Below are 132,836 nucleotides of genomic sequence, written 5' to 3' on the forward strand. Positions count from 1 at the left end.
ATATGTATGCTCTTTGCACCCATTTGCATATGGGCATCTCTGATCCTCCCTTTGTAGTGTAGCCAATGATGGTCTAGGAGTCCTATTGTTCTCTATAAGACCTGTCCCCTCGTGGCCTCCTTTCAGAAAGAACTGATTGCCTATGGACTCTTATCCAAGTGTCTAGCTTTCCATCCAATGGAGAATGATCTAGAGTTCCAAACTTGTAGGTTGTGAGACCGACTCTCTAAGATCGTCATTAGAAAACATATGCTTTGGGATGTTGGCACTTGAGCTGGCTTCTCAGACTCGCTAAAAAGGAACCAGCTAAATTAATGAGTGAACTGAGAGGGTTGTGCTGGGTATGAGACTTACTAGACGGCCCATGTCATAGGCCAATCGCCCATATAAAACCAATTAATCTTGGAAAAAGATCCTAGCTCCTCTTGCTATGTCTCTCTTAGAGAACTAAAGCAAGCCTATGGACCTACCAAACTATGGTGTGAAGAAAGCTTCTCCCAAGTAGCTTGCTCTCCTCCTCCAATGGTCTCTCTGTATCTACCTTTGCTCTTCTCCAAGGCTTTCACCATGTTAAACCTAAGATTCAATGATCAATGTGTGGTAAGGATTGATTGATGGTAGTCCAAAATTGCCTCTTGTCTCGCTTGTGAAGAAATACCCTAACATAGAAACACAAATAATATCGTACGACAAAGCGCAGACTGATAGAAGATAGTTAGAGTTAGGGTAACTTATAGACAATGAACACAGAGAATGAATAAAGTGATATGACTACTGAATATACAATTCTCAAACAGCAAACACACTATGAAGTGAATGAAGATTGAACCTCAGACTCCTGCATCTCAAGGATCAGGGTAGGGGTAATGAACAGGAGAGTGCGTCGTACTCTGAACGGATCCCAAATCACAGCAAGGCGGCCTCTGAGTGTCGAACAACAGTAAACACAGCCTGTGTGTGGCTGGACATATTATAGACGACAGTCTGGAGAGAGAGTGTGTTGTAAATGCAAGCTGAGGTGAGAGAAAATCTGCAAATGCAGCAGGGAGGAGAGAGGAAACAACAAACGCAAGCTGCAGGAGAGAGAAAACAGTAGTGACAAGTTGAGGAGATGATGGCGACATTTGGAGGAGAGAAAATATGCAGGGTGACAACTGGGCCGTGCAAATGCAGTTGTATGCTGACGTGGCAGACTGTACAATAGCTAGATGACGGACAGTTGTAGTGGCTTGGCTGGAAACAACAACAAACTGATGAGACGGAGGGCTGGAAACAGGCGCCGGACGAGTGAAGACTGCAATGGATAGCTTGAATTGTGATGTTCTCCGCGAACGGGGTGTGGACAGCAAGCCAAAAACACTTGAAACCTGTAAAAAAGGGATTAAGGTTGAATGGAGGGCAACATATCTATTTATAAAAAGTTTCAGCTCTCCCAAGTGGGTTTTCGCTTATGGGATACAAACACTCTCTAGGGACGCATTTCTTTGAAATAAACAAGGTTTCCTTCTTAATTAAGCGTTTTTTGGGGCTGTTTAAGTGAAGCTAATGCATTTTAAGCTCAACACTCCCTCTTAGGCCAACAACGATGTCACAAGAAGTAGGTGAGTAAAGCCTCTATTTTCTTTATTTTTTATCCCAAGGCATCTCACCCCAAAGCAGCCAGAGCATCGGACAAAGGGTGTGTATCGGTTGCCTAGCGGCCTACCAAGGTGGAGGTGATGGTTATCTTACCAAGGGAGCCCAAGTGATCACCCCAGAGAGGCCAAGGCATTGGACAAAGGGTGCACGTCGGCTGTCCAGTAGCCTACCAAGTCTTGCAAAGGCGGATGGAATAAGCTATAGACTTTTTGTTTTTGTTTTTTCTGACGGCTTTGTAATTTTGATAGAGTTAACATTGAGCGAGGGTTTCAAATCAGTTTTTGTCTTATCGAGTATTCGTACTCCACAGGGGAGAGTGATAAGGGATGGTCAAAACCAAGACCTTTACAAAACAAGCATACTATCCCTATCATTATTGTGTGTTGATGAAGAAGGAAAATAGCTAAGGCGTGGGTGGTACAAATATAGTAAAGATGTGAAGCAAGCAAGACAAGCAAAGCATGCAAGCAAGCTAGGGAGAACTGCTATGTACTATGCCACGAATATGGTGGATCCAGAGTCGACCACTCCGAAAGACCGAAAAGGGATAAATGCGTACAGATACATGTTTACATGAACAAAATGCCAATGTATGGGGTAATGCAAAGGGAGATGCAAGGTGTCATGCTCACGCAAAATGCAATGTAATGGTGCCACTTGGATAGTGCCCTCGTAGGGGAATTGTTCACTTACCCAAGTGGCCTTTTCCAATCATGTTATCGTGACAGTGCGGACGAAGTTACAAATATCTATAAGTAGGGAATTGTTCACTTACCCAAGTGGCCTTTTCCAATCATATTATCGTGGCAGTGCGGATGAAGTTACAAATATCTATAGGTACAATATAAAAGAATAAATTAATGAATGAATATCTAAAAACTGTAAGTATCATCACTGTTACTATCAAGAGAAGTAGCCGTTTCCTCTCAAACTGGAAGGGAAAGCAAGAAGGAAGCACCCTTTCCCCGTCAATCTGAAGAAGTAGGGGAGGATATACCCAAGCTGATCCTGGGTAGAAGGTACTGAAGAACTGACCTGTAAACCGCTTTGGCCAAAATGTTTGCAAAATTGTCAGATGAAGACAGAAACTATAGGCGGATAGTGCTTAGCTCAACTTGCTCTTTGGAAAAGTGGAAGTGGGCTTCGATATGTCGTGCCTGTGGTGTGATGATTTGATTGCCCACAAGGGCAATGGCACTTTGGTTGTTGCAATAGACAATGGTGGGAGAGTCACAAGGGAAGTAAAGCGCCGCCAGTAAGCTCCTCAAATAGATGGCCTCGGTGGTGCCATCAAGAGAGCCCTATACTTAGCCTCGGCTGCGGAAGTTGCCACCGTCTCTTGCTTATAGCTAGAGTAAGAAATGGGAGCCATGCCCAAGGTGAAGAGATAACCACTATGGGAATGTTGGGCGTTAGGATCTCTCGCCCAATCAGAATCAGTGCACCCTTGCAAACATAAACCAAAACCATAAGTGAGGCCATAAGCATAAGTACATCATAAATAACACAACACACGAAGACATACAATCCAATGTGTCTTCTTAGGTGCTGTGAAAAACTGACTGAGAATGCTGACTGAGTAAGCTAAGTTTGGCCTAGTATAAATTAACCAAAGAAGTTTTCCTATAACAAACCTATAGGTATGCGCATCGAAGGGCTGACCTAGGGTATCCTTTGACAAGTGGATAATAGGATCGAGAGGCGTGGTCACTGGTTGTGTTTGATCCGTGGTGAATTGTTCCACGAGCTGAAGTACGTACTTTTGCTGTGATATAAAAATAGAATCCCCTGATTGAACTATCTCCATCCTAAAGAAGTAGACAACAAACTGAGGTCTTTCATTTGAAATGTAGCACTAAGCTTTGCCTTGATTTCCGCTATGGCAGTAGAATTTGAGCCTATGATGAGTAAGTCATCAACATACAGTAGGATGTAGTTGACCCCCTTTGCAGTAGATTGAACATATAAGTTCAGGTCATAAGGGTTAGAATCGTATCCGTGAGTTTGTAAGAACTTGTCCATTCTATGGAACCAAGACCATAGTGCTTGCTTTAGCCCATAAAGAGCTTTCTGCAAGCGGAATACCTTATCCTTCAGGTTCCCAAAAGGAAATCCTAGTTGTTACTTTACATAGACTTCATCCTCTAGATAACCATTTAGGAAGGCGCTCTTGACATCCATCTGATGTATTAGCCAACCTTGGTTAGTGGCTAGTGCGAGTAATAACCGAAAAGATGTCAACGGTGCAGTAGATGCGAAGGTATCTTCATAATCAATACCATGCTTCTGTCAAAACTCTTGCATGATAAGCAAGCCTTGTACTTGTCTAAAGTCTCATTAGCCTGTAGCTTGGTCCTAAAAATCCACTTCGTCTCGATGGCTTTCTTGTGGCTCGGAAGGTCCACCAATGTCCAAGTCTCATTTCGGTCAATACTCTCTAGCTCCTTTTCCATGGCCTCTTGCCATTGAGGTGTCAGAGTGTAGCGATGCGGAAGCGTGGGACCAAGGCTGAGAGAGAGAGTGAACACAGAGAGGAGAGAGAGAGAGAGACAGTGGAAGATGAAGATCTGCAGTATAAGGTGTGCTGTATACAAAGATATGCAGATATATACACGGGCGCAGTGCGCAGGACTGCGTGTCTCCACCTCGACGATGCAACCTACTGTTCACCTCGAAGTACGCTGCAGTCTCCACAAATCTCCAGCCTGAAATCTGCAAACAGAAGTGTGGAAGAATGTGCAGAATGTCGGCTATAAATAGCCAGAAATAATGCGATCAAAAAAGGCAGGTCGGCTGACTGGTACAGTCCGACTGTACTACCATGTGGCTGGCCGACTGGTACAGTCCGACCAGACTGCCACGTGGCTGCCTGGACAGCTCTGAGAGGGGGTGTTAGCGATCAGTCCCTGGCCGTGCAGGCAGCCACGTGGCAGTACAGTCGGACTGTACCAGTCGGCTGCATTTAATGCAGCCGACCTGCCTTTTTTGATCGCATTCTTTTCGGCTATTTATAGCCGACATTCTGCACATTCTTCCACACTTCTGTTTGCAGATTTCAGGCTGGAGATTTGTGCAGACTGCAGCGCACTTCGAGGTGAACATCAGGTTGCATCGTCGAGGTGGAGACACGCAGTCCCGTGCACTGCGCCCGTGTATATATCTGCATATCTTTGTATACAGTACACCTTATACTGCAGATCTTCATCTTCCACTGTCTCTTTCTCTCTCTCTCTTCTCTCTGTGTTCACTCTCTCTCTCAGCCTTGGTCCCACACTTCCACAAATCCTCCGTCTTGCAATACTCCACAGCTATGGTCTCATCCAAAAGCTTCTCCCTGATGAAGTGGTACTCGATCTCTATGTGCTTCGTCCGGTCATGGAAAACAGGATTCCGTGCCAAGGCAATGCAACTCTCATTGTCACATCACAGAAAAGTAGGACGAGTCTGGGGGCATCCAAGCTCCTCCAACAATCTCCAAAGCCACACAGCCTCACATGTGGTGGAAGACGCGGCCCGATACTCCGCCTCAGTAGACGAAAGGGCTACCCTGGGCTACTTCTTGCTACTCCATGAGATAACACCTGCACCCAAGGTAAAACAGTGTTCCAAGCTCCTCCAACAATCTCCAAAGCCACACAGCCTCACATGTGGTGGAAGACGCGGTCCGATACTCCGCCTCAGTAGACGAAAGGGCTACCCTGGGCTACTTCTTGCTACTCCATGAGATAACACCTGCACCCAAGGTAAAACAATAGCCTGTAGTAGACCGCCTGTGGTTCACATCACCAGCCCAATCCGAGTTGCTGCAACCTGCAAGTACAAGATCTGAACCACCTGTGCCTGTTGGATAATGAATCCCTAAGTCAGAGGTCCCCCTCAAATACCGAAGTATCCGTTGAGCAGCCTGCCAATGCACCGTCTGAGGTTCACTCATGAACCCCGCCAAGAGATCAACAACAAAACAAAGATCAATACGAGTATTGAGGAGCCAAATCAATGATCCAATCAACAGATGGTAGCGGGAAGCATCCGCCAAGGGAGAATCTGAATGTGAAGTGGCCTTCCAGTTTGGATCCATAGGAGTAGAAATGGTCAGAGAATCCTCCATCGCAAAAGAAACCAAGAGCTCTTGTCCATATCTTTGCTGAGAGATGAAAATCCCCCTCTAAGATTGATAAATCTCATGGCCCAAGAAAAAGTGGAGTAGACCCAAGTCCGTCATCTCGAACGCCTGACGTAAAGCTGCCTTCGTCTCTTTGACCTTCTGTGCATGATCACCTGTGACAATCAAATCATCAATATACAACACAAAAAGCACACAACCAGCCTCAGAAGTGTGTACATAAAGCTGCGGATCGGCCTTGGAACGCCGATATCCCAACTGTGACTGAAGAAACGAGTCAATCTTCTTGTTCCATGCACGCGGAGCCTGCTTGAGGCCATACAAGGCCTTCTTTAACCTATAGACCTGCCCATCTGAAGATCCAAAGCCAAGAGGCTGCTCTACATAGATCTCCTCCTTCAATTCACCATTGAGGAAGGCTGATTTCACATCCAACTGGTAGACAGGCCATCTCCTATGGCTAGCCAAGGCAAGAACAGCTCGAGTAGTCACCATACGAGCAGTGGGGGAAAAAGTGTCATGACAATCAATCCGTGGGCTTGTCCAAAGAACCATCACTAAGGTACTTGGTCCTGAAGACCCATTTGACGCCAATCACCTTCTTATGAGAGGGGCGAGGCACGAGATACCAAGTGCCATTACTCTCAATAGCCTCCAACTCGGCTTCCATAGCTTTCTTCCATGGTGCGGAATGTAAAGCGTCCTTCACGGAGGTGGGATCTCGATCCTACATAACACGAGTCATCAAACAATAGTTAGAGCAAACAAGCTCCGTAGAATGTGCCTGGTGCCTCCGTGACCACCGCGGACCATCCTGCGGTCCCCACTCCTCAGGAAGCCCCTCGATCCCTGAATCTTGAAGTGTGTCACGGGCCCAACGAGGAGGAGGCCGGACCTCTCCTCGTCGCTCTCCATTAGTTGAAGACTCTGGGATATCCACCGGTGGTAACTCCTCGGGGGTGACCGGTGGAACATTAGACTCTGTATCGGAAATAGAATCGGAATCAAAAGGCGCTGGCTCCAAAGGAACTGTCTCAGGAGCCCAACTCTCCCCTGGATCTCCAAGGACGGGATGCTCCTCACCCATTGCTATGGCCGGAACCTCCACAAACCGCACATCTCGATTGGTGTACACATCCTGCTTGACGGGATCATATAAACGATAGCGTTGGGACTGAGAGTTGTAGCCAACAAACACCTGTCTACTGGAAGTCGCGTCAAATTTATCACGATGACTCTTGGCAATGTGAACATAGGCATCACACCCAAAAACCCTAAAATAAGGAACATCGGGCTTAGTCCCAAAATAAGCCTCAAAAGGTGTTATCCCATCAATGGCCCAAGTGGGGGATCGGTTAAGGATGTGAACTGCAGTAGCCACAGCCTCGGCCCACAGAAACTGAGGTGTCTGTCTCGGTGCTCCATCATGGTGCGTGCCATCTCGATCACACTTCGGTTCTTCCGTTCAAGAATGCCATTTTCTTGAGGAGTGTTGGTGTTAGCAAACTCCTGGTGAATGCCTTTATCTGCACAAGAACGAGCAAACTCATTAGAAACAAATTCATCACCCTTATCGGAGTGCAAGGTCTTCAGGTTAAAGAAGGCCTTGTATGGCCTCAAGCAGGCTCCGCGTGCATGGAACGAGAAGATTCACTCGTTCCTTCAGTTACAGTTGGGATATCGACGTTCCAAGGCCGATCCGCAGCTTTATGTACACACTTCCGAGGCTGGTTGTGTGCTTTTTGTGTTGTATGTTGATGATTTGAATGTCACAGGTGATCATGCACAGAAGGTCAAAGAGACGAAGGCAGCTTTACGTCAACCGTTCGGGATGACGGACTTGGGTCTACTCCACTTCTTCTTGGGCCATGAGATTTATCAGTCTCAGAGGGGGATTTTCATCTCTCAGCAGAGATATGTACAGGAGCTCTTGGTTTCTTTTGCGATGGAGGATTCTCGGACCATTTCTACTCCTATGGATCCGAACTGGAAGGCCACTTCACATTCAGATTCTCCCTTGGCGGATGCTTCCCGCTACCGTCTATTGATTGGATCATTGATTTGGCTCCTGAACACTCGTGCTGATCTTTGTTTTGCTGTTGGTCTCTTGGCGGGGTTCATGAGTGAACCTCAGACAGTGCATTGGCAGGCTGCTCAGCGGATACTTAGGTATTTGAGAGGGACTTCTGACTTAGGGATTCATTATCCAGCAGGCACAGGTGGTTCAGGTCTTGTACTTGCAGGTTGGAGCGACTCGGATTGGGCTGGTGATGTGGACCACAGACGGTCTACTACAGGCTACTGTTTTACCTTGGGTGTAGGTGTTATCTCATGGAGTAGCAAGAAGCAGCCCACGGTAGCCCTTTTGTCTAGTGAGGCGGAGTATCGGGCCACGTCTTCCACCACATGTGAGGCTGTGTGGCTTCGGAGATTGGTGGAGGAGCTTGGCTGCCCCTAGACTTGTCCTACTTTGCTGCAATGCGACAATGAGAGTTGCATTGCCTTGGCACGGAATCCTGTTTTCCATGCCCGAACGAAGCACATAGAGATCCAGTACCACTTCATCAGGGAGAAGCTTCTGGATGAGACCATAGCTGTGGAGTATTGCAAGACGGAGGACAATCTTGCAGATTTGTTTACGAAGCCGCTTCCCTCGGCTCTACTTTGGAGACATGTCAGATCCCTCAGGCTTCTGCCCCGTCCAGGCTCTGAGACGGGGTGTTAGCGATTAGTCCCTGGCCGAGCAGGCGCCACGTGGCAGTCTGGTCGGACAGTACCAGTCGGCCAGCCACGTGGCAGTCCGACCTGTACTTTACCAGTCTCGACCTGCCATTTCTGATCGCATTATTTTTGGCTCTTTATAGCCGGCAGTCAGCACATTCTTCCACACTTCTGTTTGCAGATTACAGGCTGGAGATTCGTGCAGACTGCAGCGTACTTCGAGGTGAACAGTAGGTTGCATCGTCGAGGTGGAGACACGCAGTCCCGCGCACTGCGCCCGTGTATATACCTGCATATCTTTGTATACAGCACACTTTATACAGCAGATCTTTATCTTCCACTGTCTCTTTCTCTCTCTCTTCTCTCTGCGTTCACTCTCTCTCTCAGTCTTGGTCCCACGCTTCCGCATCGCTGCACTCTGACATGTTAATGATCAGTCCCTGGCCGTGCAGGCAGCCACGTGGCAGTCTGGTCGGACTGTACCAGTTGGCTAGCCACGTGGCAGTACAGTCGGACTGTACCAGTCGGCTGCATTTAATGCAGCCGACCTGCCTTTTTTGATCGCATTCTTTTCAGCTATTTATAGCCGACATTCTGCACATTATTCCACACTTCAGTTTGCAGATTTCAGGCTGGAGATTTTTGCAGACTGCAGTGTACTTCAAGGTGAACAGCAGGTTGCATCGTCGAGGTGGAGACACGCAGTCCCACGCACTGCGCCCGTGTATATATCTGCATATCATTGTATACAGCACACCTTATACTGCAGGTCTTCATCTTCCACTGTCTCTTTCTCTCTCTCTCTTCTCTCTGTGTTCACTCTCTCTCTCAGCCTTGGTCCCACGCTTCCGCATCGCTGCACTGAAGGAGGACACCAAGTCAAAGAAAGACAAGGAAAAAGGATCCACATGCCATGTTTGTGGTAAGACCAGCCATTGGAAGAAGGATTGCCTCGACAAAGACAAGAAGAACTCGAAGGATTCTGGAGTGGTGGCTGCACCCTCATTAGGTGCGTTTATTCATCTAGCAGTCATTGAGGACTCTTCACCGCATGCTTCTGATGCTGCGTTGTCAGCCTCCCAGGCTCGTGAGTGGATCGCAGACAGTGGTGCCTCCCGGCACATGACTCCTTCATCAGTGGTGTTACCCAGTTGCGACCTTCGTGTGGGCAGATTCTTATCGGAGATAGCTCTTCCGTGTCTATTGCAGGACGGGGTGAGATGCAGCTTATTCGAGATGGACGTGGTGGTACTTATACCTCAGAGGTCTTCCATGTGCCAAGTTTAGGGTATCATCTACTTTCGGTTCATAAGATTTGTTCACTTGGACTTTTGGTGGAGTTTGACAGTGCTTCGGTGCGAGTCCTTGATCGTGGGTCAAGGAAGGTTCTCTCATCAGGATATGAGGAGAACAGCATCTACAAATTGACGTCTGCTACTGCTCTCCCTACTCTTCTTCTTACCACTCAGACACAGTCAGAGCTATGGCATGCTCTGTTTGGCCACCTTAACTATGATTATCTTCAGAGGGCGTCACGTGGACAGCTTGTTCGAGGGTTGCCGGACATAGTGGTGAGCGAGCAGCCATGCGTCTCCTGCATTCGTGGGAAGCAGCATAGGGATGCGATTCCCAACAAAGCTTCGCGGCGGTCTACTTTCCCGATGGAGCTTGTATCTACGGATCTTTGTGGCCCTATGAGAAATGAGTCCTTGAAAGGGAGCTCGTACTTCATGCAAGAAGAAGTGGAGTAGACCCAAGTGCGTCATCTCGAACGCCTGATGTAAAGTCGCCTTCGTCTCTTTGACCTTCTATGCATGATCACTTGTGACAATCAAATCATCAACATACAACACGAAAAGCACACAACCAGCCTCAGAAGTGTGTATATAAAGCTGCGGATCGGCCTTGGAACGCCGATATCCCAACTGTGACTGAAGGAACGAGTCAATCTTCTCGTTCCATGCACGCGGAGCCTGCTCGAGGCCATACAAGGCCTTCTTTAACCTGTAGACCTGCCCATCTGAAGATCCAAAGCCAGGAGGCTGCTCTACATAGATCTCCTCCTTCAAATCACCATTGAGGAAGGCCGACTTCACATCCAACTGGTAGACTGGCCATCTCCTATGGCCAGCCAAGTTAAGAACAACTCGAATAGTCACCATACGAGCAGTGGTGGCAAAAGTGTAATGACAATCAATCCCTTGGCGCTGTGCAAAACCTTTAGCAACAAGGCGAGCCTTGTGCTTGTCCAAAGAACCATTGCTAAGGTACTTGGTCTTGAAGACCCATTTGACGCCAATCACCTTCTTATGAGAGGAGCGAGGCACGAGATACCAAGTGCCATTCCTCTCAATAGCCTCCAACTCAGCTTCCATAGCTTTCTTCCATGGTGCGGACTGTAAAGTCTCCTTCACGGAGGTGGGCTCTTGATGCTGCATAACACGGGTCATCCAACAATAGTTAGAGCAAACAAGCTTCGTAGAATGTGCTTGGTGCCTCCGTGACCGCCGCGAACCATCCCGCGGTCCCCACTCTTCAGGGACCCCCTCGATCCCCGAATCTCGGAGTGTGTTACGGGCCCAACGAGGAGGAGGCCGGACCTCTCTCCATCAGTTGAAGACTCTGGGATATCCATCGGTGGTAACTCCTCGGGGGTGACCGGTGGAACAGTAGACTTTGTATCGGAAACACAATCGGAATCAAAAGGCGCTGGCTCCAAAGGAACTGTCTCAGGAGCCCAACTCTCCCCTGGATCTCGAAGAACGGGATGCTCCTCACCCGTTGCTATGGCCGGAACCTCCACGAACCGTACATTTCGACTGGTGTACACATCCCGCGTGACAGGATCATACAAACGATAGCCTTGGGACTGAGAGCTGTAGCAAACAAACACCTGTCTACTGGAAGCCGCGTAAAATTTATCACGATGAGTCTTGGGAATGTGAACATAGGCATCACACCCAAAAACCCTAAAGTAAGAAACATCGGGCTTAGTTCCAAAATAAGCCTCAAAAGGTGTCATTTCATCAATGGACGAAGTGGGGGATCGGTTAAGGATGTGAACTGCAGTAGCCACAGCCTCGGCCCATAGAAACTGAGGTGTTTGTCGGCGCTCCATCATGGTGCGTGCCATCTCAATCACACTTCGGTTCTTCCGTTCAAGAATGCCATTTTCTTAAGGAGTGTTGGTGTTAGCAAACTCTTGGTGAATACCTTTATCTGGAGAAAAACGAGCAAACTCATGAGAAACAAATTCACCACCCTTGTCGGAGCGCAAGGTCTTCAATCGTCGGCCCGATCGGTTCTCCTCAAAGAGAAGCCAATCCTTGAAGTGGGAGAAAGCCTCCGACTTCAACGCCAAGAAGTAGGCCCATGTCATCCGGCTGTAGTCATCTACGATCAATATGAAGTATGAGCTGCCTTTCAAGGACTCGTTTCTCATAAGGCCACAAAGATCCGTAGATACAAGCTACATCGAGGAAGTAGATCACCGCGACGCTTTGTTGGGAATCGCATCCCTATGCTGCTTCCCACGAATGCAGGAGACACATGGCTGCTGGCTCACCACTATGTCCGGCAACCCTCGAACAAGCTGTCCACGTGACGCCCTCTGAAGATAATCATAGTTAAGGTGACCAAACCGAGCATGCCATAGCTCTGACTCTGTCTGAGTGGTAAGAAGAAGAGTAGGGAGAGCGGTATCAGACGTCAATTTGTAGATGCCGTTCGCCTCATATCCTGATGAGAGAACCTTTCTTGACCCACGATCAAGGACTCGCACCGAATCACTGTCAAACTCTACCAAAAGTCCAAGTGAACAAATCTTATGAACCGAAAGTAGATGATACCCTAAACTTGGCACATGCAAGACCTCTGAGGTATGAGTACCACCACGTCCATCTGGAATAAGCTGCATCTCACCCCGTCCTGCAATAGACACCGAAGAGCTATCTCCGATGAGAATCTGCCCACGCGAAGGTCGCAACTGGGCAACACCAACTGATGAAGGAGTCATGTGCCGGGAGGCACCACTGTCTATGATCCACCGGTGAGCCTGGGAGGCTGACATTGCAGCATCAGAAGCATGCGGTGAAGAGTCCTCAATGACTGCTAGATGAAGAAATGCAGCTGATGAGGGTGCAGCCACCACTCCAAAATCCTTTGAGTCCTTCTTGTCTTTGTCGGGGCAATCCTTCTTCCAATGGTCGGTGTTACCACAAATATGGCATGTGGATTCTTTTTCCTTGTCTTTCTTTGACTTGGTGTCCTCCTTCTTCTTTTGGTCCTTCCCCTTCTTTTGAGAGGCTTGACTTGTCAATGCTTTCGACTTGGAAGCATGCTGTTCCTTCAGTTGTTTCTCTTGGTCCAAGACCATAGGAACCAGCTCTTCCCACCGAAGAGTAGACTCACGCCCCGAAGCAATAAGGGCGGAGTAGAAAGCACGGAGTCGTGGCAGCAACTGGGACAAGAGTGTGATCGCCATGTCTTCGGAGGAAATCGGCTTCTCCGCATTCTGAACCTTTATCTGAAGTTGTCTAAGCTTGTTGATGTGCTCCCGCAACGAAGAAGACTTGTTCACGGACAAGGTTCGCATCTGCACCTCCAATGAAACCCACTTCATAAGGGTCATCCAGTTATACATCTGGTCAAGCTCCAGCCATATCTCCCGAGCCACCGTCAAGTGCTTGATGTGGGCTATCACGGCTGTAGTACAAGACAGAAAAAGAAAAGAACGAATCCAGGCATTCAATTTGTCCCAGTGAGATTGTGCCTTGGCCAACTCGGCACGAGCATCGGAAGAGAGTTTGGACTAATCTCTCACTGAGGGCCGGTCGATCTCCTCCTGTACAAGCTCTGCCAAATCGTAAGACTCAAGGATGGCCAACATCATCACGCGCCAGATGCGGTAATTGTTGCCATGGAGCTTTTGATCTGAGGGAAGAGCCGGTAAGACAGGCACCTTCCGATCCATGATCGTTTGGAACTCCAAGTCAATCTCTGTAGACATCTTCACCTGTAATGCCTTCACAAACGCAAAAGCAGCCCCCTCTGACTGTGAAAACGCAGCCTGCTAGGGCTCTTTCTTCCGCGTCGCGAACCTTCTTTACCTGCCGGAGGCGATGAAAAAGTAAAACCTGCACTTGAAAACTGAACACACAGCCTTCCTCCTCTTCAAACAGCAGCAAACAGCAGTAAATTTACCAACTGGACTCCTTTCCCGTGCGCCCACGCTTGCTTCAGCCTTGTTCCGATGTGCAGCCCTCCCGCTTGTCCTCGAACGCTGGAAACGCAGCCTTGTGTTGCGATGGAATCTCCTCTTCAGGTAGGTTCTTCTCTCAGTTAGCCCTTCTTCACTACCTCGATACCATGTCAGAGTGCAGCGATGCGGAAGCGTGGGACCAAGGCTGAGAGAGAGAGTGAACACAGAGAGAGAAAGAGACAGCGGAAGATGAAGATCTGCAGTATAAGGTGTGTTGTATACAAAGATATGTAGATATATACACGGGCGCAGTGCGCAGGACTGCGTGTCTCCACCTCAAGGATGCAACCTGCTGTTCACCTCGAAGTACGCTGCAATCTGCACAAATCTCCAGCCTGAAATCTGCAAACAGAAGTGTGGAAGAATGTGCAGAATGTCGGCTATAAATAGCCAGAAATAATGCGATGAAAAAAGGCAGGTCGGCTGCATTAAATGCATCCGACTGGTACAGTCCGACTGTACTGCCACGTGGCCGGCTGACTGGTACAGTCCGACCAGGCTGCCATGTGGCTGCCTGCACGGCCAGGGACTGATCGCTAACATGAGGGTGCCAAAGAGTCTCTTGCCATGTAGCCGGCTCAAAATGCGTTATGTAATCAGTTGTAAACAGCGACTCAAATGATGCTTGAGGTGCATGTCGAGTAGATCTTCTAGGTCCCTTCGGAGTGGAATCGGATGATAAGATCCTCAGATCCCACATGGTCTATTGATACTAGCGAGGTAACGGGTCTCGCAGAGGGGGACTTGGGAGCTGAAGAATCCATAGGTAGGACATGAGTGGATAGTAGACTAGGTTCAATAGGCACGATCTCCAATGATGTGGAAGGACAAATCGGATTGGACTCCGGTGCAGAGGATTGCACGATATTCCTATTGTCAAAGATGACGTGTCTCCTAGCGATCACCTTGTTCGTTCGAGAATTGAACAAACGGTAGGCTTTCGCTTCGGAGGAATATCCGACAAAGATAAGGAGATCCGCTCGGGGAGTGAGCTTTCTGATTTTATCATTAGGTGTGTGTGTGTATGCACAACACTTGAAGACTTTGAAGTGGGATATGACAGGCCAAGAGCTAAAAAATGCCTCGTACGGGGACTTGTAAGGAAGAGTGGTAGTTGGGGCACTAGTTGAGGATGTACATCGCAGTGTTAGCAACTTCAATCCAAAGGTGCTCAAGGAGCTCTGTTGTGAACAACATAGAGCATGCCATTTCCATGACTATCCGGATCTTGTGCTTTACGACTCCATTCTGAGAGGGGGAGTTGGTAGAGGTGAGTTGCAAGAGATGCCATATTGCTATAGAAACTCAGAAAATTCATGGGAGATGAACTTACCACCGCTATCACTTCTCATGTAACCAATACGACAACCTGTTTGGTTATGAATCAGCAACACCCAAGCAGAGAAATATGTGAAAGCATCGGACTTATGTTTCAGGAAGTACATGCACATGTATCTTGAATGATCATCCACTATCAAAAAGAAGTACAGTGTGCCGTTCAAAGTGGCAGTGGATGTAGGCCCACAAAGATCAATGTGAATCAATCTAAGAGGCGTCTTAGCTCTATATGTAGGCTGCTAAGGGAATGGGGTATGGTACTACTTTTCGAGCTGACTTGCTTTACAAACATCTTGAGCTAGCTTCAGATGAGGAAGGCTCCCAACCATCTCATAGCGAGACAACTCATAAAGAGTCATAGCCAAGATTATGTAGAAATGCCAAAGACACTCATTGTTCATAGGCTCTCGAGATGTGGCTAATGCTTGGAAGTTATGGAACATGGAGCCCTCGACTGTCAGCTCCGTAAGAAAATGAGTCATGTGGTATAGGCCATTAGGCTGAGCCTCACTGCGAGCAATCACTAAACCAGTTTGAGAGTCGAGGACCTCGACTATGGTCGTTGTCACGAAAATTGCTCAGTCCAACTGGCAAAGCTGCTGAACAGATAACAAGTTCACCCCAAGTTGAGGGACATGGTATACATTGTCCAATGAAACCAGATTCGGACCCTTGTCAGTGGGAAAACTGATGCAACCTTGAGCTTGGGTCTTGACCGAGGAGTTGTTTCCTATATGGACCCGCTCGATTTTGCTGTAGGGGCTCGGGTACGGAATATGTCCTCTATAGGAGTCATGTGATGTGTAGCTCCATTTTTCACAATCCAAACCAGTGCTGATGTGCTCGGCTGTGACGAGTGGGCCTCTACGGTAACCTCGTTCGGAGGCAACTCACAAATATGGATTGCCTCCACAGAGATGATGTGGGCCTTTCTAGACCAATTAGACAAGCCCTTTGAAGTTGAGAACGTTGTTGACTGAGAAGGCTGACCGGTGGGAGTGTGAGTTTGATCTTTCCATCGCCCCTTGCTATCACCCTGGCTTCCCTGATGGAGTTTGCTCCGACTGAGGGGCTGGTGTCTGTGACTTGGGGTTTTGGTGCTGTGCCTCTTGCCTTTGATTGACACTCATCGTCATAGTGGCCAACCTTTTGACAATGTTGACAATACCTATTTTTCTTAGGTATATTTTGCCACCTGGGTTTGAGTTGAAATTGGGAGTTTCCTTTTGATTTTCCTACTTGATTTTGGTTTTGTTTTTGATTTTGATTTTGATTTGAAGTTTGATTTTGTTTACCCTTCCCTTGCTATCCCTTCTGAGAGTGAGCAACAAGAGCCTCCTCTGAGGGTTTATTCATATGAAACTGATTGAACAGTTGTGCATAACGTAATAGTTGACACTCAAATTCATAGAATGTGGGTAAATTGGGTATAGAAAACACTTGTTGCACAAATTTGAAGTATTTACGCGGTAGCTTGTTATGAAACAATGTGACCTGATTCAGAGGACTTAGGAGTTCTTGCAGTGAAGAATTCGGCAAGGAGAGGTCGATGCTCAGTCAACTTGACTTTCAAGTCATCTTGGTTGGAGATTTTGAAGTTCTGAAGCTCATGGTCAAGATTTATTCTATGGGTCCTATCTCAAGCTGCATAGCGGTCAGTCAAGTGTGCCCATCGCTTTGACGCTAACTAAAAATGCTGAAGCTGAGAATGAAACTCAGGCAATAAGCCTTGCATTAACTCGACAATAGCGGAGGCATTAGCCTTCCATGAGCGGACGACCTCGTATAAAACAAGTGTGGAATCGGGTTGTGGTTTCAACCCTTGCACAAGATTCCATAGGTTCTGTGAGTCAAGGACATGTCTCGTCAAGTTTGACCAATATGTAAAGTTGGACCCATTAGAACGAGTCTTGTCGTTGAATGCATTCTCGACGGAAGATGAGGTTAAACCATGAGGTGTTGGGAATGTGGGGTAAGATGGATGTGGAGGATAAGATGGTGGTGGTGGTGGATGTGTTGGATAAGGAGGAGGGGGAAGAGGTGGATAGGCAGAAATAGGCTATGAGTGTCCAATGAGTGCCGATTGATACGAAGGCACTGGAACATGAATGTTTCTATAAGGTGCCAATGGGGGCACTAGGATACGTAAGCCTTGTCCAAATATCAGTTGGGACACAACATAATGACTAGAGGGTCCACTAGGTAATGCCATGGAGGAAAATTGTGGCACCAATTGATCCACACTCCGGAGAGACTGGGGGGAATACCTAGGCTGCAATGATCCGAAAGTATGTGAGAAAAAGATGGAACACCACCTAGCTGAGGAAGAGATGAGATCCTAACGACTGTGCCTAAGTTTGAAGAACCCCTTGGTGTGGTGAATAAAAACACATGTGATCCTACATGAGATACAACTTGCGGTGCATTTAATGGAGGCTGAAAGAATATGGCAATAGAATAAGAGGGTGGGATGGGAGGGAGATCAAATGGATTTGTGATAGGTGTAGATGTGGGAAATAACATGGGTTCCTTTTATCCAGTAAATGCATTAAATTGAAATGATGATGATGAAAATGCTTCTACTTCAGAAAACAAAATTTTTGAAGGAAAAGAAAGGGAAGAAGTACTCACAGTTTCTTGTTTCAACTGTTTACCTAGTCTTGAGTTCATAAAGAAATATCTGTCTTCCTCATTACTCAAAAACTAGAAATTGTTTTGCATACGCCTTTCATCATGAAAATCATCCATACAAATAGTAGAAGGGGAATCATCATTAACAGAATTTGAAATGGTAGACATACTTCGCAACGGAGAAAATAAGTACGAAGACAATGGAGTGTACTCTATGCCGGTTTCCACTTGGGGATGGCCAGTCCTAAGTGGAGATTCCTCCCTTCTTTGCATGGTTAGTAGATCAGTGCACTGAATCTAAAGGGTGAAATTCACACTTATCTTCTATCTACTGCTAGGCTCTATATATCAAAATGAGATCGTACTTAGCTACTGCAGTGATCTCGTAAGGTCGAGGAACTCCATGGTAGTCCAATGTTTGTCTAGCCATGTCGGGAGCTTGTGAAGCAAGTTGTGAGGCCCACTCCGACTCGTTCCTCGATGGATTTAGCTTGGACGTGAGAAGTGGTGTGAAAGTAGTGTTCGAAGTCATCTACCCTTTTGTTGTTCCTATTTCTTGTGTAGAGCTCTGAGATCAAGTCCTAGGTTTCTCTCAGAGAACTCGGCTCTGATACCATGTGAAGAAATACCCTAACACAAAAATACAAATAACACTACATGACAAAGCACAGACTGATAGAAGAACATAGTTAGAGTTAGGGTAACTCACAGATAATGAATGTAGAGAATGAATAAAGTGATATGATTACTGAACATTCAATGCTTTTACAACAAACACACTATGCAGTGAATGAATACTGAACCTCAAACTCTTGTATCTCAAGGATCAGGGCAGGCGTAATGAGTTGGATAGTGTGTCGTACCTCAAGTGGATCCCGAATTGCAGCAAGGTAGCCTTCGAGTGTCGAACAATAGTAAACACAGCTTGTGTGTGGTTGGACCTGATGCAGACGGCAGCCTAGAGAGAGTGTGCAGTAAATGCAGGCTAAGGTGAGAGAAAATCTACAAACGCAGCAGGGAGGAGAGAGAAAACAGCAAATGCAGGCTGTAGGAGAGAGAAAATATCAGCAACAAACTGAGGAGATGATGGCGACGGTTGGAGGAGAGAGAAAATCTGCAAGATGGCAGCTAGGTCCTGTAAACACAGCAGTATGCCAATGTGGCAGGCTGTACAACAGCTGGATGGTAGAGAGCAGCATGCATGGCTGGAAACAGTAGCAGATTGATGACGGGGGGCTGGAAACAGGCTCCAGAAGAGTGAAGATTGCAATGGACAGCTTGGACTGTGATGTCCTCTGCAAACGGGGTGTGGGCAGCAAGTTGAAAGCACGTGAAACCTGCAAGAATGAGATTAAGGCTGAATGGAGGGCAACATACCTATTTATAGAAAGTTTGGGCCCTCCCAAGTGGGCTTGTACTTATGGGATGCAGACACTCTCTAGGAACGCATTTCTTTTAAATAAAGAAGGTTTCTTCCTTGATTAAGCATGTTTTGGGGCTGTTCAAGTGAAGCTAATACGTTTTTAGCTCAACATTGCTCTCCATTTCAAGCATAAGTGACCAGTAAACCAATAAGTGCATTCACTGTTCTCACAAGGACCCTCATGGCTCTCCTTAGATATGTTAAATTCCATAAAAATGTTTGATTTTAATGTGTGAGTTGAAGTGTCACATATTAGCATGTTGCAGGAATTATTGTAGGCACTATATCTATGTGTGCAACAAAATGATTCTTATGACTTTGTATTAGGATTACGTGTACATCCAAGTGAGCGGCAGCAACCTGTTTCTCTTCCTCAGCACTTGGTCACTGCTCTTCAATCTGCTGACGGAGGGTCTCTGAATTATTCAGGTGCCGGTTGGTTTTCATCCTAATGTATAGTTTTCTGCTCTTGTTTGGTGTACAATGTAAAGTCCGAGCATGCCTACCTTATTGTCAGGAAGACCAATCACTGCTATTACAAAGGCATCATTTGTTTATGATTCTTTCTTTTCAGGACTATCCAAAGGTCAATCCTCAGCAATTGGAACGTTACCTGGGACTGTACAACAGGTTTTCAAGTGGAAAATGCAAAGCATTCTTGAATATTTGTTTTTTCAGTCTTTTAGCTTTTATATGTGTGCCTACAAGATTGTGTCCTTCTATAGGTTGCAGCTGCTCAGATGCTGGGTCGATCTGCACCATCACCAATGCCTATCCTGGGTCCTACAGCACTTGATGGCACATCTGCATCACCCATGCAGTATGCTAACTCTCCAAGGTCAGGGAACAATGTGATAAATGATGCCTCACCACAACAGCAGCAGCAACAATCCCTCCTGCAGAGACAAAAGGTGCAGCAACTACAGAAGCAACACCAACAACAGCAACTTAGGCAGCCTGGAACACCTCCGATCGGACAGGTCTTTCTAAGACAATCATTTATTTGGTAATGTCAGTGTTAATGGTTTCGTGGGAGGGTTCAAGGATCTAGTTAATCTCCTCTCTTAGGAAAAGGGTCTCAGCTCCCAAATGCAATGTTTTTCTAGAATCTCCACCTTTGCATGAAGAATACATTACTTGAGTATCTCTCACGAAAAGATACCAGGCTTTTTCACCCAAATTAACCAAATGAAACTGATAAACAGAATTTGGAACATTTTATTGATCTGGATCCAGCCTAGCTGGTGAAACAGTGATTCTGCAAAACCATGGTATTTTAACTTAACAACGCATTGCGCACTATGTAAGGCATACCAATGCATAACAACTTGAAGATGTGTGCAAAAGAGGGAAAATGCCTTAGTCAAATCTCTCTAAAACTCTTGTGAGACAAGGGCCCTCTTGAAATGAGTCACTAGCAAGACTTAATTTTTCTACCATTTGCTGAGGGTTAGATGCATTACAGCATTGATGGGATGAACGTAGGGTTGATAATATATGCATGTTTAATGTGCTGATTAATCAAGTGTGAGCTATACCAACGCACACATGCATCTACAAACAGAACTGATGTGCAAATAGAATCCTCCCCCACCTCAACAATTCCCAACCACCCCATGAGGATACACAGGGGTTTGCAGAAAAAATGCAGTGTGTATGAACAAATAAACCACACGGCTAACAAATAAACTCAGAGAATAGAGAAGGAAATGAATGAATGAAAACTTGATGAACAAGCTGAGAATGTGGGAGGTAGGTAAGATAGCAGATTGCTCAAAGAGTGGAGGGCTGTTCAACAGGATGAGAGATACTGGAGGAGTATGTATGCTTACACTGATAGATCTCAAATGCAGCAAGCCACTGGAAATTGATGCTGAATCTGATGTAGACTGTCTTGATAGTGATGATGGCAGTAGAGGCAGCTACACGCAGCAGTCCAGGCTGTACAAATGTTTCTGAAACTGAGGAGAGCAGCTGATGCAGCAAAGTGCAGCATTTGTCTAGCGTGGGAGCAAGTGGAAACACCACAATACAGTCAACTAGCAGAAGTGCTTGGACAGAAAATGCGGTTGTCAAGCGAGTGTTTGAATGGTGGGAACTTGGAAGGCTAAGGGCAGGTCACCAGCTGAAAGCACAGGAGGGGAGGATGTCACCAGCAACTGGTGATGATGTCAGCAGCAGCAACAGGTTTCCAGCAGGCCGATATTGACAAGGTGAATTGTCTTTTTGGGAGCTGGATAACACACACGGACACTTGGTTATGCCATGACAATTAGGTACTAGGGAATAGCATGCTTTGTGCCTTTGAGGCAGGAAGGACTTGGAACAGAAGTAGCCTTTAGAATTCCTACTTTCTCTGTTCCAGGTGTGTAAGGTTTGTTTTTGATTGATAAGGCTTTGACAAGTATTTGTCACAATGTCTTAGGGTTTTGCCAATGTCTAAGGCTACGAGAGAACACGAGGATGGAAGAAGTTACAAGGGCAAGGTTGCACGGAAGATTGCAAGAAGCAGTGGCTTTGTGGAAGAAGTGGAACAAGGGCAAGGTCGACTCCCAACTCTTCATCATCCTTTGACTTCGAGTGTGATCACATGGCTAAGGCCATGGTGACCTAGAAATCTGTCCTCCAGTCCTAGTGATGATTTCATCCCTTGCAAAATCTTTGCCAAAGAGTGACTATGAGAGGATGTGTGTTAAGCTAAAAAAGATGCATTACACATTAAATCTTCATTAACTTATTAAAATAGCCCCAAAACTCAAATATTACCAAAGTTTATGTGTCTCATAAGTAGACATCCAAACTTTGGGACGATCCACATCTATAAATAGGAGGTTGCCCACACCACTCAGCTAATTCTTGTCTTGTAGACTTTCAGCCATCAGCCATCTTCTACTGGCTGTCCAACCCATAGCAACTGTTGCTAGATTGTCTATAGCCCTTGGCACCTTGTCAATTGTTGCCACCTTTTGCTCCTTGCTGCTGGTGACCACTCCTACAGCTCTCATACAGAGGCGTTTGCAGCTTATGCAGGCCACCCTACCAATCAACCTTCTCCAAAGTGCCTTCCAGTTTCCATTTTGTATAGTGTAGGTCCAAAAGGCATCAAAATCTCCTTTTCTGCTCTCGTCTAGCTTCCTACAACCTCCGGTGATCAGCTGCCTTCACATCCGTGTGGTTACATTGTTGTGTTTACCAAATTCAGCCTCCAGACTGCTGCGCTTTGGTTTCCAGCCTGCTGCCCTTTCACTTTCAGCATCATCTTGGCTCCAACTAGTGGTTATAAACCTCAATGTCCATCTCTGATGGAAGTCACTGTCCAACTATTCCCATTGGTATCCTTTCGAGCATCTTGTATAACTCTCTCATTCATTTACAACATCCATTCATTCACTTCAAGGTTCTCTTTCTTCTCTAGTTGTGTTTTTGTGAACTTGCATTCTTGTCTGAGTGGTTGTGTTTTAGTTGTGTATGAGCATTTGGTTTTTTCTCTGCTCAAACCCTAGCATCATTTCACATGGAATGAGAGCCAATGCTCTTCTAAAAAGTATACTACAGTTATCATGGAGGCTTGGTTTGTGTGAGATAAATGGGTGACACGCAACCAATTCACAATGTCTTAGATTCCTTCCTCTCGGGATCCCACAATGTCTTTTTAGGCTTTTCCATCACTGGAGGCCTTGAGGAGACATCATGGCCTCAACGAGGAGGACAACATATCATCTCTATCTTCTTCTTAGTAGGGGTCATGATGGAAGTGGAGTTTAGTGGATTCTTGCATATAGAATATTCCCATCCTTCTCCAGACAGACTTGGGAGCCTTGCACATCACCTAGGATCAATTATGGTGAGGTTGGCCACCTCAACCAGCCTTCGTTCTTGGCAAGGGTAGTGAATAACCTGAATAAGCACTAATTACAGCAATCATAAAATTCACATGAATTGGAAAACACATGTTATCTCTTAATATTGGTTTGATTGGTCCCCTTTTGGTATTTTTTTTCTCCAAGAAATGAGAATTCTATCAATAACACTTCGGAGACAAGCCCCTGTGAGGTAAACACAAAGTACAAGGAACTCTGTGAAGAGTAACTAAGTATATGAAAAATACAATGGTTGTGTGAATAACTAATTTTGTGGGCTAATTGCCAGACCATTTGAGGGGTTGTCATGAGGACATGAAATTTTGATGCTTTGCTTAGCATTTGAATAAGTGTTAATCAAATGTGCAAATGTGAGATGCATGTGTGATGTGCAAGTACTTATTTCATAATGACAAGCGAAGGATCTCGAGATGTTAGTGGGCGTCAAATGCAATAGTTGTACTTGACAAGTATTGGGTGGTACCTCGTTATAAGTTTTGGCCTAGATTATTTTATTATCCATTAATGTCAATGATGACATCAGGAACTAGGTATTAATTAATTAATTAATGCCTATTCAAGGGCTAATGAATGCTTAGGAATACTTGGGTGAATAGTGATAAATTGGCTTAGCCAATTTAATTGTTGGTTGATAAAGGTAATTTTTTGAGCAAGAAGTAATAATTAAATTAATTTTCGGAATTAATATTCTAAAAACTAATTTAATTGGCTAAATATTGCTGAAAAATTCAATTAGAAGGTTGCCACTTAGCGAAATTTTCCCAATGCAAGTAAGGGAAAGGCTATATGAGGGTGTTGGAGCCATTTTAGCATGGTGGAGATCAGGAGAGGAAGAGAGATCTACTGGTGCAAGTTTCCAACCATTGGTGATCAGCCTAGCCATTGGAGACTTTCAAGAGCTGGCCCTAGTTGGTCAAGAGGCCATTGAAGCCAGCTGACAACCCTTGTAGATTGTCTACAGGTAGGTGACAACGAATTTGGGGTCCACAAGGGCATGTAATGGCATATGGGGCTCTTGTTGATGATGGGAAGTGATGCTGCATGGCCTTCTTCATTTAGACACATTGGTCTCTTGGATTAAAAGGTTTATTGAAGTGCATGCTCTAGAGTTGTTGCGTTGCAATTGGCAAATTTATCTAATACATGGTTGATTGCTCTAGTAGTGCTATCTTTAGGGTAGCCATGGCCACATAGATAGGCGAGAGGGCCTTTTTCTAAGAAATTGATTGTTCCTTGCATTTGAGTTTGAGTAGAACCGTTTTGATTGTGGATTCTAGGGTTGCTAGACCAAAATCACTTTTGGCAACCATAGGGTATGGTTGCCTTTGTAGTTGCCAGAAGCATGCAATAATATCTTTTGCTAATGCCTACCCTAGCCTAGACAATGGCCTCAATTCCATAGGCAAATTAGGTACAATAAATTTGAGAATGTAAATGCAAGTCTTATTTCTAAGATAGCGTCAACAATTGTGCAAGTTTCCTTGGGATTGTTACATAAAGGAAACTATACTATTTGTTGAAGTTTCATTGCTTGGATAGAATAAATAATGAAGCAACATAAAAAGTTGTGAGACACTTTACCCAAGCCTTGATACTTGTGCCTTTGCATTTTCTTAGAAAATGAAGTGTTCATCTTGTTAAGTTTGCTTTAAGAGCAATGTGTTGGCTTAGTTTTGTGCAATGTTTATTGATGCTTTAGGTAAATTGAGGGTGATACTTGAGAAGAGTGTTTTTGTGCTATCTTGCATGGCATGGAATCCTTGTCACCACCCTTAAAACCATAAGGGATGGATCCACATGTCAAAACCCAACACTATTTTGACCACCAAGGCTTTGTAATGCATAAACTAAGCATAACCAATGCCTCATTGCAATGATGTACCACATGATACTCATGTTAGGCATATATCAATTGCAAACCACATGTAACTTATGCAATTGTACTTCTTTTGCATGATCTTCAAGTGTACTTTGCATACCATCCACATATTTCTACATGCTTGCAAATGCACATCTACATACAAATTCATAGTGACTAGTACACTGAATAGCCTAGGTGTAAACCTAGTGATGGACCTAGGATTACTTTGGACCTAGAAAACATTCTTGTTTGTATACTTTGGACTATTGTAATGTGATTGTGCATTGGAATTTCCATACTTCCAGCTATACCAAGATACATATTTTCCATACATTGCATGCATTAATTGGAGACTAGTTGCATTTTAACTCATGATTAGCACTATACAAAGCATTTGCATGACCAACATAAATACCATGAGTTCGAACGTAGTGGGTTGCATATATGTATTGCCAAACTTGCCACTTTGCATACCAATGTCGTGCCAACATTGCTATATATGGGGTTATGCATATTACCAGCCATACTCGGATACATTGGGCCTTGCACACTACACATTGGTTGTTGCATACCATGAGTTGTGCCATACATCCTTGTATGCAGTCCGACATAGCATGGAAACTAGTGCCACCACCAAAGTAACTTGGCTGTCGTATAATTACATGCATGCCTTGCTCTCCAAACAACATTGGATTGACACTTTCAAGTTCACCTTGCATATGCATCAATCGCCCCACTGCCATTATGTGCTTATGCTCACTATTCATGTTTGGAACATGATGTTGCTATGTTGGGTCTTCCTTTGGTGCATGTTGCTATCCCGAATCTCTTGAAGAGGACTTCCTCTTCTTGCCTGTGCTGACCTCTTTTAAGGGGTACAAAAAAGTGTATGAATTGAGGATCATTTGCCAATTGCATAAACATTTCAGTTGTTGTCCTTAGCTGATCTTTAAATTGGTCATCAAATTCCTCTTCCTCTTGCTAATCATCAACTTCTAAAGGCCTAGAAGGACCCACATTTTGGTCTTAACCAACATTATCAGCTTGCTGTTCATGCTGCGTACCTTATCCAAGATCAAGCATTGCATTTTCTCCAACATTGAATTTTTAGATTGAGAGGTATCATCCCTGCTTGATCCCATCTCACTATTTGAAGACATTCTTGCTGTAATGCTGAGTTGAATATAATGCCCGTTCTAGTGCAAAGCTTTTGATCTTCCATCATGTGCCTTGGGCACCAATTCGAGGGAATTGATGGTATCTTGGTGATGCAACCTTGAAACTAGCCTTCCTCCTTGGAGAGGGTGGTAGATAACTTGATTGAGCACTAATTACAGTAAGCATAAAATTCACGTAATGTTCGTCCCAAAACTAGCTCTCCTTGTAGTATTTCTTTAACTTTTAATTGCAAATGGTTGGAGTACAACTAAGATTCTCCGACCTTCTCCGCTAATCCAAGTGCCACTTGCTGTCAAAACTGGCGAGCAAGTCTCCAAACTAATTGACCCCTTGATTTGCTTGGGGATTAGCCTTCGCTCTGATCCTTAAAAGACAAATTGAATCTCAAATTTAATGTTGGCTGGCTGGCCTCTTGAATCTCCATGAAACTCCTTAATTTTAGTTGCTGGAATTCAAGTCCTAGGCCCTCAATTTTGAGCATGCATCAGAAGGTGGTTGTCAAACCTTAGTGTTTGCTGTAAATTAGGGTTTACAGTAGAGATTTTCCAATATCTCCACTTTTGATGACTCAGATGGCTGGATTTTGCCGAGATAACTTGAGAGATGGCCAAGGGATGAGAGAGAATATTATAGAGAGAGATTTCAGAGTTTTATCGCAAGAAACGTTGAAAGACTACTATTGCTCTGCTGATACAACCATGGAAGCTCTCACCTACATCTTAGGACCACTAGAAAGAGTGTTGCCCCCCTCTTGTATGGTGTCATTTGCACTAGAAGGACCTTGGGTTGCTGTCACCTGCTCTTGGAGGGCCCCAAACTACTGTCTCTTGCTCTGGGAATGGTCCTTCGTGGTTGAAATGATCTCTTCCACTAGTCCCTAAAAACGTTTTTCTCACTTGCATAGGCAAGTTTTGCCAGGTGGGGAGAGTTGCATGGAAAGTGTAATGCCGCTAGTAAGCTCCTCAAGTAGATAGTCTCTGTGATACCCATAAAAAGAGCCCGATAATCAACCTTAGCAGAGTGGAAGCCGCCATTGTCTCTTGCTTATTGTTGGCCCAATAGATGGGTGCTGTGTCCTAGGTAAAAGAGGTAGTCGTCATGGGAATGTTGGGTGCCAAGACTTTGTCTAGTCAGAGTCAATGTATCCTTGCAAACATAAACCAGATTCGTAAGTTAGGGCATAAGAATAGGTACGTCACAAGTATCTTAATGCATGAAGAAAAAGTAAGCTAAATCTAGTGTCATGTGAATCAACCAAAGAAGCTTTTCTACAACAAACCTATAGGTGTGCTTGACCAAGGGTATCCTTAGAAAGATGGACAATGGGATCAAGAGGTGTGGTCATAGGCAGTGTCTTATCTCTACAATGTTGGTCCACTAACTGAATAGTGTACTTCTGATGGGAAACAAAAATACTACCCTTAGATCAAACTACTTTTATCTCCCAAAATAAGACACCAAGATATGTCATGTCAAAAGACGAGCAAAGTTGGGTCTTTATCTCTGCTATGGCAGCAGAATTAGAGTCAGCAATAAGTAAATCATCTACATACAATAGGATGTAGTTGACTCCCTTTGAAGTAATATGGACATATAAGTTCGGGTCATAAGGGGTAGAATGGTATTCATGAGTCCTAGGGAACTCATCCATCCTTTAGAAGCAATACTGCAATGCTTGCTTTAGTCCATAGAGTGTTTTCTACAAGCGAAAGATCTTATTTGTGAGTTAGGAGAAGGAAATTCGGAAGGCTGCTCCACATAGACTTCCTTCTCCCAATAACTGTTTAGAAAGGCACTTTTGACATCTATTTGATAGTTCATCCAACCATGGTGAGCGGCTAGCGCAACCAACAGATGAAAGGATGTCAACTGTGCAGTAGGAGCAAAGGTCTCTTCATAGTCAATACCTTGCTTCTGTCAAAACCTTTGCACCACAAGGTGAGCCTTGTACTTGTCTAAAGTCCCATTAGCTTTTAGCTTAGTTCTAAAAATCCACTTTGTCCCGATGACTTTCTTATGGCTTAGATGATCCACCAAGGTCGAAGTCTCATTTCGATTAATACTCTCAAGCTTCTTTTTCATGGTCTCTCACCATTGGGGTTATTCAAAAGCCTCTTGCCAACTATCTGGTAGAAAATGTGTTACGTAATCAGTTGGAAGCAACGATGCAAATGAAGCCCGAGGTAGAAGCTGGTCGGGCTGATCTTCTAGGGCTCTCCGGAGTGAAATTTATGTTGGGAATAAAGGACCATCGTGCCTTTTATATGTGCACGGGTGTGAAAACACCCTTAGCACATTTGTGCTTTCATATATATATATTTATCTAAAAACCTAAAGAGGTATACTTGTGATTGTGCCCACAAGTTGTGCTCACTCTCCTCGCTACTCTATATACTCTCTCTCACTCTCTCTGCTACTAGCAAGCACTGTGTGTGTCAATCCTCGCGCTCCGTCGGAGCTCAACAAACTGGTATGAGAGCACAGGTGTTGAATGCTCCAACAGTCGTGCAGGAGTCAAACGGCACAGTTGGAGTTACAGGTTGGGCTGCAGGCATCAGAAGATTGGACAAGCGGATAGTTGGCGAGTTGAATTGCTGGCGAGGACCAAGTCCAGGAGACACGCAACCAGGCTGTAGGCGTGGGCGATAGGACTCTGACGGAGGCGTGCCGTTGTGATGGTTTGTTGGACGACTGTGCTGATGGCGGGACTAGTGTGGCAACTGCATGGCGACCGTCGAGGCGCTGACGTACGGGACAGGAGCCACGTGATGGGCTCGAGACGCCAGCACGACCCAGGTCGGCGGGTTAACGCATCCCCCTCCCCGTCACATTTTTTCAAAAGTCAGGTAAAAAAAAAAAATCTCTTTTATCCCCTTTTCCCTCTGACGGGGTTTCACGTGTGGAAGCATAGAGTGCAGATTTGTGCAATCTTGGAAATTTGGGCTTTTCCCGGATTTGGAGATTGTGATGTAGAGCAAGACTATTTGTCTTAGAAATTGCAGGAATTTGTGACATTTTACCTCCGACATTTGGGGCTTTTCATGTACATGCAAAAATTGGGCTGAAATTTACCCAATTTCTTGACATCGATGCACATTGGACCTTGTGTAATTTGGGGTTTTTGCTGTTTGGGTAAGATTTTGTGCCATTTGGTCAGTTTATGTACATGCGGGTTTGATTCCATGCAATTTGTACATCTAGCACTTGTAAAAATTTGGGGGTTTTGCTGAAACTGGCCGATTTTGGCAAAACTAGCCTATTCTATGCATGTTAGAGACAGTGCAGATGTATGGTTGATGCTTTGAGCACAAAAATTTTAGGGCTTTTGATGGTACGTGTCAAATTTTTTGCCTGTGGGTGCATGTACAACAGAAATTGCAGCTAAAAGTTGGGACTTCTCATGCAATGTGATGTATTTGCCCCTGAAACAGTTGTAATTAGTTGTGGAGTGCTGTAGCACAAGGTTTAGTGCTTTTCTGAAAATTTATTTGCAAATCTGAAATTTCTGCTTCTACGTGGTTATTTATTGCTGGTTGGTACTTGTTTGTACCCTGGTGCTTTTGAAAATTTATTTGCAAATCTGAAATTTCTGCTTCTATGTGGTTATTTATTGCTGGTTGGTACTTGTTTGTACCCTGGTGCTTTTGAAAATTTATTTGCAAATCTGAAATTTCTGCTTCTATGTGGTTATTTATTGCTGGTTGGTACTTGTTTGTACCCTGGTCACGCGTGACAGTTTGGGCCTGCATTTGCTGAATTTTTTGGTCACATTTGGGATGAAAAGCAGGGACAGCAGTAATCTCATGCACATTAAGAAACTTGAAGGAGCACATAACTTTACAATCTGGCAAAAACAATGCTACAATATCCTGTTGCAGAAGAAGCAGGCAAAGCCGATTAAGACCAAAGGGGCAAAGCCCGTAGATATGGAACAGGAAGAGTGGGATGAGTTAAATGAGCTTGCATGCTCAACCATCGAGCTATCAATTTCTAATTCCTTGTTGTTTAACATTGAAGGTTTGGATTTTGCATATGCTATTAGGACTCAACTAGAAGAACTGTATGTACAGAAGAGTGCCGCAAACAAAATGTATTGGTTGAAAAAGCTTATGGATTTGCGTATGAAAGAGGGTACAGCAATGTCTACTCACTTGAGTGAGTTTAACTCCATTTTCAGCCAGGTGGTTGCCTTGAAGTTCTTGATTGATGAAGAATTTAAGGATATGTTCTTGCTTTGCACTTTGCTTGAGAGTTGGGATACATTCAGGACTGCTATGAGCAATTCTAATGTGATTCTTCAGTATGCTGATGTAGAGAGTGCTCTACTCATGGAAGAAATGAATCGGCAGAACAATGCATCCAGTAAGTCTTCCAGTGCTTTGCATACTAGGGGCAAATCACAGCAGAAAGGCAAATATGATAGCAAGGGACGCAGTAAATCATGTGGCAAGGATGTTGAATGCCATCATTGTGGCAAGAAGGGTTACTTTAAACGTGACTGCTACAAATGGAAGAAAGAAAAAGGAAAGAGCAAGAAGACAGATGATAGCAAGGAAGAAAAGAAAGAGAGTCAGCCTAAGAAGAGCAGTGTCAAAATTGAAGAGGTGAATGTAGTCACTCATGATAGTGACAGTGGGAATATACTCTAGTACACATGCTTTACTTGCAGATACAGATGATGACATACATATCTAGATCCTCGATTTAGGTTCTTCTTTTCATATCACCCTTCATCGTGAGTGGTTCTTTGACCACGATGTGATTCTCTGACTATACAGGGGGTCGACATGGTGTTGTTCATCTTGGGGACAATGCATGTGACATTGCAGATATTGATAGTGTACAGTTGCAGTTTCTGCATGGTTCTATCTTCACACTTCAGCATGTACTGCAGTTGCAGTTTCACGTATTGATAGTGTGCAGTTGTAGTTTCAGCATGGTTTTGCCTTCACACTTTAGCATGTACTGTATGTACCTCAGCTTAAGAAGAGCTTGATTAGCACAGGGCAGCTAGATGACGATGGATTTCATACAACCTTTGGTGATGGGAAATTGAAGATCTGTAAGGGATCTAAAGTGATTGCCAGAGGTTGTAAAAGTGATACCTTGTATCCTCTCCATGTATCTAGTGCGAGCGATCATGTTGTTGTTGTGACCGAGCATCCAAGTGTTTCTTTGTGGCATGGCCGGTTGGGACACATGAGTCAAACTGGAATGAAAGTGCTTTCTCGTTTGGGTTACTTGCCTTGTCTTTGTTATGTTGATTTTGAGCATTGTGATCATTGTGTTTATGGTAAACATGCACAGACGTCTCATAAGAAGTCTCTTTCGTTGAAATCTTCTCCTCTAGAGTTAGTGCATTCCAATGTATGTCAGATGCCAGGGTTATCTTTGGGTAAAGAAATATTTTGTCACCTTTGTCGATGATGCTATACGGAAGGTATGGTTTTACCCTATTCGTAGCAAGGATAAAGTGCTTGACAAGTTTAACAAATTCTTGGCATTGGTTGAGAATCAGACTGATAAGACACTTAAGTGTCTTCGCTCTGAGAATGGTGGGAAATATGTGTCCAAGGCCTTTCAGGCATTTTGTGACAGCAAAGGGATAGAGAGAGCTCATTGGTCCTCATAATTCACCCCAAAATAGAGTTGCAGAGCGTATGAATCGAACCGTATAGGATAAGGTCCGTACGATGTTGTCTCATACTGCATTACCCCATGGTTTTTGCGCAGAAGCTGTTATGACAGCCGTACACTTGATTAATTGGTCACTAAACGAGACTTGGGGGGGAGGGGAGTTTCCCAAGAAGCCTAGTCGGGCAAGCCACCTTCGTATGCACACTTGAAAGTTTTTGGCTGCGAAGCATTTGTGCACATTCGTAAAGAAAAACACAACAAACTTGAGCCAAAGTCCTGTAAATGCATTTTTCTAGGATATGGTGAGAAGGGTGAAATGGGATATAGATTATGGGATCTCGAGAAAAGGAAAGTAGTATGTAGCAATGATGTTATCTTTCGGGAAGATCGCATGCATAAACAGCCCGAAAAGACTGAGGAGGTCTGTAGGGTTGTAGGATCATTCATGTATTTGTAGGATCATTCATGTATGATGTATCCACTCCTATGTATGTACTTGTAAGTTGTAGCGCATGTTGGACATGCGGGATATGCCATAGAGGTTTTGGCGTGTTACCCTCAAGTATTCATCTTATATACTCCAATAGCATTGTTATTTAGACTTTAAACATGTGTTCTATCATCTATAGTTCAAAATAATGAAGTTAAAAATTTTCTTCATACTAATATCGTACCATACCTTATAAAATCTTAAGTTACCATTTAGTACCGTATTTTACCGTACCGTACTGTACTGTACTTTTCGTACTTGACAACTATGCATAAGGAGTTGTGCCATACATCCTTGTATGTGACCCTTGACCCACCATAGCATGGAAAACCACCAAAGTAACTTGGCTATCCCATAATTGCATGCATGCCTTGCTCTCCAAAGGGCATTGGATTGGCACTTCCAAATTGCCCTTGCATATGCATCAATTGCCATTTGCTTCAGCTCACTATCCACATTTGGAATGGCTGTTGTATTGGCTCTTCCTTTGGTGCATCTTGTTGTTCCAAAGCTCTTGAAGATGATTTCCTCTTGTTACCTTTGGTGCCCTCCTTTAAGGGGTGCAAAAAGCACATGAATTGAGGATGATTCGTCGATTGCACAAATGTTTCAGTTGCTGTCCTCAGTTGATATTTAAATTGGTCGTCAAATTCCTCTCTCTCTTGCTGATCATTAGCTTGTAAAGGCCTAGAAGGACCCACATTTTGGTCTAAACCAACATTATTAGCTTGTTGACCATGCTGTATGCCTTGTCCAAGATCAGGCATTGCATTTCTCCCAACACTTTGTGAGCTTTCAGATTGAGAGGCATTATTCTTGCTTGATCCCATCTAAGTATGTAAAGACATTCTTATTGTAGTGCTTAGCTGAATACAATTTCAACACTAGAGCAAAGCTTCTAACCTTCAATTAGATGCCTTGGGCTCACCAATTTGAGGGAATTGATGGTACCCCAGGAGTGAAACATTGAACCAACCTTCCTCCTAGATAAGGTGGTACTAACTTGATTTAACACTATTTACAACAAGTAATTAATTAACATAAATTGACAATTCACAATTTATCGTAAAACTCTTGGAGAGTAGACACCTTGTTGGCCTCCAAAGTTGGTGCATGTTTCTGTATTTCTTTAACTTTATTGACTAATGTATTGGGTACAAGCTGAAATTCCACAATCTCATTGGCTGATCCAAAAGCCCCTTGCTGTAAATTCAATCAGCACACAAATTGGGCAAATTGCCCCTTGAATTTCACCCAAGACTTGCTCTAAGTGGACCCCAGAAGACCAAATGCTACCTCAAATTCACAATGGATGGGCTAGCATCTGAATTCCATGATAATTCCACCAATTTCAGGTGCTGAAATTAGTATACAATTCCATCTATTGATGGCATGGGTCTCTAGGTGGCACCTTAATTTATGCAGAAATTTAGGGTTTAAAGCATAATTTCCTTTGTTGTTCACCAAATTAGGTTGAGATAAGCTGAGATCTTATGAGAATTGATTGAAGAAGGTGAGAATGCTAGAGAGAGAGAATTCAGAGATTTCTCATGGGGGAACCCTCCAATCTGTCTACTGCTTGTTTCAACCAGTAGAAAAGCAGTCGATTGTAGCTCGAAAGCACCAAAATTGCTATTACCAGCCAGTTGTGATGTTGCTAGCCCCTAATGGGCCTTCTCCTGCTGTGGTTGCCTAATGATGGCGTCAGATGTGTCACAACTCTAGAGAAATAGAATTTGTATCCTTTTTCATTAATTTGTCTATATAATGATTTATTAAAATTGTTTCCTTTGCACTAATTAGATATAAAGAAAAGTGCATTGGAGCTGGCCACTGATTTTGTCTCCATTACTTTTACATTTTCATGGCTGTAATTTTGTGAGTAATTTTCATTTTCAGCTTTAAGTGTTCATTCTCTTTTATATTAAATCTCGAAAACAAGCGAATATCATAATTATTAAGCATACTACGTTGTTCAGGGCGTTTACAGTGGTATCAAAGCTTTGGCTCGGTCCTCACCCCAACACTGATAGTGCTTACAACTATAAGTTTGCTTGTTTTGAGCCCTTGCATTGAGTGCTTGAGCATATTTTTCTTAGAGTCTCAATGGATCAGTCGAGTGTTATCCTTCAAGCCATTCAAAGTCTTAGAGAGGAGAATCAACAAATTCGTGAGCAACTTCTCAAACTAGAAAAAGTTGAGAATCCCAAAGAATTCAAGGAAAGAAGCCCATCTGCTTCAAGGAGACAAAGCCATACCAATGAAAGGAGCCGATCAAGAAGTCCAACTACTTCTAAGAGGCAGTCCCATTCTACTTCAAGACAAAGAAAGAGATCGCATCGAAGCTCATCCTCTTCTTCAAAGTCATCTGGCACCTACTCTGATGGACCCTCTTCTAGTGACGAAGAGTCATATCCTTCTCGTGGAAGACCTCATCATCGTCAAAGGTGTCGACATTCTTCACCCTCGTCTCCATCTTCATCCCCATCAAGCACTTCATCATCTTCAACCTCAAGATCCGGGCATGGACGAAGGCATAAGAAGAAGAAGAAGACCAAGTCGCTATCTCAACTTGAAAAGAAGATCAAGTTCAGTATGTATGATGGTTTCCGAAATCCTGATCTTCTTCTGAAGTTTATTCGTCAATTTCAAATTTTGTATGGTCGTGACAAGTATAAAGAAAAAGAAAAGATTAAGTTTGCAGCTTTACATTTGACTCGACTTAGCCCATACTTGGTGGACGGGGTTGGAATATGATCATGCTGTCCCAAAATCATGGCGGTCCTTTGTTCGCATGATACAAAGCCAATTTCTCCCTGTTCATTTCAAAAGAGATGTAAAAATGGAATGGGATCGGCTTTGGCAAAGGAAAAATGAGTCACTTGGTGACTATACCAAGAGATTTTGGGAGCTGCTTTTGAAGGTCCAACATTTCAAGAAGATCAGCAGTTCGGAAAAGCTTAGGAAGTTTCAAGGAGGTTTGCATTTTAAACTTCGTATTGCTCTTAATCATTATCATTGTTTTAGTTTCAGGGAACTCATTGACCATGCTGAGACATGGGAAATGGAGCACAATGGCAACAAATCATTCCAAAAGAATGATAAGAAGAGAGTAGCTGATGATGAGGAGAATTCAGTCCCAAATGAAGGACAAAAACAAGGGCAAAAGCAGCCATCAAATCAAAAGAAGATGAAGCCCTATGCACCTCCTAATGCTCCTCAATTTCGCTCCAATCTATACCCACAAGCAAAGTAACTTTCCGAAGAAGAAAAGCAGCGCTTCATGAAAGAAGGGAAGTGCTTTAAATGTGGACAAATAGGCCACATAGCGAAGCAATGTCCAAACAAAGGACAAAGCAAGGTTTCTGACAACAAGCCTAAGTCGCCAGTGAAAATCAATGCTATCAGTGATGTAGTTGCAAACACAACTCACACTCCAGAGATGCGCAAATTATTAAAAGCTTGGGGACAGTTGCAAGGTAAGCAAGCACTATTCTTGATAGATCTTGGGGCAAATGAAAATGTCATTTCCTTGCAATTAGCTAAAGAGCTTGGATTAAAGAATGAAGAGATGGACACTCTGGCAGAAGTTCGCCAAGCTTTAAATGCCGATGAAGGTGACACAGTGAAGATTGTGACACCCTATATTGGCAAGCTCACACCTAAAAATGCTAGTCCTAAAAAATAGGGATGTCATTCTAAAAATAGTAAATTCTGTACTCTGACTGAGCTTACAAAATTTGGTTGTTTCTATTCTTGACAGTATTCAGCCCAAAAAGGAAGGCATAGAGAAGAGACAAGTGTCAAGACACTTGTCATACAAGTTTCCAAGTGTCCCACCACTTGTCACATCTCATGACATGTGGCTGGACACTTGTCTTGTGCTACTTCACTTTCCCCTTTTGTACTAGCTCTTCCCTCTCCTATAAATAACAGCTCGTTTTTCTTCATTCAGTATCATTTTTCTTTGCTGTAAACTCATGTACAGCACCCACAGATAGCCAGAAATTGGCCCATCCATCCCCATCATCATCCCCCACTTCTCCATTGTCAAATTCCTCCATATTCCCTCTTCTATGACTGCTGTTTTATAGGACAGCAAGCCTATAAATTCATTGTAGCACCTTCGTCTCAAGCTCTTTCTTCCATTTTAGCAACAAGAAGCAAGCCATATCCATGTACTGCTGATCAACGATGGAGAAAGGCTGATTTTCCCTCTTTCTTCTCTCATACTATAAAGAAATCAGTTCTTATCATTGCATAATAGATAATGCATGTGTGTTTGTACATCTTTGCATGATCTTGTGAGAGTGAGAATTACTTCTCCTCACTCTCAGGTTGATTGTAACTGAGCTCTTTCCTAAGGGACTTGGGTTGAGCAAAGGGGTTGTCCATCTTCAACCCTCAATCTTGTCTCCATTACTTTTACATTTTCATGGCTGTAATTTTGTGAGTAATTTTCATTTTCAGCTTTAAGTGTTCATTCTCTTTTATATTAAATCTCGAAAATAAGCGAATATCATAATTGTTAAGCATACTACGTTGTTCGGGGCGTTTACAAGATGGTTGTCACGTGCTGTAATCTGCTGTTTTCTGCTTAGAAAATCGATCAGCAGCCTTTTCTCTCTCCTCCTCCAGCTGAAAACTGACTTGAATGGTTGTGAACAAGCCCCAAAAACATTTTCTCAATTTGCATGGGTATTTTTGCCAAGTGGGAGCTTTCAAAACCCAATTTCCAGCACTATCTAGCCAGTAAATTAACTTAGAAGATAATTCTGGAAATTTATTTCAGCCCTTTTGACGCTACGCAAAATTAAATGTGCCAATTCATAATTGAATTGGCTTGGCCATTTGCAACCTAAAGTGATTCTCAATCTCTAGGGTCCCTTAGACTAGCATTAATAAATTTATTAATGCTAGTCTCTAGTGTCACCACTAGCACTAAGTGGCCAAATAATAGTTAGACAATTAAAATTGACACCAATTGACCACCAAAACCCAGTTGGCATAAATTGTCACAACTTTTACTTTTCGCACAAATTGGTATCTTGGGGTCTTGGGTCCCACACTGTGAAATAATTGACTCACATATGCAAGTCACATTTGATTAACTTTTAATCAAATGCTAAGCAAAGCAATAAAATTTCATGTCCTTTTACAAATCTTGTTTTGGAAGAATGTGATTTGGTCATTAGGAGTCCTTTTAATGACAAACTCGGTGAGTGAATGGAGTATTCTACTAACGTGACCTTAAGTTTATCTTGGTCAATGATTTTGAACTCTTTGAGCTCATGGTTGAGATTGATATGACAGGTCCTATTGTAAGTTGTATCGCGGTCAATCAAGTGTTCTCACAACTCAAATGCAAGGTCAAAATGTTGATTGAAGCTGTGAGTTGAATTCCTATAGTAGCTCTTGCATTAACCCAACTACGGAGAATGAAACATTATGACATATGTGCTTTCCAAGAGTGAACAACCTTGGAGCAAAGTGAGGGTCAGTTGGGGTTTTAACCCTTGCCCTAAGTCCCATAGTTTCCGTGAGTCTAAGACATGCCTCATTAGATCAGACCAAGTGGTGTAGTTAGACCTATTAAAATGCATCTTGTGAGTGAATGCATTCTTGGCTGATGCAAATAAGGAGCTAGAACCATGAGGTGTTGGGAAGGAATGATAAGAAAAAGATATCATGGAGGAAGCATTGGAACTTGATATCCTTGCCTAAGTTGGCTGAGGCAAGAGGACATAACTAGATGCTCCACTAGGCATTGTGATGTTGGCAAAGTACAGACAAAGTGGTCCATAGTTGGGAGGGAGAATGTGTGGGTAGGTAACCCATGGGAAGGATATCGCGAAAGTGCTCGGTTTGGAGGGTGTGTCTCCATGACTGGTATACCTCCATCACCCGGAAAAGCAAAAACTGAGGACCTAAAAGGAAGTGAAGTGTCTATGTTTGGTAATAATACTTTTCGGGGCTGTATTAAAGAGCTAATCAATTTGTAATGCATTTTTTAGCCCAAGAGTTAGCATGAAGCCTGTGGAGGGAACACTTTATATGCATGTGTCAATACATGGGATATGTTCTCATACTCCAAGAGGAGTGAAATGCCAACAATTATCAACATATAAGCTAGATGTAATATTGACACTATGTGCTTCTATCCACTTTCACCGCATGGAAGGCTTAATAAACTTTTGTTTGCAGTTGAACAGGATTTGTGTTTGTGTGTGTAAGTAGCTAGGATCTTTTCCCACAGTAATACAAAGTGTTATGTGTTTTTTTCGGCGATATCCATCATGACACTGCTAAAATCTTTTTATTTGTTTGGATTTTTGGTTTTATCTTGGGGTGTGGGTGTGGTTTTACGGAAGACAGGCTCACATTCATCACTTACAACAGCAACAACAAGCTCAACTTCAGCAGCATTTTCAAGCGCAACAAGTATTATTTTCTGTAAAAGATATCCCTTATTTCTCTACTTGTACCTATACATGTAGTCTTGAAAATATCTGTGCGTGTGTGTGTGTGTGTGTGTGTGTGTGTGTGTGTGTGTGTGTGTAATTTGTTAGTTTGCAATAGTACTTTTTTCACATATGTGAGCTTGCTGAAGTCTATCAGCCGTAAATGTTAATTGCAGTTATATGAATGCGTGCTTACAGTAGGCAGAAAATTCTATTATACTATTGTACTTGATCTGATGGGTAGCAATCACAACGTTGGTTTGTTGGCTAACTTTATTTTCTGAGTTATTTCGTGAGCGTGGTATCACTACAATGAGTGTCCTATCAAGAATGAAATACGACACAAAACAAGGCTCTCTCACACTCACTCATCGGAACACAATGATAAAGTGAAAGAACAATCGCTATGACGGGTAAAATGAGTGTGCAATGATGCTCGATAAGCAGACCAAACATGGGATGCCACAGTGCGTGAAAAATAAAGGTTTTGAATTGCCAAAATGCTGTGTCCAAAATGGAGCTGGATATCTGTACCACCGTTTCTCTGTGACATATTTGGGACAAAATGAAATGAGTACCCAAATAGATCTTGAAGACAGGAAACTGTTGGGGCAAGAAGTGTCCCCTCTCAATCTATAAAGGGTTGGGGGTCAGACCCCAACTGGTGCAGGTAGTTGATCAAGACTACTCCCATGTAAAGCCTTCATGAAGATATCAGCCACGTGTTCTGGGTAGGGACGCACTCCAGAGAAATCATTCAATCTGATCAAATGACAGTCAACTGCTATGTGCTTGGTTTTGGAATGGAAGACTGGATTTTGTGCCAATGCCATGACACTTTGATTGCTTGTATAGAGGATACAGTAGGTTGCTATTGTGAATGATCCAGATCATCCACTAGGATTGCAAATAGAGAATGTCCTATGAAGCACTATAGAATGCTTGGTCTTGCAGTAGGTTGCTTTTGGTTAGAAAGACAAATCAAACCAGAACCAAGGAAGAAGCACCGCCCACCATGAGGTCTTTGGATATCAATATCGCCAGCCCAATTTTTTTAAATTATTGAAAAACGAAAATTCTGTTAATAACACCTCTAGGAAATTCCCCCTAAGGTAACAAACATAGTACAAGGAGGCCCTGTAAAGAGCAACTGAGTACATCATAAATACAGTGGTTATGTGAAGAACCAATGTGGTGGGCTGTATTGTCAGATTCTGTAAAACCTTAAAAGTACTACTCTTTTGACAACAAACCCAATTGATAGGTATCTTGAAGATACCATCGTACTTTCATTTCATACTTTCCCACCAATGAGTAAGGTACCATAGAGAATTGCCTAACCACACTCACTCTATGTACCAAATCAAACCGTGTGTAGTCAAATAGATCAAAGAGAGACAAGTTGTTGATATCTTGAATAGCATCATGATCTTTAAATGATGATTTGTTCACAACTTGCCTTTGGAATCTATAATAGTCAATGGAGCCATGCCAAAGGTAACATAGTACTTTGATATTTTGTAAGGGTAACTGAAATGAAGATACCATGTAGAGAAGCCTGCTTTAGACCATACAGGGCCCTCTACAAGCAATACACACAATCCTTGTAGTGCACACTAAGAAATGCCCCTAGTTGCTCCACATAGATTTCTTAGTGAATTCAAAAATTTTCTCACAGATTTCTTAGTGAATTCAAAACTCTATGAGACGAGGATGCCATGCAGGGAGCCTGCTTCAGACCATATAGGGCCTTTTGCAAGCCATACAAATGATCCTTGTAACCTACACTAAGAAATCCCCCTAGTTGCTTCGTATAGATTTCCTAGTGAATCTCAGTTGAGGAATGCACTCTTCACATCCATTTGGTGTAATGGTGCACCACGAGCTACCAAAGTTTGAATAGTGACCTTCGGTGTAGTAGGGATAAATGTCTCCTCATGATCAATCCATGTGAGAGTACATGACACACATCTGCTAACAATCCCAACCTGTTGAAAACAGCCCTTGGCTACTAGCTTGGTCTTGACCTCTCCGCTTCAGTTTCATCACTTATTTGTTGAGGGGTTCATAAGGTAGCTGGCTGAGCTGGAGGTGCCCAATGGCAATGATTGGTGGTGATGTTGCGAGCCATGATGAGGGGATGAAGGTAAGTGGCTCTGATACCACTATTGGCCTAGGTATGAAGCAATTGTGTGATTAATTCAATGGAAAGCGAAGGAGAATGAAAGAATTAATCAATGCAGGATGATACTCGATCATAAAATAGTAGGTTTGGATGTATAGCATATGCACATGTGCCTAAAGAGCTTCGTGGGAAGTTGATGATAATGCACTTAAAATGTATTTTTGTTGGATATAGTTCAGACAACAAAGGCTGTTTGTATGATCCTCTCACTTGAAAGATTTTTGTTAGCAAAGATGTTATTTTTGCTGAAAGTGCACCCTATTTCAATGTGTATATATATATACTACTGCCCACTCTTGTTTATTGTCTTGTGTTCATACACATGATTGTAACTCATGGTCTCATAGGTCATTTTGGCCTTTTGTATGGATATATATATATATATATATAGACCTATGAGACCATGAGTTACAATCATGTGTTCATACTGCCCACTCTTGTTTATTGTCTTGTGTTCATACACATGATTGTAACTCATGGTCTCATAGGTCATTTTGGCCTTTTGTATGGATATATATATATATATATATATATATATCCATACAAAAGGCCAAAATGACCTATGAGACCATGAGTTACAATCATGTGTTCATACTGCCCACTCTTGTTTATTGTCTTGTGTTCATACACATGATTGTAACTCATGGTCTCATAGGTCATTTTGGCCTTTTGTATGGATATATATATATATATATATATATATATCCATACAAAAGGCCAAAATGACCTATGAGACCATGAGTTACAATCATGTGTATGAACACAAGACAATAAACAAGAGTGGGCAGTAGTCCCACGCTCAAAAGATGCAAGTATTAGAATGCTAGAATGAAAGTAGAATAGGTCTTAAGTAAGTTAAACCTATCCCTAACTCAAGTGGAGTTAGATCAACTCTAGAAGTAGTGACACAACTTATTAACTTAGTTGTGTTGACACCACACAGTAAAACATTGGGCCCCCCCTTGCAATGCCAATGTGATGATATACAAGAAGTGAATCAATCACCAAAAGGTAATAAGTTAAAGGATTTTCAAAATTCCTCAAACTTTTCTCGTGATAGTCCCTTGGTGAAAATATTTGCAACATTCTCCTATGTGGGGATGTAGATCATGCTGATCTCCCTTGTATGTGCTCTCTCTGACATAGTAATAATGTATGTCAATGTGCTTTGTACGAGCATGGAACATAGGATTCCATGCTACTGCAAAAGTACTCTAATTGTTACAAATAATAGGATTGGGTTTCTCCAAATGAACATGAAGATCAGCCAATATACCACGTGACCATACACATTTGAGCCACTGTGAAAGGTGCCCTATACTTGGATTCACAAGATGAGGTAGTCCTAGGAGGCTGCTTTTTGCTTAGCCAAGAAATGCATGACTAGCCTAGAAAGGAATAATGTCCACTAGTAGATTGCCTTGTTTTTTAATCATTGGCCCAATCTGAATCATTGTGAATATGCATTTGCATGTCTCCCCCCTTGGAAATAGCAAACCATATGACTATGCTTCTTGCAAATAGTGAAAAATGGGCTTCACAGTTTGCCCATGTAGTGTCCTTGGATTGTGCATGTATGTGCTCATGTGTGATACTGCATATTGTATGTTAGGACGAGTGTCGCACAAATAAATGAGGCAATCAACAGTGTGGTTGTAAATAGCAACATCTGCTAGATCATCGCCATTGTGCATTGAAAGCTTCAACCTTGTTTCCATAGGTGTGCTCATAGGTTTACAATCTTACATGTTAAACCTTACAAGCAACTTTTGAACATACTGTGAGTGAGATAAAAAATACTATGCTCATTTTGGGTGAATTGGATCAAACAATAGTAAAGGAGGATCTTGCTATTGGATCTACAATGGATTGTACTGCCTTATGGGATTGGCTTAGCACACGAGCTAGATCCTTTCTTTTCATGTACTGATAGGATTCTGTCGTGGTGCATATTTGTAGGCTGAAGACTATTACAGAGGTTTGTAAGAAGCTCTTGTCTCTCTATCTTCAGAAGATGTTTGCTCACCGCATATCTCTTGAGTAGAAACTTCGAATGCTCAATGTTGATGATTCTCCTTCCTTGAAGGATCACATCAACAAATTGGAGGACATGAGAAATGAGCTTACATCTGTCAAACGGACTATATCTTCAAAGGACATGGCCATGATTCTTCTCTCTTAGCTGCCGTCTCCAAAGTTCGATGTATTCTACACCGGTCTCATTATGTTGAGGTCGAGATATGCTTGGTTGGGAGGATCTTGCCATACTAGATTTGGAGCAAAACGAGTGGCTTAGAGACTTAGATACACATGGATCTAGCTCCATGAAGGCTTTTACTGTAGGTTTAGGGGGAGAAAAAAAGAAGGGGAACCCCTAGGCTAGGAAAGAGGAGGATAAAAAGGATGATTGTAAGGATTCAAAGAAGCAGCCCAAGTGTCCATACTGTGGCAAGGGCACTCATCCCGAGCAAAAGTGTAGGGAGAAGTACCCCAATTTGAAGCCCAAGGAGGGAAGGATTTGAAGGCCACTCCCGCTACCACCGAGTCTATCTTTGTAGACTTTTTGAGGTGGAGGATTCAACATTTACTTTTTCTATTGAGAAGCCTTGGTTTGTGGAGACTGGAGTCTCTTTCCACATGACTTATTGCAAGGATTGATTGGAGGACATAAATATGAGGGGGCTCCGTCACCATTGGCGACAACTCTACTTTCCGTTTGTTGAGTAGGGACTATTCCTTTATTGCCAAACAAGCAAACTTCTTTTGTTAGAGTCCTCTTTGCACCAGATTTAGGTTTTAAGCTATTGTCTATTTATGGTCTGACACAGCTAGGTACCCAAGTCATTTTGACCTAGGATGCAGTCATAGTGAAGGATGCATCTTTTGGAGCTCCTTTATGGACAGATACATAAGAGGGTGGCCTTTATACACTCACAGTCCTTGCAACATGGTCTTCACATGAGCTTGGGTTTCTTTGGCATGCTTGGTATGGTCATTTGCACTTTGATGTGATTCGATGGGCTTCTCAAAAGAAGATAGTGGAGGGACTTCCCAATTCCCCACCCTGTTCATTCTTTGCTCTAGTTGCTTGAGGGGCAAGCAATGCAGGCAGCTCCATCCACTGGTTGCCACTAGGAGGGCTACTTCACTGCTAGAGTTGGTGTATGCCAATCTTTGTGGACCAGTAGGCACGACCTTCCTTGGGAAGGCGAAGTATCTCTTGTTGATTGTACATGACTTTAGTTGTAATGCGTGGGCTTACTTTTTGGAGTATAAGAGTGATATGTACTCTTGATTCTACTAGTGGAAGGTATTTGTGGAGATGCAAACAACTTCGAATGTTTGTGGAGTTCAAGTAGATCGTGGTAGTGAGTTTACTTCTCACATTTTTTCTCACATTCTAGTCATTGTGAGAGAGGAGACTGTTAGAGAGCAAGGAGAGGCTAGTGATATGAGTTGCAGCTACCAGGGATTAGTCCTACAACATGTGATAGCAGTTTGGATTCCTATAGGAGTAGGTGATATCAGCCCAAGGTCTTTCTAGTACAGATGACAGCATATTGGAGGGGGCAATAGTCTTTGTGGTGGTTCTAAAGCTGTAGATGACAACTTTCATGGATGTTTGAGCAGGGTAGTAGTAGCTTTTTAGCATTTCCTACGATCAAACTTTGAAATTTCTCTCTAATCCCCTTACCATCTCTTAAGTTTTCCCAATATTTTTATGCAGTTTGAGCCATCAAAGGTAGAGATTTCAGTCAATCTCTGCTGTTAATCCTAATTTACAACAAAAAATAGGCTTTCGACAACCGCGTTGGGATGCATGCTCAAAACTGAGGGTCTAGGACTTGAATTGGAGCAGCTGAAAAATTGAGGAATTTCAGGGAGATTCAAGAGGTCATCTAGCCAATAGTAAATTTGGGGCTAGATTTGGCTTTCAAGGAGCAAGGTAAAGGCCAATCCCAAGCAAGCCAAGGGGCAAATTGGTTTGAAGGCTTGCTAGTCACTTTTTATAGCAAGGGGTACTTGGATTAGTGGAGGAGGTTAGAGGATCTTACTTGTGTTGTATGCATTTGCAATAAAAGATAAAGAAATACAGCAAGGGGTGCCAATTTTAGGGCCAATAGGGTGCTTAATGTCCAAGATTAAAGCATGTTAAATTAGGTTATTTACCATCCCTATACGAGAAGGAAGGTTGGTTTCATGGGCTATAGCACTACCATGAAGGGCTATCAGCTGTAACAATGACATGGAAGCTTCGAAAGGTGAGAAGGATCGAAGCTTGCACTCGAGAGCTGGCGGGAGAGCAAGAGCAAGAAAGAGAGAGACAAGAAATGGGAACTCCAACAGTCACAATGCGTGACCGGGCCTTCCTTTATTCAATCTGTCACTAAAAGAATAAAGAATAAAGTGACGATGACGAGCGTCCGTCACCTGCAGTGTGCAGTGGCGGTGACTGTCAGTGTAGTAATACACGGGAGGCTAGGCGGAGGCTTCTTTACCCCCAATAACCTCTCACTTAAAGGCGAATCTGCCCTAGTGAGGAGTGAAAAGAAAAATAGAAAAAAAGACAGTACAACATGTACACATGTACAAGAGGATGAGGAAAAACGTCATCTCATCCCACGCCCATCAACCTCCTGAGGAAGGCAAAGCGCTCTGTAGAGAGGCTTTTCCTGAGCAGATCTGCAGGATTCTGGTCAGTCGAGATCTTGACAAGATCGACATACTTGTCCTCAACGACCCCATGTATGAAGTGATATCTCATCTCAATGTGTTTCGTCTTTGCATGGAAGATCGGATTCTTGGCTAACTGAATAACACTCATAGAATGCGAATGCAGTGTAGGGGTAGCATCAATACCAAGGTCAGCAACCAAACGACCCAACCAAATGGCCTCTTTGCAAGCCTCAGTGGCTGCAACATACTCGGCCTCTGTAGTAGAAAGGGCCGTGAATTTCTGCACCCTGGACATCCAAGAAACAACATCTCCAGCATAGGTGAATACATAGCCGGAAGTCGACTTTCTACTATCTGCATGTCCTGCATAATCAGAGTCAGTGTACCCCGCGACTCCTGTATCCTAGCTGCCATAGCATATGCACATATGTGTAGTGCCCTTCAGGTACCTCATGATACCCTTTACGGCATCCCAATGCTTCTTGCCAGGTGTAGCCATATAGCGTGTCACAACACCAACTGCAAAGGCAATATCTGGACGAGTGGCGATCATGGCATACATAAGACTGCCCATTGTGGATGTATAGGGAATCTTGGCCATCTCGGCTCTCTGGTCATCTGTCTGCGGACAATCAGCCTATGTTACTTCACATAAGAAGGCAATGGACAGCCAATAGGCTTTACATCCTGCATGCGGAAGCGCTCAAGGACTTTATGAATGTACTCCCTCTGTGACAAGTAGAGGAGTCCTTGATGATTGTAGCATCTAATGCGCATACCAAGTATGTGAGAGGCCTTTCCCAGATCTTTCATCTCAAAGCTCTTTTTGAGCTGAGCCTTAAGAGCATCTAGCTCATCATGAGCTTTCCCTGCTATCAGCATATTATCCATATAGAGTACCAAAATCAATAAAGAACCATCACGGGCTTTCTTCGTGTAGAGATACAAATCCATAGCACTCTTGTTGTAGCCATGCGACTGCATAAAGGCATCAAACTTATGATACCACTCCCTAGGTGCCTGTTTCAAGCCATAAAGAATTTTCTTCAATTTGTACACTAGGTGCTCCCTGTCAGGTTCTGCAAAGCCCTTAGGCTGCTCCATATAAATCTCATCATGCAAGTCCCCATGTAAGAAAGCCGTCTTGACATCCATCCGGTATAAATCCAAGTCAAGCTGAGCAACCAAAGCTAAGACTAAGTGCAGGGTGGTCATCTTAACCATAGGAGAAAAGACCTCATCAAAGTCCACACCATGCTCCTGCTTAAAACCCTTTGCTACCAATCTAGCCTTGTATGTCGGTTGGGGTGTCCAGCGGTACTTTTCAGCTTGTACACCCACTTGCATGGCAAAGCCTTCTTGCTCTTAGGCAAGGAAACCAAATCCCAAGTCTCATTCTTATGCAGGGAGTATCTCAAACTGGATAGCCCTCTCCCAGGAGTGACTGCCACCCCTGCGCATAGCCTCATCATAAGTGAAAGGCTCTCTTGCATCTGTAACCAAGACATAATGTATCGAGGGTTGAAATCTATCAGGTGGACGTTTGTCTCTAGTAGACCGTCTCACGGCAGACTCTGCTGTCTGCACAACTGCCTGTCCAACACCCTGACCATGAGTATCTGTTGCAGCTGTAGGCTATCCAACTGGCTGTGCGGGAGCTCTCGGCTTCTCCTGAAATATGACCCTGCAGATCTCAACAACTCTCTCAGGCTGCCTATGCATCTTGTCTTCATGGAAGACTACATCATGACTGTGGATGACTTTCCACGCCTACGGATCCCAGAGACGGTAACCCATCTGCCTGCATCCCCATAACCAAGGAAAATGCATTTGACATTCTTGGGATCCAGCTTACTTCTCTTGTCCCTGGGCACATGGCAAAATGTCTCATATCCAAAGACACGGAGATGCGCATAAGAGGGAGGTTTTCCAGTCCATACCTCCTCGGCAACCTGGAAATCCAAACCGCTAGAAGGTGATCTGTTTATGATATGCATGACTGTACTAACTACCTCAGCCTAAAAGCTTTGTGGTAGGCCTGCGTGGCTAAGCATACTACGTAGATGCTCCTGGATGGTTCTATTCATTTGCTCAGCCAAACCATTCTGGGGGAGGGGTGTAGGGGGCGGTTAATTGACACTTAATACCCCTCTCATCACATTTTTTCACACTATCCATCTCCGAACACTACCACTTCTGTTGCAACGGCCACGAATGCCTTCATGTATAAGACTCTTTTTAACGGGTGAAATCTAACCACTTGGTCTCATTTCATGCAACAAGTGCTTCAATCTCAGGGTCCTTGGGACCTCGTCATTGGTCTAGAGCCTATGTCGGACCCTCGACTAGCTCACCTTGATTATATCCGTCAATGGAGAGCCCGCAATGCCACAACCAATGTTGAGCTGATGTAGGAATTGCTTCCTGAGTTTCACTCTCAATTGCAGCACTTCTCGCTCGTGTCAGAGCGTTGGAGTCACCTTCTCAACTGCTATGCGGCTCGTGATCGTACTCAGCGCATCGATCTCGACTTTGAGCTTCAAGAGTTCTCTGTTAAGGAAGGGGAGTGAAGTTGGCTGAATATAGGCAGTTACTTGCTCAGTTCGCTACTAGTGGCTCTCCAAAGTCAGATGACGATCAGGTCACATTCTTCTTGAATAAGTTGTCCGAAAAGTACTTCAATTTCATTCAACACATCATCTCTCAACCTCGATTGCCAACCTTCTACAAGTTTGAGTGCCAATTCTTGCGTTACGCAAGGCTACATGATTAAGTCCACAAGAAATCCTCATTACAGCCTTATTCAGAGCAAAGGGGGTTGGTTGCTTCTTCTTCGGAAGAGAAAACTAGTAGTGGCAAGAACTCGCCAGATGCGAAGGCAAGCCAATCAAAGGGTGACTCCTCTTCCTCATATGGAACCAAAGAATCTAGACCTATCTTGCAGCAATTGCCTAAGAAAAACAAGTTTTGTACACACTACCAGAGAGCAGGCCATGTGGATGAGGAGTGTCGCTCCAAGGCCCAAGGTCTTCCACCTAAAAAGCCTCAGCAGACTGCTGCAACTGCACAGTCCAAAGGGGCTACACCTTCCACTCCTGCTTCATCTGCTACTTCAGCACCTGTCGTTGCTGCTGGACATGTGGCTCGAGTATAGCCTCAGCAGCCTATCTCTTTCACTACCCTTGAGGGACTGGCTAATTGGTCTACAAGTTTCGATCCCATTGCACTTCATGCATGTATCTCACCTTCCTCCCCACCTCGTCAGGCGTTCCCTTGGCAGAGCCCTGTCACTAGACGTACCCGATGGTAGCCACTTTCTTAGACTATCATATCTTTAGGTCCTTTCGGATATCCTAGGTCAGTCTAGCATTCATTTTTCGCACTCTTAGAGTGGGTCCATAGGATTCATTGTCCTTAGCTTTTCCATTCTTTTGACTTCCGATGCATTTACTCACAGATTCATTGCATTTATTTCGAGTTAGATTTCCTTTCTGTTATGTTTTGCTTTGGAGCATCTCACCACTAACCTCTATTTTTGCAAATTCTCATCTCTTTTGTAGGGTTTTGTCTTTCAGTGTAGTGCTAACTTGTGTTGAGAAACCCTTAACCCTTCACCCGCAGTTTGTGTTTTTGCATTTCTATGTTTTGCGTTTAGGATTTGCAGCCCCAAAAATGGGCTCTATCCTAGATTGACGATTCCTATTTATAGGCCACTCTCTCATTCATTCCTTACGACTGATTCATTTAGTCTGTCACCTCTTCTCTCTAGCCTCTCCACTACCCTCACACCCCTTCAAGAGGACATTGCGGTTCGTGGTTGTCTTCATCATCTTCCTTGTGCTACGGCACCCTTGTTCCCTTGTATCACATTCACTCCATTCAGATCTTCATCATTCCATTCATCAGAGTTTCTTCTCTCTTCTTTTCTCCTCTCCATGTTTGCCGAGTTCACTCCGTGTTCCTCCCCACAAACCCTACTGTCTCACTAGTACGTCATCTTTTGACAACTTGTAGATTGCTTTGGTCCTACCTAGAAAAAAAGTTCCATGTAGTTCCATCCGCCTTTGTAGGGCTTGGTAGGCCACTGGGCAGCCGGCGTGCACCCTTTGTCCAATGTCTTGTCCTCTCTGGGGTGACTACTTGGATTCCCTTGGTAAGATAAGCATCGCCTCCGCAGTCTTGGTAGGCCATTGGGCAGCCGACGTACACCCCTTGTCCGATGCCTGGCTGCTTTGGGGTGGGACGCCTTGGGGTCAATAAACATCACAGTGGTTGGCCTAACCTTTCAGCTCAGTTTTGGGCCTGAGAGGGTTTGTTGAGCTAAAACTTGTTGATTAGCCTCCTAAACACCTCCAAAATACACTTAAAAATGCTCTTTTAGAGTAAAAACCCTAAAACGGGGAGTGGTTCGAGAGAGCTCAGTGGAAACCCTAATTTTTGGGCGCCCTTCCACATTTATAAATAGACAGGCTGCCCCCATTCAACCTTATTCTGTCTATGCAGGTTTCTCACCTAATGTGCAGATTTCAGCCATCAGCCTCCTCCCACGTGGCTGTCCAACCCTTGAGATTGCTGCCACTTCATTCGTGTTTGCTCTTGTTGTTGGCGCCTTCATCCATGCTGACGTCAGCTGCTGGCGATATCATCATCTGCTGCGATCTAATCATCTAGTCATCGCTGGCCATATCAGACACTGTTTCAGCCTACTGTTTACAACAGACTGTGCGCAGTTTCCAGCCTCTGATCGGCAGTACACTGCTGCGTTTACTAGTTTTCAGCCTCCAGACTGCTTCATTTTGGTGACCAGCATGCTGCCATTCACTATTTAGCACTCCTACACTCTGAGTGGTGGTCACAGACTTGGGATCTGTCTCGGGTGGACGTCACACTCCGACATTGCTGTGCCCTTGAGCAAGGACATTGTACACTCTTACATTCATTTACATGATTCATTCACTTCAGAGTTGTGTTCTCTCTCTCCCTTCTTCTGTTTGTGTTTGAGTTTTGAGTTTTGAGTTTTGCGTTTAGGGTTTGAGTTTTGCCCTCTGTGTCTGTGTTTGTCTCTTTGTGTTTCTGCCGTGGTTGTACACTGTGTGTCCTCAGTGCAAAACCTAGCAGTTTTCTTCACAGCTACTAGTGGGTAGGTATGCAGTAGGAGCAGGGCGTTTCAGATAGGCGGCTGCATTGGAGACAAGCAGTGTTGGTTGATTGATGATTGAACAGAGGGTAGCACTCTGACTAGCATCGCCTGTAGAAAACGGACAAGGGCAATTGTCGTGCTGTAGGCCGGGTGAGAACTTTGCTTGGTGTTGGTGAAGCTGCTCACAATGACAGAAGAGCTAGAGATGATGGCTCTAAGGTGAGCTGAGTTGAGGCTCAGCTCTGATACCAAATGCAAGAATAGGAAGAGATTGAAGCTCAACTGAGAGTGGAGTAGACAATGTAGAGTGTGAGAGCACGACACCCAATGCAATAATCTCAAGTGTAAGGTGCAAGTACAAAGTACAAACCTTGAACCTTAGGGTTGTAAGAGGGTGTTCACACCCTAAGTGTGTAAGACATGATAAGTGCCTAAAACGGTGTAATATAGGTACATAAAATAAAAGTAATAAATCTGGGGGAAAGAACTTTTTGTATGGAGAGTAAAAAATGCCCCAATGTCCTACTGAAGATCACCAGCACTCCTCTGTGAGCATAGGTGTGAGTTGAACTCAACAGATGCTAATTGTAGACGTCTTCAGTTGTTATGCATGGCCTTATTTTGTGGTACAAGAGTGAGGCGTACTCTCGATCCTGTGTGACTGGAGGGTGTTTGTGGAGATGTAGACTACTTCCAATGTTGGTGGCGTACAAGCAGATCATGGTGGCGAGTTTACTTCTCACCTCTTTTCTAAGTCTTGCAAGGATCACGGCATTCAGGCAGAGTATTCTCATTCGAACTTTCCTGCTAGTCCCTTGGATTGAAAGCCATCTCTTGGAGTAGCATCAATCAGTCTATTGTGGCCCTTTCTTCTACAGAGGTTGAGGATTGTGCCTTACGTTTGACTACTATGGAGGGAGTTTGGCTCTGTCATATCTTGGCAGAAATTGGCTTTCCATAGACAGGACCTACAAAGGTATGCATGGACAAGCAAAGTCCTCTAGCTTTGGCAAAGAATGTGGTGTTTCATGCTTGCACAAAGCACATTGCGGTTTAGTATCACTATGTTTGAGAGGAGATCGTGGATTTCGAGCTGGTGGTGGCCTATTGTTGAGAAAGCCGTTCGCGCCAAGGCTTCTATGCTTCATCACATGAGGTTGTTGGGTCTTTAGACACTCCCAAGATTTGAGAGGGGGTGTTAGCCTGCCTATCTTAGTCGTGTTAGGCTGTCATCTCCTAGTTGTGAGCTCTTGTCAAAGTCTGATAGAGACATGGGAGATTTGGGAGTTTCAGGTGTATTTCTTGTCTTTTCTTGGTGTTTGCACATATAAGTGTGCGTTTCCTAGGCTGTCTAGGTTTGTGACAATGTTTGCTATTTTCTGTGCCACATGTGTGGGCTGCCATGTCAGCAGGCTGCACATTTATTGCAGTTGGACTGCACAGAAGCAGTTGGCTGCTATTTATTGCCTCTGCCAAGAGCAATCGGCCAGATTTAGGGCATATTTTTGTAGTCGGTCAGTTTTGGTGGGAGTTGGCTCTATATAGCAGCCCTTCCTCAGTTGGTAGATCACTTGTCTTTTGCAGGCTTTGCACTCTCTATCTTCGATACTCTCCAACTTTGTTGTTGCCATCATTGTCGCAGCCTGATCTGGTGCCCTCATTGATGCTTAGAGCTGCGTGCAAGGATTGATCAGTTCTCTTGATTGTATCCAACGTTCTTCATTGTATTCACTGTAGTCTTTTTTCCTTCCTTTTCTTGCTCTCTATGTGTGTGTGTGTGTGTGTTACTTCTTCCATTTGTAGTCTCATAGGGGGACTATGTCTACTAACTGCAGAAGGCCCTCTATGGTTCGAAGCAAGCTCCTAGGGCTTGGTAATAGAGGATTGATCGATGCTTCTTGGATATTGGCTTTCATTGATCGGATCATGATCTGAACCTTTATTCCAAGGTTGTGGAGGATAGGTGCGTCTTGGTGATTTTGTCTGTGCAACACACAAGACGTTGATCAGACTCCTAAGATATTGAGATAGGAGTTCGACATGAGGGATCTTGGGATTCTCCACTTCTTGCTTGGATTGGAGATCTATGGCATTTTTTTTTCCCAACACAAGTACGTCTCTGAGTTGCATTCGGAGTTTGGTATGGTTGAGTGCCAGCCTATTTTATGCCCCATGGATCTTGAGTCCAAGTTATTGGCAGCATGAGCTCCCTTACCATATGCTACCCGCTTTAGGTGCCTTGTTACCAGATTACTTGCCCGGATATTTCTTTTGTGGTGGCTTTGTTGTCTTCTCCTACATAGGATCATTTGAGTGTAGCTTTACGTGTTCTTCGTTAGTTACAGGGGACTCGATTCTATGAGATCATGTATGGGGGGTTGCTCTTTTCAGATGGAGTGATTTTGATTCCTCAGGTGATGTGGATTTGTGATTGTCCACTACAAGTTACGCTTTCTCCCTTGGATTGAGAGCCCTCTCTTGGATCGACAAGAAGCAACCTACTGTGGCCCTTTCTTCTAGAGAGGTTGAGTGTTGTGCACTTTGTTCTACAACTACGGAGGCTGTTTAGGTCCGTCATCTTTTGGCAGAGACTGGCTTTTCACAGACAAGACCTACCGAGCTGTGCATGCACAACCAAAGTGCCCTTGTCTTGGTGGGGAAACTTGGTGTTTCATGCTTGCACAAAGTACATTGAGATTTGGTACCACTATGTTGGAGAGCAGATTATGGATTCCGAGTTGGCACTGGCCTATTGTCCCATGGAGACAATGCTTTGTCACATGAGATTGTTGGGTCTTTGGATACTCCAAGGATCTGAGAGGGGTGGTTAGCTTGCCTATTTGTTAGCCATGTCAGTCTATCATCTCTTGGTTGTGAGCTCTAGCTAGAGGTTGACAAAGACATGAGAGCCTTAATATTTTAGTGTGCATTTGTTGTGTTTTAGGCACATTTATTGTGCATTTTCTCAGATTGTTAGCTAGTTTACACCCTTTGCCAGTGTCTGTCTGCTGTACAACTGCCCATGATGTAGTGTCATCATTTTCCCCATATTACTCTGCAGTCGGACTGCATTTATTGCAGTTACAGGTATTATTGCAGCAGGTTGGCCATATTTTTGGCCTATTTTCAGTAGTCGGCCAGATTTGGTGGTTTTCTACTATTTTAAGCCACATCATTTATCTTTTCTTTCTCTTGAAAAGGCCCATGCACCTCATGCTTAACTTAAAAAACAAGTGCCCATTTCTGTTCATTGTCTTGAGCCTTGCCCTTTCTGAAGGCAAGAACACTATTCCCACATGCATCACATTGTACCTTGAAAGCCTTTCGAAGATTAGGTGAAATCAAAGTTGGATCTTAAGTTAGCTTGTCTTTAATTGATTTAATAATGCAATCTTTTTTTCAGCGCATGTAATAGGCACTCAGTTCTTTTGTAAAGCATGAAGGGGAGATAATATCTACAAAATGGTGGATGAACCTTGTATACTAATCCAAGGAAACTACGAAAGTCATGCAAAATCTGAAAATTTGGCCAACTAAGAATGTTCTTCACCATTGTATCAATGTCATGATGTCCTAGATATGCTAATGCATGACTTAGAATGATTGCTTGTAACATCAACTATGCTATAGGTAACCGCTGCACCAGAAACCCTTGGCAACTATGTATGCTAGTAGGCAGGTTCAATGCTTGACATTGAAAGCACATAGATAAATCTTAATGTAAGGTACAAACAGGCTTGTAATTGAGACCGTGGAGTAGGAAACAGGAATTGAGAAGCATGGTTATTGAGGTCCTTGCGATTGTCACAATGTCTAAATAGTACAAAAGTTTTGTAAGGAAACAGCTAAGTGACAGTCTGTTTTGTAAAGGACTATCTTCGGTGTTTTTTAGTTTTTAGAGCCATAGAAAATTGGTGGTGGAACCGATGTTTAATTGGTGGTTAAATGCATTACTAATTCCTCTGGTTCTTTCCCATCAAAACAGGATAGGCATCATCTCCAGATGCAGCTGCAACAGCACCAAGCCCTGCATCAGCAACTTCAGACTAGCACCATGCAGCAGGGGCAACAGTTGCAACAAACTCTGGGACAAAATCAATTGGCTCAAGCTGGACAAGCGAAACCACACCTGGGGCAAATAGGCTCCAATCCAGCCAGCACTTTATTTGGGAATGCACAACTTCCAACTAATGTGGTGATTTTCTGAAGATACACAGAGAACATATTACATGTTTCCATGAATACTGTGGAGACATGAAAACTGAACGATATTCACTGATTTCAATAAATGTATTTGTTACAGATGGCGAATCTGCCTCAATCAACTGTGCTACATCAAAGATTGCATGTGAGTTTCTAGATTTGGGTACTATTTTCAAGAACTTGAGTCAATCCAAGTAAAGCTACATGAAATGACTACCCTTACATATGTACTTGAACTGGCTTATGGTAACTATGTCTTAGTCATCTATGATTTATCTTTGGTTTGTCTGAATGAAACTGGTTTCAGTGATGAACTTAATTCAAAAGTAATGGGAAAAGCAAAGAGGCTGATGCTCTTGAAGTTCTAGTTTGAAAAAGGAGTATATGAACTGCTGAAGCCAAGCCAAACCAAAAAGATATGGTTGGTCATGGAAGCCTAGCTTGCTGTCCCTTTGAGTAAACACTGCTATATGCCTTCCCCTTTCCGTGTGGTCTTCGTGTCCTGCAGCCATTCAGCCCTGTAGCCCTTTTGTCCTTCCCGCACTCTTTGTAAATTGTAGTATCTTCCCCCTTGCCTCCCTGAACGTCATTCTTGTGAGAAACTGTGGAGCAACAGAAGCAAAAAGGTAGAGCTGATAGAACTGTTGTAAACAGAAAGAACTGAACAAAAGAACAAGAACACATGAACTCAAAGAGATGAACTCAGAAAACGGAATCCATATACCAGAGCACAAGAGTATGTACAAAACCATGGGCTGTGGGCAACCTGCAGAGTGCTCCCAGTCTCCCTCTCTCCAACAGGATGCAATGTCCTTGTATCAGATACTAAGAAAGCTAAGTACAGGCCCCAGGGGCTGCCTTGAATAGACTGTGTAAATGGCCAGCATTAAAAGTGGTCAGAAATAGAGGTGCCAGCATTAGATGCAGTGCCATAGAAATGAAATCCACTTTCTTTGCCTATGAGATTTAACACCCAATATATGCACATTGCTAACAAATATTACCATCTTCTACTCCCGTCCCACCTCTTACTTATTCTTCTCATCCTCTTGCTCCTTGGCCCTATTTGCTCCCATGTCTTACCTCTTACTCAAACCTATCTTTCACCTAGCATTTGGAAAGCTCCCGTCCCGTCACAACGCACTGCTGCCCCCCGCCCCGACTGTTCATGCCAGCCCGTTTGCTTCCCCCCCCCCCCCCCCCCCGTTGCGCCCCGTTTGATGGGCGTTTGACGTGCCACCTGTCAGAGTGCAGCGGTGCGGAAGCGTAGGAATGAGAGAGAGAGAACGCAGAGAGAGAGAAGAGAGAGAAAGAGACAGTGGAAGATGAAGATCTGCTGTATAAAGTGTGCTGTATACAAAGATATGCAGATATATACACGGGCGCAGTGTGTTGGACTGCGTGTTTCCACCTCGACGATGCAACCTGCTGTTCACCTCGAAGTCCGCTGCAGCCTGCACGATCTCTTGTCCGAAATCTGCGAACAGAGACGGAATCTGCACGAGCCTCCAGCCTGTAAACTGCGAGTAAAAGAATGTAGGAGACTGCTGGAAATCACGGCTATAAATAGCCAAGAACTGGGCGCCAAATAACTGCCTATCGGCTGCAGCCGACTGTACTGTACCAGGTCGGACTGCCACGTGGCAGTCCGACTGTACAGCCTGGCTACAGTCCGACCAGGCGACTAATCTCTAACATCCCCTCTCAGAGCTTGGGCGGGGCAAAAGCCCGAGGGATCTGGCATGTCTCCAAAGTAGAGCATGGGGAAGCGCCTTCGTAAACAAATCTGCAAGATTGTTCTCCGTCTTGTAGTACTCCACGGTGATGGTCTCATCCAGAAGCTTCTCTCTGATGAAGTGGTACTGGATCTCTATGTGCTTCGTCCGGGCATGAAAAACAGGATTCCGTGCCAAGGCAATGCAACTCTCATTGTCGCATTGCAGCAAAGTAGGACGAGTCTGGGGGCAGCCAAGCTCCTCCAACAATCTCCGAAGCCACACAGCCTCACATGTGGTGGAAGACGTGGCCCGATACTCCGCCTCAGTAGACAAAAGGGCTACCGTGGGCTGCTTCTTGCTACTCCATGAGATAACACCTGCATCCAAAGTAAAACAGTAACCTGTAGTAGACCGCCTGTGGTCCACATCACCGTCCCAATCCGAGTCGCTTCAACCTGCAAAAACAAGATCTGAACCACCTGTGCCTGCTGGATAATGAATCCCTAAATCAGACGTCCCTCTCAAATACTGAAGTATCCTCTGGTCTGCCTGCCAATGCACCGTCTGAGGTTCACTCATAAACCCCGCCAAGAGCCCAATAGCAAAACAAAGATCAACACGAGTGTTGAGGAGCCAAATCAATGATCCAATCAACTGACGATAGCGGGAAGCATCCGCCATGGGAGAAGCTGAATGGGAAGTGGCCTTCCAGTTCAGATCCATAGGAGTAGAAATGGTCCGATAATCCTCCATCGCAAAAGAAACCAAGAGTTCCTGTACATATCTTTGCTGAGAGATGACGATCCCCCTCTGAGACTGATAAATCTCATGGCCCAAGAAGAAATGGAGTAGACCCAAATCCGTCATCTCGAACGTCCAATGTAAAGCTGCCTTCGTCTCTTGGACCTTCTGTGCATGATCACCTGTGACAATCAAATCATCAACATACAACACAAAAAGCACACAACCAGCCTCGGAAGTGTGTACATAAAGCTGCGGATCGGCCTTGGAACACCGATATCCCAACTGTGACTGAAGGAACGAGTCAATCTTCTCGTTCCATGCACGCGGAGTCTGCTTGAGGCCATACAAGGCCTTCTTCAACCTGTAGACTTTCCCATCTGAAGATCCATAGCCAGGAGGCTGCTCTACATAGATCTCCTCCTTCAAATCACCATTGAGGAAGGCCGACTTCACATCCAACTGGTAGACAAGCCATCTCCTATGGCCAGCCAAGGCAAGAACAACTCGAATAGTCGCCATACGAGCAGTGGGGGCAAAAGTGTCATGACAATCAATCCCTAGGCGCTGTGCAAAACCTTTAGCAACAAGGCGAGCCTTGTGCTTGTCCAAAGAACCATCACTAAGGTACTTGGTCTTGAAGACCCATTTGACGCCAATCACGTTCTTATTCGGGGGGCGTGGCACGAGTGACCAAGTGCCATTCCTCTCAATAGCCTCCAACTTGGCTTTCATAGCTTTCTTCCATGGTGCAGACTGTAAAGCCTCCTTCACGGAGGTTGGATCTCGATCTTGCATAACACGGGTCATCAAACAATAGTTAGAGCAAACAAGCTCCGCAGAATGTGCCTGGTGCCTTCGTGACCACCGCAGGCCATCGTGCGGTTTCCACTCCTTAGGAACCCCCTCGATCCCTAAATCACGGAGTGTGTCACGGGCCCAACGAGGAGGAGGCCGGACCTCTGCTTGTCTCTCTCCATCAGCTAAAGACTCCGGGATATCCACCGGTGGTAACTCCTCGGGGGTGACCAGTGGAACAGTAGACTCTGTATCAGAAACAGAATCAGAATCAAAATGCACGGGCTCCAAAGGAACTGTCGCGGGAGCCCAACTCTCCCCTGGATCTCCAAGAACGGGATGCTCCTCACCCGCTGCTATGGCCGGAACCTCTACGAACCGCACATCTCGACTGGTGTACACATCCCGCTTGACGGGATCATACAAATGATAGCCTTGGGAGGACTGAGAGCTGTAGCCAACAAACACTTGTCTTCGGGAAGCTGCTTCAAATTTATCACGATGAGTCTTGGGAATGTGAACATAGGTATCACACCGAAAGACCCTAAAATAAGAAACATCGGGCTTAGTCCCAAAGTAGGCCTCAAAAGGTGTGATCCTATCAACGGCCGAAGTGGGGGATCGGTTAAGGATGTGGACTGTAGTAGCCAGAGCCTTGGCCCACAGAAACTGAGGTGTCTGTCGGTGCTCCATCATGGTGCACGCCATCTCGATCACACTTCGGTTCTTCCGTTCGAGAATGCCATTTTCTTGAGGAGTGTTGGTATTAGCAAACTCCTGGTGAATACCTTTATGTGCACAAAAACGAGCAAACTCATTAGAAACAAATTCACTACCCTTGTCGGATCGCAAGGTCTTCAATCTCCGGCCTGATTGGTTCTCCTCAAAGAGAAGCCAATCCTTGAAGTGGGAGAAAGCTTCTGACTTCAATGCCAAGAAATAGGCGCATGTCATCCTGCTATAGTTATCTACAATCAACATGAAGTACGAGCTCCCTTGCAAGGACTCATTCCTCATAGGGCCACAAGGATCTGTAGATACAAGCTCCATCGGTGAAGTAGACCGCCACGAAGCTTTGTTGGGAATCACATCCCTATGCTGTTTCCCACCAATGCAGGAGACGCATGGCTGCTGGCTCACCACTATGTCTGGCAACCCTCGAACAAGCTATCCATGTGACGCCCTCCGAAGATAATCATAGTTGAGTTGACCAAACTGAGCATGCCATAGCTTTGACTGTGTCTGAGAGGTAAGAAGAAGAGTAGGGAGGGCGGTAGAAGATGTCAATTTGTAGATGCCATTCTCCTCATATCCTGATGAGAGAACCTTCCGTGACCCACGATCAAGGACTCGCACCGAATCACTGTCAAACTCCACCAAAAGTCCAAGTGAACAAATCTTATGAACCGAAAGTAGATGATACCCTAAACCTGGCACATGTAAGGCCTCTGAGGTATGGGTACCAGCACGTCCATCTGGAATAAGCTGCATCTCACCCCGTCCTGCAATAGACACCGAAGAGCTATCTCCAATGAGAATTTGCCCACGCGAAGGTCGCAACTGGATAACACCAACTGATGAAGGAGTCATGTGCCGGGAGACACCACTGTCAACGATCCACTCTCGAGCTTGGGGAGCTGTCATCGCAACATCAGAAGCATTCGGTGTAGAGTCCTCAATGACAGCTAGATGAAGAAACGCAGCTGATGAGGGTGTAGCCACCGCTCCAGAATCCTTCGTGTCCTTCTTGTTGGTGTCCTTCTTGTCTTTGTCAGGGCAATCCTTCTTCCAATGGCCGGTCTTACCACAAATATGGCATGTGGGTTCTTTGTCCTTGTCCTTGTCCTTCTTTGACTTGTTATCCCCCTTCTTCTTCTTTTGGTCCTTCCCCTTCTTCTGAGAGACTTGACCTGTCAGTGCCTCCGACTTGGAAGCATTCTGTCCCTTCAGTTGTTCCTCTTGGTCCAAGACCATAGGAACCAACTCTTCCCACCGAAGAGTGGACTCTCGCCCCGAAGCAATGAGGGCGGAGTAGAAAGCAGTGAATCGTGGCGGCAACTGGGACAAGAGTGTGATCGCCATGTCTTCGGAGGAAATCGGCTTCCCTGCATTCTGAACCTGCATCTGAAGCTGTCTAAGCTTGTTGATGTGCTCCCGCAACGAAGAAGACTTGTTCATGGACAAGGTCCGCATCTGCACCTCCAAAGAAACCCGCTTCATAAGGGTCATTCGGTTATACATGTGATCAAGCTCCAGCCATATCTCCCGAGCCACCGTCAGGTTCTCGATGTGGGCTATCACGGCTATTGTACAAGACAGAAAAAGAAAGGAACGAATCTTGGCATTCAGTTTGTCCCAGTGAGGCTGTGCCTTGGCCAACTCCGCACGAGCATCGGAAGAGAGTTTGGACTCATCTCTCACCGAGGGCCGGTCGATCTCCTCCTGTACAAGCTCCGCCAAATCGTAGGACTCAAGGATGGCCAATATCATCACGCACCAAATGCGGTAATTGTCGCCATCGAGCTTCTGATTTGCGGGAAGAGCCGGTAAGACAGGCACCTTTTGGTCCATGATCGTCTGGAACTCCAAGTCAATCTCTGTAGATATCTTCACCTGTAATGCCTTTACAAACGCAAAAGCAGCTTCCTCTGACTGTGAAAACGCAGCCTGCTAGGGCTCTTCCGCGTCCCGGAACTTCTTCACCCGCCGGAGGCGATGAAAAAGCAAAATCTGCACTTGAAAGCTGAAAACTCAAACTTGCTCCTCGTCAAATAGCAGAAAACAGCAGCAAATCCACCACCTCGACTCCTTTCCCACGCGCGCTCGCTTCAGCCTTGTTCCGAGGCGCAGTCCTCTTGCCTGCCCTCAAATGCTGAAAACGCAGCCTTGTGTCGCGATGGAAAGTCCTCTTCATGTTGGTTCTGCACTCAGTCAGCCCTTCAATAGTGCTCTGATACCATGTCAGAGTGCAGCGGTGCGGAAGCGAAGGACTGAGAGAGAGAGAACGCAAAGAGAGAGAAGTGAGAGAAAGAGACAGTGGAAGATGAAGATCTGCTGTATAAAGTGTGCTGTATACAAAGATATGCAGATATATACACAGGCGCAGTGCGTTGGACTGCGTGTCTCCACCTCGACGATACAACCTGCTGTTCATCTCGAAGTCCGTTGCAGTCTGCACGATCTCCTGTCTGAAATCTGCGAACAGAGACGGAATTTTGGTGAGCCTCCAGCTTGTAAACTGCGAGCAGAAGAATGTAGGAGACTGCTGGAAATCACGGCTATAAATAGTCAAGAACTGGGCGCCAAATAACTGCCTGTCGGCTGCATTAAATGCAGCTGACTGTACTGTACCAGGTCGGACTACCACGTGGCAGTCCGACTGTACAGCCTGGCTACAGTCCGACCAGGCGACTGATCTCTAACACCACCCCTGACTGCTTGCCCCCGCTCCGACAGCTCGCGCCTGCCTCGTCTGGCCGACCCTGACAGCTCGCCCTTGGCCCGACAGCTCGTGCCCGCTCGTCCTCCTGGGACACACCGCTCCCCCGCTATGTTGCTATCCCTCCCCCCTGGCGCACTACCTTTCCCCTGCAATCTCGACTCTGTCCGGGGTGGACGTACCACCCCTCCGTGTGGTACCCGTCGTAACCCGACATCCGTGGCGTCCAACACCTCCCCCACTGCCAAAACAAAAAACCAAATCCCTCCCCCCCCCCCCCCCCCCCCCCAACAAAAAAAAAAACCCTCCAGTTGCTCCCTCCATCCGCAGTAACTTTTCCCCTCGGGAAGCACCGCAACGTGACTGGTAGCTTTTCAGAAGAGATGCACAATGGAAACCTCTGGTCAGATGCCGGCGCACTCATCGAGTGCCCCCCAGTCAAACACTTTGCGTGTCGTTCTCTTTGACGAGTAGCTCTTAAGCGTCCGGGCTAAAGAGTTGGAGCTAAAGCCTAAAGGAAACAACGATTTATGGTCAGGTAGTAGGACATTCCCTAGCCAGGGCCCAGCTTCAGGATTGTCTTCACTCCACGCTGTGCATCGGCACAGTGCAAATCGTGGAGGCGGTTCCAATGAGCCAAGGAATCTTCACGGTTCGGCTCAGCTCGGTAGATGTAGCTCGTGAGTTACTTGCCAGCTCACCAATGCATCCATGAAGGGGGTCATATACATGGTCCCTTGGTACAGTGGCTTCATTGTGGAGGCATTTGCACTTCACAATAGGTTTCTTTGGCACCCTGTCACCCTTCTCTTTCTCGGCCTGGCGATAGAGTATCGCGAGTTGGTGGAAGGCTTTGGACGCCTCTTCGGCACGGTCCTTCCCGCGTCTTTCGCGGACGCAGTGACAGCGGCAAGAGTCCCAAAGGTACGGGTGGCAGTGAAAGAGGTTAAGAATATCTCACAGTTCCTAGAGATTGAGGCAGGCGGACACTCCTTTAGGCAACAGGTCATTGTGACTGGGCAGCCAGGGCAGTGCTTGCGTTGCCATGACTTTGGGCACCAGGTAGCAGAGTGCACGCGTTTTGGTGCTAGGGTGGCTCCGCTGACAAGCACACAAGTGGATGTGGATGGCTTCACACGAGTACAAAGATGACAGAGAGGGAGACGGCAGGGGGGAGCGACGTAGAGAGCAGGTGGGCAAGTGATGCCTCCTCGGCAGAGCACTCCACAGCCCCCCCTGCCCGTCCCACCCGGCACGACTGCAACTCCCCACATCCACCACTCGCACACATCCCACATCCACCCCCCTTCACATCCCATGTCCCTCCACACACCACACCACACACCCCTCCCCTCTTACTGACCCTACGCCACAACCTCCCCCTTTCCGGGGCCACCAGTCCCCCCCCCACACCCGCCATGTATCCCTGTCCATCCCACCATCCCTCGATCCTCTTCCCCTCCACCACCTCCCCTATGGAGCACCCCCCTTGATCCGCACCCGGTTCAGGTAGTCTCCCCCAGACCCACCCCCCATCCTCCCATAGGAGGTGATGAGGCACACACATCTACTTCCTTTTCGCACCAGCAGTCCTCCCCCTCCCATACAACCACCAACTCATTCGCCCTTGCCGCCCATTACACCTTCTCGAGATAGGCAGAGTTGTTGCCACAGGAGTTCTGCCGCAGTGGTCCATGATCCTACTTGAGAGTTGCGGAGCGGGGAGAGTTTCCACTACCTCTAGAGGTGGGGATCTTCGTGGTTCGTAAGTCAAGGAGAGGCAAGGTCCATCTACTAGCACCACCGGATGGACCAAACTACACCTTTTTTCTTCAGTCCTCTCACTCAGGGGAGTGGATGACTACACAGATAGAGGAGGAGTTGAAGAGTCAAGTGGCGGATCACATCTCCTAGTGGATGGGAGATGAAGGATTAGCATTGTTTGCAATGTAGTGGCTTGGGTGCATGATGGACATTAACTGGTGGGCTGGTGTCGAGGTCCCACACTTGAGTATTATCTTTTGAGCCCCTCCACGACAGAGAGCTCCGAGAGACGTGGTCGAGTGGCCCGTTTCTACCAGTGTACCGAGTCATGACTCTCAGCATGGCTGATAGATGCATTGATAGTACCACCTGGCGCATCTATTACCCCTATGCTCCGGCCGAGGGCCACCATGGGAGATTGGAGTTCTCTTTCCAGACAGGCGGAAAGCGTACTTGCATGCCTCACAATTTCTCCTTCTCATTAGCAGTCTCCATACTGAACACATGCCTGTTCGGTCAGTCATAAGTTTTCCCATGAGTTTACACCTACCATCTTGGAATGTGAATAACCTCCACTACAGTGGGACACGTGGTTCCAGGAAGTTGATTGTTTGGTAAGAGCTGCAGCCTGCCTTGGCGGGAGGGATCGACATCTTGCTTCTGCAAGAGCACAAGCGCATCCCCACCCAGGCCTAGCGGGTAGCGAAGGTGCTTTCGGGCAGCTCGCACACTTACTGGGAGCATGCCATAGGTGCCCACGGTAGGAGTGGAGGCGTATGCACCTCTAGTGGCCCGAGTCTCACTGCCTGTGTATGAGACCACGGGGCGATAGTGGTAGGGAGTGTTCTATGTATCAGATTGGATATTGGGGACTCGTGCGTTGGAGTTCTCAATGTCTATGCCCCTACGGAGGTTAGGGCTCGTAGCAGGTTCTGGGTGGAGATCGCGAATGACTCCTGGATCGTTGGAGGAGACTTCAACAACCTGGAGGTTTTGGAGGACCAACAGGGTAGAGGCAGAAACTACCAGGGCATTGCTGGGGAGGAGTAGGTGGCATGGGAGGTTTTTATGTTGGTAGTCGGAGCACGCGATGCCTGGAGAGACCCTGCCTTCCATAGGAGGGAGAGGTCCTTGGACTTCTCTTGGGGATACAGGTGGCTAGGTGGAGTTCTGCTGAAGCAGTTGGATAGGTTTTATGTGGGAGAGTGGGAAGGCTCTCGTGGAGGCCAGACTGAGCAATTGGCAAGCACCACGTTGTCTGATCATTGCCGGGTTCTCCTGACACTTGAACCCCCAGCATCCGCCCTAGACACATGATCTTGTCGGATCCTTGACTCGATCTATAGGAGGGAGGAGGTGACGAGATAGATAGAGCAGATTTGGACTAGAGAGTGGGGCAGGAGGGACTGGATAGTAGAGGAGGTTGCAGAGGTCCTAGCAGAGTCGAGCAGAATTTGCCAAGAGGCAGCCATACAGGCCATGTAGCAGAGCTGGGAGGAGAAGAGAGCACTCCGGCGGGACTTGGCAGCCACGCAAAGATTATTATAAGAGGCACTAGGGGATCCCACCCTCCATGCACAGGAGATTCGCGCGAGAGCAGCCATTGCTGGCGTGGAGGACAGACGCTCGGAGTTTTGTTTTTGAACCTCAGGAGCCTTCTGGGCACGGAAGGGGGACACGATGTGCAGGGAGTTCTTCCAGGTGCACTGGTCTTGCATTGCAGGGAGAGCAGATACGTAGCCTTCGGGATTAGTATGGGAGGACTTGTTCTAGCCCAGATGAGGTGATGGAGATTGCCACCGACTATTACACACGCCTTTTCCAGCAGGAGACAGCTTCAGCTAGAGGACAGAGATGTAGACAGCAGGTATGGGATCACACCCCGTCCCTTGTCACAGAGGAGATGGGTCGCTCCCTCTTAGCCTCCTTCACAGAGAAGGAACTAGAGGAGGCCTTCCATACACGGGATGGGCAGAAATGCCCGGGGGAGGATGGCCTCTCCAAGGCCTTCTTCACTACCTACTAGGAAATGATGAAGGACCCCCTACTGATGGCCTTCTAGGAGATTTTCACTTTAGGACAGATGCCAGGGAGTCTCTTGGCAGGCCTTATCAGTCTTCTTCCCAAAGGGGGAGACCGGTTGGAGCTTTCCCAATGGAGATCCATCATCTTATTGTCAGTGGCCTATAAGACACTGGCAAAGATGATTGGTAGGGGACTATGCCCTGTGCTTCCAGATATCATCCATGACACACAGACAGGCTTTGTCCAGGATAGGAGCATCCTTGACAATGTGTTTACCTTCTTTGAGGCAAAAGAGTGGGCTCAGCACAGTGGGCAGAGACTGGCCGTACTACTGTTGGATTTCGAGAAAGCTTATGACAAGGTGGATTGGGACTTCCTAGAGGGCACCATGGTGAGGCTAGGATTCCCCCAGGTGTGGATTCGTGGAGTCTCCATCCTTAACTGATCGGCCACCATTAGGGTTCTCATAGGCGGAAGGCGAGGGGAGGAGTTTCGGCTGGAGAGATCGGTTCGATAGGGCTTTCCCCTGGCCCCATGCCTATTTCTACTCTTTAGAGAGGTGATGTCTCACTTCCTTAAGTCACGTGTGAGCTGATTACGCAGCCTTCGACTTGCAGTGAGAGAGGAGACTAAGTTGTTAGACTCAGAGTATGCAGATGATACAATCCTCTACATAGAGGACAATGAGTTGATATTGGAGAGAGTGAGGCTGGAGCTTGATGTGTTCCGTTCTGCAGTGGGAGCGAAAATCAACAGGCAAAAGTCGGTTGGTTTCCTCACATACCCGGACTCTAGCACTGAGTGGGGCATCGACTTGGGATTTAGATGGGTGAGTAGAGGGCAGACCGTCCAATACCCAGGGTTCCAGGTGGGACTTGACATCACTCCTGCCCAGCAGTTTCTTCTTTGTTGGGGTAAAGGCGCCTCCGCCGTGCCGCCGCGTGTATTACTACATTGACAGTACCGGCCACTGCACACTGCAGGTGGCGGGCGCCCGCCACGTCACTTTATTCTTTACATTCATTTTAGTGACTAGTAAATAAAGGAAGGCCCGGTCACACATTGTGACTGTTGGAGTTCCCATTTCTTATCTCTCTCTTTCTGGCTCTTGCTCTCCCGCCATAGCTCGCGTGCAAGCTTCGATCCTTCTCACCTTTCAACTGGTATCAGAGCTTGGCTCTCCGATCCTGTGGAGCTCGACCTCGACTCGCATTACTTCAGCTTTCAAATGAATACCTACAGCCTGCAGTCCTCATGGCAGCCATAGCTCAAAACTTCAAGGTATGACTTGTTCCTTCCACTCTCCCCGGTTGTTCTCGGACTTGTTGGCCATGCCTCAGGGCTTGTTTGGGCTCTTGTGAGCTCAGCCCAGACTTCAGTTTACAAGTCAAACAGTGGACAGCAGGGAATAAGGATAGCCATTGATAAACTTCTACTTGAATTTTTGAAGCCCCTTTTCTTCACTAGGCTTCATTGAGCTTTGTGAGCCCTTGCATTGGGCTTTTTTTTCATCTTCATTGGCCCTCGTTGGCCCTCGATTGTCTCCTCCCAGTCAGCGTGACCCCATGCAAATTGCGCTGAAATCTAGCAGCTGAAGGACAACTGATTCAGCTTCCCGGGGCAGCCCGTCAAGCAGTTTCCCCTTGTGCTCCATGTGGTTTGAGCCCACTCAAGGCTTCTTGGAGCACTACTAGTGCCCACCTACCCTCCCCATTCGTCTTCCCCAGCACATGTGGCAGTCCAGGCCTGCTCAGAGATCACGCAGGCTGCGCCCTGCTGTGGCAACACTTTACAAACGTGGCATTCCTCTTCCTCCAGCTCCCACTTCCTCCTGGAGCTCATTGGGCACTCTATAACCACCTTGGCCTTGCTCTACGCCCTTTTGTACTGATCTATGGCACTTAGCCTTTGAGCTTTGAGCTCCACATTTTCAGATAGGCTAAGAAATCACAGGTCTACATGCTGTAATACAGGGCAGCCCCCTGCTTCTCATGCCTGAGATCAGTGGTGATGGTCCGATGATGCCCCTTTTGTGCTCGGTAAATGCCTATATGGTTGGGGATGATGTGCCATTGTTTGGATAGGCTTTTGGAGCTGGATTGAGCCCTTGTTTGCTCAGATTTTCACTGTTCATAGGTTGGAAATAGGGCAACGCTTGCCTCTTGGATGCTTCACGGTCATGGATTATGGTTATGAGACGTATGCGGCCTACATGATGCCTAGTGCCTTGGGAATCTATGCACATGATTATGCCATGATTTTGGCCTGAAATATTGGCTGAAATTTCTCAGTTTTGACAGTCAAACTTGGTAACAACAGTGGGCTGAAGGTACTTTGGATGCTTTGTCACTTACCTATTGGTACCGGATGTATGCTTTGGGATTTGCCATCATGTATCTGACATTTGGGGACGACTTTGAGCTCATGTTTGAGTCTATGGAATGTATTTGAGCTACACATAAGCTCCGTCTTGGTTGGTATTCACTGGCATTTGGACCGACTTGGCATGCTCTTGGATCGCTTATGCCTCATGTCTATGCTTGACAGTTAGGCTTCATACATTACATGCTATTGGAGCAGTTACATGTATTGTAGTAGACTATGTCATTGAGCAGTTACAGATGCATTGAGACCTTGGGATTATACTCCGACAATTGGATGTTGCATTGAGAGTATGTCTTGGTTCACAGGATGCTTATGAGCTAAGTCTCAGTTTTGGATCCGCTTTCTTTTGAGCAGATACCTATTTGTGTCAGGTTTTGGCAGTTGCAGGTACATTTTACCTAGATTGTCTGGGGGTGTGCCTCTTACTGGCAGATGCTATTTGACATCTCTCGGTGTTATGCTCATGTATTTTCACTGTCATTTGGCTTTGCTTTGTCCTCTTTATGCCGGCTTTGGACCTAGCATTGTTTAGTTGACATTAGATCCATTTTTGGGACAGTTTGCTCTCATTATTGCAGTTCTGAAATTTATTACAGTAAGCATTTATTGGTGGACTGAGCAGTATTTTTTATGCTGAAATATCCTGATTTGGTGTACCGCACCTAGTACTAAGTGAGCAACATCTTTTGGCACACTTTTCTCGCCATTTGGAGCTCATTTCAGTGGATTTTGGGCATTTTCTGCAGTAAAATAGCAAGCAGTTTTACATTGTCTGTGCATTTCCAGCCTGCATTATGGCATCCTCTTTGATTGATAATGCCATATTTAACATCACAAAGTTGGATGGTACCAACTACTCTTATTGGAAGAGTTAAATTTGGCAGGTCTTGGTGCAGAAAACTCAGATTAAGCCACTTCGGTTGAGCGGGGAGCAGCCTAAAACTATGAACAATGATGACTGGCTTGAACTTGATGAGCTATGCAAGTCCACGATTGTATTGTCTCTCACTGAACAGGTACATTATAATGTATTTGAGGAAGCACAGAGTGTATGGGATCTATGGAATAAGATCAAGAATCTTTATGATAAGAAAAGTCCGGCGAGTCAGATGTACTGGTTGAAGCAGCTTATGGATCTATGCATGAAGGATAATGCGACTATGTTTGCTCACTTGAGCCAGTTCCATGCTATACCGAAGAACGTGACTTCGCAGGATATCACCTTTGGAGAGGAAGTAACTCCTCTTTTCTTGCTTGGGACTCTGAATGAGTCATGGGATGTATTCTGCACTGCCCTATGTGCCTCTAGTGCTACTCTGAAATTGAATGATGTTGAGAGTGCTCTTCTGCAGGAAGAGGTTAATCGCAAAAACTTGGATGCCTCTCGTGTTTCACATGCTTTGACAGTTAGAGGCAGGAATGACAGGAATGATCGTGGTCATGGCCGTGGCCGTGACTCGCAGAAGGGTCGGTCTAAATCTCGTGGAAAGTCGCGTAGTAAGTTGCGTGGGCGCAATGCTAATGTCACTTGTCATCATTGTGGGAAAAAGGGCCATATCAGACCACAGTGTCATGAGTTGCGCAAGGATAAGGGGAAAGACAAAGTGCATGAGAAGTCCTCTGATCGCAGCATAGTATCTGCGAAGTCGAGCGTCAAGATTGAGGAAATTAATGTCATGCAGACCGAGGATTCCGATGGTGGCGATGAGTTCATACTTGCAGCCAGTTCTTCTGATGCCTCACACTTGACTGAGACACCTAGTATGTATGCACAGTGCTGGTTATTGGATTCAGGTGCGTTCTTCCATGCGACGCCTTACCGTGAGTGGTTTCACTCTTACCGTACTGTATCTGGTTCAGTCAGACTTGGAGATGACAGGTCTCTTGATATTGTGGGCTGTGGAGATATTCAGTTGCAGTTTTCCATTGGCAGTTCCTTTTTGCTCAGGGATGTATGTCATGTACCTGCGCTTACATGGAGTCTTATGTCTGCAGGACAGTTGGATGATGCAGGGTTTCACGTCTGTTTTGGGGATTCTACTTGGAAGATTACCAGAGGCAGACTTGTGCTTGCTAGAGGCACCAAGGCTGGCAGCCTCTATTCTCTTGTTGTATCTGGGTCTTCTGTAGACCATGTTTTGGCAGTGGATTATATCCCACATGTATCACTTTGGCATGCCCGTTTGGGGCATATGTCTTTGAAGGGAATGGAAATGTTATCTGGTTTGCAATATCTTCCACCTTTGGACTATGCATGTTTTGACTCGTGTGATCATTGTCTTTACGGTAACCAGAATAGGTCTACGCATAAGAAATCGGGTAGGCCATGCATGAGTGAGCCCTTGGCTTTGGTGCATTCAGATTTTTGTGGACCCATGCCGTGTATGTTTATGGGTGGCGCGAAGTACTTTGTTACCTTCATTGATGATTTTTCTAAGAAAGTGTGGGCTTATCCCATGAAGCAAAAGTCCGATGTCTTGGCAGTCTTTCAGCGTTGGCTTGCTCTTGTTGAGAACCAGACTGGGTATAGGTTGAAATGCCTTACGACTGACAATGGGGGAGAATATGTCTCACGTGCTTTTGAGCAGTTTTGTGATGACAGGGGTATTAAGTGTAAAATATTACACGGCGCAGCGAACAGAATCTGAGAAAGAGATAGAGAGTACACAACAGATAAGAGGAGAATCAGTAAATTCTTTAACTTCAAACAACTGATACAAAGATGGCTCTGTCCACCCGTGCGCTTCCACTGAGTGAAGCTTAGATGGCGATCTAGACAGAAGATAGGTGAAGAGTTTAAGGCTAGCTGGAACAACAACTCTGACTGGGTGAAAGATTAGTGTAAGATGGCTGCGAAGGGGTTTAGCTTTTATAGCCCGCGAAGGTCGTTAGGTCGGCCTGCTGACCGACCTACCATATGAGCCTCCACTAGTCGGCCAGGGAATATTCCAGGGAATATTCCCTTTACCATCGGGCCGGGGGCGCTGCCCCCGGACCCCCGCCAGGGGGGCCGCTGGCCCCCCTGGGACCCCCCAGCCAGGGGCCGCTTCCGCGGCCCCCGGACCCCACAATAGGGGCCCCTTTTAACTCCCTTACCACGCAACTCAATGCAATGTGCCTCGAGTTGCTACCAGCTTAACCACTCCATCTAACCCAAAGATTAGACCCACAACAGTCACCTTTTTGCCATCCGGTCACATAGACCTCATCTGATATACAAGTCAGGACTCAACCAATGTCCGGGCTCACATTTGGCTTCTCCTCATAATGGGGGCCTTACAACTTTGAGCACCATGGATCATTGGTAGCACCTAATGAGGGTGGGGCATTGAACATATCTAACACCCCCCCTCAATGTCCACCCATAGGTGAACTATCTCCTCGGCCCAATGCCGAGTCTCTGAAGATGAACTTGAAGCAGATCCTTCGTAAGTGCTTTGGTGAAGATATCTGCTCCATTCTCCTCTGTTGGACAGTAGACCAATTCCACTATCCCATCCTCCATCAAATCACGCACATAGTGATACTGGATCTCTATATGTTTGGTGCGTGCATGAAACACTGGATTTTTGGCAATGGCGATGCAACTCTGATTGTCACATCTCAGCACAGTTGGTTCTTCATCCTGCACTCCCATATGCCATAGAATCCTTCTCAACCATACGGCCTCACATGCAGCAAAACAAGCTGCCTTGTACTCTGCTTCGGTAGAAGACAATGCCACTGTTGGTTGCTTCTTACTAATCCAAGAGAAAATTCCTGAACCCAAAGAGAAACAATAACCAGAAACTGACTTCCTGGAATCAATGTCTCCTGCCCAATCTGAGTCACAGTTCCCCACAAGAGAAGTTCCGAAACTGTATGTGATACCATAGTCAAGAGTTTTCTTCAAGTATCTGAGCACCCGCATCCCAGCCTTCCAATGACTCTCATGAGGTTTGTTTGAGAACCTGCTCAAAACACCAACAGCAAAACTGATATCTGGTCTGGTGTTACACAAGTAGATTAGACTGCCGACCAACCTCCTATACCTCCCAATGTCTGCTAGTGCTGATGTATCCTCAACGGATAACTTTACATTCACCTCCATAGGTGTAGCTATCTCCTTGCACTCGGTCATGCCAAATGCCTTCAAGATCTCCCATGCATACTTCTTCTGAGAGATGAAGATCTTTCCTGGCTCTTGCCAGACTTCAATCCCCAAACAATAGTGCAGCAAGCCCAAGTCTGTCATTTCAAACTCAAAACTCAAAGCCTTTCGAGTTTGGTTGATCATATCTTCATAGTCACCTGTAATAAGAAGGTCGTCCACATATAGGACAATCACTACAGACTTTTTACCATCCCTGTAAACATACAAGTTAGCATCTGAGGCACATCTTTTGAAGTTTAGGTTTAAAAAGAACCTATCTATCCGCTGGTACCATGCTCTGGGGGCTTGTTTCAGCCCATACAATGCCTTCTTCAGTTTACACACTTTGTTCTCAGAATGGGGGGCCTCAAACCCTGGTGGCTGAGCCACGTACACCTCCTCCTTGAGGTCACCATTTAAGAACGCTGACTTAACATCCATTTGGTACACTGGCCACTTCTTGTGGGCAGCCACTGCAAGTACCGTGCGAATAGTGGTCATTCTGGCAGTTGGGGCAAATGACTCTTGAAAATCAAACCCTTCAACTTGTGAAAATCCTTGGGCAACTAGTCTAGCTTTGTACTTTTCTAAGGTACCATCAGCCTTGTACTTTACCTTCCAGATCCACTTGGTGCCAATAATCTTCCGCTTTGCTGGCCGATCCACTAGCTCCCAAGTGTCATTCTTCATTATGCTGTCATACTCCGCCTGCATAGCAGCCTTCCATGATGGATCTGCAAGTGCTTCTTCTAAGTCAGTTGGCTCCTTTACTTGTCTCATAATCTCAACCATCAAGGCCATGTTGACTATGTGAGCAGAAGCCCTCCTTTGCTCCTCTATTCTCTGAGACCTCCTTGGTCCGTCTGCCTTCTCCTCAACAGATGCAGGCATAGGATTATTGTGGTCATAGAGCTGCTTCACCCAGCGCGGCAATGGCTTTTCCGGTGGGGTGATGTCAGGTTGGTGAACTTTTTCCTCATCATCTGAAGATGATGCTTCCTCCTCCTTAAGGATAGGGATAGCTCTCGGGACAGGTTCATAGTGGACTACTTCTTCGCTTGATGATAAAGTGGAAGACCTTGCCTTCTCCTCCTCCACTGTATGCGGCTCCTCCTTGAACACCACATCACGGCTCGCGATGATCTTCTTTGCCTCTTGGTCATATAACTTGTAAGCCTTCTGCTCATCACTATAACCCAAGAAGATACATTTTCTGCTTTTTGGTTGTAACTTGTTTCTCTTCTCATCTGGAACATGTGCATAACATTCACATCCAAAAATTCTGAAATGTGAAACAGATGGTTTCTTACCAGTGTAAGCCTCATGAGGTGTTTTTCCCTTGAGAGCCTTTGTGTAGCTCCGATTTAGAATGTAGACTGCAGTATTAACAGCTTCAGCCCAAAAATGGTTAGGCAATCCCTTGCCCTTTAGCATGCATCTTGCCATCTCCACAATGGTACGATTCCTGCGTTCCACAACACCATTCTGCTGAGGTGTGTGAGGCGTCGTCAATTGACGCTTGATCCCTTTGCTCTTGCAAAAGCCTTCAAACTCCTTTGAGTTGAACTCACCACCACCATCTGTTCTAAATTTCTTCACACTTTTCCCTGTTTCATTCTCAACAAGTATTAGCCATTCTTTAAACTTACCAAAAGCTTGAGCCTTATCACGAAGGAAGTACACCCACATCTTCCTACTGTAGTCGTCGACAATCAACATAAAATAAGAAGATCCCCCCAAGGCCTGTGTAGGCATCTTACCACACAAGTCAGCATGCACCAACTCTAGAGGAGTATGTGCTCTATTCTTGCTTTCTTGTGGAAATGCCTTTCTCTGTTGCTTGCCCATCATACAAGCTTCACATGGTTCCTTCAATTCAGTTATTGTAGGTAGGTGAGCAACCATACCTTGCTTTTGCATCTCCTTCAATACTGCAAATCCGATGTGTCCAAACCTTTCATGCCAAAGCTTACTTGTGCCCACTCCAGCGGTGGCTGTAAGAGCACTTAGCTCATACAGGTTGTTCCTTCTTTCTCCTTTGCCAACAATTGTGCCAGCACTATCAATAATTTCTGCACCTGTCTTCTTGAACCTCACTTCATGACCAAGATCAGTTATGGCAGCAACTGATAAGAGATTTCTCCTGATTTCGGGAACATACAACATATTTGAAAGCTTTTTGACTTCACCATTTGCAGCAACAAAAGAAATAGTACCTGTGCCCGCAGCAGGGCATTTAGCATCATTTCCAACCGTCACAGTGATGGATTCTTGTAGAGGCTGCATAAAACTGTATAGACCTTTCTTGTTGGTCATGTGACGGGAGGCCCCACTATCCAACACCCAAGAGTCAGTGGTAGATTCTTCTTGCGCCGAGGAGCACACTTCCTCAACAGTCGCCATGAATAATTCCAACTCTGCTTCAGCCGTATTGGCTGTCTCTTTCCCTTTAGTTTTAAGGGTACCATTCTTTTCATCTGCCTTCTTGACACGACAATCTGCAATTGCATGTCCTTTCTTCTTACAGTAGAAGCACTCTCCTTGAAACTTCTTCTTGCCGCCCTTTTTCTTTTTGTCACCATCATTTTTGGTGGAGGAAACACCTTTGCCTTTTGCATTGGCAGAGAATGCAGCATCTCCATTGTTGCTTCCTTCTCGGGCTTTCAGCCTCAACTCCTCCTCCATTAATAATGCACAAAACTCCTCAAAAGTCAAAGCTTGAGGTCTCACCTGAGTATTAAGGGCAGTTACTAGTCCATCAAACTTTTGTGGACAAATCCGAAGACACCTCCGAGCTAGCTCTTCGCTAGTCTTTTGTATCCCAGCGCCAGCCATCTGGTCGCGCAGATTCTTAATCCGAGTGATGAATGCTTCAACCGTCTCTCCTTCAGCAAACTTCTCCGCTGCTAGTTGATTCTCCAAGTTTTGAATCCTTGTTTGGTTTCGTGTTTCATACTGACTCCTTAGTACATTCCAAGCCTCTGACGCTTTGGTTGTATGTTGAATCAGAGTCAAAACACTGTCAGAACAGCTTGTAACTAAGGCACACAATGCATCTGCATTCCTTCGTTTCCAAGCTCGTAGAAGATCTGCATTCGGAGGAATCATCACACTAGGATTTGATGGGTCGGGGGTAGGCTGTGGTTCTGCGTCAGTCCCCAGCACAGTCTCCAGAAGCTCATAAGAATCAAGGATAGTTGTAATTTTGAACTTCCACAAGGTGTAGTTTGTACCATCTAACTTGCCTTCGCTGAAGGTTGGTGGACGAATCCTCAGTGTTTGAATAGCCGGTACAGCAGCACCACCTCCTGCACCGCTTCCTGATGCGCCAGAACTGCTTCCCGGAGTCGACATCGTTTCTCTTTGCTGTTGAAGCCTTTGCCTCTTGCACGCTCTCCGATCTCTAGAGCCCCCTGGGCTCTGATACCATGTAAAATATTACACGGCGCAGCGAACAGAATCTGAGAAAGAGATAGAGAGTACACAACAGATAAGAGGAGAATCAGTAAATTCTTTAACTTCAAACAACTGATACAAAGATGGCTCTGTCCACCCGTGCGCTTCCACTGAGTGAAGCTTAGATGGCGATCTAGACAGAAGATAGGTGAAGAGTTTAAGGCTAGCTGGAACAACAACTCTGACTGGGTGAAAGATTAGTGTAAGATGGCTGCGAAGGGGTTTAGCTTTTATAGCCCGCGAAGGTCGTTAGGTCGGCCTGCTGACCGACCTACCATATGAGCCTCCACTAGTCGGCCAGGGAATATTCCAGGGAATATTCCCTTTACCATCGGGCCGGGGGCGCTGCCCCCGGACCCCCGCCAGGGGGGCCGCTGGCCCCCCTGGGACCCCCCAGCCAGGGGCCGCTTCCGCGGCCCCCGGACCCCACAATAGGGGCCCCTTTTAACTCCCTTACCACGCAACTCAATGCAATGTGCCTCGAGTTGCTACCAGCTTAACCACTCCATCTAACCCAAAGATTAGACCCACAACAGTCACCTTTTTGCCATCCGGTCACATAGACCTCATCTGATATACAAGTCAGGACTCAACCAATGTCCGGGCTCACATTTGGCTTCTCCTCATAATGGGGGCCTTACAACTTTGAGCACCATGGATCATTGGTAGCACCTAATGAGGGTGGGGCATTGAACATATCTAACATTAAGCGTCAGTTGACCGCCCCTTACACCCCACCCTAGAATGGTTTGACTGAGCGCATGAAGAGGACTATTCAGGAGCGTGTCTGCTCTATGCTTAGCCATGCAGGTCTACCACAGAGCTTTTGGGCTGAGGCAGTTAGTACGGCAGTGCATGTCATAAACCGATCACCTTCTAGTGGATTGGATTTCCAGGTTGCAGAGGAAGTTTGGGCTGGTAAGCCACCCTCTTATGCGCATCTCTATGTCTTTGGATGTGAGGCATTCTGCCATGTGCCCAAGGACAAGAGGAGTAAGTTGGATCCAAAGAGCATTAAATGCATCTTTCTTGGTTATGGTGATTCGGGAGAGATGGGCTATCGCCTATGGGATCCGCAGGCGCGGAAAATAGTACGTAGCCATGATGTAGTCTTCCATGAAGACAAGATGCACAGGCAGCCTGAGAAGGTGGTTGAGATCCGCAGAGTGATCTTTCAGGAGGAGCCTAGAGCTCCTGCACAGCTAGTTGGACAGCCTACAGCTGCAGCAGATGCTCATGGTCAGGGTGTTGGACAGGCAACTGGGCTGGTAGCAGAGCTTGCAGTGAGACGTTCTGTTAGAGACAGACGTCCACCTGATAGATTTCAGTCCTCTATGCATTATGTTTTGGTTACATATGTAGGAGAGCCTTTCACTTATGATGAGGCTATGCGCAAGGGTGACAGTTACTCCTGGGAGAGGGCTATGCAGTCTGAGATCGACTCCTTGCATAAGAATGAGACTTGGGATTTGGTTGCCTTGCCTAAGGGCCAGAAGGCTTTGCCATGCAAGTGGGTGTACAAGCTGAAAAGTACCCCTGGACACCCCAAGCCGGCATACAAGGCTAGACTGGTAGCAAAGGGTTTTAAGCAGGAGCATGGTGTAGACTTTGATGAAGTCTTTTCTCCTGTGGTTAAGATGACCACCCTGCGCTTGGTCTTGGCTTTGGTTGCTCAGCTTGACTTAGATCTATATCAGATGGATGCCAAGACGGCTTTCTTACATGGGGACTTGCATGATGAGATCTATATGGAGCAGCCTAAGGGCTTTGCAGAACCTGGCAGGGAGCACCTAGTGTGCAAGTTGAAGAAAAGTCTTTATGGCTTGAAGCAGGCACCTAGGAAATGGTATCATAAGTTTGATGCCTTTATGCAGTCATAGGGCTACAGCAGGAGTGCTATGGATCCGTGTCTTTACATGAAGAAAGCCCGTGATGGTTCATTGCTTATTTTGGTACTCTATGTGGATGATATGCTGAGAGCAGGGAAAGCTCATGATGAGCTAGATGCTCTTAAATCTCAGCTGAAGAAGAGCTTTGAGATGAAGGATTTGGGACATGCATCTCACATACTTGGTATGCGCATTAGACGCGACAGGCATCAGGGATTCCTCTACTTGTCACAGAGGGAGTATATTCATTAAGTCCTTTAGCGGTTCCGCATGCAGGACGTAAAGCCTATTAGTTGTCCATTGCTTTCTTATGTGAAGGTATCACATGTCGATTGTCCGCAGACAGATGAGCAGAGGGCCGAGATGGGCCAGATTCCTTATGCTTCAGCTGTGGGCAGTTTGATGTATGCCATGATAGCCACTCGTCCAGATATTGCCTTTGTAGTTGGTGTTGTGGTACACTATATGGCTACACCTGGCAGGAAACATTGGGATGCCGTGAAGAGTATCATGAGATACCTGAAGGGCACAACAGATATGTGTATTTGCTATGGCAGCCAGGATACAGGGGTCGTGGGGTACACTGACTCCGATTATGTAGGACATGCAGATAGTAGGAAGTCCACTTCTGGCTATGTATTCACCTATGCTGGAGGTGCTATCTCTTGGATGTCCAGGGTTCAGAAGTGTACGGCTTTGTCTACCACTGAGGCCGAGTATATTGCAGCCACTGAGGCTTGTAAGGAGGCCATACGGCTAGGCCGTCTAGTTGCTGATCTTGGGATTGATGCTATACCTACACTGCATTCAGATTCTATGAGTGCCATTCAGTTGGCTAAGAATCCGGTCTTCCATGCGAAGACGAAACACATTGAGGTGAGGTATCACTTCATACGTGGTGTCGTGGAGGACAAGTCTGTTGACCTTGTCAAGATCTCCACTGACGAGAATCTAGTAGATCTGCTCACGAAAAGCCTCACTACTGAGCGCTTTGCCTTCCTCAGGAGATTGATGGGCGTTGGATGAGATGTTTCCTTTCCTCATCCCTTGTACCTATGTACAGTTGTACTGTCTTTTTTCTTTTCTTCTCTCTCACTGGGGCAGATTCGCCTTTAAGTGGGAGGTTGTTGGGGTAAAGGCGCCTCCGCCGTGCGGCCCCGTGTATTACTACACTGACAGTACCCGCCATTGCACACTGCAGGTAGCGGGCGTCCATCACATCACTTTATTCTTTACATTCATTTTAGTAACTAGTAAATAAAGGAAGGCCCGGTCACACATTGTGACTGTTGGAGTTCCCATTTCTTGTCTCTCTCTTTCTTGCTCTTGCTCTCCCGCCATAGCTCACGTGCAAGCTTCGATCCTTCTCACCTTTCATTCTTGTCCTTGATTCTATTCGGAGGAAACTGACCTATTAGAGCACGGCTCGTCTCTCACTAGTCAGACGAGCCTTTGTGGTTAACCAGGTCCTCCTAGTGACGGCCTGGTACATCGTCTCATGTTGGTGCTTGTCGTCATGTTGCGTAGTGCAGCTTCGCCGCCTAGTGCGGAATTTCCCATAGACCCAGAGTATCAGAGTATGGCCCTCTTGGGCAAGCTTGTTGTTTGCGGTCTCACACCAAGCGGGAAGACTTGGTAGATCTTTTTGCAGGAGGGCCTTTAGGACTGTAGACCGAGGCTTGGCGGTGAGTGAAGGCCGTCCTTTGCCAGGAGGAGATAGACCGTGACGATAGTCTCCCTCTTCAGAGGGATATACCACAGAAATAAATAGATCAGCTCGAGGAATGAGCCTATCTATCTTGTCATCAGGCGTGTGTGTATACGCACGACACCCGAAGACTCTGAAGTGGGAAATGACAGGCCGAGAGCCAAAAAATGCCTCATATGGGGCCTTTTGAGAAAGAGCCGCAGTCGCAGATACCGGTTGAGGATGTACACCGAAATGTTAACAGTCTCGATCCAAAGGCGCTCAGGGAGCTCTGCTAGCATAGAGCGTGCCTTTTCCATGACTGTCCGGTCCCTACGCTGTATGACTCCATTCTAAGAAGGGGAGTTGGTAGAGGTGAGCTAGCGGGAGATGCCATGCTTCTGTAGAAACTCGAAAAACTCGTGGGAGATGAACTCACCACTAGTATTACTCCTCATGCAACCGACACGACGACCAGTCTAGTTATGAACTAGCAGCACTCAAGCAGAAAAATATGTAAAAGCATTTGACTTATGCTTGAGAAAGTACACCCACATATATCTGGAATGATCATCCACAATCAAAAAGTACAGCGCACTGTTCAAGGTGGCAGTGGATGTCGGTTCACAAAGATAAACATGAATCAATCTAAGAGGCGCCTCAGTATGATGTGAGGTTTGCTGAGGGAATGGGGTACGATGCTGCTTCCCGAGCTGACATGCTTTACAAGCATCTCGAACTAGCTTTAGGCGTGAAAGGCTCTTAACTAGCTCACGACGTGACAACTCATAAAGAGAGTCATAACCAAGATGCCCCAAGCGAAAATGCCAAAGGCACTCATTGTTCATAGGCTTTCGAGATGTGGCTAAGGCTTGAAAGCTATGGAACACGGAACCCTCAGCTGTCGGCTCGGTCAGAAAATGTGCCATGTAGTATAGGCCATTAGGTAGCGCCTCACCGTGAACAATCATTAAACTAGTTTGAGAGTCAAGGACCTCGACTGTGGTTGCTGTAAAGAAGATTGCTCGCCCCAACCGGCAAAGTCGCTAAACAGATAACAAGTTCACCCCAAGCTGAGGGACATGATATACATTGTCTAGCAAAGCCAGATCCGGACCCTTGTCAGTGGCGAAATTGACGCAACCTTGAGCTTGAATCTTGACCGAGGAGCTGTTTCCTACACGGACCCGTCCGGTTGGATAGGCTCGAGAACGGAAAATGCCCTCTATAGGAGTTATATGATGTGTAGCTTTGCTGTCCACAATCCAAACAGGAGTTGAAGTGCTCGGCTGTGTGACGAGTGGGCCTCTAGCGTAACCTCATCAGGAGGCAACTCACAGATGTGGACGAGACTCGCATCTGATGTCTCTATGGAGACGATGTGGGCCTCTGCAGACTAGTCAGATAAGCCCTTTGGAGTTTAGAACGTTGTCGATTGAGATGGCTGAGCAGTGGCAGTATGAGTCTAACCTTTAAATTGCCCCTTGCCATCACCTTGCCTCCCTTGCTAGGGGTTACTCGATTGAGAGGCGGGGGTCTGTGACTTAGGTTTTTGTGTTGTGCCTTTGGCCTTCGATCGACACTCATTGTCAAAATGACCAGTCTTTTGACAATGTTGACAATACTTTGATCGACACTCGTCGTCAAAATGGCCAGCCTTTTGACAATGTTGAGAATACCTATTCTTTTTAGGTACATTCTGCCATCCAGGTTTGAGAGATTGGAATGTTCCTTGTGATTTCCTGGATGGATTTTGCTTTTGATTTTGATTTTAAGTGGAGGTTTGCTTTTGTTTTCCTTCCCTTGTTGCCCTTTTTAAGAATGAGCAGCAAGAGTCTCCTCTGAAGAGGAATTCATATGAATTTGATTAAACAACCATGCGTAACGCAACAACTAACACTCAAATTCATTGAATGTAGGCATGGTAGGCTTTGAAACTATAACGTCCACAAAATTGAAATATTTCCTAGGGAGTTTATTTAGAAACAATGTGACCTGATCGTCAGAGGACTTGGCAGTCCGTGTAGTGGAGAATTCAGCAAGAAGACACCGATACTCAGCCAACTTGACTTTCAAGTCATCCCGATCAGTGATTTTGAAAAGCTGGAGCTCATGGTCAAGATTGATACGACACGTCCTATCTCGAGCCGCACAGTGATCAATCAAGTATGCCCATTGCTCAGACACTAAGTCAAAATGTTGAAGCTGAGAATGAAACTCAGGCAATAAGCCCTGCATCAGCTCGACAATAGTGGAGGCATTCCTAGCCTTCCATAAGCGGACAACCTCGTATGGGACAAGTGCGGGATCAGGTTGGGGTTCCAGCCCGTGCACAAGATCCCATAGGTTCTGGGAGTCAAGGACATGTCTTATTAACTTCGAGCACGTGGTAAAGTTATTGTTAAAATGAGTATTGTCATTAAATGTATGCTTGGCTGAAGATGAGCTAGAACCATGAGGTGTCGGGTAGGTGGGGTAAGATGGATGTGGGGGATAAGATGGTGGAGGTGGATATGTCTGATAGATAGGAGGGGTTAGAGGTGGATAGGTAGAAGTAGGTTGTGAGTGCCCAATGAGTGCCAATTGAGGCGGAGGCACTGGAATATGAATATTTCCATAAGGTGCTGGTGCAGGTGGAGGCATTGGGACACGGAAGCCCTGTCCAAAGCTAGGTTGGGGCACAGCAGTATGACGAGAAGGTCCACTAGGTAAACCCATGAAGACAAATTGTGGAGTCAACTGATCCACACTTGGGAGAGATTAGGGGGGATACCGAGGTTGTAAGAATTCCGAAAATGTGTATGAAGTAGGTGGAACACCACCCAGTTAAGGGAAGGATGAGATCCTAAAGGATGTGCCTATGTTTCCATAAACCCCCGGTGTGATGTGCAGTGCAACATGAGGTGTGTGAAATGGAATGTAAATGGTGTGAATGGAAGTGGAGAAGCAACAGAAAAATGTGGTGGAATGGGTGGGTTTGGAAAATGTGATGTGTGAGGTGTAGATGCATTTTGTTTATTTTTATCATTTAATGATTGAAAATGAAAATGTGAAGATGATGATGCACCATGCAATGAAGAAACCAAATTCATTCTGATTTTGTGAAGTAGACAGAAAAGAAGGAAGGTTAGAAGAAAAGGTACCTAGCTTTTTGTTATAATCCCCACGATGTGTGTTAACATACAAGAATTGGTCCTCAAGAGGACCTTTTCCGTAGTCAACGGACCAGACATTTTTCTTCCACATGATCTCTTTTAGAATATTGCAAAGTAGAAGATGTAAAAAGAAGAAGAAACAAAGATGATACTAAAGTACCTTGCACCCGAGTGGATAGAAGAGGATGAAAGAAAGAAAGATATATTAACGTCTACATAAGGCCAATGTGACCTATGAGACAAAATTCAGAGTACATCCATGTCTAAGGTCATCTCATCAGTAAGGTAAAGATAACATTACAAATAAGTGGGTGGCTTATGAAACAATACTGAAAATAACTATATGGTGGGACTATACTAGGGTTGAACCATGTGTAGTGTTGTTCCATCAATAGAAAAGAAAAGGAAAGAAAAGGAGAACCAGATCTGATAGAGCCATGTACAAAAAGTGTGGTAGAGACTATGGGCTGTAGTTGATCTCAAGATTTGCACATGATCTCAGCTATGATGCGGTCCCTAGTTGCTTCACTGATATGCCTAGTGGTGAGTCTTCGATGTGTCGTGATAATGGCTTTGATACGACTGTGGTGTGGCCTTCTCGGATGTGGTCTTGGTAGACGGGGTCGTCGTACTCGATGAAGGGAAATGGCTCTATCCAATGTGACTCCACGGCGTGGCGTGTAAAGTGTTTGGCGGGCTGGCTCTGTCTCTGCCAGGTTGGTAGTGTCAATAGGGTCGGCTCTTATGGGCATCCTTGTTTCACTCCTATGGTACTATCAATCCTCTCTAATAGCCCCCCAGGTACTCGTACATGACTTGTCACCGCCTCATATAATGTATAGACACCCCATCGTGTACCCTCTAGTGCTCCAATGTCCTGCAATCTCTGCATGATGCGTCTTGACAGCCCTGTAACATCATCAGATTTACAGGCAACATTTGAAGAGAGAAATCCATGCATACCTTCATTTAGAAGCTTTTCATGAAGGGCAATCTTTCGATCAAGCTCCTCAATCTTCTTTCGTCTATAAGCTATGACCAGTTTGTATTCTTCAGAGGTCAACTTGCCTAGCTTTTTTTTCCATGTAATTAGAAGTGTCTTCCACCATGTCGGAACTTTGTGGAGCAAGCTAATCGGCCCAGTCTCGCTCGGTTCTTGGCATAGTTGGTTTTGGAGACGGAATCGGTGTTGTTGTGTTCGAAGTCATTTGAATCTACTGTTGTTCTTGCTTCTTGTGTAGAGCTTTTAGATCAAAGGCCTAGGTTTCTCAGAGAGTACCAGGCTCTGATACCATGTAAAGAAATGCCCTAATACAAAAACATAAACAAAAATTGTACGACAAAGCACAGACTGATAAAAAAACACAGTTAGGGTTAGGGTAACATAGAGACAATGAACACAGTGTATGAATGAAGTGATATGACTATTAAATATACGATACTCATGCAGCAAACACACTATGTAGTGAATGAATACTGTACCTTAAACTCCTGTATCTCAAGGATCAAGGCAAGGGTAATGAGCTGGAGAGTGTGCCGTACTTTGAACAGATCCCGAATCATAGCAAGGTAGCCTCCGGATGTTGAACACTAGCAAATGCAGGAGAGAAGCTGGATCTGATGCAGATAGTAGTGAGGAGAGAGAAAGACTAAAAACGCAGTCATGACAGCTTGCAGGAGAGAGAGAGACTAAAAATGCAAGCAGGTGGTGAGAGAAAGACTAAAAACGCAGGCAACAAGACTGTGATGATGTGGTAGGTTGTACAGTAGCAGGTCTGCACAGGAACAGCAGTCGCCTGGTTGGAATCAGCTCCAAACTGCGTGAAGAGGGCTGGAAATCAGGCGCCAACTGATGGAGGCAACAATGGACAGCTTCGGCTGAGATGTCCTCCGCGAACGGGGTGTGGGCAGCAGGCTGAAACACCTAAAAAACGAGATTGTAGATTGAATTGCAGCATACGTATTTATAGAAAGTTTGGGCCCTCCCAAGTGGGTTTGTGCTTATGGGACACACAAACTCTCTAGGATCACGTTTCTTTTAAATAAACAAGGTTTCTTTATTAATTAAGCATGTTTTGGGATTGTTTAAGTAAAGCTAATGCATTTTTAGCTCAACAGCATGGAGGAGCGTGTAGCTATTGTCATGTTGTGTTTGCCATCGAAGAGGTTGAGATTTGAGGACTACTGAAGACCATCCTAGTTGTGGAGTAGGTGGGGTGTTGCTTGTGGCTTGTGGATAGGTTGAAGTTATGATTCGACTCCCTATTGTATGTGTGGTTAGAGCTTTGGAATTGTTGTTGTGGTTCATGGTGTTTGAAGGCAAGGCAGTGTTTTTGGAGGTATGGAGAGTTGGAGCTGCTGGTTGAAGTTAGAGGACTCCCCAAGAGGTGCTCTTGGAGCCTTGACAATGTACTTGCCTATGTGCTACGGGTGTTGAGGAGATTTACATGTGCTGATGTTGTTGATTTGCAAGCCTTGGGTGGATAGCTGTTTCTTTCTGAAGGGCTATGAGTATGAGGGAGCTATTATGTGTGATGTGGAGAGTGTGTTTGTATTCACAACATCGGATGCTTTGTCTACTCCATTGAAGTATCCTCATGGTGTACTTGCTGTCAAGTTTATTAACAAACAGTTGTAAGTAGACACACCCTTATACACCATGTTCTACAAGAGTTCATCATCTTCGGTGATGCTAAACCCTGCTTGAAGCCACAAGAGGGGTTATAATTGCATGTATCTATTTTTTTATTTATAGACTAGCCTATTTCTATGATTCTTTTGTCTCGGTGCATTGGGTAGTTTTTGTTGGGATTGATGTTTTAGTGGGTATGACTATCTAAGGCTGTGTATTTGTTCTCGTTTCTTTTTAGCTTCACAATGCTTGGTGGGTTTTCCACCAAGATTATGAAGAGAAAGCAAGGTAATTGGCCAGCTGAGTGAGTGGTTCAAATCCCCCTAATATGGTAGTCAAATATGTCTGACTGCTATTGTATCCCTTTTGCTGAGAAGATGAGTTGAGTATAGTAGTATCTACATACAGGAAATAGTACCATTGCATGTGTTTTTGCATGAATTTTCAGCTGAATGTTTGGAGGCATAGAAAATAAACATCATCAAGGACAATGCAACTTTTTGTCAGCTGTGCTGCTAAAGCTCTAGCCTTGATAATTGTGTGCAAGTAGTTTGCCAAATTTGAGCTAATGAAATAAGAATTAGAGGTGTGTAGCTCTGTTCTTCTCACAATCTCATGAAATTGTTAAATCTCTGTCATATGCAATTTTGGTCTTTTTAAAATTCTAATCACAATTTTTGGGATTTGAGCTTTGGAGTGTTCAATTTTTGCATTAACACATCTTCTTTGGTTGATACTTTAAAAGCATGGAGTTGGGATGGGTGCTACCGGACAAGGACAACGAAGTCTACCAGCTCAAATGCTAGCAGATCCAAGTAAGAATCCTGTGGGATCTATCATTTTTGATGTTGTGCATAGAGAAATTTTCAGTGGTGTTATTGTTGATGCGCATGGGTGAGTTCATTCCCTATCTCCTTTGGCATTGCTTATCCAAAAGAAATTTTCTAGATAGACTTTCATAGGAATTGTGTGTCAGACTTTCTGCACAGAGATCTGGGAAATTCTTTTGGCTGTTTGGCATTTTTTCTCCTAGACATTTTGGGCAGTTCATAGTTTTCAACTGGTTGAGATTTGGGTTTTTGGACCATCTAGACTCAAAGGAATCATGAATTCATGGGCTTTCAGTAATTGCAGGCCTGCAACTACTTTCAACATTCACTGCAGCAATATTTGTTCTCTTTTTCCTTGGGTTAGGAGTGCCTTGCATGACCTCACCCGACATATCCGTTTCATGCTATGGAAAAAAGGATTTGGTGCATGCTTGTATTTCTAGGATTTTCTAGAGCCATGTCTGTACTCCAAAGGACTTGGGTGGTGGGGCTGAGTTGCAGGTTGAGACTCACACGGTTGCTCTTTGCTGGTCACTATTCCAAGCCATGTTTATAGGTCATCAGCCTTGGGTCTTTGTTGCTTGCTTTTTTCTTTGAAAGACAGCGGAGTTTTGCATGGTAGTGCTAAAATTCAGGGTTCTTGTTGGCACATACTCAATGACTCCCCGCTCTTAGTTTCATCTTCTCTTTTATTGACCCATTGGATATGCTTCTGGAAGAGAGTCCTTCAAATGGTGACTTAGCATCCACCAAAGGATAAATTACATACTAATTCCATGCAATTGGAATTACTAGCTATATCTCACTTGCTCTCATGGAAAACGAAACAAGAAGATTGTTCCAAGTTCAACTATATGGCGTGGCAGGGCCTCATTTCTACTACAGATGCAACCTTGATGAGTTGTAGCATGCTCATGTCTTGCCACAGAGCCAAACAGGTTTTCTATATTCCTCACGGATAGTTTGATTTTTGGGACATGGTCTCTTGGCTTTTGCAGGTTTGCCACTGAAACCAGCCTTCCTTCCATGGAGAAGCGGTAATAACCTGATTATAACTTAATTATAGCAAACAATAATTAATGAAATGCTGAAACACAAACATTTACCAATCAATCTTCGAGATTGGACACCCTATTGGCCCCAAAACTAACACCCCTTTTGGTATTTCTTTATATTTAATAACAATTGAATTCATATACAAATGGGATTCCTTCAATCCCCTTTGCAATCCAAAAGCCCCTTGTTGTCAATAATGACAATAAGTCTTCAAATTGATTTGCCCCTTGATTTGCTCAGGCAATTGGCCTTCACTAACTCCTTAGGATATGAAAGTTTTCCCAAATTTGAATGTTGGCTGGTCCCTCACCTCAATCTTGCTGAGAATTAATTCTTAGCCTTGAAAATTCAAGTCTTGAGGCTTCTTTCAAACCCTAATTTTTGCTGTAAATTAGGATTTACAGCAAAGAAAATACAATTTCTCAACATCTAGGAATTAGAATTTTGAGATTTTTGGAGAAAGGCTGGGAAATGGTTGGAGAATGAGAGAGAATGCTAAATAGAGAGAAATTCAAAACTTTTATTGCGAGAAAATGAAAGAAAACAATTGCTGCCCTATCTAGATAGCCATGAAAGCTGTCTCTATTGATGGAACACACCGAAAATGATGTTTACTTGGCTGAAACGGCCCTCAAATTGCCGTCACATACTACTGTAGTCTCTTCAAGGTGTGTTTCCAGCTCTCGGCACTCTCTTGCTGATTGGAAATGGCTGATCAACTATTGTAGCAGCTATGGCAGCCTTCTTTCTCTCTCTCTCAGCTTGCACTATGATGGCTCTGATTGACCGGGATGTACTGATACGGATGTATGCCATGAGCAATGTATTGACTGACTGATAGTGAATTTGTCTTAAGCACAACACTGAGTCTGTTCCCAGCAGGGGGTCTACTTGCTTGGCATTGAGTGGATGTCTTAGATTGGTAGATGGCAGAGACTATTGAAAGAGAAACCAATGGACATGAGACCGAACTTGACACACAACCAATTGGATTGATCATAGGAGGCATTGCATAAGTGGGGCGGTACAAGACTCCAACCAAGGATGAAAAGTTTTACTATAGACAAAATAGAATAAGAGCTTGTGAAAATGCCACTTTCACAAGTGCTAAGCGATGGACAAAGATGCAAAGGCTGATTGCAACAACCGTCTTGGATGACGTGAAAGCCCTCATAAGAGATGAGATTGCAGCAATATGTATGCCAATGATTGACAAGGTGACAAGTGACATGAATGCAATGCAGAAAACATGGGGAAAGGAATTAAATGCTAAAATGGATGCAAACCCGAAAGCATTTATGAAGGTGTGGGGCATGTGAAGGAAACTGCTAGGGTTTGCACTGAGGACACACAGAGTATACGACCACGATAGAAACACAAAGAGACAGACACAGACACAGAGGGCAAAACTCAAACCCTAAACGCAAAACTCAAAACTCAAACACAAAAACTCAAACACAAGCAGATAAAGGGAGAGAGAGAACACAAGTCTGAAGTGGATGAATGCTGTAAATGAATGTAAGAGTGTACAGTGTGCTCAAGGGCAGAGCAATATGGGAGTGTGACGTCCACCGAAGACGGATCCGAAGTCTGTGACCACCAGTCGGAGTGTAGGAGTGCTGAATAGTGAATGGCAGCAGGCTGGTCACCAAAATGCAATAGTCTGGAGGTTGAAAACTGGTAAACGCAGCAGTGTACCACCCATTGGAGGTTGGAAACTGTGCACAGTCTGCTGTAAACAGTAGGCTGAAACAGTGTTTGAGAGTGTCAAGGCCTGCAATGCTGAAAACACATGCTGGCTAACCCTGGAGATGATGGACAGCAGGCTAAACAACAGTCTAGGATAGTCTGGAGCAGTCGGCAGCAGTTGAGAGCTGTCGCCTACAGCAATGGACAGGCTGAAGATAATGTGGCTGCAGTCGATGATGGCTAGACAACAGATGGAGGCGGGCTACAGATTGGAAATTGGGCGCCAATAGTAGCAGAGGGTGTGTGGGCTGGTGTAACATGCAAACAAGGATGATCACTGAATGGGAGCAACCTGTCTATTTATAGATGTGGAAGGGCGTTCCAAAAACTAGGGTTTCCACTAAACTCTTTCGAACCACTCCTTGTTTTAGGGTTTCCACTGAACTCTCTCGAACCGCTCCCTGTTTTAGGGTTTTACTCTAAAAGAGTATTTTTAGTGTGTTTTGGGACTGTTTAAGAGGCTAATCAGCAAGTAATGCGTATTTTAGCTCAACACTCCCTCTCAGGCCCAAAACTGAGTTGAAAGGTTAGGCCAATCATTGTGATGTTTATATACCCCAAGGCATCCCACCCCTAAGCAGCCAAGGCATTGGACAAAGGGTGCACGCTGGGTGCCCAGTGGCCTACCAAGACTACAGAGGCGATTGTTATCTTACCAAGGGAATCCAAGTAGTTACCCCAAAGAGAACAAGGCATCGGACAAAGGGTGTACGCGGCTGCCCAATGGCCTACCAAGCCCTATAAAGGTAGATGGAACTACATGGAATGCTTTTTTTTTTGGTTGAATAAGTGAAGTAAATTTGATTGGATGCAGCCGATTGAGTAAAAGTGACCCAGAAGACAGGAGTGGGGAGGGTACACCTAACACATCACAAAACAATACAAGCTAACCCATCCACTCAAGGTGTCGATGACGAGGAAAAATAGATGATGAGGTATCCATGTGATGAAGAAGGATGGTGGTGTGGTAACAACAAGCGCCGGTGGAAACAACTTAGGATCCGTGCAAGTGGTGCTCTGCATAATGAGATGCAAAGTATGCTACATGTTAAAGAATGCTCATGCAGCAGGTGCCACTTGGGCAGTGTTTCTCATGGGGAAATTGTTCACTTGCCCAAGCACCCTAGTACAAGGATGATGTAATCATGCAATGCAAAGGGTAAGGTACAACAGGGGGAAGAAGCCGATGTCAAAGACAAAGTGGTGAAGCTTATAGAATATCAAGAAGGCTAGGAACCCCCTCTCAACTTGGATGTAGATGCCGAAGAAGGAAGAGGAGCCTGATGTCGGTCTTCATATGGTGCCGAGAACCATAAGGAATGAAAGAAGATAAAGTGGATGAAGCACCCCGCTAGAAGAGCAAGATAGAAGTCACCGCCATGATAGCATTGAGAGAGATGCTGCACGATCCACCTTGGGAGGGGAAATTGCCATGCTGGAAGAAGAGCAAGTACTTCTAGGATGATGAAACCATTAAAGGAACGGTGCGCATCCCCATGTCTCTAGCCTAGGGAGGACCAAAGCAATCTGTAAGTGAGCCCTACACTGAAAGACAAAACCTTGCAAAAGAGACGAGAATCTACAAACATAGAGGTTAGTGGTAAGATGCTCCAAAGCAAAACATAACAGAAAGAAAATCTAACTCAAAATAAATGCAATGAATGTGCATGTATGTGAGGAAATGCAGCGGAAGACAAAAAAATGGATAAACCAAGGATAATGAATCCTATGGGCCCAACTCTAAGAGTGCGAAAAATGAATGCTAGATTGACCTAGGGTATCCGAAAGGACCTAGAGGCATGCGAGTCAAAGAAGGTGGTTACCATCGCGTATGTCCAGTAGCTGGGCTTTGCCAAGGGAACGCCTGACGAGGTGGAGAGGAAGGTGAGATGGATGCATGAAGTGCAAAGGGATCTGTGTTGGGTATTTTACTCACGCCTTACTTACGCCTACGCTCATATGGGAGTGTCGGTGATCAGTAGGACACTGGGGCACTTTTTACTCTCGGTAGGAGAGGTTTTTTCCCCCAAAATTATGGTCTTATTATCGTATGTACTTATGTGCTTATGTTACACACATTTAGGCACTTAGTGTGTGTCGGGTGTGAACACCCCCCTACAACCCTAAGGTTTAAGGGTTGTACTTTGTACTTTCAGATTACACTCATTCAGTCTATTCTCTTGGGTGTCGTGCTTCAACTCTGTCTCTCTCACTCTCACACTGTCTACTGAATCCCAGCTGTACCTTGATCCTCTGTTCTCACATTTGGTATCAGAGCTCAGCTCTGAACTCAGCTTCTGCAGCACACGCCAGTCCTGCTTCAGCGTCAGACGTCACGTCAGCACAGGTACAACCTGTCGTCAGTTCTGTCAACAGTCAGGCGCTGTTCCACAGAGCTACCTCAGCACAGTACAGCTCGTCGCCAGCCTCCACCAGTACCCTGCCCGTCAACAGTCGTCCAGGTCAGCAGTTGTAGTCGTCTGTCAGCAGCTCGCGAGAGCACCAGCAATCCGCCTCAATCCGCCAGGGCCCGTTTCCTGCAAACGAGCTTGCACTGCGCTCGTGACCACGAACTGCTCTCAGACCTGCATCAGAGTCGCAGCCCGCCTGACGACCAGCGACCAGCGACACGTCACGTCAGCACGCGCGCTGTTCGACAGCGCAGTTTTCGACAGTCCTGCCCGCCGTTTTTGACCACGTGCAGCCCGCCTGCCCATCGCGACTGGTCAGCCCGTCTGACGACCTGCTCCCGCCTGCGTACAGGTAAAATTTTCAAAATTATTGTTATTCCAGCCCAGAATAAAATTCTGGAAGCGGCGGTTCACACGCGGTTGGCACAGATCTACTGGAAAAGTAAATTTCATGCAAATTTCTGGACTGAATGGTCAGAAATTTTGGGGCTTTTGTGTATTTGGAGGACAGATGCATTTAAACTGCTGATACAGTCACAGAACGACTGTTTTTGACAGAGATTTTGGCAGAAATTTTGGGGATTTATTCATAACAATGTTGCACTGTACTGTTTGCACCTTGGGAAGCATGCAGTAAAGGACAGTTTTCTGACAGAGTACGCCCTTGCACATCAATTGCAGAAAAGTATTTGCTGCAATTTCTGGAAATTTGTAGATTTCCAGTTCAAACTGCTTTGACATTGCTCATATTGTCTTTGGAAATTTGTCATCATGGCAAATCAGGGAGGTGATGTTTTTACGTATGTATCCAAAGAGGACAGACTGGACGGAAACAACTATTCCCTTTGGTCATTTATGATGAAAAATGTATTAGTGGCCAAGAATTTATGGGATTATGTCAGTGGAGAGGAAACTCGGCCGGGAGTTGTAGCTCCCGCTACTCCTCCTCCCCATGGCGCACGTGGACAACGGGGACCTCAGCCCGCTCCACCTCAGCCACTTCCTCCAAGAACTACAACTCAAAAAGCTTGGGATACCCGTGATGCACAGGCCTTGTCGCTGATTGCTTTGGCAGTTCAGCGGTCCATCATACCTCATATCCGTTCGGCATCTTCTTCACGAGATGCATGGTTGACTTTGGAGCATATGTTTGCAGGAAAAAATGAGACACGGATCTCTTTCTTGAAGAAAGAGTTGGAAACTCTGAAGATGCATGAAGGTGATTCTATGCAGGATCACTTAAACAAGATTCAGGACTTGAGGGAGCAACTCATGAATGTAGATGAATATTTTTCAGATGCACAGTTGATATCCACTACCTTGAATTCCCTACCTCCTTCGTACTTGTCTTTTCATACTGCATTGAACCTCACAATGAGGATTGCTGAGCACCCACTCACTTTTATTCAGTTGGTTAGCTTGCTTCTAGAGGAGGAGCAAACACGGAAAAATAGTGGTGTGGATGCTATAGTCTCTGAGCAGGCTTTTGTGGCACGACAGAAAGGCAAGAACAGCAATGTGAAAAATGCTCCACAGAGTTCTGGCACTTCGGGCACATCGCAGAATCAATCACAAGGGGGGATGCAAGCAAAGAAAGGAAAATGTCATTATTGTAAGAAGCCCGGCCACTATATCACTGAGTGCAGAAAGCGCATTGCCAAAGAGAAGAAAAAGGAGTCAGGAATGTCTGTTTCTACTACTCCTTCCACTGCTAGTGAGTCCACGTCCTTTGTTGTGGACAGGGACTATTGTTTTTACACTTGCAGTTATGACATCTCTTGGGCCGATAGAGCACTTAGCTCTACAGAGGATGCTGACACTTGGTTCTTTGACAGTGGTGCTTCTAGACATATCACATCTCGCAGAGATTTGTTTGCTTTAGTTAGTGCACCTCCCGTTGGGAAATCGGTACAGTGTGCCAATAATGCATCATACCCTGTTCGTGGTATTGGGGAGATTCAGCTCACAGCCATTGATGGCTCTATTCTCCGCCTGCAGGATGCTTTGTTTGTGCCTGGAATAAAGAAGAATTTGCTTTCTATTTCTTCTTTGGCACGTTGTGATATGCAGGTCACTTTTGATGATGACCGTTGCATGGTTCGAGAAAAAGAATGCATGACATTGGTCTTGACAGGATCTTTGTGCCATGGTTTATATGAGTTGGATGCTCTTTCAGTAGATCAGTCAGCATACTTGACATCCACTCTTACTCCTGCTATGATACAGGCGCAGTTATGGCATGCTCGTTTAGGGCATGTAAACTTTGGCAGCTTGATGCTTTTACAGCGTACTCAGATGCTGGATGGCTTACCTCTCTTGGAGAGACCTCCTGAGCACTTATGCGAGGGATGCATTTTGGGGAAAATGCATCGTTTCTCATTTCCTCGTGATGTTGCTTTCAGGGCAACAACCAGATTGGAGTTGGTGCATTCAGATGTTTGTGGGCCTATGCAGACCATGTCATTGGGTGGTTGTTATTATTTTGTGACATTCATTGATGACTTCACACATTTTTGCTGGGTCTATTGTTTGAAAAAGAAGTCAGAAGTGTATGATGCATTTTTGGCTTTCAGTGCACTTGTTGAAAACCAATCTGGATGCCACATTAAGACTCTCCGTTCGGACCGAGGGGGGGAATACATGTCCTCTATGCTGAATTCTTTTTTGCAGCAGAAGGGCATAGTACATCAGTATACTACAGCTTATACTGCACAGTAGAATGGGGTAGTAGAGAGGAAAAATCGGTCACTCATGGAGATGGCCAGATGTATGCTGAAGGCAAAGAGCTTGCCTCATAGTTTTTGGATGGAAGCAGTCATGTGTGCTTGCCATATTTTGAACAGATGCCCTACCAAAGCCTTGAAGACCATCACACCATTTGAGGCTTGGAACAGCCGCAAACCTTCTGTTGGTCACTTTCGTACCTTTGGGTGTCTTGCCTATGCCCATATTCCACAGGTACTTAGAAGAAAATTGGACAACAAGGCTGTTAAGTGCATTTTTATGGGATATAGCAATGAGAGCAAAGGCTACAGACTCTATGATCCCGTTACTAAGAAGGTTTTTGTCAGCAGGGATGTTGTTTTTGATGAAAAATCAGAATTATCCTTGGCTGGTTTGGACACATATCAGGCTGCCCGTGATGTTTTTGAAGGGCTGCTGCCCATTACTTTTGGTGACTCAGCTGGAGGTTCACAAAATGAACCTAATGTTCAGCCAGCTGCTCCTATGGAAAGTGCAGAAATTCAGCCATTGGCTGATCGGAATACTCGGCATAATGCTGAAACAGAAATTCAGCAAGAGCTTGCACACAGCCAGGATGCTAGACAACTACCTAGATGGTATTTGCAGACTATGCAAGATAGTCCTTTGGATGCACCCATGGCTGGTCGTACTAGAAGGCAAACTCGTTTGCATGATTCAGCACATACTATGGAGTTTATTATGGCAGCAAGTACTTTTGATAATGAAGAGCCTGAATGTTATGAGGATGCACAACACAGTGTGCATTGGAAGGCAGCCATGCAAGCTGAATTAGATTCTATTACTAAGAATCACACGTGGGATTTGGTGTCCTTGCCATTTGGGAAGAAAGCCATTGGAACAAAATGGGTCTACAAATTGAAAAAAAAAGCAAATGGATCCATAGATAAATACAAGGCACAGCTGGTAGCTAAAGGCTACACACAGAAAAAGGGCATTGATTATGAGGAGACATTTGCTCCTACTTTCCGTATGACGACCATCAGGTCTATGATTGCTTTGGCTGCACATTATGGTTGGACAGTTCATCAGCTAGATATCAAGACTGCATTTTTGCATGGGGAACTTCAGGAGGAAGTTTATGTACAGCAGCCCATTGGTTTTGCAGTTGAAGGCTCAGAACATTTGGTATGCAAGCTAAAAAAGGCACTATATGGTTTAAAACAAGCTCCTAGAGCTTGGTATGAAAAGATAGATGCTTTCTTGCTTGGTCAGGGGTTTCTAAACAGTTCATCTGAGTCTACCCTTTACGTATGTAAAGAAGGGGGATCTATGCTGATTTTATGTCTTTATGTTGATGACCTTTTGCTCACTGGAACACATGCTGATCAGATTTCAGCATTCAAACAAAATTTGCAGCAAACTTTTGACATGTCTGACTTGGGAGTTTTGCATTACTACTTGGGCATCCAGTTCATACATACTGCTCGAGGTATTGGGTTATCACAGTCAAGGTATATTGGGCAGCTTTTTGAGAAATTTGGCTTACAGAATTGCAAGCCAGTTTGTACTCCCATGGAACCTGGACTGAAACTGTCATTACATGATGACAGTGATTTGTTTGATATACATACATATGCTCCTGCAGTTGGATGCCTTATCTATCTATGCAATACTAGGCCGGACATACAGTTTGCAGTTTCAGCCTTGAGCAGGTATATGCATCAGCCACGTATGTCACATTGGCAAGCTGTCAAGCGTGTTTTCCGCTACTTGCAGGGTACTCGTTCTCTTGGGTTGCTTTATGCCAAGGGGGGACCCCTGCATTTACATGCTTATAGTGATTCTGATTGGGCTGGTGATTTTGATACACGTCACTCTACTAGTGGCAATTGTTTCTTTCTTGGCACTTCTTGCATTTCTTGGCTTAGCAAGAAACAATCCACTGTTGCCACATCGTCATGTGAAGCTGAATACAAGGCAGCTTTCACCACCACAGTTGAATGCGTATGGCTTAGACGCTTGCTAGCTGATTTGGATGTATTTGTTACTGAGCCTACTCCTTTGTTCACTGACAGTCAGAGTGCCATTGCAGTGGCACGGAACCCAGTGTTTCATGCTCGCACGAAACACATTGAGATTCACTATCACTTTGTCAGAGAGAGGCTACATGCAGGTGATATCAGCCTTGTCTATTGTCCTACCATCAGTAATGTGGCAGACATCTTCACCAAAGCTCTTCCTCGTGACAAATTTGAAGCATTTCGCGATGCTTTAAATTTGATATCCTTTGGTGGCGGATGATCCTTGTACTCTTGATCACTCTTCACTCCAGGGGGGTTTGTTGGGTATTTTACTCACGCCTTACTTACGCCTACGCTCATATGGGAGTGTCGGTGATCAGTAGGACACTGGGGCACTTTTTACTCTCGGTAGGAGAGGTTTTTTCCCCTAGACTTAATGGTCTTATTATTGTATGTACTTATGTGCTTATGTTACACACATTTAGGCACTTAGTGTGTGTCGGGTGTGAACACCCCCCTACAACCCTAAGGTTTAAGGGTTGTACTTTGTACTTTCAGATTACACTCATTCAGTCTATTCTCTTGGGTGTCGTGCTTCAACTCTGTCTCTCTCACTCTCACACTGTCTACTGAATCCCAGCTGTACCTTGATCCTCTGTTCTCACAATCGGAACCTGTAGACCAATCAGCCAATCCCTCAGGGGTAGTGAAAAAGATGGGCCACTGAGGCTGTACTCGAGCCACATGTCCAACAGCAACAACAACGGGTGCTGAAGAAGCAGATGAAGCAGGAGCAGAGGGCGTAGCCTCAGTGGACTGTCCAATCGCAGCGGTCTGTGGAGGCTTTATAGGTGGAAGACCTTGGGCCTTGGAGTGACACTCCTCGTCCACATGGCCTGCTCTCTGACAATGTGTGCATAGCTGGTTTTTCTTAGGGAGTTGCTGCCAGATAGGTCTAGATTCTTTGGTTCCATCTGAGGAAGAGGAGTCACCCTTTGATTGGCTTGCCTTCGCATCTAGCGAGTTGTTGTCACTAGTGGTTGTCCCTCCCGAAAAAGAGGCAACCAACCCCCTCTGCTCGGAATAAGGCTTTGATGAGGATTTTTTGTAGACTTGATTGTACGGCCTCGCGTAACGCAAGAACTGGCACTCAATCTCGTAGAAGGTTGGCAATCTAGGTTGGGAGATGATGTGTTGAATGAAATTGAAGTACTTGTCGGGCAATTTATTCAAGAAGAATGTGACATGATCGTCATTTGACTTTGGAGAGTCAGTAGTGGCGAACTCGGCAAGTAACCGCCTTTATTCAGCCAACTTGACTTTTAGATCATCCTCTTCCTTAATAGAGAACTCTTGAAGCTCAAAGTCGAGATTGATGTGCCGAGTACGATCACGAGCCGCATAGTGGTCAAGAAGGTGACTCCAACGCTCTGACGCGAGCGGGAAGTGCTGCAACTGAGAGTGAAACTCAAGAAGCAATTCCTGCATCAGCTCAACATTGGCTATGGCATTGCGGGCTCTCCATTGACGGATATAATCAGGGTGAGCTAGTTGAGGGTCCGGCATAGGCTCTAGACCAATGACGAGGTCCCAAAGACCCTGAGATTGAAGCACTTGTTGCATGAAATTAGACCAAGTGGTGAAATTTTACCCGTTAAAAATTGTCTTATCTGTGAAGACATTGGTGGCCGTTGCAACATGAGTGGTAGTACTCGGAGATGGATAGTGTGAAAAAGTGTAGTGTGGGTAGGATGGGAGAGTGGAGTACACTTGGGAATGGGCCCCAAAGTGCCCACCAAGCATACATGTAGTGTACAAGGTGGATCCATAGGTAGAGATGGGTTGACTAGGCATGGGCATGGTAGCCACATGAGAAACCCAAGGAGGTGGGACAGGAACACGGTGAGCACAAGATGGGAATCCCTGCGTAGGTGTAACCCAAGGAGAGTGTGAAGACGCACCATAAGCTGAGGATGGAAACCCTTGCGTATGAGTGGTCATGGGAGATGTGAAGTTGGGGATAGTGAGGGGGATGCCCATCACAGTCGTCCCAGGAGTTATGGGTGTGCTCATGTGTTATAAGGTGAGAGGCACTGTGTTAAAGGGTGGCATTCCCCCTAACGAAGTACCATGGTGCAAAGAGGTAGAGAATGGGGGCTGAAATACAGTCACACATGAAGTTATTGCACAAGCGTCTTGGACATATGAGCCAAAAGGATTTGCATGCACATTCTTCACTTGGAAGAGTTAATGTGAAAAACTCAAAGCTTGAATTTCGTGATGATTGTGTTTTTGGTAAACATGTAAAGAGTCCAGACTCTCATGGAGCCTCTAGGAAGGCATGTATCTTGGATTTAGCCCATTTTGATGTATGCACTATGCCAATAAAAACTCATAGTAGTTTTTGTTATTTTATGTCTTTTATTGATGACCATTCTAGGAAGCTATGGGTTTACTTGCTTAAGCAGAAAAGTGAGACATCGGATGCTTTTAAAAAGTTTTATGCATTGGTCAGTACTCAAAAGGGCTTAAAGTTAAAATGCATAGGAACAGATAATAAGGGAGAGTATGTATCTAAAGAATTCAATAAGTTTTGTGATATCAATGGGATTAAACGAGAGCTTACAGCTCCTTACAATCCATCATCTAATGGTGTGATTGAGCAAATGAATCTCACGTTATGTGAGAAGATTCGGTGCATGCTGTCCATATCTAATCTCTTGCAATTGTTTTGGGGAGAGGCACTTAAAACCGCGGTGCATATTTGCAACCGATCTCCACATCGTACACTTGAAAGTGTTATCCCTGAAGAGGTTTGGTCTGGCAAACTTGCTTCATATGACCACTTAAGGATCTTTGGTTGCGAATCCTATGTACATGTACTTGTTGATAGCAAAACTAAACTTGACATGAAATCTCATAAAGGCATCTTTATGGGTTATGGAGATAAAGGTGAAATGGGCTATAGAGTTTGGGTTCCAAGTATGAAAAAGGTGCTACGCAGTCGAGATGTGGTATTTAATGAGTCAAAGCTACTAAAAAATGCCACATCTAAAGACTTAGACAAAAGGAAAGTTAAATTTTAGCATAATCAATACCTTGAGCAACCATTAGCTAGTGAAAATTCAGCTCCTTTTGATGCTGATTATGACAATCAACATATCATTATTGAGCCAGATGAAAATGGGCAGCAAGGGGATGTTGAACATTAGCTTGAGTACCAATATCAGCATGTTGAAAATAAATTACATTGACCTAAACATGCAGTTCAACAGCCAAACAATGAGGTCATTGACATTTCGTTGGATGTGGATCCATTGCCTAATAGCACAGATCATTGGGTAAGAAGGTCTACACGTGTTAGACGACCCATACAAAGATTTGATCCTTCTTTGGACTGCACTTTGCTCACAGATAAAGGTGAGCCTCTTACGTATAAAGAGGTCTTATCATGTGAAATAAAGAAAAAGTGGTGGAAGCAAGCTGTGTAGGAAGAAATGAAGTCAATTGTATTAGAATGATACTTGGAATTTGGTTACATTGCCCAAGGATAGGAAAGTCATTCTTAACAAATGGGTTTATAAAATCAAATGTGTGGATGGCAAACCCAAATACAAAGCCACACTTGTGGCTAAGGGATATACACAAAAGGAGGGCATTGATTTTCAGGAAGTGTTTTCTCCTGTTGTAAAAATGACCACTCTTAGAGTGTTATTTGCCATTGTAGCATCTAGGGATCTTGAACTTGATCAAATGGATGTTAAAACTGCATTCCTGCATAGTGATCTAGAAGACGATTGTATATAAAATAGATCAAAGGTTTTGCTATACAAGGAAAGGAGCATTTGGTATGTAAGCTTAAGAGAAGCTTGTATGGTTTGAAACAAGCTCCTAGACAATAGTATAAAAATTTTGATGCCTTCATGCGCTCACATGGATTTAAAAGGAGTAGTGCAGATCATTGCTTATATATTAAGAAGGCTGATGATGGAAGGCTTATTATACTTGTGCTTTATGTGGATGATATGCTTATTGTTGGTAAGCATAAAAGCCAGATTAATGCATTGAAAAGACAGCTGAATTCAGCCTTTTCCATGACGGATTTGGTAGCAATTGAACATATTTTGGGTATACGTGTAACACAAGATAGAGAGCAGCAGCTCTTATTTCTCCCACAAGAAAAGTACATCAGCAAAGTACTTGATCGTTTTTCTATGGCTGATGCTAAGCCTCTTGGTGTATCTTTTCCACCTTACCTTAAGCTTAGCAAAGCAAATTGCCCAAAAGATAATAAGGCAGCGAGCTCTATGAAGGGTGTTTCTTATGCTTCAGCTTGTGGTTCACTCATGTATGCTATGGTTGCCACTAGACCTAACATTACTTATGCAGTGGGAGTTGTAAGCAGGTTTATGTCAAATCTTGGCAAAGCACATTGGGAAGCAGTGAAATGTATCTTATGATACCTTAAGGACACACAAAGAAAATGTATTTGCTATGGCAAGGGTACGTTAAATCTGCAGGGGTATTGTGATGCAGACATAGCAGGTGACTTGGATACTCGCAAGTCTACTAGCAGGTACATCTTTACCTTGACTGGAGGGGTGGTCTCTTGGTGCTCTAGATTGCAAAAAATAGTAGCACTCTTTACCACTGAGGTTGAATATATTTCAGCCACTGAAGCTTCAAAAGAAGCAGTTTGGCTTGGTCGTTTGGTCAAGGATTTTGGGCTGCCCACCAAAACACCTGTACTTGGATGTGATAGCCAGAGTGTTGTATGCCTGGCTAAGAATGCCATGTTTCATGCACGTACCAAACATAGTCATGTTCGGTATCATTTTATTAGACAAGTTCTAGATGATGGTCTAGTCACCCTAACTAAGATCAAATCATAGAATAACCCTGCAGATGTTCTCACTAAAAGTCTTGCAAAAGTTCAACATGAGCATTGCATTAGACTTGTGGGAGTTGGTTAAAGGTTCGCTTAGGACCTTTAAGTGGGAGGTTGTTGGGTGTTAAGGCCCTTTACACTCTCTTGTGTATCTCCCGTGTATATATTACTTCACACATGTGAACTCATCCTAGTGGGTGTAAGTGTACCGTACCCTAAGTATAAATACATTTTTTAATTCTTTGTGTACCACACTAGTACACACCTATCTGTCGACTCACTCTCACTCTCTCACTATTCAGTACTATTGAGCACCTTGATTAATGTGCCTACCCTCTCTATGCTTTTGATTCTACTCGACACGCCACTGCCACCTTAGACACTATATCTTCTATTGATAGGCGCCATCGAGAGATATCAGCGGGTGGCATCACAATAGACAAAGCTATAGCATTATCCAGAGTACGACACCCTATAGTACTTGCTCGGCAACGTACGTATGCTCATATGCAACATATTCGTGTCACAATTGCTCGTTACAGACGAAGATTACCACCATGACTGAGTCGCAGGTACCTTGGAAAGTCTTGGTGGATTCCATACGCTGAAAGAAAGATACTCTATACTCTTTTTAGTTTTTTAGTTTTTCATATTTTTCATTTTCCATTTGAATTTATCATGTAGACCTAGACATAATTCTATTTTCTTCTTTGATGAGAGATGATGATATCAGTTGTATTAGTTATGGTCTCGTAGGCCATTTCGGCCTTCTAGAGATGTTAATAGATCTTTCTTTCTTTCTCCCCTAGTCTTAAAAATGTGTTTTCCACTTGTATGGACAAGTTTTGCCAAGTGGTAGCCTTCTAATCCTATTTTTCTTGCTTATTAAGTTAATTTTTAAAATGTTAATTTTGAAATTTAATTTAATAATTATTATAGTGTTCAAAAATATAATTCCACGAATCAACAATTAAATTCTAGGCCAATCTATCTCCAAGTGTCCCTGAGTAGTTATTAACCATTAGACTGGCATTCATTAATCACTTAATGCCTAGTCTCTAATGTCCCTATTGACATTAGTGGCCAATAAATTGGTCTAGGCCAAAATCTGACACTGAGTACCACCTAGTACCTATCAAGCATAACTTATTACAACTTTCGCCTTTGGCATCAACTAATATTTGAGTCCTAGGTCCCACATTGTGAAATAATTAGCTTCTGACATGTGTAAGCCACATTAGCACGTTTGATTTACTTCTAATCAAATGCTAAGCAAAGCATTAATATTTCACGTCCTTGTGATAGACCATCCCCTTGAAATCCTTGCATTGTCCCCAATTGCACTGTTGGATGCATCAAAAGCAAAGCATTGCACTAGAATTTTCACGAGGCATTATAGTAAAGACAACATCGGCCATGGCCCATTGCTACCAAACCATACTACTACTAAACACATGCTGGAAATTACTAGCAAGCATAACATAGCATAAGACTCACAAAGAATCTCAAAAGCATTTTGTGAATATCATGGAGTGCATCCATTACTCATGAGCTGAACTTATCAGGCAAAACCAAACCATAGTATAGCATAAACCATGGCTGAAACATCAATGGCGTCATGATACATGTTGCTGTCTATACAATTAGCTGAATACTACTGAAAACTAATGATCATTAATTGCAAATCAATATAAGATAATAGTCTGTAATGATAAAAAAACCAATGATCCAATGTTGATCATAACTAATGCTACACCAAACATAAAGTGATGCAAATGTATAGTTCTAGAGTTACAAATAATAAACCATACCATATGCATACCAAATATAGTGACTAGTACATTGAATTGTGATCCTCCAACAAACATATTGTTAGCTACAATACCTTGAATGTATGCTGAATATATCCAAGATCCACTAAATCTACAGCTGTCCATCAATGAGAACCAGAGGTGCTAGCACCCTCACAAGCATCTGGTGATAGACTAGTCCCCTATTCTACTGATCCAAAGTGGGATCTAACTAGAAAGCATCAAGGTAAAGCTATAACAGCTAAGGATAGTCTGCCAAGCCATGCTCCATCCATTTGGCATCCATTGGTGAATAGTTTTGAAATCTCATCAAATACCGCCTGGAAATCTGACCCCTAATCTTTCACTCTTTGTGTGCCAATCTTTGCTCAGGTACCAATATCTCATCCAAGTCCTCAACCTCGGGCTGAATTTCAATTGATACATCCTCTAGCACACATCACCATGAAAATGCCTCAGTAAGCTCACTTGAAAGGCATTGTATATTCGCCAATGTGGAGGCAATTTCAGCCTATAATATACATCACTGATCCTCTCCAATACTTGGAACGGCACATAGTATCTCTTACTCAACTTTGGGTACAATCTCTCTTTGCCTAACTGTCTTGTGCAGCACTAAAAGGTTCAAACTTCACACTTTTTCCATCCTTGTCATAGTCCTTTGGTAGACCTATGGGAGTCAATTTGTCATAAATAGGCTACTGCAAAAAGGGTGCATTGCTGCATTTCCATGATAACCAAGACTATTAGATGCATTTGCATGACTAGCACTAAATCCTTGTGCTCCAACAACCCCATGGGGTGCAGATACATCTCCATGTGCCCCAAGCATATCGGGATTGTGTATTCCACCTAACATATCGGGATAGATTGGGTGTCCATCAAATTGGACATATAGGGGCAAAGAATTTAGAGATATAGGTACAGGTAGGGGAAGGGAAAGAAGAGGAGGGAAGAAAAAGGAAATAGAAATAAAGCTACACATAGGGGATGAGACACAAGAGCAAGAGGAGAATGTAGATATAGAGAGGTAGATGGAGGAGAGAGAATAGTAGAGAAGCTTGTGAGAGAGAGAGAGAGAAGAAGAGAAGGCAGTAAATGACATATAGGTAGAGGTCAATGAGGATAAAGAGGAAAATGTTAAAGCCAAAAAGTAATTTTTTTAAAAATACCAGCTCCATAAAAAAAAGGAGTTGAAAACTGGACAGATTGTACATGTCTGATCAGACTGGATGGATCATTCTATATGGATCCATCAGATTGGGTCTTTGGCAAGGCAAAATATCCTACTTCAGCATACTTACATATGAAAATGTTTTTTAAGTGGCCTCTCAATATTCTTGCAGGTTCTTTTGCAGAGACATAGAGCCCATATTGGGTTTCCATACAACAAAGCTAGGGTCACCAATGTATCATAGAACCATAATTTAGTCTAGAATTCTTGGAACTGAACATATGCACATTCTCTCTCAAGTGCTCAAAGTGGTGCATAACCAATATCCAACTTGGCACCACCAACATCTCACAATGAAAATGTAGGTCTTGTAAATGTGACCCCTAGATATACATAGGATCTAGTACATTGAACAGTATCCTCTCCAAGGGTAAACTAATGCCTTGCTCTAGGCACCCAAGCTTGTGTTGGTATTGAATACCGTCATCTTGGTCTTTCCAAGATTCACTATCAATCCTCTATCCATGCAAAATGCCTACAATGCATCCATGTGTCTCTGAAAGCCCTCAAGAGAGTTTGCAATTAGTACCACTCCATCTGCACACAAGAAGACAAATATCAATATATCAACCAAGCCTGCACCTAGTCTCCCTTACCTATCCACATATTCTAACAGCATGACTTGCCCATAGAATTGGCAAATTCTAACAATAAACACCAAATAGAGTAGGTGAAAGCAAACACCCTTGCTTACCTTGATGGTATTGTCCATCAAATCTGAAGGTTCTTCTGGACCACATACCCCCTCCATCAATAACTCATACAAGGCATAAGTTCCTCACTATAGACCATGAGTGCCAATATCTTGTAATTGGTCTATGAGCCTGATATAAGACATCGTGTAAAATCCTTTGCAGAAATCTACAAGGCAACAATAAATCATCCTCCCATGTGCCCTCCCCTCTATAATCCTCTAAGAGCTTATATATGATTGAGTGTAATGATCCTCTCGTGAAACGTGCCTGTCCTTGTGCTCTATACCCATCTCTCTCTGCCCTTGTGCTAAGCTCATGCTCTAGAATGCAGCCATATATATCTTGGCCAATCATGATTTTCCCATAATTCTCTAGCATGATAGAATCCCTACTATGAAAGAGTGGTACAATGGTGTGCTCCGTCCAACTAGCCAAAAATCCCCTCACACATGGATTGATAAAAACATGAATCAGCAAGGGAGCAAGAATCTCACATGCATGCATAAAATGTTTCCCAACTAGGCCATCGTGATCTTGTCCCTTCCCGTGTTGCAATTCTGATAGTGTCTATGCCATCTGCCCCTTCTATCCTCCAAGGCCTTGACCATATTAAAATCCCCACCTACAATCCAATGATCAACATGAGGTAGAGACTAAGTAAGCGTAGTCTAGAAAAGTCCTCTCTTCCATGACAATTAGGGGTGTATATGACCAGCAAGCCTATTGTCTCCTCCACTCTTACAAATACCCATAGTGCTGTCCCTACTCTAAGGATGCCCCAATCTTATACTGCATGAAGCCAATGCTTACCAACACAAAGGCATACTCCTGCCTATATCTTTGAGGCTCCTACAGCACGTGCCCAATATGTCAACTTCGTCTAGGCAATAGCTCCCCACTGCACTAGGAAATCCTCTCTTCTGAGAGCTTTTGCTCCTGTAGCATAACAAAATCCATTGATCCTCCAACTAGTGCTCTATGGGGATCCTATCTCATGAAGCTCAGTCCTTGGTGGAAAAGTCTTCCACCAAAGCCTCGAATGTTCCATGAGAAGAGCCTCATGGAGATCGTCTCTCGGACTGGTGTGGCTCCATGGACCATGCCTCTCTCTTTTGCCACCTAGTGTAAACTCTGTCCTGTCTCATCACTGCAATTTCTGCAGCCTCATGAAGAGATGGGAACTCGGTGGAGTCTGAATCTGTGCCAAACTCCTCACTCCCTCCATCCCTTTAATGAGTAATTGGATCCACCTCTCTCTCCATGGGAATCTCTCTATGTACAACTGAGGGTGAAAAAGTACTCTTGATCCTCCGGTTCCCATAACTTGATCCTCTGGTTCCCATAACCGTGCACAACTGAGGGTGAAAAACTGACTCCCATCTATATCTTCATACATCTAGTAAGTGCCTACCAGTGCATTGATGTGTCTCAGTTGGGGGACGAGTACATGGCACATTTGGGTTAGACCAGTTTTACCCTGTATCAAGTTGGACCATGTTGGTTTTTTTTCCTATATATACTCTGCCATGATTGTATATATCTAGAGATCTCTATTTCAATTTTGTACCTAGGAGTCTTGTTCATTCTTTGCTCATTTGCTCCTCATTATCCAAACTCCTGCCATGCCTCTTTTTCAAGAGAGTGCTTATGACAGAGTTTAATCAGACTTCCTAGAGGGAATGATATCACAAATGGGTTTTTTTGAGGAATGGATCAGAGATGCTCCAAAGCTGCACTCTTCAGCACATAGCTATAGAGCCTAGAGGAGAGAGGTTCTTGTTTTGACAGGGGTGCCTCCTTTTCTCTCTCCGTTATGAGTGCATTTCTGATACAGGCAGACTATTTGTTTGGAATGTCCTGTCTTAGTGGCAGTTCTACCAACTGATAGACTCGCTCCAGATTGACCAAGCAATAATACTAGTTATCAGCTTGTGTTTGTGACAGTGCACCACAGTCCAGTCTGGTGCAGGAAACATGCTCAGATTCTGTCTGGAGATCAAGGACTGATTTGTTGAAAGGTTTTACAACAATATGTTAATAATTTCATTAAAATGGAGTTGAAAGGCAAGTCTTTTGTTGGAAGCATATAATTGTTTATTACAGAAGTTCAAGAAACCGGTCAGCACTGAACTTTGGTGAGATTTTCGTGTGTGCACCTGGGTTGAATGTGATTCGATGTAACAACCTTGTACATGATTCCCTTTGAAACGCTGGGCTTTAAATATGTCTAATATTTAAATATGCAACTTTTCTACCCCTCGTGGGTTTTCTGCAATTATACTGGGCTATTACATTTTTTAATGGCTGTATTACAAGAAGACAACAATCTGCTCATAATATTGTTCGTTTCTGGTACTTATTAGCTATATTATGTTTATGAATGGATGCTCTTATTGACTTCATAACTCTTTTCAGTGTACAACATGGGCCTTTCAGGGTCTCAGAATTCTGCCAATTTGGGTATGCCCTTGCAGCAGCAATTAGTCGGGCAATCCAATTTCAATAGCATACTCAATCAAAATCAGGGCCTTAACTTTTCACAACAGAGACAGCAACCACCACCATCACAGTAACCTGATAGTTCTACAGGAGTTTAGTTTTTACTGAGAATAAGCCAAGTTCCTGAAGCAACACAGTCAGAGCCATTCTTGGGGCGAAGACAAACCATCATCACAGCAACATTACCACAGTTGGAGCCAAGAAACATCATCAATGTCTGTTTGGTAAAGCCAATGGACAGTTTCGAGATGTCTTTTAGAGCCTGCTGCCAAGATTCTTGATATGGGTTATGAGTATTCTGACGTGCTGAGATATGTTGGCACCAAAGCATACATGCACGAAAGGTGTTTTAACAAGGTTGGAGAGCCATGGCTTGCAAGACAGTAAGGTGTTAAGTTGTATAATCTGTCAAAAAGGTTGCCATAAACTTACAAGCTGATGAACGAGCATTAGTCCTGGAAAAGCCCAATTTAGAGTTTTTCTTAATATGCAGTAATCATACATCTTTCGACCTGCCAAGGCTATTTGTGTTTGTTTGAAGGCTGGAGTCCAATTTTGTCAAGTCCAAGATTATCTTTGGGAAATGTAAAATGAGACTTGTTTCTAGAATCCAAGATTGTCTTTTGGAAATGTAAAAGGAGAGCTGCAGCTGGGAGTTTATCTGGGGAGGGCCAGAGTGATGCAGATCACACCACCCAGTTCCCACTTGTACAGCACCCCCAACCACAAACCTCAGGAAGAAACCAAGGACCCCAACTTCTAGGGAATAGTCAAGACATGCACCCTGTAAACCTGCTTGGATCTCTTGTTGTCCAACACCGTTGACATGAACTCTAAAACCCTGCAACAGGAACTACAACAATGCACCTTTATCCTTATTGGATGACCCCATCAAACAAGAGCATCAAGGGACATGAAACCCTTGTTATTTCAACCTCAACCCTGCAATCAACTATGCTCAACCATAAAACTCGAAACATATCGACAAAAAAAGGGAATAGTCAAGACATGCACCCTATGAACCTGCTTGGATCTCTTGTTGTCCAACACCATTGACATGAACTCTAAAACCCTCCAATTGGAGCTACAACAATGCACCTTTACCCTCATTGGATGACCCTATGACCAAGGCATCCAATCTTCAAAGCATCAAAGGATATGAAACCCTTGTTATTTTAACCTCAACCCCACGATCAACTATGCTCAACCATGAAACTCCAAAGAAATCGACAAAAAAATCCAATAACACACCTTCCAAAAACTCTTGTTGATCTAAGCAAGGGATTGCCATTTTCTGAGCTAGAACCCGTGAACACATGAGCTCAGAGTCTTGAAAAATGATTTTGTATTTGTATTCATATTTTAGTATATAGATATGAAGAGTAAAAGAAAAAGTTTGCTCAAGATCTTAGCTTGATAAATGTGTGCATCCATCCAAATGACTCTTTATCATGAGGGATACATTCACCAATGCTTGTGTTGTGGAGAGCAAGACTTCACTTTTGTGATTAGAGATCCCAATTAACATATCATCAATGCATTTGCTATATTTACAAATATCGTTGCTTAACATGAGTCTACACTTTAACAGAGTAGTTGGTTGAGTAATTTACGAGCTTATAGTTTAACAGTTCTTGATGCTTCAGTGATTCAATATCATGATTTTATTGACACAAAGAAATGGTTTGCACAAAATGCGATTGTTTTTATTCCTTACAAAGGAGGAATGGTTAGACCATTGTGAAGAGATTCTTTATTAAATTACAATTTATAAGTGTGCATGTTATCAATAGCAAGTCAATTTTCACCTCTAGATTCCTTAATTTGATCCCATCGTGATTACCAAGAAGATTTGGTACTCTAAAGCCTCTTATATTAATGAAGGTGTCCTCTATGGTAGCCATGGTAATTGAACAATGAGCTCCCCCACCCCCCCACCCCCCCTCTCTCTCTCTCTCTCTCCCTCTGTGTCTCTATGGGACCTCCATTGCTTCTAAAGAGGCATTTGGACCATGATCTAGGATGATGGATTCCTCAAATCAAATATGCTTAGGGCTCTTCTACTAGAGCTATACCAACATAGACATAATCTCTTATGGTCTCAAGAGTAGGCACTTGGAGACACATCAATGTATAGTCATGGAATCATAAAGTGTCAAACCCCCCCAACTACCACAAAGCACAAATACGATCGATCAATGGTCCTATTGCACTGAGTCACCTTTTTGCCCATGTAATGCAAAATGCATAATGGTATCTAGCAATCTTGCACTATTGCACCACATTACTAATAGGAAAAATCTCTACTAAAAACTCATTAGATAAAAACCTTACCAATTGCCTTGATATGGGATCTTCAACTTCCATAACTATAGTAATTTGTTCTACCATTTTGTGCATCCTTTATATGACAAGATTTTAGCCTTCTCAATAATCTATCTTTAATTCTTTGTCATTTGATGGTACATTACATGTACCGAAAATTGTAGAAAATCATTAGTGGATAAAACTCCAATCTCACCGACAATTAGAGCTCTCACAATTAAGAAGGGAAATAAGTTTCTTAATTTTCTCTCCAACCCAACTTAGATCATACCAATTAATGTTTTGTAAGTGTATTGAAATATTGTCACAGATGACAAAAAGAATTAAGTCTTGATTAGTGAGCAATTGTAAAATCCTCTATCCTTCAACCTTGTTATGCAAGTCTATTACTTATTTCTAAACAAGAATATATTTGGTTGATGCAACAATCTAGAAATAACCAAAAGGGATAAATCAATTGTAACTCATCTCGATGCTTGAACATAAAATACATCTAACACACAATATGTTTCAACAAAATGTGCTATGTTCTGATACATGTTTTGCCATCAATATTTCTCTTTGATTTTACTAAAGGTTCCCCATATGCTTCTATGGCCAACCCGCAGGCTTTCATGAAATTCCTTCATTACATATTGTTGCAATCTTTTGTTACCTAAATCTCGGACAGGTGCTCATTTCTTCTTCTTTGTGTGCTTCCATAAATGCCCTTCTTTAAGAAAAAAGCCATAAGCTTTCCTCTTAAGATGCTTGAACTTCCAACTTGTATGTCATGTAAGGTCTATGTGATCAAATGATAACAATGTGATATTTGTGACTCTAGCCTTTTTGTTAGAGTAGTTAAGTTGGTAGCAACTCAAGGTATACTATATCATGTAGGGAGATGTGGGGTCTATCAAGGATCCCTTTTAAATCACAAGGATTGTAGAGATGGCTCCTATTTGGCAGGTCCTAAGGACATAACAATCTTCCTAGTAGCAAGGCTTTAACAATACCCATGTATTGATAGTAAATGAAATATTTCCTAGCTAATTGGTGAATGCTAATAATATGATATGTCATCAAGTAAACCTAACCGTCTTTATAGGCTATAAAAGGGAGACTCCCTTAAACCATGATCATCTATATTTCACTCAATCAGAGTTCTTCCAACTAGCCTCAAGCTTTTCACCTAGATTCTATCTAGATTACCATCTACGCTTCATAGTGGAAGCACATGAGTGGACATAACCATCTTTGTATTAGTCAAATATTCACTCTTCTTTAATTTTTGTGCAAACTCAATTCCTTACTCAAATTATTTTATCTACTATGTCATGTATTTTTTATATCACCCCCATGCTTTGAAGTAGTGATATGATCTTAAGATATCCATGTCTATCCCAACGATTTTCTTATTTTCCTTAGAGCATAAATTGAATCATTTGCACCAATTTATCCAAAGATTTTTTAGTCCAAGGTAGCAATGATATGAAAAATGAAATCATACTAATCTAACACTCTATACCTAGTCTTGTGTCACTTGATCATGGACCAAATCTTATACATACATACAAATTGCTCTAAAAAAATCTTAAAAAATATCAATCATGCCCAAAAGAGATGAATAATAATCCATGCACATATCAAGAATTGTTTGTGGTTGCATCACCACAAGATATTGTGACTAAAAAAACGATACATATACTAAGAATCTTTCTCAACTTGAGCATGTGGTCTACTATCTCATGGAACTAAAACAAGTGCATATGAAGAGTTGCTTATGGTTACATCACCATGAGACACTAAGAATATGGCACGTTATATTGCCATCACCATGAGATGCTAAAAAGAGAAGAATAGTAATCCATGCATATATGAAAAATTGCTTGTGATTGTATTATCATGAGATATTAATAATATAGACAAACTAACGCATAGAATAGTGGAGATTGAGATGATTGCTCTATTAGAGAATCCCTTGCATTGATATTGCCTTGATTAAAACCCCCTTAGTGTTTTCTTCCATGAAAACCATTCCCTTTTGAAAGGTGGATCCCAAGTGGAAGCATGAGCAAGCGAAAGCAAGAGAGATATGAGCTATAGCGAATGGAGAGAGAGAGAGAGAGAGAGAGAGAGAGAGAGAGAGAGAGAGAGAGCTATATTAACGTCTACGAAAGGCCAAGTTAGCCTATGAGACCAAAACGTTACATTCAAAATGTCCGGGAAACTTTCCAAGTAGTAAAGCTACCATCTAATGCTATGATGAACTAATTGAGTAGGTACAAAATGGTATATAGGCTAGATACAATTCATATGTGTTCCAAGTATGGTGTGGAATTGCTCATGGAGCTTGGTCATCCTAAAATGCCCTGCATGGGTCTATCTAACATCAAGAGTCTGAATCGGTGGGGCAGGGCCCTCGGGTGGTAGCGTAGTATCCCTTGTATCCTTGACATGTGCCTCCTACGGGGATAGGGGCGAGTTGGGCATGGGCACCAAGCTTTGCTTCAAGACGTGCCTTTTGTGGGGCAACGGAACGGTTGGGCATGGGCGTCGGGATTTGCTAAGAGAGAGAGAGAGAGAGAGAGAGAGAGAGAGGATGTGGAAACTCCAAGAGAAAATATATATGACTGTCGGCCTTTCCTTATTCAATAGTTACTAAAAGAATAAAGTGACAATGATCGGCACTCACCACCTGTAGTATACAAGTGTGCAATCATGATGTGTAAAGTAAATATAGGGTAGTGTAGGTACATGCGCCTTTACTCCCAACAACCTCTCACTTTAAAGACAAATGTGCCTCTAGTGAGAATAGAATAAGAAAAAAGTGAAATTACAAATGTACATAAAGTACAATAGGATGAGAAAAGACATCATCTCACCCTACACCCATAGGCTCTTTAAGGAGTACAAAGTGTTCCACTGAGAGACTTTTAGTAAGAAAATCTATAATATTCTCATCAGTTGAGATCTTGATAAACTCAACAAACTTGTCCTCTCCCACCACCTTGATGAAGTGATAGTACACCTCAATGTGCTTTGTCTTCACATCGAAAATCGGATTCTTGGCCAATTGAATAGCACTCATAGAGTGTGAATGCAATGTAGGAGTAACAACAATACTAAGGTCTACCACCAGATAACCTAACCATAGGGTCTCATTGCAAGCCTCAGTTGGCTACAATATACTCTACCTCAGTTCTAGATAAAGCCATGCATTTTTGCATCCTAGGCATCCAAGAAATAGCACCTCCAGCAAAAGTGAAAGCATACCACCCAAAGGTGGACTTCCTACTATCTACATGTTCTATATAGTTGAAGTTAAACTATAGTATCTTGGGCACCATAGAAAATGCTCATAGTAGCAGTGCTTTTCAACTACCTCATGATAACCCGTCACAACGTCCCAATGTCAATGTCCAGGTGTAGCTATATAGCATGCCACAAGTCCCACTACAAATGTTATGTCAGGATGAGTGGCTATCATGGCATACATTAAACTACCCACTATGAATGCATAAGGGATCTTGTCCATCTCGGCCTTCTGCTCATTTAACTGGGGACAACTTGCCTTCACATGGGAAGGTAAACAGCGGCCCAATAGACTTAACATCATGTGTATGAAATCGCTCAAGAACCTTCTATATGTATGCTTGATGTGATAGGTAAAGGAGCCCCTTAGAGTGATTGTTGTGACTCGCATATCAAGAATATGTGAGGCATGTCCCATATCTTTCATCTCAAAGCTCTTCTTGAGCTAAGTCTTCAAAGCATCCATCTCATTACGAGCTCTCCCAACAATTAATTTATCATGAATATAAAGTATTAAGATAATAAGGCTACCATCATGAGTATTTTTTATTTATAAGGATGGATCCATATCACTACGAGTATATCTATGTGAATGCATGAAAGTATTGAACTTATGGTGCCATTTCCTAGGTATCTACTTAAAGGCCATAGAGGCTCTTTCTGAACTTGCACACTAGGTGTTCCCTTTCCTTTTTCATAAAGGCCATAAGTTGTTATATATATATATATATATATATATATATACTCATACAAGTATGCATGTAGAAAAGTTGTTTTCACATCATTTTAATACATGTCCAAATCTAATTGTGCAACAAAGCCCAAAATCAATCACATAATAGTTATCTTGACTACAGGAGAAGAGATTTCATCAAAGTCAACACCATGCTCATGCTTAAAACCCTTAGCAACCATTCTAGCCTTATATGTTGAATTGGGGCATCCAAGGATACTCTTCAACTTATCCATCCACATGTATAGCAATGCATATTTTCCACAAGGAAAATGAACCAAATCCCATGTATGTTTTTTCTAGAGTGACTCAAACTCTGACTGCATGACCCTCTCCCAAGAATTACTATCATATCTTTGCATGGTCTCCTCACAGGTAAGAGACTCACTAAAATCTATCACCATAATGTAATCCATGGAGGGCGCAAATAGATCATCTCTAGTAGTCCATCTCAAAACAAGCTATAGTGTATGTACCTCTTATCTACCATCATGGTCATGGGCCACTAGAGCATCAACTGTAGGTTGTCTAGCTGGCTATAAAGTCACAAAACTCCTCTTAAAAGATCACCTTGTGTACCTCAACGACCTCTCCAAGCTGCTTATGCATCTTCTCCTCATGAAAAACAACATCATGGTTCTAGATGACTTTCCAAGCCTGTGGATCTCTTGGGAAATAGCCCATTCCTCCTACATCCCCATAACCAAGAAATATGCATTTCACTAGCTTAGGAACCAACTTATTAATTTTCTTGGATATATGATGAAAATCCTCACATCCAAAAACTTTGAGATGCACATATGAGGGAGATTTTCAAGACCATACCTCCTCCGCAACTTGACAATCAATAGCAGTGCATGGGGATCTATTGATCAAATGTAAAGCAGTAGTAACTGCCTGAATCCAAATATGTTATGGTAAGCCCGCATGACTAAGCATACTTCAAACTCTTTCTTGAATTCTCATGTTCATGCACTCGACAACACCATTCTAGGGTGGGATATAGGGTGCGGTCAATTGGCACTTATTAATACCCCTCTTATTGCAAAACTACTCAAAAGCCTTAGCGACATATTCACCCTCATTGTTAAACCTTAGGCATTTCATCCTATACCCAAACTTGTTCTCAACAAGAGCAAGCAAATGCTAAAAGGTAGATAAGACTTTCAATTTTTGCTTAATAGGATATGCCCAAATCTTATGCGAGTAATTATCAATAAACATAGTAAAGTACTTTGTACCACCCAATGACTGACATGGCATGGAACCACATACATCAGAAATCTTAAGATCCAGAGGCTCACCCATGCACGTAATGCCAAACTTCTTATGAGAACTATGTGTCTACTTGCCATAAAGACAATGAACGCATGAATCAAAACATCTACAGTCAAGGGGCAGAAGCTATTGCAAATAAGAAAGCATTTTTATTACTTTAAAGGACATGTGCCCAAGGCAACGATACCATAGAGATACATGTGGTATGTTAACGACAACTACATGGTCAATAAACCTAGATACAAGCAAGGGATAGAGCCTGTCAGCCTTGACACCTTGAGCAAAACAAGATTTCCAAGGATAATCTTCCACATAGAATCACCAAAAGATACATGATAACCTACATCATCCAACTATCTAGCAAAGAGTAGGCTTTTGATCAAAGTCGAAACATGGCATACATCATGCAAAATGAATTGTTTCTTGAAGCAAATTGCAGCTTAATATCACCAATGCCAAGTTAATTCCTAGTCTCACAAAACCTATCATGCTACAATAGGAATGAAACCAATCCCTACGTAGGGTGACATGGAAAGAAGTCCTCAAATCAAGCAACCGACGCTAAGAAAAAGTATAGAAGGCATGAGCCAACTCACTAGCATCAAGAGAAGAAGTTGCCAAGATGTAATCATCATTGAACTCATGCTCCAAGGCATTTTTCTCCTCAATTCTCACATTGGGCTTACTAAGATCAATGCTATTATCATCAAACTTATTCTATACTTTGCCCTTGCCTTTCTCCTTGTGCTAACCATCATGCATCTTATGGCTCTAGTTCCCACAATAATGATAAGTCAATGAGGACTAATGACCACGAGACTTACTGTGAGATTGTCCACATGACTAAGATTGAGACTTCTAAGAGTCTGTACCATGATAGTCATTACCACTCTTACCATCTAATTTGCCCCTAACAATCAAAGCATGAGAACTACAAGAAACATCCACATTCTTTCTATTGATCTCTTCTGTCAATAAAGCACCCTCATCTTGAGGCATATTAGCACACATAGCACTACAATAAGTATCCCATAACTCTAGCAGTGTAACAAGCAAGAATAAAGGGGATAAGTTGTGTGAGAGTGCGCAATGGAAAGGAAAGGAAACACAGAGACAAAGGAATAGAGAGAGACTACAAGAAAAGAAGAATGAAAATTGCACTAAACAAGAAAGAATGTTGATAAAAATGAGAAAGCAAAAGGAGACTAATCAATCCCTACATGTAGCCCATAGCATTAGTGAGGGTACCAGATTAGGATGATGATGATAGTAGCACTAAAGATGGAGGAAGATGACAAAGTCAAAGGTACATCTACTAAGGAATGAGGAAGATGAATGAATGATGGGAGATGCATGCTATATATAGCCAAAAAAAATACCCAAATATGGTCAACATGCATCAGGAAAGGCCACAAATGTTGCCTGACTAGTGATCAGTAATAAATGTTGGTCAATGATGAATAAAATGCTAGAAAAATAAGTGTGACCTTAAAAAAATCCCAAATGACAATGGCAATGTTTGGTAGGTATAAGCAGACTATAGAAAGTAATGACTGCTTGAGAAAATGCATACAAAATCCCAACTAGAGGAGAAAATGGATTGAAAGGCAATAAACTAAGTGCTTTAGAATGAGCTACCTCCCAAATGACAATGGCAATGTCTGGTAGGTATAAGCAGACTATAGAAAGTAATAACTGCTCGAGAAAATGCACACAAAATCCCAACTAGAGGAGAAAATGCATTGAAAGGCAATAAACTAAGTGCTCTAGAATGAGCTACCTCCTCCGTCATCAAAACAAGTGATAGACAAGTCCAAGCTCCTAAATTCCTCATCTAACTTAGACTGGGAGTGGGGCTCACAGCCAGCAAAAGATGGCAAGGCATGACAAACATGACTGCTAACACCCCCCTCTCAGATCCTAAATGTGGCAAAAGACCAAGGAAGAAATGGATATTGAGGTGGCAAGAGAAATGTCAATGTCAATGAGGTCCCTTAATGTAGACTGCTAATAAAGAAATTCCTCATGATCTTGGGAAACCCCCTCTAAAAAACTAGGGGCTAGGGATTCCATAGTCGCATCATAGAGATCATCCCCCTCTAAAAGGGATGGGGGTAGGAGAGAACCACCAAAGGAGATGGTGGGGGATGGAAAGTAACCTATGGAATAGATGGTGCACAAGTGGGAAAGGTTGTAGCAATAGACAACTACCTTGAAGGACCTTGCATAAGAGAAGGGGAATGGAGCTTGTAAAGCCTACTCTCCAACCAACCTGTCATGATAATAGCCTCTATAGAAGAATCCTCAATAAAAATGGCATGCTTGGTGAAGATAACCTGAGTACCAAGCCTACTAAGGCCACAAACTAAGAGGAGTGGAAAGCCCAAGTCCAAAACATAAAGTGCCTATAAAAGGGAGCTTGAAGCACAATTAGGAAACAAAGGTAGAGTGTTGACACCACAAATAGACACCGGTACAATCTCACCAATAATGACTGAACCCTCAGAAGGGCATAGATCCTACAACAAATCACCTCATGGAGTCATATGAATAGAAGCTCCACTATCAACCAACCAGGGCCTCTTTGAAGATGAGAAACCACTAAAGAAGGCTCCTCAAACAAGGCCATATCATTCAAAGTAGATGAAACCAAATCATCATCATCAGGCATTGCATCAATCGTTGCTAAAGCATCTACAGTGCTCGTCCTCACCTTCAAAACATACTCGTTGACAAATATTTTCTCTTTCTTCAAGGTATTCAACTCTTTCTTGAGTTGAATCTTTTGAATATTTATATTTATTGAAAACATATTCTCAAAAATTGTCCAACCTACATGTGAAGTTTCTACATTATTGATATGTTCCAGCATAGTATTATCAATGACTAAAAATAGCCAATACATCACCTTCTTTTCTTTTGCATTCCATTCTTTCCACGCCTTTAATTCATTTGCAATTGCTAATCTCTGCCTCCTTTTCTTCACGTGAAACAAACTCATAAAGGCCCTTTCCAATGAGGAAGTTCATTACATGAAACTTCCATGAAGGGTAGTTGTTCTTATCGAGTTATTCAATTATAGGATTTCCATTTTTCTATGTTGTTATCACAAAAATGATATGAAATAGCAAGCAAGGCTTTTGCAACCTTTCACAATAAGCGCACAGCAAGACACTAAGCAATATTTTTTACTAATTGCTCAATAGTACATGTAATCTCCACCCTATTTGTAGATGAAACTTATGTCCTCAAAAATTACAAATTCAAAATCTGCAATGTGTGCATCCACTTTCCATCGATGTAGTCAAAACTATTGTCCACAATCTTGTGGCTCTAAAACGAGGCCTAAAACAACCATAGACACCTAAAAAATATTAACAATACTTTGAGATGTCAACAAAAGCACAAGTGTCATGACACTTTCATTTATGGATTATTATTTTGTGGAGCTTCAATGTATTATTTTGGGCACGTGTATTATATTTTACTCATGGACATCATCATATTATCATGGATGTATTATTTTGTGAGAGTCAGACTCACTCCTGCTACGAACTCACTCCCGTGGACATTGTATTTATCTATTATTTTGTGAGGGTCGGACTCACTCCTGCTGCGGACTCACTCCCATGTGAAAGGGAGCGACGGATCGGAGGTTGGACTCGAGAGCTATGGCGGGAGAGAGCAAGACCAAGAAAGGGAGAGACTAGAAATGGGAACTCCAACAGTCACAATGTGTGACCGGGCCTTCCTTTATTCAAACTGTTACTAAAAGAATAAAGAATAAAGTGAGGTGACGGGCGCCCGCCACCTGCAGTGTGCAGTGGCGGTGACTGTCAGTGTAGTAATACTACACGGGTGGCTAGGTAGAGGTGCCTTTACCCCCAACAACCTCCCACTTAAAGGCGAATCTGTCCTAGTGAGGAGTGAAAAGAAAAAGGAAAAAGATAGTACAAGATGTACACATGTACAACAGGATGCGCAAAGACGTCATCTCATCCCACACCCATCAACCTCTTGAGGAAGGCAAAGTGCTCCGTAGAGAGGCTTTTCGTGAGCAAATCTGTAGGATTCTGGTCAGTCGAGATCTTGACAAGATCAACACACTTGTCCTCGACGACCCCACGTATGAAGTGATACCTCACCTCAATGTGTTTCGTCTTCGCATGGAAAACCGGATTCTTGGCTAACTGAATAGCACTCATAGAATCTGAAGGCAGTGTAGGGATAGCATCAATACCAAGGTCAATAACTAAACGACCCAACCAAATGGCCTCCTTGCAAGCCTCAGTGATTGCAACATACTCGGCCTCTGTAGTAGAAAGGGCCGTGCATTTCTACACCCTGGACATCCAAGAAACAGCACCTCCAGCATAGATGAATACATAGGCGGGAAGTGGACTTCCTACTATCTGCATGTCCTGAATAATCAGATTCAGTGTACCCCACGACTCCTATATCCTGGCTGCCATAGCATATGCACATATCTGCAGTGCCCTTCAAGTACCTCATGATACCCTTCACGGCATCCCAATCCTTCTTGCCAGGTGTAGCCATATAGCGTGCCATAACACCAACTGCAAAGGCAATATCTGGACGAGTGGCTATCATGGCATACATAAGACTGCCCACTGCGGATGCATAGGGGATCTTGGCCATCTCGGCCCTCTGCTCATCTGTCTGCAGACAATCAGCCTATGATACCTTCACATAAGAAGGCAATGGACAACCAATAGGCTTTACATCCTGCATGTGGAAGCGCTCAAGGACTTTATGAATATACTCTCTCTGTGACAAGTAGAGGAGTCCCTAATGCCTATCGCGTCTAATGCACATACCAAGTATGTGAGTGGCATGTCCCAGATCTTTCATCTCAAAGATCTTCTTGAGCTGAGCCTTAAGAGCATCTAGCTCATCATGAGCTTTCCTTGCTATCAGCATATCATCCACATAGAGTACCAAAATCAATAAAGAACCATCACGAGATTTCTTCGTGGAAAGACACGGATCCATAGCACTCCAGCTGTAGCCATGTGACTGCATAAAGGCATCAAATTTATGATACCACTCCCTAGGTTCCTGTTTCAAGCCATAAAGACTTTTCTTCAATTTGCACACTAGGTACTCCTTACCAGGTTCTACAAAGCCCTTAGGTTGTTCCATATAAATCTCATCATGCAAGTCCCCATGTAAGAAAGTCGGCTTGACATCCATCTGGTATAAATCCAAGTCAAGCTGAGCAACCAAAGCCAAGACTAAGTGCAAGGTGGTCATCTTAACCACAGGAGAAAAGACCTCATCAAAGTCCACACCATGCTCCTGCTTAAAACCCTTTACTACCAATCTAGCCTTGTATGCCGGCTTGGGGTGTCCAGGGGTACTTTTTAGCTTGTACACCCACTTGCATGGCAAAGCCTTCTTTCCCGTAGAAAAGGAAACCAAATCCCAAGTGTCATTCCTATGCAAGGAGTCTATCTCAGACTACATAGCCCTCTCCTAGGAGTGACTGTCACCCCTGCACATTGCCTCATCATAAGTGAAAAGCTCTCCTGCATCTGTAACTAAGAAATAATGCATCGAGGGCTGAAATCTATCTGGTGGACGTATGTCTCTAGTAGACCGTCTCATGGTAGGCTCTGCTGCCTGCCCAGGTGCCTATCCAACGCCCTGACCATGAGCATCTGCTGTGTAGCTGTAGGTTGTCCAACTGGTTGTGCGGGAGCTCTCGATTCCTCCTGAAATATGACCCTGCGGATCTCAACAACTCTCTCAAGCTGTCTATGCATCTTGTCTTCATGGAAGACTACATCATGACTGCAGATGACTCTCGGTGCCTGCGGATCCTAGAGATGGTAACCCATCTCGCTTGCATCCCCATAACCAAGGAAAATGCATTTGACACTCTTGGGATCCAGCTTACTTCTCTTGTCCTTGGGCACATGGCAAAATGCCTCACATCCAAAGACACGGAGATGCGCATAAGAGGGAGGTTTTCCAGTCCATACCTCCTCTACAACCTGGAAATCCAAACCACTAGAGGGTGATCTCTTTATGACATGCATAGCGGTACCAACTGCCTCAACCCAGAAGCTCTGTGGTAGGCCTGCATGACTAAGCATACTGCGTACACGCTCCTGGATGGTTCTTTTCATCCACTCAGCCAAACCATTCTGGCGGGGTGTAGGGGGCGGTCAATTGACGCTTAATACCCCTCTCATCACATAATTTCTCAAAAGCACATGAGACATACTCACCCCCATTATCTGTCCTTAGGGATTTTAGCCTATACCCAAACTAGTTCTCAACCAAGGCAAGCTATCTCTGAAACACAGGTAAGACATCGGAATTCAGCTTAATGGGATAAGCCCAAAATTTCTGTGAAAAATCATCTATGAACGTAACAAAATACTTTGCACCACCCATAGACTGACAAGGCATGGCCCAACAGACATCTGAATGTACCAATGCCAAGGGCTCACTCATGCGTGGCCTACCAGACTTCTTATGCGTAGACCTAGTCTGCCTGCCATAAAGACAATGCTCACATAAATCAAAACATGCATAATCAAGGGGCGGTAAGTACTGCAAACCAGAAAGCATTTTCATTCCCTTCAAAGACAAATGGCCCAAACGGGCATGCCAAAGGGATACATGTGGGATAGAACCCACAGACAAAACATGATCAAGGGAAGAAGCTGATACAATCAAGGGGTAGAGACTGCCAGCCTTGGCACCTCTTGCAATCACAAGTCTGCCATGAGTGATCTTCTATGCAGAGTCTCCAAAACATACATGATATCCTACGTCATCAAGCTGTCCAGCTGACATGAGACTGCGTGTCAAAGCAGGTACATGACATACATCTTGCATAACAAAACTGTTGCCAAAAGGAAACTGCAGCCTAACATCACCAATGCCCACAATATCAAGAGAGATGTCATCACCCAAGCGCATAGAACCCGAAACAGTATGGTATGAATGAAACCACTCTCCGAAAGGTTTCACATGAAAGGACGCACCTGAGTCCAAGAGCCAACATTGTGCATACATATAGTGTATCTATGTCATCTGCGAAGCACTAGAAGAAGCTGCATGGATATAATCATCATCATCAACATCCTCAGGCTGCATAACATTGATCTCTTCAATTTTAACACTGGACTTTGTAGGCAATATGCTACTATCAGAAGACTTATCCTGCACTTTGTCTTTCCCCTTATCTTTGTGCCTTTCATTGCGCAATTCATGGCATTGTGGCCTAATATGGCCCTTTTTCCCACAATGGTGACAAGTAACATATGCATTCTTGCCACGGGATTTGCTACGTGACTTCCCACGAGACTTGGACCGAGAATTCTAAGAATCACGTCCACGGCCACTACCACTGTCATGCTTTCCATATCCATCATTCCTATCTCTAACTATCATAGCTTGAGACACACGAGAGGCATCCAAATTCTTACGGTTAACCTCTTCCTACAGACGAGCACTCTCAACATCAGATAATTTCAAGATAGCAGTGGATGCACATAATGCAGTGCGGAATACATCCCATGACTCATTAAGAGTACCAAGCAAGAAAAGAGGAGTGACATCCTTTGCAAAAGTGATGTCCTGCGAAGTCAAGTTCTTGAGTATAGCATGGAACTGGCTCAAGTGAGCAGACATAGTCACATTCTCCTTCATGTGCAGATCCATAAGCTGCTTCAGCCAATACATCTGACTCGCTCGACTTTTCTTGTCATAGAGATTTTTTACCTTATCTCACAACTGCCATGCACTCTGTTCTTCCTCAAAGACATTATAGTGAACCTGTTCTATGAGAGACAATACAATAGTGGACTTGCATAACTCATCAAGCTCAAGCCATTCCTCATCTAGCATAGTTGCAGGCGGATGCCTGCTTAACCTCAAAGGTTTGATCTGCGATTTCTACACCAACACCTGTCAAATCTGGCTCTTCCAATAAGAGTAGTTCGTACCATCACGCTTAATGATGTTGAAAATTGCATGATCAGTGGACGAACTCGCCATAATGCAGGTTGGAAGACTGTAGATAGTTCAAAACTGCTTGCTGTTTACTATAGAAAATGACCAAAAAATCACCAAAATCGAGGAAAAATGGCGAGAAAAGTGGAACCAAAGCTGCTTCCCACCAAGTACTAGTGAAAGTACATCATTTCAGAGTGTTTCAGCATTAAAAATGCACGTTAATCCATACATATATGCTTGTTGTAATAAATTTCAGATTTCAGTAAAAGAGAGCTAACAGTGCCAAAATCGAAGCCCAAGGCAATTAGATACTGCCAAGACCAAAGCCGGCATCATGCGGGCATAGCATAAGCATATGACGGTCGATAAGCATGAATCCAACACCCAACTATGTCATACAAACATCTACCAGTGAGTAGGCACACCCCCCAGTCAACGGGGCAAAGTGTTCCTGCCACTACCAGAACTTGACACGAGTAGGTGTCAGTTCACAAAGATACGGATCCAAAACTTAGACTTAGCTCATAAGCATACAGTGAACCAAGACATATGATGTATCATCCCAAAAGGTAAGAAGTCCCAAAGTCTCAAGTGTCTGTAATAACTGCTCAATAGCATGTAACGGCTCAATGCATAAAAGTACTGCTTGCTCAATGTCTGATAAGCATTTAAGAATGCTCCCATTGGCACAAAAGCCATATGTACGAGCTCAAGAACTCAAACCAAGGCAAGACACAGTGCCAATGACATAAGTCCAAGACAGTACATCAATAGTACATCCCGAACATGTAGACGGTAGAGCATCCGTATGTAGCATCCATAAGCATGTAAGACATCAAGTACATCCCAATCCAAACTCTGACAAGCCAATAATATCCAAGACAACTCCAGATAATCCAAAATGCATCCAAGATGGAGCTTCAATGAGCACTCAAGCTCAACATATGCATAGGGTAATCAACCATGACATGAGCATCAAGCCGTAGGAAGGGTATGCATAAGCCCAAGGAGCATCACTGTCAAAGCATATACCACTATCAAGCACAAACCATGTCAATGAGTGCGTAATGTCAAAGCTCTTCCAAAAAGCATCCGGAATGAAATCCAAGCTCGAAGTCATACCCCAAAGATCAATACTTCATGGCATATATCCGAGACATAGGCCGAAACCAATAGGCATAACCCAAATCATGTAAAATAGCTTCAGCCCGCTTTTATTACAGCGTGAAATGTCTGTAAAAACTAAGAAATTTCAGCCCCAAATCAGTGCCAAAATGATGGCATAACATGTGCAATCCATCCCCAAGTCAATTGGCATCCAATAGGCATCAAACCGGTTGACTATGTATGCCTAGATAAGCATAGCATTTACTGTCAATGTAGCATCAGCATAACATGACTGTGAACTGTTGTAAACAGCCCCAAATAATGTTTGAATCAGCCTCGATACCAGTTGAAAGGGAGCGACGGATATGGCTGTCGGGAAGTGAACCCAATGGAAGTAGGGAGTCAATGGGATGCTGAGAATGCCATGAACCAAGCTCAAGAGTCGGAAAGCAAAGCTCTGATACTAGTTGAAAGGGAGCGATGGATTGAAGGTTAGACTCGAGAGCTATGGCGGGAGAGAGCAAGAGCAAGAAAGGGAGAGACTAGAAATGGGAACTCCAACAGTCACAATGTGTGACCGGGCCTTCCTTTATTCAAACTGTCACTAAAAGAATAAAGAATAAAGTGGCAATGTGTAGTGGCAGTGACTGTCAGTGTAGTAATACACGAGCAGCTAGGCAGAGGTGCCTTTACCCTCAACACCATGCACATTGTATTTATCTCTGATAGTTCTATTTGTCGCACCCGCAAGTGTTGCATGGGTTGCACACATGGATTTGTGATTAGATTAGCATAGGCTTGGTCTATTTAGGCTAAGGTTGAAGCATGCTTCAAGGATTGATCGGCCTAGAGCCTACTAAGTGGGTATGATGTCCAAGAGAGGGTACAAACCCTAAACACAAAACGCAAAAGGGACGTGAATCCTAAATGCAAAACACAAAAGGGGCACAAATCCTAACCATGACCCTAATTCTTGGTCTATACAAGGGTGGGAGATCTCAGTTGTATTCACCCTTTTGGCACATCCATACTACGGAAGCTCTATCAGTGTGACTACTCAAGCTTTCTATTCTATCTTTCCATTCTATCATCTTGCTTCCATTGTGTTGAGAGTGACTAAGAGGGAGAGAGTGAGAGGTGTGTTGAGCGAGGGACTGAGGAAAGGTGAAGCTCTTTACCATCATCTTGCTTTTCTTGTCTTGTTTACTAACTCTTCAACTTGCTAGTGTGCTTGGTGGTGGGTGTGCAGGAGCGAGGGCATTGGATCCTATTGATCGTGGTCGTGGAACCATCTTCGAGCCTTTAAAAGATAAGTTAGGTTAGTTCACTACAACTCAAGCTAGTCTTGTGTTCTTGCATTCTTGGGTTGGAGAGGAGGATGCTTGATTAGTTAGAGTGGAGTGTTGAGAGACAAGGTAAGCGATTATCGCCAAAGTGAGTTGCAGCTTCTGGAAGAATAGAAGTCCATCTAGACTATTAGCACATTAGGCTCAACATTTTGGTTCCATTTCCGAGACTTAGGATGGTGCAACTACCAAGGTTCTCACACTCCTACCGTGTGGTGGAATAGAAGGTTGTGCATGGGCATGGATGGAATCGATGGGGTTCTGATCATCCACGTTTGTGGCTAGCATTCTGAAACCCATGTGGCTACGTTAGGAAGGCCAAATCAGAAGGAACTTGGTCATTGAATCAAGATTGTGAAGATAGGCATTGTTAGGATAGAAAAAAAACACAAAACACAAACTTTTTAAAAAACATACAAAAAACTTAAAACTCAAATCCCAAACACAAAATGCAAACTCATGCTCTCCTTGTTGGATTTCTTGTGTGGCAAGGTTGTGCATATGCTATTAATTTTTTGTCTTCTTGGAAAGTTTGCAATTCATCTAATGGTGGAAGAAGTATTAGAAGAAGGTAGAAAAGAAGGGGTTAAAGGAGAAGAGATAGGAGAAGAAGAAGAAGAGATAGAGATACCATTACTTCAATCACACATCCTATCCACTCATCCCTCACTCACACTCATTCTCTTATACTCACCCTTACACACTCCCTAGGTAGCACTCGTGCACATGCTTTTTGTACTCTAGCACTCATACCATTCACACACATTCTTATAGGTAGGCATTCAGCACATTGCATTGTACTAAGTTAAGTAGAGGTTCACTCTTGCATTAGGCATTAGGATTCACAGTCTCACTAGTGGCACTAGGGTATACTTACACTAGGCACTAGAGTTCATTCTCACTAGAGTTCACTCTCGTAGAGTTCACTCTCATGGAGTTCACTCTCATGCGAGTCCACTCTCACAAAATTCACTCTCATGGAGTTCACTCTCGCAGATTTTACTCTCATGTGAGTTCCCTCTCATAGAGTTCACTCATACCTCACTCATATCCACTCACTCATCCTCACTCACACTCACTCACACTAACAATCACTCACACACTCACTCACACTCCCACTTACACAAACACTATGCCTCAAGGCTCACTCATACTTGTCTTACTCACATTCTAAATTTGAACCTCTTGCTTTATGTATTTCCATCAAAGTGCCATCCTTACTTGCCATATTGTCAACATGACATGGTTGTGATACTTTGAGGAATTGCTTGCACCCATGCACATTGCATTTGAAAGGAAGAAAGCTTGATTTCACACTTCGTGTTTCTTTTAGCTTTGAAAATGGAAATGATGAAGAGAATGTCTTATATTTGACCAACATTGAGAGAACCCTTAAGGTACTTTACAATCCCACTCAACAACTAAACAAAACAACAAACAAGGAAATTTTGAAATATTTGACCCATCACTCACTAAGGACCTAGCACACATTTTGTACATAGCACCTAGGCAACCTCAGCAATACACACTAGGCCAACATTACCTTAGGTCATTTAGGATCATAGTGCACAACCACAACAATCACTTTTACATCTACATATAAAACACACTGCAAATCATTAGGGGAAAAATCATCCAACCAAGCCGCCATAATCTTGTGCTCCATTCCATTCATTACAAGGGTCCGATGAGTAAAATATTGTCAACCAAGCTGCCACAAGTCCTAAACCCCCTTTGAATAATTTTGAACCCCATTCAAAGAAAGTGTCAAGACCACAAAAATTGGGAGGAGAAGCCAACCATTGAGCCCATAACTTCACCACTTGCACTTAGTGCGAGATCAAAAGACCAATCGACCAACGAGAGAGAATTTTGAAGGATAGGAACTCCAAGCAACAAAGTTGCAAAATCAAAGAAGAACTGACAAGCCTAGAGAGTTGAACGAGAACATCCACACCAAGAACCACACAAGACCATTACAAGCAAAGTTGAAGAGTTTGCCATTTGGCTATTAAGAGCCTTACACTCTATTGACGTGCCTCATAGTGGACTCAACCTTAGGTCTCAAAGTCCTAAAACCTAATGAGTCAACACAAACGAGTGAACATTCCCATCCATCTATCCATTCACATATTGCCAAAGCTATCAGACTAGATAGTGATAGATAAATTTCCAAAGGATGACCTTAGATGCATTGAGTGTAGCATCACTCACATGTATCATGACTATCCAACACACAAGGTTTCATATAGTACCCTAACTAGGTCTATCATGCCTAATATCTAAAAGGTCCAAGTCACAAACACTGATCGAGAAGATGAAGAGCTAATCCCTCCTACATATCTTAGGGTCAAAATAACTGCCAAGCGAGAGCTCATCATTGACGCTCTCATAGATGAAGGTTCAAATTACACATCTTGACCTATGAGGTACAGACCTGAACTCATCCCAATCAATGCAACTATCTAACCGTATGGAGGATCAATCTATTCCCTCTTAGGAAAATGCAATTTTCTCTTGAATATTGAGACTGAAAGCATGTCCATAGTGTCTTATGTGCTTCCAAATTGAGAAGATATAGGAAAGGAAGTCTTTCTTGGAAGACCTTTCAAGCATGCAACCATATGCATCGTGGACTATGAAACACAGGCAAGAACCTTGTCTTAGAGTCATATCAAACACCTAGAGAGGACAACCAAAGAATTCTTAATGAACTACTCACGGCACACAAGAACAAGAGAGAACCACTCAGTAGGAAGCCTCATGGAACCAAAGGAAAGACCATAGCTTCTCAAGGTGTTGAAAATAGAACTGCATCTAGAAGAGGGAAGAGATTTAGGGAAAGTAATCAAAAGTGTAGCACAAGGCCACAATGTGGGTGCCCAAAGTGTTACTTCATGCTCAAGGGTTTGCGGGAAATTGTTGGATTTGTTTACCAAAATCGCTTGCAAAGCCACCTCCAATGACCACAAACCAAGTCCCATCCAAATCCGAGAGAAATTGAAAGAGGGGTACCCACACACAAATCTAGGTCATGGACCAAGATACATGAGGAGACAACACCAAATAAGTTAGTTGCTGACAAGCTAGTTCGTGTGATACTTAAGCCCACAATTCCAAAAGAGCAACCACTTGAAGTTGCTACTAATCCACATGAGGAACTGGAAGTGTCTAAAAAGTCATCGAGCAAGGAGGAAAAGCTAGAGCCAAAGCAACCACTTCCATGTGAGGCTGCTCAAGTTGAAACAAAAAGTCTAAGGATAGATGAGATAAAGCCCTCAAGTGTTGATAAGCAACAACCCCATTATTTTTGGTTCTTCAAAACAACCAAAGTCTCCTCAAAATCAAGAACCTTTAACACCTAAACCAAAACAAAAAATCTGGCAGCAATAGCCTAGTGTAGCTGCTCAATCTAAGGAAAAGGATCCACAAGGGATAGCTACGAAAACATCAAAAGAGCGATGACCTTCCTCTATGAGTGTTGTCACAAATAAATCTAGAAATACCAAGACCATCAATACTTCCACTCAATCCAAGTATCCAAGTGCACAATCATCTTTGACTATCACAATTGACCACTCCACTAAATCAGAAGTTACTACTTCCAATTCTTGGATGGAACCCATTCAATCATAGCCCTTGGCGGGCGCTGTGACCAAGACTGTCACTTCAACTAAAGAACAAGCCTCTAGTACTTCAGTCTCACAGAAGGATATAGAATCTACTGCAAAGAGCATAATGAATCCATTGATTCACAAGTCATGTTCTTCTCGACCAAAAGCTCCAATACACTTGAAACCAACTAAACGATCGATCATGGAGATGTTAGAAAAGAGAGAACAACACAGAGATCAACCAAAAGCTACAAGTTCTTAAGAACTAGATGAAACACTCTTGACTTTATTTACTCATACATATGTTCATTTTGATCTTGGAATTCAGATTGTTGAGCATCAAGAATTCTTAGAAAAGACCTTGGCATGGTCAAAGAAATCACAAATTTGTTGGATTTACTGAGCAGTCATGGGAGAAGTTATAAAGCAAATGACCAAGGTAGAGAAGGAGAAGCATTGCTTAATTCTTGTGTTCTACACTGGGAAGCACACATCAAGTTGGGAAGATGTTGCAGCATTGGCCAAGAAAGCAAAAGGACAAAGTGAGTTTGAATGAAAATGGTATTCTAGGCAAGGGTTAGCTGCACGATATGGTAGCTGCCTAATGACTATTGCTGAGCAAAGAAAGGCATTTTGAACTTCAATGCATGATCCTAGATATGTTGCTCCTACATCTCTCTAAGTGCTTGCACTTTTCCGTGGTGTTAACATTTCTAAATTGGCTAAACTTCATCCCTTGTGTAACAAATTTCTTTCAGAGGAGGAGCTACACATTGCAAGTCAGTTAGGACAATGAGACATGATGATTGATGTCACTAGATATATCTTTTATCTCACCCATGACCCACAACTTCTTGATGAACATGCTTCATTAGAACACAATCCTAATTTCTATGAATGGTTTATTCCAAGGCTACATGACACAACACCAAATCTTACCTCTACTTCTAGGACTACAATGTCTAAATCTTCATCAAATGATGTAATGCAAAGTGATGTATGTAGACCTTCTACTAACCTAGACACAACGTGGCTAGAAGAGATATGCTTGTGACTCAAAATCCTAGGCCTTAGCACCACTAATGTCCCTACTAACTCACCCCACCAGTTAGTCCCGATTGAGCCAGTTGAACCTTGAGATGCTCCAAAGGAGGTTGTTGAGACACATCTCCAAATTAGCCCTACTAAACCTGACCCTCCTTTTGGCATCAAGCCTTTGCTAGTATGTCAACCATTGAGGACCATGGCTACTCATTTGGCAAAGAACTTCAATTCCTTTGAAATAGAATGCCTACTCCAATTTGAGGCCATATACACTACTTATGCCAAGTTGTTTGCAATGATTGATTTAGGCCTTACTGATGATGAGGCAATTCAAGTTGTGAGGCAGTTCAGGTTGCTTCTAAATGGCATTCCACTTGGGAGGACAATGAACATATTTTCGATAAAAGAATCTTGATTCAAAAAGAATATGTTAGGACTCTCCCTCAAGAGCACTTGCTATCATGCCAATTTATTCCTTCTTATGCTTTTATGACCAAAATCCAAGACCAATCAGTACTTGATGAGCTTGAGCAGAATTGCCATTCCTCAAGTCCATTCTTGCAAAAGTGGTTTTCTCATCGACTTGAGATTTCTTGTGATGGCAATCGTCTTATGATCATAGCTTAGCAATGCCATACAGTCAGTACACTTCAAGCTAACCCAACTTAGTGTGAGACCACTTCATTGTGCTCTATCATCCTAGCTCAAAATCTTGCCTTGCCACAAAAGTTGATATATCACCCATTGCTTGACAAGGTTCTGATCGAAGAGGAACTACACATTTTCAATTGCTTTCCAAGACCCTCTTTGCTTGGTGATCTGATTACTTACATTTGTGGACTAGTTACCAAACCACCTAGCTTGGATGATTTTGCCAAATTGGAGTACATTCTGAATTTCTATGGCTGGCGGATCCCAAAATTTGCAAAATACTAACTCTTTTTTCTTTTTAGTCTTAGTTCCTTTGTACATATTTTTTTAAAGCTCAATTTGTTGCACTAATAAGAGCAAAAGTCCCTTTGACTTTAGAAACAATGCTATATCTTATGCAAGGGCAAAAAATAAAAACAAGAGGTACAAGCTCAAACCCCTTCACTCCTCGTGTGATGGTGAAATTCAAAGAAGAAAAAAAGTTTTTCGTAATTCTTTTTATCATTTTCCCTTGAATCCACCGCATGGTACTCTCAAAGTTTCTCTAAGCGAATGCAAGAAAACAATAGGTGACAAAGCAATGCCATGAACCTCAAGGCTTGAAGACAACATTATCTGCAATAGAAGCTTTCCATGAATAACCTATGTTGCAACAACATTAAAGACTTGAAGCTAGCACTAGCATCAGCACCTTCCTGAAGATCTCAAGCTCGAGAGGCATCATGTCAGGACATCAAAGGCCAATCAGGACAACAAGTTTATCTTCTTGAAGCCTTAGTGAAGAAACACAAAACTTAAAGAATCATCAACAATGAGGTTCCACTTTCTTCAATGACACCATACCTTTACTTCAACATATAATGGTCATCTACTTCCTTAGGAGTAATTGCAAATTGCTTCATCAATGAGAATACAAGTCTTCATCAACAAGTTCAAGTTCTTCTTCAATAACAACTTCATCAACAATGTGACAATGTGCTTCAATGTTTAGGCTCAATGTTCAAATCTTCATTGTACGCACCTCATTGCACCAATCATCTTATGCACCAAGTTTTATTATTTGCAATCAGTCTTCTGATCTCATACTTCCATTTCTCCTTTTTGTAAGGCAACATGCCTTATTGTATATCACTGTTATTACTTGACTTGCCAAAGGAAAAAGAGAGAAAGAGGGAGAAAGAAAAGGAAAAAGAAAAAGACAGAGAGAGAGAGAAAGAGAGAAAGAGAGAAAGAGAGAAAGAGAGAAAGAGAAATATGCACTCACATACACTGCACCACACTTAGGGATCCTCAAGTTGGATGCATTCGATGGCCCTAGTCACCTAGCTCCGTCTCTAACCACCTAGCCCTTTTTCCATTTTTCTCCACATCGCACATCAAATTCATGACATACCTAGGGAGTCTCATCTCGCCTAGGAGAACCATGCACTTCAAGAGCTTATTGGATTGGGCTCTCCAGCTCCTATCCATCCCCCATCAATGTCTCCCTAACATCTTCATCAACAACCCTTTTCCCTTAGTAGCGAAAATTCTTCCCATCATCATCAGCTTAAGATTCCTTGCTTCATCTACCATTATCAACAAAAGAACCCATGGAGTAGCCTTCTACCTAAGTATTAACCTATGTATGCATGTGCATTCGCAATATATTTGCACCATAACTTATTCACGATTTTGGGTCCTCAAGTGTGGGACAACACTTCAGGCTTGACCCATATCCCAAATCAATATCTTCATATCTCCTGTGCACCAGAAAAAAAAGGCTAGCACTTTTCCCTAGGAAGTGATTGCACGTGAGGTTTTCCTTTGTAGGGTACAATAGTTTGTGGAGGATTCGGCATCATCATTGCTATATCAACACCACATCACCCATCCTTTGAAATCTCCCATTCATCTCCAATGACCATTCAAGAGCTTTCCCCATCACAATGACCAATAGTCCAATATCTTCAGCAATATCACTTCTACAGAATTTGTCACCAACAACAACCTCCGTCACCATCTACCCCAGTACCAACAATATCATCATACCAACCATGGCAGAAAGAATATAATATTCATCAATAGCATTCACTTCTCCACCATCAGGACCACTACTCCTTCATCAACTGTTCATAGCATTCTGCATCTTTCAATGCAAGCTACCTACGATAGCATGCTACCTACGATGTGAGTGCCATGGGACTAGCACTACTCTAGGGGGAAAATAATGTTAACGATATTTTGAGATGGTAGCAAAAGGGCAAGTGTCGGGACACTATTTTTTAGTGGATTATTATTTTGTGGAGCTTTAATGTACTATTTTGGGAACTTGTGTATTATTTTGTACTCATGGACATCATCATATTATCATAGATGTATTATTTTCTGAGAGCCGAGCTCACTCCCATGCACATTGTATTTATCTCTTGTAGTTGTATTTATCACACACCCACAAGTGTTGGTGGGTTGTGTAGGATTTGTGATTAGATTAGCATAGACTTGGTCTATTTAGGCTAAGGTTGAAGCATGCCTCTGGCTGAGAGCCCACTAAGTGGGTAGGATGCCCAAGAAAGGGTGCAAATTCTAATCCACAATTGCACAAACCCTAAATGCAAAACACAAAAAGGGACACAAATCCTAAATGAAAAACACAAAAGGGATCCAAACCCTAAATAAGGGTGGAAAGTCTCACTTGTATTCAACATTTTGGCACATCCATACTACTGTAGAAGCTCTATCAGTGTGACCACTCAAGCTGTCTATTCTATTTTCCCATTCTATCATCTTGCTTCCATTGTGTTGAGAGTGATTGAGAGGGAGAGAGGAAGAAGTGTATTGAGCGAGGGACTGAGGGAAGGTGAAGCTCTTCACCATCGTCTTGCTTTTCTCATCTTCTTTACT

At 43.9% G+C, this 132,836-nt stretch overlaps 1 protein-coding gene across 1 annotated transcript; it reads left to right on the plus strand.

Annotated features, from left to right (window-relative positions):
• The first annotated feature begins 18,832 nt into the window (after positions 1 to 18,832).
• Positions 18,833 to 107,971, plus strand: LOC148034230 (uncharacterized). The gene is made up of 9 exons (XM_087680461.1): positions 18,833 to 18,896; positions 19,462 to 19,563; positions 19,709 to 19,764; positions 19,860 to 20,114; positions 38,558 to 38,623; positions 54,631 to 54,840; positions 54,949 to 54,993; positions 85,415 to 85,484; positions 106,486 to 107,971. Exons 1-9 carry the CDS (start codon positions 18,833 to 18,835, stop codon positions 106,641 to 106,643), a joined length of 1,026 nt encoding a protein of 341 aa, XP_087536587.1. The 3' UTR covers positions 106,644 to 107,971.
• The last annotated feature ends 24,865 nt before the right edge of the window (positions 107,972 to 132,836 follow it).

This window comes from Lygodium microphyllum, chromosome 6 (assembly GCF_053477565.2).
Source record: "Lygodium microphyllum isolate KBCC chromosome 6, Lygodium_microphyllum_v1.1.10, whole genome shotgun sequence".
In the NCBI taxonomy this organism is placed as follows: Eukaryota; Viridiplantae; Streptophyta; class Polypodiopsida; order Schizaeales; family Lygodiaceae; genus Lygodium; species Lygodium microphyllum.

Coding starts and splice junctions, on each gene's coding strand:
- LOC148034230 (XM_087680461.1), top strand. CDS start 18,833: ATGGCAGCTAGGTCCTGTAAACACAGCAGTATGCCAATGTGGCAGGCT. Junction 20,115..38,557: donor GAACACCTCCGATCGGACAG/GTCTTTCTAAGA, acceptor TACGGAAGACAG/GCTCACATTCATCACTTACA. Junction 85,485..106,485: donor TCAAATGCTAGCAGATCCAA/GTAAGAATCCTG, acceptor AACTCTTTTCAG/TGTACAACATGGGCCTTTCA.